This window comes from Melanotaenia boesemani, chromosome 14, assembly GCF_017639745.1.
Source record: "Melanotaenia boesemani isolate fMelBoe1 chromosome 14, fMelBoe1.pri, whole genome shotgun sequence".
In the NCBI taxonomy this organism is placed as follows: Eukaryota; Metazoa; Chordata; class Actinopteri; order Atheriniformes; family Melanotaeniidae; genus Melanotaenia; species Melanotaenia boesemani.
The window spans coordinates 22,651,577-22,753,068 of record NC_055695.1 but is presented as its reverse complement, the minus strand read 5'-3'; the positions used below and the strand labels follow the sequence as shown (position 1 = coordinate 22,753,068).

At 39.9% G+C, this 101,492-nt stretch overlaps 4 protein-coding genes and 1 non-coding gene across 8 annotated transcripts in view; 4 read left to right on the top strand and 1 right to left on the bottom strand.

Moving 5' to 3' along the window:
* npl (N-acetylneuraminate pyruvate lyase (dihydrodipicolinate synthase)) overlaps positions 1–6,258 on the bottom strand; it is a 7,049-nt gene extending 791 nt beyond the window's left edge. Inside the window, exons 1-11 of one of the 2 annotated variants that reach the window (XM_042005920.1) lie at positions 5,916–6,258; positions 5,123–5,239; positions 4,818–4,903; positions 4,571–4,644; positions 2,662–2,749; positions 2,514–2,571; positions 1,572–1,647; positions 1,391–1,483; positions 1,122–1,267; positions 159–205; positions 1–81 (exon numbers count right to left, since the gene is read on the bottom strand). The exon at positions 1–81 is cut by the window's left edge and continues 4 nt beyond it. In XM_042005920.1, coding sequence (XP_041861854.1) covers positions 1–81; positions 159–205; positions 1,122–1,267; positions 1,391–1,483; positions 1,572–1,647; positions 2,514–2,571; positions 2,662–2,749; positions 4,571–4,644; positions 4,818–4,897 — 743 coding nt within the window. In that variant the 5' untranslated portion in view covers positions 4,898–4,903; positions 5,123–5,239; positions 5,916–6,258. The remainder of the gene's footprint in view (positions 82–158; positions 206–1,121; positions 1,268–1,390; positions 1,484–1,571; positions 1,648–2,513; positions 2,572–2,661; positions 2,750–4,570; positions 4,645–4,817; positions 4,904–5,122; positions 5,240–5,915) is intronic. The other variant, XM_042005919.1, reaches the window with a different exon arrangement.
* Positions 6,259–8,356: 2,098 nt separating this feature from the next.
* On the top strand, positions 8,357–8,510 carry LOC121653778. Its single transcript, XR_006012854.1, has one exon. It is a non-coding gene; the product is annotated as a 5.8S ribosomal RNA (ribosomal RNA).
* Positions 8,511–11,715: 3,205 nt separating this feature from the next.
* edem3 (ER degradation enhancer, mannosidase alpha-like 3) lies at positions 11,716–28,194 on the top strand. Of its 2 annotated transcripts, XM_042006256.1 has the most exons (21): positions 11,716–12,912; positions 13,018–13,063; positions 13,609–13,709; positions 14,424–14,463; positions 14,690–14,802; positions 14,978–15,131; positions 15,569–15,703; positions 20,707–20,812; positions 21,056–21,153; positions 21,746–21,871; positions 21,962–22,045; positions 22,865–22,948; positions 23,242–23,366; positions 23,505–23,676; positions 23,768–23,913; positions 24,082–24,226; positions 24,378–24,569; positions 24,857–25,022; positions 25,434–25,619; positions 26,010–26,057; positions 26,978–28,194. In XM_042006256.1, the coding sequence occupies exons 1-21, from the start codon at positions 12,824–12,826 to the stop codon at positions 27,355–27,357; spliced, it is 2,736 nt and encodes a 911-aa protein (XP_041862190.1). In that variant the 5' UTR covers positions 11,716–12,823; the 3' UTR covers positions 27,358–28,194. The 2 variants fall into 2 exon arrangements, with proteins under 2 accessions (XP_041862190.1, XP_041862191.1); XM_042006257.1 differs by lacking the exon at positions 26,010–26,057 and having other exon boundaries at positions 11,717–12,912.
* Positions 28,195–29,291: 1,097 nt separating this feature from the next.
* zgc:92140 (uncharacterized protein LOC447854 homolog) lies at positions 29,292–59,319 on the top strand. Of its 2 annotated transcripts, none has more exons than XM_042006370.1 (6): positions 29,292–29,505; positions 42,956–43,082; positions 53,579–53,664; positions 54,717–54,784; positions 56,485–56,545; positions 57,862–59,319. In XM_042006370.1, the coding sequence occupies exons 2-6, from the start codon at positions 42,992–42,994 to the stop codon at positions 57,907–57,909; spliced, it is 354 nt and encodes a 117-aa protein (XP_041862304.1). In that variant the 5' UTR covers positions 29,292–29,505; positions 42,956–42,991; the 3' UTR covers positions 57,910–59,319. The 2 variants fall into 2 exon arrangements, with proteins under 2 accessions (XP_041862304.1, XP_041862303.1); XM_042006369.1 differs by having other exon boundaries at positions 29,293–29,508; positions 42,953–43,082.
* Positions 59,320–69,153: 9,834 nt separating this feature from the next.
* Positions 69,154–92,635, top strand: colgalt2b (collagen beta(1-O)galactosyltransferase 2b). The gene is made up of 12 exons (XM_042005247.1): positions 69,154–69,449; positions 82,162–82,272; positions 82,389–82,506; positions 82,867–83,001; positions 83,096–83,300; positions 85,339–85,458; positions 85,771–85,844; positions 86,071–86,177; positions 87,692–87,824; positions 88,263–88,390; positions 88,491–88,697; positions 91,293–92,635. The coding sequence occupies exons 1-12, from the start codon at positions 69,214–69,216 to the stop codon at positions 91,564–91,566; spliced, it is 1,848 nt and encodes a 615-aa protein (XP_041861181.1). The 5' UTR covers positions 69,154–69,213; the 3' UTR covers positions 91,567–92,635.
* Positions 92,636–101,492: the final 8,857 nt, after the last annotated feature.

The window sequence follows — 101,492 nt, the reverse complement described above, 5'->3', positions numbered from 1 at the left end:
ATTGCTCTGGCTTGGTCATGGTTCCCCTTCTCAAATGCTGATATGAGCTCGTTAACATGACATCCTAAATAGTTATATGTGCTGTGGGCAGAGAAATTAAATACAGAAATAACTACAGCATAGAGAAAGAAACATTATGCAAATGTAAGATCACTAACCTGCCAACTGCTCCGTTAGCTCCCATAGCCAGTCCTGCTAACAGTTGCTACAGTAAAAATACACAGGATTTGTTTTAGGGTCTATGGCTGAGGTTAGTGTCACAAAACATAAAAATAAATAAATAAATAAAAAACAGAAAACACTCTGCCTTGAAAAAGTATTTGCCCCCATTGGTGTTTTCCTATCGTGTTGTTTAGTGGTTTAACACCAAGCAAGCAGCATACTAAAGAGGAGCGCTCCCAACAGGTCAATCACAGATTAGGGTTGAATGACCGGAGAAAAACCAGAAAAAAAAGACTAGTCATGAAGATCATTGATTGATTGCACTTTGGCTGTTTATTCAGGCACATTTTCATTTTAATTAGCATTTTGCACTTTAAATATGCATAGAGTTGCGCACAAAATGTTCAATTATCTATATATACTTATTGATCAGTGTAATACTGATCCATGGGATTCTGTCTTCCAGATGCCCATGAAAGAGAGGGGTGTTAGTAAAGTTTTTTTGGGGTTTGAAACAGTAACTGTTGTGTGTAAATGTAGGAGTGTGTGATGTGTAATTGAACCTGTGCATGTGAACCTTCAGCATATCTGACCAAAATGTAGTATGTATAAATATGAACCCCTGGACATCTGAAACCATTCAATTAGGTGGGCGAGGAAACCATGTGACCACTCTAGCTTACAACTAAAACAACATCCAGACATTTTAAGGGAAAAAAATGACATGTTTAAGAATTGCCCTGCCCAAACCAGCCCCAATCCAAATGAGACTCTGCTGGGCGAGCGCTTACACATGTTCAAGTTTTTCATCTTTAAAGTAGCGGGTAAGTTTTGTTAATAAAAAGATACAATCCGCTCTCCAAAAAGGTCTATTTTCATTGCAAGCTGTAAAGCAACCAAACAGTAAACTAGTCAAAAGGGGATAGTACTTTTTTCAAGTACTAAGTAATATGACTGACCTCGTCAATGCCGTACAGGACTGACCACTGAGGCTGGCTGTAACTGATACACTGGCCAAAGTCCATGAGGTCGCTCCCACTGAACTTCACGCCCCCGAATGAGGGGATGAGCTTCTCAATGCCTTCTATCACATCTCTCACTTGCACTGAAGAAAACAAGAATATTTCAAACCCGCATCACAAAAGGCATCTGACATATCGCAGTTTTAAGAGATGACTGGTTCTGAATGACCATCATCATCATTATCATCATCATCAGTGGCACTGACCATTAACACCAGTGACTGCTGGAAGGTGGTAATAGTAGAAGGGCAGAGTCGGAGCAACTGAAGCAACTTCCCGCAGGTATGCCCTCAAAGCATCTGAAGCAAGGTTAGAGGGGAGAATGTGGTTTTTTCACTTCAGAGATGTGCACTTCCTATGAGAGTAACAGAGGCTTACGTCACACACCTGCAGTTTTGGGCTTGAAGAAAGAGGGAGAAATGACTGCTATTCCATCAGCCCCGACCTTTACCGCATGACGAGCCTGAAGGGAGGATAAACAAAACACAGAAGATCAATGAAAGGTAAAAGAAATGTAAAGCTCCTGTTACAATAATCTATGATCAATTTATATCAACTATTAACATAAGAAACTATTTAAAAGCTAAACATTTTAGTAGTAATTAAAACTACTGATAGAGACAACAAAGTTAACCTTTTCCTCTGAAGTTTCAGTGTATTCTAGGGTCTTGATATATCATCTTACTGGTTAGATTAGGGTGGAATAAAGACCAGAAAAAGATGGAAACAGCAAGCCCATCTCCATTAACTCTTTGAGTCCTGTGTCTGTTTTTTAGGGTTCTGCTTTATAACTGCATAGCCATAATGAAATTTGTATTTCTGTAATCAGTAGGTATATTTAAATAATTTTGGTAGCCTGTCTTCTACCATACAAAAACGTTTTAAAATATCAATTTATTTTATTTTATTTAATTTACAAATTCACTTTGTATTTCTATTATTTTTATATTATCACATTATGTTCTTAACAGCTCTGCAATTTATTATAACATACAAAAAACTTGACTAAAGTTGTCACCAAGTGGGTTAAGCTTATATTATTATTATTCTGTAATTGCATGGTGTCTAAAAGCACAAATAATGAGTGGAAATAATTTGCTTATAACTCTGCAACTGAAATACTAATACTAATTAGTAATTAATACTAGTTAATACTAATTCAAATTCTTATTGAGGTCAAATTAAAATCTGAAATATAGTTTCAGGTTTTCCTGCCGGCAGCTTTCTGTCAGCAGCAGGAACCAGTCCATGTTTATAACTTGGAAATAAACCCGATGAAGGCAGATTAGTTTAGTTTCCCATCATATAAGCAGATAGGTCACAACTCACCAGCTCTTGGGAATCTTTAAGACTCAGGCAACCAACGTGCACAATCACCTGATTCATTCTGTTGAGACAAATATTAAGAATACATTTTACAATATATTTTCCTCTTTTATCACCCTCATACTCACTCAAAAACACAGGGTGTACTTACTTTCCCTTGGCTTTCAGACACCATTCTTCTGTCAGACACTTCCTCTCGGCAACAGTGAGAGACACACTCTCCCCTGTGGTGCCATTCACTGTGAAAAAGTAGAGTTTGTCATATTTACACCCCATCGCTCATGTTATAATAGTATCGCAAAGTAAGCTGAAACTAGACAGCTGTAATATATTCATGAATGTAGTTGACTTAATTCACAAAAACACACTGTCATCACCAGAAAAAGAAAAGATTCACATAAAACGGTATTTTATATTGACTACGGCTCAAAATGTTTTACTGTGTAAGTCTGACAATATAACGGTCACTTGCAAAACTGAATTGTGCATGACAGAAATCTGTGTAAAGGAAACAAAGGAAGGACAGAAGCTATGTCTGCTTCAAGAGCCGTTGTTAATGTGAAAAATAAAACATTCCTGTTCCTGTTAAGGTGAGATAAAGCCATGTTAATTCATTAAAATTACATGAATCATATTATGGCCAAAAATCATTGAGCTGATGTCAAGTTTAGCTCTATAGAAATAACCTAACTTTTATTTTTTTATTTTTCTTGTAATCTACAGAGGTTTTCTTAGCAAAGTGGTTCAACTGTGAAAACATTTACCACTCCAAGCATTTTTATTTTCTTTTATTTTGCTCAACTCCTTTAAACTAGATGAGTTGTGAAAGCACAGCAATCTTTTCTCAATCAGATAGAGGTCTGGACTTTGACTTGGCCATCCTGTGTTCCCCCTAAATCACCTGAGTATTGCTAAGGATTGTTGTCATGCTTGTTAATTATCTGGAAGACCACAAGTTTTTCCTTCAATATCTGCATAGATATTTGCAGCTTTGGCCTCTTTAATACCTTTATGAATATTGAAGGCATGCCTTTTTTGCATCTTTGCTATGATTTTCTATTCTTTTCATTTTTAATATAAGGTTTAATTTATAGATAGATATAAGATAGACATAATTTGACAACCCAAATACAATCTGTACTTGTAAAGCATTTTCTCTCTGAGATGACTGGAGACTTCTTGAGCGTCAATATGTTGTTTTCTTGTGGCACTATGACCACCAAGCTAGAAAACCACTGAGCTAGAAAACAGAAAAAAACAAAAAACTGAAAGTGGGGTCTGCACAGCGACTTAAAAAGGCAACTGGCTGCACCAGATCTTAATTTAACGCTGCAAAGCAAAGTAGGCAAATTCATATGTTTCTGTTTCTTAGAACCTTTAAAAACCATTTTCTTATTTCCACAATTTCCCAGTCTTTGATCATTAAAGTATGTCTGAGTCTGATTTTAATTTGGTTTCACTAACTTATACATCTGTGTATTACATCATTTGCCAACATAATCATTTAAATTACAGGATGAATTGCTACAAAATAGGAAAATCACCGAAGGCAAGTGAAACTTTTGCAGTCCACTGTATGAGTGTCCCTTTCTGCATAAACACAATGACTCAGAGCCAGGCTCTGTCAGAATCTGTCTAACAAGTAAAACAGAAGGAAAAAGGAGAAATCTGATACAGCATACATGTGAAATAATCAGGTTCTCTGAGGCTGATTACTAAATTATACTGTGAATCACGCATTCTTACCAAACTGGGTAAGTGAATCATGTTGCACGCAAATCTAATGATGGGTAAGTGTTGTAATATCATTTTATTAAAGAGATACTTAATTGCTGTAATATTTATAATACTCTTAATATTACTTTTTTTTTAAATATTTAAATTTGTCTACAATTTTTTTTCACATAGGATAGAATATGTGCCCCTATCTCTGTGCATATGCACCTAACTTCTTTAGGTTATGGAAAACTGGAAGACTAATTTCCATAAAATGTGTGTTCATTTAGAAGGCAACATAAAAAAGACAATAGCAAAATGAGGATTTCTAGTTATAAACTTACCAAATATGTTCTTTACACCTTGCTTCTCTATCAAGTAGTCAATATATTGTCCAATCATTGGTAAGTTGATTTCACTGTTTTGGGAAAATGTGAAAAAGTACAGGAACTAAGTATTTGACCAAAAAAACACCATACACTCCTCAGAGGGGAACATAATGTGCTGACGTCAGTCTGTGCTATAATTGTGGCAAAACAGAGAAAGCGTGCATAAAACAAAGAAATTAGACTATGTCTAGAAGACCCTTACCCATCTGGAGTGAATGGAGAAAAAGTGGCTGCAACAAGTCCCTTCAGCTTTCCATTATTAACAGGCACCATGGCTGACATGTTTACCTAATATATATACAAAATCAAAAATAAAAAGAACTTGAAACAGAGAGGTAGAATGAACAGGGAACAAATAAGAGACAAGGCAAAATACATTTAGTTAATAATGACTGTTAAGAGCTCATTCCATGAGCGGAAAACTCAAGAACACATTCATATAAGCCCTAAAAATCTACTAATAAAAAGATGCATTGTGTTTTAAATCAGTCCAACATTCCTACATACCTTAAAGATCTTCTCTGCGTTGTAATCACCTGGTATCTTCGGTAAGAATGTTACTGGTTCTAACTTGTTCTGACAGATTCAGAATACCCAGCACTCGTCGGGGATTTGTTAATATTCCTGTCATGTGAAAAAATTGAGCCGTCAAGTGACACCGCAAAGCTCCATGGGAAATGTAGTTAACATGTTTAGGGAAAAACAGTCTGAAAGAGGATTTTCTCCACATTGAAACGAAGCTTAACTTTCTGTGTGTTCATATCCCTCAGTCGTTTTAAGATGTCTTTAAGGGACTATATGTGTTTATAGTTTCCATTTACCAAACATGCTGCTTTATTTGCTGTTAGGATCTATCTATCATTAGGTCTTAGTTTTACACAAACAAAATCGTGAAATGTTAGTGCAATAGCCTACTTCCCTGTCTCTATACATCAGTTCGAATAATAAAATCACACTGCTACTCCCGATGTTTTTATCATTATTATTATTATTATTATTATTATTATTATTATTATTATTATGTGACTCATATCGGATTTTTTTTATCAGACCCAGGCCACTCTCACGTGTGGTCCTAGATGGGATGCATATATCGGTTTGAACGGTCATGTTGCATTTTATCCGACTTTGACGTCACAGAGGTCAGACAAACGGCACAATTATGCTGTTTCACAATATTTATTGTATTTTTATCTTTCTTTTTTATTGTAAATGAAAACGACAAAAACCAACATCATCACTTTAAATATGTACAATTAAGAAACTAATGCAATGAATGGAAGGAGGGAGGTGTATTTACAATGTGTTAAAGTGCGGGTCGGGTCGCGTTTTATATCCTACATCGTCGGGTCGAGTCCATATTTCACTGGAAGATATCCATGGGTCGGTAATCGTCCTAACGAGTTCGGGTGCAGGTGGTAAACTGGATCCGTGCAGGACTGGACAGACAAACTCGGCTGCATAGTCTACATTCGTCTGAACAGAAGTCGGGGCCACTGCGCTACAAAATTGTAAACATTTATGCTATCCTTTTTCTCAGTCTCCTTCTTTTATTCATCAACTGGGCATAATTTTAACGTTCTAGAGAGGGCAGGTACTTCCAAACTGGTAAACAGACGTGATCCATCCATTCTATCCGTAAACATTACGTAGCTAGCTACCACGTGACATCGTGTTATCCTCGGCGCATGCGTGGTACTTCACCGCGGTGAAGTTGGTTTTAGGTTGGATATTCGACAGACATTCATCATTTCGTGTTCAATAGCTTCCGTTTCACGCGACCAAAACACGCAATTCGTGACCTTTATTATAGCACAAGATGAGACAAACAAGACACACCCCTTTGATTCATTTTGAAAACTCCTTCTGTTTTTTATAATTTTTTACAGTAAAAATATCAATATTTCTTCAATAGCTTCGACATCATGTCACCGAGGGGCCCCAAACCTCAACTAAATTATTCTACTGAGACACACAAACAAGACAACACCCCTTTTGATTCATTTTGAAAGCTCCTTCTGTTTTTTATAATTTTTTACAGTAAAAATATCAATATTTTTTCAATAGCTTCCACATCATGTCACCGAGGGGCCCCAAACCTCAACTAAAATATTCTACTAAGACACACAAACAAGACACACCCCTTTTGATTAATTTTGAAAGCTCCTTCTGTTTTTTATAATTTTTTACAGTAAAAATATCAATATTTCTTCAATAGCTTCCACAAATTGTGACCAAGGGGCCCCAAACCTCAACTAAAATATTCTACTGAGACACACAAACAAGACACACCCCTTTTGATTTATTTTGAAAGCTCCTTCTGTTTTTTATAATTTTCTTACAGTAAAAATATCAATATTTCTTCAATAGCTTCCACAAATTGTGACCGAGGGGCCCCAAACCTCAACTACATTATTCTACTAAGACACACAAACAAGACACACCCCTTTTGAATCATTTTTAAAGCTCCTTCTGTTTTTCAGCATGTGTCTACCCTTCGCCGAGAGCCGTGGGTAACCGTTGAACCCCACTCGTGATATGGATTGGGGATTGCAATTATTTCCCATGAACGAGGAATTCCCAGTAAGCACGGGTCATAAACTCGAGTTGATTAAGTCCCTGCCCTTTGTACACACTGCCCGTCACTACTACCGATTGGATGGTTTAGTGAGGTCCTCGGATCGGCCCTGCCGGGGTCGGTCACTGTCCTGGCAGAGCGCCGAGAAGACGATCAAATTTGACTATCTAGAGCACAGGTGTCAAACTCCGGTCCTCGAGGGCCGGTATCCTGCAGGTTTTCGCTGTTTCCCTGATCTAACACACCTGACTGAAATTAACGGGTTATTGTGAAGAAGTTGACAAGAAGCTGTTGGATCAATTTGATTTTATTCAGGTGTGTTAAATCAGGGAAACAATGAAAACCTGCAGGATACCGGCCCTCGAGGACCGGAGTTTGACACCCCTGATCTAGAGGAAGTAAAAGTTGTAACAAGGTTTTCGTAGGTGAACCTGCAGAATGATCATTAACGGTTGAGCACCCCACGCGGGGCCTCTCCAACCAGCCGAACCTGCAGAGGGGACGGACCCTGGCTCTCTCCCCGAGAGCCCCAGGGCCCGCCCCCGAGGCTCCGCAGCGGATGGACCGGCGTGACAGGATGGAGGCGTGTGTGCCCGAGCTTTCCTGCGGGCGGAAGAGGGGTCCCTCCAGGGTCCCCCTCTCTCCGCCCCGGTGCCCTTGGGTCCCGTCGCGTCTCCCCTACCTCCTCCGACCCTTCCCCGCTGCAAACTCCACCCTGGTCCGAGCCCCGGCCAGCCCGTCGGACTCCCTGGCTCGGCTCCCTCTCCGGCACAGACCCCTCGCTCCGCAGCACGCGCACTCCCGCCAGCCCGTCCGAGGGCCTGACGGACCTGCCGTCGGGGCGCGCGTGGGAGCGTCGGGGCAGCGTCCACGCAGAGCGGGCCCGGCCTGCGTCCGGCGGAGACCCGGTCAGGGCTCTGCACTCTGAACCTCTCGAACGGTCTCGCCCTGGCCGTCCCGCCGCGCGCCTCCGGGTACCCAACTCTGCTCCATCCTCCGGAGGGAGCCAGGGGGGTTTAATGTCTCCGCCCTGGGGACCGGCGCTTACTCCGTCCTCGACGGGGGGGCCCGGCCCGAGATGCGGAGGGCCTGGGCAGTTCGCTGAACCTGTCCAACCCCCAGTCTCGGAAGCTTGGCCTCCAACCTGAAAACGAAAACTGTACAACTCTTAGCGGTGGATCACTCGGCTCGTGCATCGATCAAGAACGCAGCTAGCTGCGAGAACTAATGTGATTTGCAGGACACATTGATCATCGACACTTTGAACGCACATTGCGGCCCCGGGTTCCTCCCGGGGCTACGCCTGTCTGAGGGTCGCTTTGCCATCAATCGGAGGAGCCTCTCCTCCGTGGCTGGGGCTGTTGCAGGCCGCCTACAGCGCGCCTTCATCCCCCTAAGTTCAGACCTTCCGGGACGCCCGGTGCGGAGCGTTGGGCCCGCCTCTGGCGCGGCCCCCTCCAAGCGTCCTCTCCGCTCCGTCCGACCCACCCTCTCTCCCTCCTTCCCCGGCTCCAGGGAAGGGGCGCCACTCCCGTCGAGCCCCTGGCATGAGTCGGGCGCGGCTGCCGGTGGACCCTCCTGTCTCCGAGCTGACCGCGTTACGCATGCGAACCACAGGGAAAACTCGGCGAGAGCGGACCGCCCTTAGTTAGTGGGGGACTGTGGGGTGCCGGACGGCTGCCAGCGCGCGGGGGGGGGGTGACCCAACCCCTAACCCACTTCGTATACAACCTCAGATCAGACGAGACGACCCGCTGAATTTAAGCATATTACTAAGCGGAGGAAAAGAAACTAACAAGGATTCCCTCAGTAGCGGTGAGCGAAGAGGGAAGAGCCCAGCGCCGAATCCCCGTCCGACTGGCGGGCGAGGGAAATGTGGCGTACAGAAGACCGCTCGCCCGGTGTCGGTCAGGGGCCTGAGTCCTTCTGATGGAGACTCAGCCCGTGGACGGTGTGAGGCCGGTAACGGCCCCCGGCACGGTCTTCTCGGAGTCTGGTTGTTTGGGAATGCAGCCCAAAGCGGGTGGTAAACTCCATCTAAGGCTAAATACCGGCACGAGACCGATAGTTGAAAAGTACCTTAAGGGAAAGTTGAAAAGAACTTTGAAGAGAGAGTTCAAGAGGGTGTGAAACCGTTAAGAGGTAAACGGGTGGGGTCCGCGCAGTCCGCCCGGGGGATTCAACCCGACGGGTCAGGGATGGCCGCCCGGTGCGGAAGGATCCCCGCCGCTTCTCCTCTCGGGGGGCAGGCGGCAGGGACCTCTCCCCGGCGTAGGCTGGCCCTCGCCTGGCGCATTTCCTCCAAGGCGGTGCGCCGCGACCGGCTCCGCGGCGGCCAGGAAGGGCTCGGGGACTCTGGTTGTCCTCCACCCAGCTGGGTGCGGGCCTCCAGCTGCAGCAGGCTGGCTGGGGAGGAGTGTGACTTGGGCCCTGGATGTCCTCCGGAGGCTTGGTGCCTGCTGGATGTCTGCTGGAGGTCATGCGGACCTGACGCAGCAGCAGGCTGGCTGGGTGTGTCTGTGACTGGGGCCCTGGTGGTCCCCCCCCAGCAGGCTGGGTGTCTGCTGGAGCTATTGAAGAAATATTGATATTTTTACTGTAAAAATTTTGTAAAAAAACAGAAGGAGCTTTCAAAATGAATCAAAAAGGGTGTGTCTTGTTTGTGTGTCTTAGTAGAATATTTTAGTTGAGGTTTGGGGCCCCTCGGTCACAATTTGTGGAAACTATTGAAGAAATATTGATATTTTTACTGTAAAAAAATTGTAAAAAACAGAAGGAGCTTTCAAAATGAATCAAAAGGGGTGTGTCTTGTTTGTGTGTCTCAGTAGAATATTTTAGTTGAGGTTTGGGGCCCCTCGGTCTCATGATGTCGAAGCTATTGAAGAAATATTGATATTTTTACTGTAAAAAAATTATAAAAAACAGAAGGAGCTTTCAAAATAAATCAAAAGGGGTGTGTCTTGTTTGTGTGTCTCAGTAGAATAATTTAGTTGAGGTTTGGGGCCCCTCGGTCACAATTTGTGGAAGCTATTGAAGAAATATTGATATTTTTACTGTAAAAAATTTGTAAAAAACAGAAGGAGCTTTCAAAATGAATCAAAAGGGGTTTGTCTTGTTTGTCTCATCTTGTGCTATAATACAGGTCAGGTTTTGTGTGTTTTGGTCACGCGAAACGGAAGCTATTGAACACGGAAATGATGAATGTCTGTCGAATATCCAACCTAAAACCAACTTCACCGCGGTTGTTACTTCAGGGTCGCATTCTGTTCACACTTAATTGTGATTAAGTATTGAAATGATAATGTAAATCATGCAATAAATAAATAAATCTTAAAATTTATACAAGGGATCGGGTTCCCGATGGGTAACGCGCAATAACACCATTTCGTGGGTGGGGAAAAATGTCAGATTAACTTTTATGGGTATTTAGTGCGGGTGAGTCGCGGATGAGAACAGGTTTTTCAAGTAATATGTTATCGCTACTCGGGTCACGGATTTTACATCGTTGGGTGGGGTAACGGGTCGGTTTTGGTAATCATCCTAAGGCGCGTGCGGGTTGGTAAAATTGGAGCCGTGCAGGACTCTGGCGTTCCCCCTTGCTCAATGCACACAGCTTTGCACATAAATTAAAATCTGGGGGGTTAAGCACAATTTCCTTATATTCACTTCCACTACGGCACAAAAAAGTTATTCATTATCATTTCAAACAAAAGTACCACAGTGTTGACTTTGAACTTTTCAAATGATGCATTACAATCGTGTTCACTTAATGAAAATCAACAAACATGATATGATCCAAATCCAGGCTTGTCCTAAGGAATTCCCATTGAGTTGCATACGCACGTCTCCAAAAACACTGTTTACCTGAATATCTTGTTTTACACAATACATGTGTTATATCTACAACATGTTTTAAAAATGTAATGAGTAACAAGATAACACATTTAACCAGTACTAGTACACTGACATTTCAAAATGTTGCAATACTTTTATATTTAGACTTTTTTTGGAAGTTAAGTCAAGATGGATGAATCATAAGAAGTTTGTGGATGCTGTAAATGCAGCTAACCACTAGATGTCACTAGTAGGTCTGTTTTTTTAAGCTTTGAAGCTTTTTTCATTACCAAAACTTCAAAAACTCCACAAGGCTTTATTCGCCCATCTCAAATAAAAACAATTAATGTCCTATTATTAATATTTTTCGTCTGGAAAATGACACGGCCTGGGAGAGATAAACGTGTGAACATGAAAATTTCCTGACGGCTTGAAAAGAAGAAGAAGAAAATGTGACTGAAATTTCAATTTTTATTTGAACCCTGATTATAGACTTTCTGGTAACTCTTCCGCTTAGTCTGTAGACCTTTATTTAAGATAAGTTACGCAATTCCGTAGTTAAACAATTTAAAGTCCTACTTTGGGTAGATGATTTTCATGCTTTGTAGAAATTTTATGGTTACAGCTAATGAAAATGTTGCCTGAGAAGTCCAAATCAGGGTGAAATACCCAACTCTCAGGAAGCGGATGTTGTTACGTTTACATCGAAGTCGTATCCGGTTAGTAAGACCGCTAGCCTTTCGGCGAAACAGCAATTTACGGCGATGTTATTAATTATATAACCTAAAGGACAGAAAAGTTGGTCCAGTCAGGTATTCTGTTCAGCTATGGAGACAGTTGTTTTCGACTTGTTTTGTATTCCTGGTTTGCCCGTTGTCACTAACCGGGCTAGTTAGCATAGTTGGCTAATTAAGCCCTGACAAGTGCTTGGGTGCTTGTCTAACTAGCTGACGAAAGAGATCCGTCAGGAGGAGGAAATGATTAACTATTTTCTAAAAAGGCTTAGAAAGTGACATCGGTGGGTAGTACATATAGAAGGTTCTGTTTAGTAGTTATTTTATTTTTATTTCTTATAAAAATTGGCTGTTTGATGTAAGTAAAGAAAATGACCAAGAAAAACAAGATATGGACACTTAGCGATGTATATTGTGTTGATAGTAAGTCGTAATCATGTACGTTGGCTTTGAAAAGACGAGCTCCCCGATCCTTGAAAACGATATCTTGAATACAATTTTGTGATTTACATATTCAGATTAATTTGACTCAGCGGGCCTGCTTGAGGGCAGTAAGTGTTTTGCATGTCAACTTGCCGCATGGGATCAGGTGCTAGCCAGGAAAGGTAAACAGGTGTGAAACGCTGACGTGATCACAATACGTGGAACAGTTAGCACTTTATCTAATACTTTGAACATCTCTGCCAGGTACTGTTAGCTATCTGGTTGCTTGAAGCAACAACATTCCTTCAAACTATTTGGTTGCACTTTTAGCTGTGTGGGCACACAAGAGGATAAGTCACTTTTTGACACCGTCTTGTTTCAGCGGAAGACAGGTTGCGTGTTGGACAACAAACTTAACAAATTATAGATCATTAGCTAGTGCCTACTGGCCAAAGCCATAACAGTGATTAAAAATGATCTCAGAGGTATAGATAGTAGGAATGGTGTCTGTTCATGTTTGCTTGGCTTTTTTGCAAGTCTGAGCTGTTTTGTTAGGGCAGTGGGAACATCTGCAGTGACGGACTGGAAGCTGAACTGTAGTTGTATGTACGTTGCTGCGATCTTTCCCAAAAACCCACAATGCCTCCAGTCTTTTACTCATTATTGCTGTTTGGAGCTTTATGCAGCCTTGGACAGGCCATGTCCCGGGAGGAGAAGAACAGGTTGAGGTGAGTTTAAAAGAAAACACACACATAGTAATGTGATAACAGTTTTGTAACCCTGGATAGATCTTATGTGTGCTGATTTGTGTCCATGCTGTGCCTTCATCAAAGGAACCAAGTGGTTGAGATGTTTGACCATGCCTATCAGAATTATATGGTAAGAACTCCATCTTTACTGAATGATGTTCCAGGTTTACAGAGCTGCTTTTTCTTATTTGTATGTTTTTCATGAAAATTGAGATACTTATCCGTGTTCAGTAGGGGTTTAAAAATACACAGATCTATGTCAATACAGTCAGTGACTAGTGATCCAATAGCGCTGATCCAAACAGAAAATACTGAATATTGAATCACTATCCTTTGAACTGATATGATATTGTCATTTTTAAACTTGTGATTTACTCACTTAAAGCTAACATTATTTCTGTTAAACATAGTGACAAGTACAAGTTGATCATCATATAATATATATATATATATATATATATATATATATATATATATATATATATATATATATATATATATATATATATATATGTCAAATGTATTTGAGCAGTTTTTTATGATGCTAAACTTTTGATTTGTTTGGTTTTTGTGTCATTTTAAAATCACAAGTTTTTATCAGCTTGAGGGACTCATATGTGAAAGACACAAAACTTGAAGGCATTGTGTGTCAGAAGTGTGTTTGTCTGCATCCAGGACCATGCATATCCAGCAGATGAGCTGATGCCTCTCACGTGTAGAGGGAGAGTGCGTGGACTAGAACCCAGTCGAGGAGACGTTGACGATGCTCTTGGAAAGTAAGTGGTGCATTGCATAATGTTTTTTTTTTTTTTTTAAATGACATCTAGCATATTATTGGAAATCATGGAAACATCACACAGAATGTAAGTGTGTATGTACATGTGCCAGTGATTCAAATGCAGAGTTTAAGATGTTGTAATATCATCATATGCTAAATGGATAACAGAAAAAACATATTTAATTAGTATAAAATTTGTTCTTTGATTTTCCCATTATTTTGTCTTAGCTTTATTTGATATATATGATTTTTTTTACATAAACATCTAAAAGATGTCCTCTTTTTATGCTCTTTAAATAAGTCAGACTTGTGCTTTGGTCCAAAGTGAACAAACTGGTAGGAACACCTTCATTGCAGAGTAAAGATTTAAGAACAGCAGTGAAGTGTCAGTCCTCTTGCTCAATGGAGCCAATCAGCATTTTACATTAGTAAAGACCTTTTGGGAAAGCTTGTAAACATTTGCAATAATCTACCCTGTTTTAGATAAAAACAAAAATTGTTTTGTCTAAATCTTGTTTGGCCATGAGATTCGGAGTCGGATCTGTTTGGAAGGCTGCTTTCTGTCGTTGGTTTTCATTTGTACAGCTCTGAAATCAATCTGAACTTCAACTTTAATTCTTTTTTTGATAAACTTTAATGATCAGCATGAACATGAATGTTGTTTTTTTTTGATTTGACAGTCCTTTTAACAATTTCTGTTTCTCTGTACCAGGTTTTCTCTGACCCTCATTGACACCCTTGACACTTTGGTGGTGAGTATGGTTTCTATTTACTCTTTATATTTGGTTTTCTCTTAGTAAGGATAATTAAATGAACGTCATCTACATGATGCCTAGGAACATGATCGAATGAATTTTGCATAATAATTTCTATTAATACTGTGAAATGTAAAGTGTAATGTGACTAAAACCCAACAAGGTCTTTAATTAAATGAAAGCCTGTATAACTGAGCCCTCTTTGCTTCTTTTTGCCTGCCAGCTTTTAAATAAGACGACAGAGTTTGAGGCTGCAGTGAGGAGAGTCCTGTCAGATGTGCGGCTGGACAATGACATTGTGGTGTCGGTCTTTGAAACCAACATTCGAGTCCTTGGGTGAGACTGGGCTGGACTGTTAACATTTAGTCAAAAAGAATAACAAAAAAACAACTAAAGTATCGTTTCTTACATACAGTATATGAAAGTACAACATCTTTTATGACAAATGGACCAAAGACAGAAGAGGTTAGTGAATTATATTGTACTTAATTTTGTTTTTGGGTGTGTTCAGAGGTTTGCTGGGAGGTCACTCCATGGCTGTGATGCTGAAGGACGGAGGGCAGCATATGCAGTGGTACCAGGATGAGCTTCTACACATGGCTAAAGACATCGGGCTCCGACTTCTGCCAGCCTTTAACACCAGCAGTGGCCTGCCGTATCCCAGGGTAATTTTACACTTTGGGATACAAAAGTTTTTTTATTTATTTATTTATTTATTTTAAAGGGCATAAAAAGGTGTTGTCCTGATTGTAGGATCAAAATTGCTCCCACAGCTGTAGAAGCAGCTTTTAATTAGAGGAATAACTGAAAACATTTGCCAGTTGTAAAATAATAAATAATACTGTTATTGTACTAGGAATAAATGTTTTCAGCATGGCAAATTGTTATCTACATTTTCTTGTACAATTGTCTCAGATCATGACTAAATATTTTCATGTTCTGCTTCACTGCTCTGCTCACAGCTGTTACGTGCAGCTGTTATTATTATTATTATTATTAATGGCTGAGTTGTTTCCATACAGAATGACTTACAAATCAAATGTGACTCTCCAAACAGATGTTTAATACTTTTTTTTTTTTTTTTTTTTTTTTTTTTTTTAAGGTAAACTTGAAATATGGTGTCAGGGGTCCTGAGACTCGAACAGGCACAGAAACAGACACCTGTACAGCATGTGCAGGAACCATCATCCTGGAGTTTGCTGCGTTAAGTCGCTTTACTGGGGACCCTGTGTTTGAGGTATCCTTTATTCTGATCCTGTCATGTACATTTACATGCAGTAAAGCATTTTGCATAACCTATTTAAATGAACAGCTGTGTGCACCCTAGCTCCTTGTTAAATGTAGTCTTTAACCAGTTATTTATGAGAGCAACTGCTTCAATGTACTAAACAGAGTAGTTTCTATTTTAAATGAAGCAGCCACATAAAAAAAAGCATAGAGTTCATTTTGTATAATTCCAAAAATTCCAGCATATTAGCAATAAAAATACAAATCATCTAAAAAACAATGGCAAAAAAAGAAGAATGACAGGAAATACTCTAAATAATCAATCAGTTGGCCAACAAACATATTGTAGCAGACCCCAATTTTCTTTAATTTACATCTACATTTCCTCATTGAAACACATTTTCTCCATATGAATAACAGTAACCTTCTTTTTCTACCACCTCTTAAAACATTCAGGTGATGGATTATTCTGTTCTATCATAACATATTTATATGCCATTACCATACTCCTAAACAATATTATTTTGTTATTTGAAAAATGGATCCCTCAGATCAATCAAAAGTGCTAGATTAGTTACTTTTTTTTTTTTTTTTTGACCTTTTTTTGTGTCTTAAATGTTTTATTCTGACATCACTACCCTCACAGAGCTGCAAAATAGTTAGAAAAACGTACAGCCCCAATTCCAATTGTTGGGGTATTTTGTAAAATGTAAATAAAAACAAAATACAATGATTTGCAAAACATTTTTTTAATCATTAAGTCACAGCAAGCAAGTGAACCATGCCATGGGCATTAACACATCCCCTATACCATCACAGATACTGTCGTTTGAACTTTGCGCTGATAACAATCCGGATAGTCCTTTTCCTCTTTGGTTTGGAGGAGATGTCGTCCATGATTTCCAAAAACAATCTGAAATGTGAGCTTGTCAGACCACAGCACACTTTTCCACACTTTTCGGGCCCAGAGAAGCTAGTGCCGTTTCTGGGTGTTGTTGATATATGACTTTCATTTTTGCATGGTAGAGTTTTAACTGGTGCTTGTAGATGTAGCGACAAACTGCGTGAACTGATAACGGTTCTCTGAAGTGTTCCTGAGCCCATGTAGTAACATCCTTTACACAATAAAGTCTGTTTTTAATGCAGTGCCACCTGAGGGATTGAAGGTCACAGGCATTTAGTGTTGGTTTTTGGCCTTGTTGCTTACATGGAGGGATTTCTCCAGATTCTCTGAATCTTTTGATGGTATTATGGACTGTAGATAATGAAATCCCTAAATTCTTTGCAATTTACAATGAGAAACGTTCCTAAACTGTTGGACTATTTGCTCATGGAGTTGTTCAAAAAGTGGTGAACCTCGCCCCATCCATACAATGACTGAGCTGTGCGAGGATGCTCTTTTTATACCCAATCATGACATTTTCTAATTCACCTGTTCATCCGTGGAATGATCCAAACAGGTGTTTTTTTGAGCATTCCTCAACTTTCCCAGTTTTGTGTTGCCTATGTCCCAACTTGTTTGCAGGCATCAAATTCAAAATGAGTGAATATTTGCAAAAAAAAAAACAAAAAAAAAAACCCACTAAAGGTTTATCAATTTAAACATTAAATATATTTGTAATGTATTCAGTTGAATATAGGCTAAAAAAGGATTGTGTTCGGTTTTTATTTACATTTCACACACATCCCAACTTAACTGAATTTGGGCTTGTAGATATTTGTACAGACAGAACCAGCCAACCACACCCTACAAACAAGTCAGGTTTCTTTCGGATCAGGTTGCAGATGTTTGCTTTGTGAAACCACCCTATTATCATGTGATAAGATGTGAATACTGTATCCACCAAGCAACTATTGTACATGTTGACATCCCATTCAGTTTTCCCTTATTTTGTTAACTATTGATTCCTTCACACTGGTTACAGATAAAGAAGGTAAAGCATACTAATAAATCTCATGACAGATCAAAAATAGTTCATTTACGGTTCTGCAGCAACATTGACGTGTTGTGTGTTTCTGGATGGATGGATTACACTGACCAGCTGTTACCAAACTTAGTATGCTGCAGACCAAGTTGAAATCTGAAACTCTTCTGTAACCTACTTCCAACATTTGCCACAAGACCTAAGATGAAGTATGACTAATTTCAGATGCTGTTTGTGGAGTAAATAATTCTTTATTACCAAGTAAAGCCTTAATGAATAAGATTCAAGTCAAAAAATGTCTTACTGGGTTTTACTATGAAACTGATCTACCAGAGAGCGAATATGTCAGAAAGCAGTGCAACATTTCTGGCTTGAAGTATCTTCAGTCTGTCACATTTATAGCACAAGAAATAAAGATCTCAGCATACATACAAAGGGTTATCAGTAATTACATAATCATCTAAGCATTCTTCTATCTGGCTCAGACTGCCTGGTTCTTTATAATCCAGAGTCAGAGTGAGACAACCTTGCAGTGAGGACAACAATCATAACTAAGTGTGTGTCATATGTACAGAGTAGAAATTATCGTTCACATCATACCTAAGTAAAACACATAGTATGAAACGAGAATAAGATCGACCTTAACATGTTCGAATTAATGTCAAGTTGTTATTTGTCTGTGGGTAGATTATTAATAAAAGGTGTAAAAAGGTGGCTATGCATTTAATGTCCTACATCACAGTTGAGCTGTGTAATTCTTACCTGGAACTTTCACTGGATATAGATTGTATTTCATCACCTATAACTGAATTAATTAGAGAGTTTGTCTTGCTTGTATTGCAGCTATTACACTATGAAATCTGTCTGGATGGGTGTCAGCTTTATACAGAAAATGTTTTGTTCTCAGAATAATTTTAATTTTATACTGTGTTGCTTGTCAGGGATTCATACTCTTTAAAGCTTTCCTTTTTGTTGCTTGTTAAACACTCCAACTGGCCACTTTCCTTATAAATGATGAAGTGTTATTCTGGCAATGTTTCTCCTCTAGGTGGCACAGTGGTGCTGTGGTTAGCAGTTAGTAGTTATCTCACAACAGGAAGTTTTGTTGTACTGAACCTGGTGATTAAGTGGGGCCTTTCTGTGTGGCGTTAGCACAGTTGAACCATGGTGATGCAAATATTTATTTGTACATATTTTAATCTTGATTACAAATTGAAAATTAATATATTTATTAGTTAGTTTAAGTCCTATTTATCGAACAGGACTTGTTCTGTCATTATGGGGGACTTGTCCTCCTCTTCAACTCCAGTGGCCTCTGGTGTGCCACAGGGATCCATTCTGGGGCCTGTGCTTTTCTCATTATACATGTTGCCTTTATGCAGGCCATAATCTTGTCTTTTCATCTGTATGCAGATGACTTGCAAATCTATTTGCCAGTCACTCCCAATTCTCCAATCAGTTCAAATTCCTTTAACTGTTTAAAGGCTATAAAACACTTGCTCTCTCAAAATGTCCTCCACCCAAATAATAATAAAACCGAATGGATTCTGTTTGATTTCCCCAGTAAACAGAAAAATGTTGTACCCAAAGTCTTCCAGCCCCCCACTTCTATCAGGTGGTAAAAAATCTAGGGGTTAAACTGCACTGTTGTTTGAAACTGGATTATTTTGAAACAGGTTGATTCTATTCTGCCAATCCTTGTTTTCTCTGGCAAATACCAGTCTGTCTGCACAATGCTGGGCTGTAAACACAGGCTCCACTTATGTATGTCGGGCCCTCATACCACCCTCATGGTGCCTGTATCTGACAGTCTGAGCAGAAACATGCACGTTAGTTTCCTGCTGGAGGTAATTTTGCAGGGCTCTGGCAGTGCTCTTCCAGTTCTTCCTTGCTCAAAGGAGCAGATAGCAGCCCTGCTGCTGGGTTGTTGTCCTCCTTTGGCCCCCTCCACTTCTTCTGGTATAGTGGCCTGTCTCCTAGTATTTCCTACATGCTCTCGACACTGCTGGGAGACATAGCAAACCTTCTTGCACTTCTTGTGCATTGATGTGCCATCCCGGATGAGCTGCACTATCTGAGCAACTTCAGTGGGTTGCAGACACCGTCTAATGTTACCTCTAGTAGTGAAGGCACTGGCAAAATGCAAACGTGACCAAAATTCAGCCAGAAAGGATAAAGACAGGGTAATTGTCTTTGGCCACCACCTGCAGGACCATTCCTTTGTAGGGATTGTCCTGCTAATCTGTTTAATTGGTACGACAGCAGGTGAAATTGGTTTACAATTAGTTGTACTTCCTAACTGGATCAATTGATATCCCAGAAGTGTGGCTGACTTTGAGTTACATGCTAATGATTATGTGTTCCTTATATGTTTTTGAACAGTGATTCTTAAAATAAAATAAAAATAATCAAAAGCACTTAAATAGAGGAACACTCATATAAGCCATAGGAATAAAAGAAAAGGCATATTAGATGTAAGGAACTTTCGCAGAGGCATGTGGGCATATAGATACAGGCAAAGATTTGTTGATATTAACTAGGAAACTTTGCAATTTTTATCTAATTTTTAATTAGTTTTGTTGTGGCTGTAGTTATATTTCAAATTAAAAATTCAAATTTTCTCACAGCAAACATTTTGATGTGTTATATTGTAATAGCAAAAGCTATGATGTTGTTATTTATGCTAGTTATTCCTGTTTAACTCATGTGAAAGTCAAACAGCATGCACTTTATAAGACCCTTGCACTGGAGCAGCTAAATGGAATTCCGCCATCCTACATTTATCATTTTCTTACTGTAACCTGCCAAAGTGTGCTTTGGTTAAAATGTGCACTGATTGCTAAATAATGAAGTTTAAATAAGAATACATGATTGGCTTCTTAATCAAACTGCCTTTTGGGGTCAAAAGCAAAAGAAAAAGGTTATGTATTTCTCTTTGAGTCTGAGACGAGTGGATAAAATCCTGGAAGCAGGAAACTGCTGAACAAGCACAGAGTCAATACTGTAATCATTTAAACAGAGAAGAGCTACAGCAGATTGATTTTTACTTTTTTAAATCAATAATGCATCTGTCTTCACACTCACACAGGACCATGCCCGTAGAGCCATGGACTTTCTGTGGGAGAAACGGCAGAGAAACAGCAATCTGGTGGGAACCACCATCAACATTCACTCAGGAGAGTGGGTCAGAAGAGGTGAGCGAGAATGAGGGGGTGTGGTTGTGATTGAGTAGCAGAAAGGTGGAGGGAGTGAAGGAATAACAGGATAGATGTAGAAGTGACATTAGATTAGTGGCTGGTACAAGAGGAAGTAAATGGGAAAATTTGAAGCGCATCAGAGTGGATGAGTACAACCAGAATTCATACTGTCGTTGTCCTCTGGTTTGTGTTCTGTAAGGCAGTGGATTATGGATTGTAGATTATTTTGTTTGTTTCCAGATAGTGGAGTTGGAGCTGGAATTGACTCGTACTATGAATACCTGCTAAAGGCTTATATCCTCTTGGGAGATGACCTGTTTCTGCAGCGGTTCAATATTGTGAGGACACACACATACACACATACACACGGCTCTCTGTCTGCATGATAGCATTTGTCACAACAACATCCTACATTTATTAAAGCAGTTTTAAATACTGTTAAATGTATAAACTTTTATTAAGTTTTAAAAATGAAGCCTAGCTAAAGACCTCCGAGGATTATTTCTTTATTTGCTTATTATGATCGATGGGATGGTACATAAATATAAATTTATGCTAGTTTAAGAATAGTTTTGTTCAATTTCTTTATTTGCTTTTCACTGAGAGAATGAGAAAATTTTAATTACTAATGTTTTCAATTTTATATCAAAATTATATATCAAACCGTCTCAGATTTCTGATGTTAATCTCTTTATGAATAATATATTTTTATTGATTGTTTCTTACTTTACCATGAATAATTAATAATGTAAAGAAATACTGTTAAGACTTGATGTCAAGTTTTCAGGGCCATTAAGTCATCTGGCTCATATCAGTATATATTTATGTTAAGCATCAAACATCATGTATGTTAATTTAGTTGTTTTTTATTCCACCCTTACCTCCAGATGGTTACATCCTCATTTTGCCCACTGTTTATGTCTCGTTTAGCACTATGCATCGATAATGAAATATATTAGCCAGCCTCCTTTGCTGCTGGATGTCCACATCCACAAACCTCTGCTTCCTGCTCGCACCTGGATGGATTCTCTCCTGGCTTTCTTTCCTGGTCTCCAGGTCGGATTGGATCATTTAATCTGAGTCATTTTTGCTACCTCGATGGAGTCTTTTGCCATTTAATTAACTTCTAACACATTGTTTCTTCAGGTTTTGAAAGGAGATATCCGTCCTGCAATTGAGACTCATGAGATGTTGTACCAAGTTACTAAAAAGCACAACTTTCTCCCAGAGGTAATCTGCCTTTCTGTGTGTGAGTTAAAAGTACAAAATCTTTGCCTTTCACTGCAGCTTAAAGTCTGTTACATACTCCACAAGAAGCGAGAACCTTTTTCTTGTCCTCAAGGTTGGGGGACATAGTTGGGGACATCTTGGGGTTTGTTGTCGACACATTATTGGAGCAGAACTTTCTTTTCATGGGACTTCGAGAAGTATCGTGTGATTGGTTGGACATTTGAGGTGGGTGCGGTTAACACAGAAAAGTATGAAGGGGAAAGTTGTCACGTCTGATGCAAGGCTGGACAGATAGCTTTATTTAACAGGTGATCGAGGTGGTGAGAAAGCACAAAAATGAATACAACACGTGGTATATAAAGACACGGCACCGCTGCATGCACAACCACACCCTGCCACAGATGAAATTTCTCATTCAGTATGAAATCACCAAGCCAGTTGTTCATTGCACATAAAAACTCAGACGTCCCCCCCCCCCCGCAGTAATCCCCATCCTGCTGTGGATGAAGCTTTTCGTGGTGTATGAATTGACTGGATTGACTGGACTAAAACAAACTTTTTTTTTTTTTTGTTCTTGCCAACTTGAGAACAAGAACTAAGTTCTCGCTTCTCGCATAGTTTTAACATAAAGTTTTGACTCTGTTACTTGACTGTAGAATCAGATATGCCACATATGGTTTGTGTTTCCAGCCAAAACTTTGGAAATGAACAAGCTTGTATTTCATGTGACACGGTTGCATGTAAGCTTCATCTGTCAGTTTCCGTTGCAGCACTTGGGATGGATGTGTTCACCCTTTTGTCCTTCTCATCTGTCCTCAGGCCTTCACTACTGATTTCAGGGTACACTGGGCTCAACATCCCCTGAGGCCTGAGTTTGCAGAGAGCACCTATTTCCTTTATAAGGTAATTTATCGAGAAGCAGACATCATTTGTATTGTCTTGACAAAGTCTGCATCTTGCTTTGTTTTTAAAAGTTTTTAAAAGTTTTTCATTTTAATCATCTTCCATCCGTTTGTAAGAAATCTTTGTTTCAACAGCAATTGAGCTTCATACAAAAGACAAATACTGGTTTGTTATTATCTGATTATAAGAAGATAAATCTTTTAAATAGTTTTGAAATATTTGATTGCGACAGGTCTCCACTGTCATTTTCTTTGTTGTTCATGATCACACCATTGCCCTCTTATTTCCCCCAGGCCACAGGAGACCCATACTACCTGGAAGCAGGTCGCAGCATCATGGAGAACCTCAATCGCTTTGCTCGTGTCCCCTGCGGCTTTGCTGCCATGAAAGACGTACGCACAGGGAGCCACGAGGATCGGTCCGTGTATAAAGACTGTACAAAAATATAGACTTATGTACATGAATTAAACAGTAAAATGCCCAAAGTGGTAAATTATAGGAAAAATATATATATGTAATTTTGCTCCATGTTTTGACATGTCTCCTTTTTTTGCAGAATGGACTCCTTCTTCCTTGCTGAGATGTTTAAATATCTCTTCCTGCTGTTTGCTGAGGCTGACGAGCTTTCTTTTGATGTGGAAGACTACGTCTTCACGACTGAGGCACACCTGCTGCCTCTGTCTCTTTCCACAGTCCCCCTCTCCTTGTCCTCTTCTTCAAACAAAACAGTAACATATTTGATTCACTGTAACTCCTATATTTCATATGATCAAAGCATTCATGTTTCTTGGAACAACTAAATCTGTCCTTCCATTTTAGTCTGAGGAGGAGCTGGACGACTCCAACTTTGACTGGACGTGTCCTAACACTCGCCTCCTGTTCCCTGACCCTGCCTTCCCTCGTAACCTGAGAGAACCAATTCGTAGTGCGGTTGACAAGAGTTGTCCACGTCCCATTCCTTACAGGTATGTAAACGTACAGGTTTAACCACGTTATAAACCTTGATTTGTCTGTTTTTTGAAATAGCTGTTGTCCTTATATCTTGTTCCCTTCTAGCTTTCATTAGAATCTAACCAAATGTGCTATATAGGAACAGACAGAACATTTAACATTCACCTTGTCTTTCCTCTCAGGGAACCTGGTATGGGTCATCCTCCTCTAAGAGCTCAAGATTTTATGGCAAACAACCCTGAACATCTGGAGCTGCTCAGGAGGATGGGAGTCAGTCTCATCCACCTAAAAGATGGTAGAGTGCAGCTGGTCCAGCATGCTACACAGGTAAACACTGCAGCAACATGCATGGCTGAAATCATCTTTTTCTTCCTGGCAAGTTGGCCTATACAGTTTTGTCCCACTTCTGTTATTTCTGGTCTTCTTCCACCCCTATAAAATGCTCTCTCCTCTCCCACTCTGTCACACCTACACCTAGGCAGTGAGCGCGGTGGCGGCAGAGGATGGCGTGCGTTTCATGCAGGAGATGATGGAGCTGTCCAGCCAGCAGCAGAAAGAGCAGCTGCCTCCCAGAGCCATTCAGATCGTCTCACATCCATTCTTTGGCAGGGTTGTGCTGACTGCAGGCCCGGCACAGTTTGGTACAGACCTGTCCAAAAGTTCCACAGGGGTGAGTCAGTTTTTATTTTAACTCTGCCAAAGATATAAATGAACACTTAGATCTCCTCCTGTTTTGTTTTTCTGAGAGAGACACACTTTTCGCATGTACTTTTGAGAGGAAACTTTCTCTATAGGATTTTTTTTCACTTAGACTAGAGAAAATATGACCGTATAGCCCTGCTCAGTGTAAGCACCAGAACCAAACATGTTGGATCAGACTGCAGTGCTGTGTATCTTAAAACTGATGCATTCCTTCATTCTTGGCACCAATTCTGCCTTTTTCCTCCCCTCATGCAGGTACGAGGCTTTGTGACTGTGGCTGAACCTTACAGCGGCTGCAGTGAGATCACCAATGCTGAGTACGTTCAGGGCCACATCGCTCTGCTCCAGAGGGGTCAGTGTATGTTTGCAGAGAAGGCCAGGCACATCCAGAAGGCTGGCGCCATCGGCGGCATAGTCATCGGTCAGTGCGGACAGCAAGTGACACAAACCGGAAGATGGCTTTTCAATGACTAGATTATTGTTCAATAACTAGATTATATTGAATTTATGCAGTCCAGCGGAGTCCTGTGTGCTAAATGATGACTGAGTAATTAATTAGAACAGCTCAGACTTATAGTATTTGGAGTAAAAATATTTATATATGGATGACTTCTTTTGTTAAAATGATACATTCCCTTGAAATGAACTGTTAAGCAGCCAAATACTTCATAGCTTTTTTATAAAAATTTGTGCAGAAGCTAAATGTATTTTAAATGTTATATTATAAAATGCAATGATATTAAACAATTAAGATGAGGCAATAGTTCTGATGCAAAGTGAAATTGTTATATTTCGCAAAGTTTTATTGATTTATTTCTCCTCTCTGGTCCAGATGATAATGAGGGCAGCAGCAGCGACACGGCTCCTCTGTTTCAGATGGCCGGAGATGGCCGCAACACGGACGACATCACCTTGCCACTCCTCTTCCTCTTCCACAAAGAGGGCAACATCCTGTTGGAGTCGTTGAAAGAGTACAGAGAGGTGGAGGTGCTGCTGAGCGACAAAGCCAGAGACAGAGGTGTGATGGTTTTCCTTTTGTCAACCACTCGTCATACCTAATGATGATCTGAGATCCTCTCCTTACTTTGCTTATATCCCTTCACAAGACTGATCACATTTGTGTTCATATCTTCTTCCACTGACTCGGTCTCATTATGTGCTTGGCTTCATAAAATAAAAATGGGGTGTTTTCATTCAGGCGTTATTTGAAGCCACCACCACCTGTGGCTATAATGGGGTTTAGTGGAGGTGTTCACCCTCATCAACATTTCGTCCTTCTACTTTTCCTTTTTCCGTATTTGCCAAATCCCTCTATTCCCTGTAACCATACCTTTCTCTCCTCTCTTTCTTGGTTTCTCTTTCTTTCTTTTCTTTTTTTTTTGTAACCCTGTCCCCTTTGGATGAGCAGCAGCCATATTCAAAGGTAAACCTCTTCCAGGAAGCCTAATTGAGGGCAGTAAGTATTCTCTTCTTTTCCCTTCTCCCTTTAATGTTATCCTTCCTTTGCCTTAGTCTTTGCACTAATATTTGTATCCTGCATCCATCTTCCTCACTCCTCCTTCTAATTACAGGATTGTTTTTAATTTACTAGCAAAACTTAATGTAGTCACATTATCATTTCCTCCCCTCAAAAAAAGCTTTTGGTACCGCAACTCTGTTTTTTGTCAAGGGGCAAACTGGTATTTATGGTGCTGGATTGGACAACAATGCAACCATGTATTTACTTGGTTTTTGGTTTTCATATATAATGCTAAGAAGCTTAAACAGAGGTTAAGGATCAGCTGCAGCTGTGAGGAATCCCTCTGCTCTAAACTCTTCTCACTGCAGCAGGCGCTAGACCACAGACCCCTTTTGATTAATGACCATTTTCTGTAACCTTAAAGCCATCATTACTGCATGGAGACCAGACAGCCAGTACCCCATCTGAGCATGAATTATGAAAGTCTTGAAGCTACAGGCTGCTGTGATAATTATAGCAGCCCTGGATGTATTCCCTTGGTTGTGTAATAAAAAGCGCAAACTCATGCCTTAACTCATTTTTAGAAATGGATCAAATATGCTTTCTCTCCTGCCAGATCTGTGCACAATTCACAGTACAGTTTTTTTGTGCCAGATTCCTTTTGTCAGTTTGTTTTGCAGCAATTTGAGAAAGGCTTTATCCTGTAGGAAACATGACTCACTCGGCACCATGCTGTTATAGTTGACACCCTTTCAATGAAAACCGTTCTATTTTTTACTTGAATGGCTAACAAGAGGCATGTGTAGATTACTGGCTGAGAAGCAAGAAAAGATTGTTCTCCGTGTGTGTGTGTGTGTGTCCATTGTGCACATTTTTATGTAAAGCTGTTCAGTCTCACACCCCTGCTTCCTTTTCAGGTGTGAATGCGCAAGAAGCGGAGGAGGACTGTCAAACTGAAGCAACGACTCCCACTTCATTCGAACCTGTCAGCCAGTCGCAGATGAGCACGGTGGAGCTGGATGAATCGGCTCCTAAGGAAGTTTCTCCTGCACAGGAGGAAGTCAGTCCTGTAGATGAGGACACTAGTCCTGCAGAGGATGTTAGTCCGCTACAAGAGGAAGATAGTCCCAAAGAGCTAAAGCCTGATTTGGTTCAGCCTAAAGAGAAGAGAGACTCTGAGAAGACGAAGGAGCCTGAAGGCAACACAGACTCAAGCAGCCAGTCAGTGGATGAGCTGCTGGCTGATTGGCGGGAAGACTTGGAGGCATTCCAGCAGATGGAGAAGGATGAGCTCTGACATTAGTGAGACACTTCATGCCCGGTGACTGTGGGTTTACCACATCTTGGGGAGGGATCTAGAGGAGGTGTATCTTCACATCACCAGTCTCCATCTGATGAACTCTGAGGAAGCAATCGTGGTCTCTTCTCTTGTCCTCTGTGACAGGTATCACTTGCAAAGGCAGCCTGCATATTTTATCTCTGGACCATAAGGGAGTCCTTCTTTGGTAGATGATGGATGAAACAGCAGGGTTATTACCTCACTCTATCATACAGTTTCTGTCTGATCATAACAACCCTTACTGAATGACTTGGACCAGCCTGTTTGTAACCAGTTCAAGTTACTTCTCATACTGTTTTAATCTCTGTGCATTTCTGACTTTAGCTCAAACAATCAATGCTGGTTCAACTATTTCTTTCTCACTCATTAAACCATTGACCAACTGATTTTATTAAAATGTGAAGATTATTTGTAATGATAAATTTGTGTTTTGATGGTCTTGGGACATATGAGGGGTGCTTGTAAAAATGTCTTTCTATGGCTTTAAGCTAGATGAACTCAAAATCAGACTTAATCACTCTGGAGAATCACTTGTAAATATGTATTTGTCCAGATATGTTGACCACATTGGGACAGACACACCCTCACAGAGTAGTGGGCTGTATTACACACCCACAGCCTGCCACGTGAGGGCGCTATATGATCTATTTATTATGCTGGACTTGTTGACTGGCTGGAAGGAGCAGAAACCAGCCAATGAATAAACAGGATGAGATTCAATAAAGATTGAGAAGGGAGTATGGGAGAAGACTGTCTTAAGTATTTGGGTTTATAACATTAAAAAAACTCAAAGTTTTATTTGGATGTTCCAACTCAAATTCCTGCAGGACGGCTTGTTAAATTTATAAAAAGGAAATTAACTAAATGATGATGGAAAAGCTGCAAGTCTTCAGAGGAAACGGTAAATGGGTGGGGACTTGTAAAGGAAAAGGAAATATGTTATATTGAGTGGAAGGTAAAGATTTTGAAATCATCTCTTTTCCAGCACAGTGGGAAGACACCCACATTAAGACACTTGAGTCAACATGACAGATGTGTAACTGGAAAATTCTCAGTATGCACCATATTATTACTGTATAGGAATATGTTACTTAATGACAGCACAGCTTTTGGAGCTAAATTTACTTCTACTTGTTTAAGCTATTCACCAACAGCAAGTGCAGCATTAATCAACAAGATAACATTGATAAATGTGGAACAGAGAATAATGATAGTACATTCCCACCACTACATTACAGTTATATCACTCATTTGAAAATCAGTTAAGTGAAAAGAACACAGGAAAAAAAACGTACATTATTTGAGTTATTTGCTATTATATCTATATAGTTTTCCACAGCTCCATAATAATACCTCAAGAAATAAATAATAAATACTGTCATTCCTGGGCAGTAATGGTTGGGTTTACATCTCTTTTATCAAGAAATTAGCAAAAAAAAAGTAGCCTGATAATATAAAACATATGTAATCAGATTATAGAGGACTTTTTTTTTATTTGCCAGTTTAGCTGCAAATCTTTACATCATTTTTTTCATGCAGGAATCTACCATATAATTCTGCAATCTTTGTTGCAGAATAAAGTCATGGGACTTTGATTTTATCAGCTAAAAATTGTTAATCTAAAAATGCATTTTAATTGCATAAAAAGGGAAAAATGCTATTAGCAAATTATGCGTGAGTTTATTTTTGGTGTGATCTAAAGAAAGCAACAAGTATTTCCATTAGATTTCCACTCTTGTTGTAATCCAGTGCATTTTGTTACTCTACACAAACTACCATGAGATTTGTGTTCAGCAGCTGGTTGCATCTGAAAGTACTCTGATCCAACCCTTAACTGCGTAGACTGGATCACTGTCATTGCTGGGTCCAAAATACTTGGGCAGTTCTGATCCAGCACTGATTGGTGAGTTGGTGGGGCACTCCTCAGCAAGATGGCTGCATTGCTGCGCGCAATAGTGGCATCCTGTTGAAATGACGCAAGCCACAGTTTACGTTCGGTCTTCGAGGCTCTGAGCTCTCCAGTCTCCATAGCTCAGATCCAGCCCGGCACACAGCCCGGAAGACCTACCGGGTATCCTTTAGTGGACCGAGGGGAACGGGTTCATCCGAGTAAGTACTAGCATGGATTACTTTCCCTGTCGTCTCTCAAAGGTGCCGTTTTCATCCAGTTAGAACCACGTTCTTTCTCGCTTTGCTCGTTGTTTCCCGAGTGCACTGTGATTACCCGGCGCTCTCCCTCCAGCTTCACGGGGCTTCGCATCTGTCGATGTTTTGTTGTCGGGTGAGGCTCGCTGCGGCGATAACGCAGCATTTTCTTTCATTTAATGGCGTTAAAACACAAGTGGAGTGGGAAAAGTGAGACGTGTTTGTGTCTGCCATAGGCTGTGTGAGTGTGCTGAACTGGCTCTACTCGAACAGCGTTGGCTCAGCGCATTTCAAATTTTCCACACATCCTGGTTGGCTGTGCCACCCTGTCCCGCTGCTCCCTCTCATATCTGAGGCCATTCGTTTCTGGGGAAACTCTCCACAGAGGGAGGACCTGTGCTGGTCAAGGCTAGAGGCCGTTAACCTTTAGAGGAAATCCAACTATGTATGTACACACTGAGACATTTTGAGCGCCCTCTGCCCTGCTGCTTTACCTTTCCCCTGTGGGAAACAAAGCGCCTAGTGTCTCCTTGTAACGCAGCTGGACGCAGCTGTTGGGCGGTGTTGCGGCTTGAGTCCCCTGGACAGGATAGGACAGGACTACGCGGGGCTCTGTGACCGAGCCAGGGGCTTCCTGCAGCTCCTGTTGTTGCTTGCACAGACCGTGTGTCTACAACTTCTCTATAGGCTTTTTGGCATGAAGTCAGAAATTGCTGTCTTTGTTCCTCATTCAGTCTGTTGCATTTATGTACCTTAGAGGAAAGACAAAGCTGCTGGATAATGTTAACAAAGTCACAGCAGCCAGAATTAGATTTGATACACTGGCTCATTAGCAAAATTCCTACTTAAAACGTATCCTTCTCTTCCTGTTATACACTCAGTGTTGCCAAAGAGTTTCCCGATACTTCCTTGTAGCTGCTTTTAAATGTGCAGTATGTTTATTAGCTACTGTAGATTCCAGCATATGATGAACTTCACTTGACCTACACATTTATTTGTTGACTGTGCTGCTCTGTGGTGTTCAGCTAGGATGGTGTAGACAGCATGTTTGGTCGCATAGCCTTCTGTCACTAGCGGCTTACATCAGGGTTATATAGGTTAGCAGCAATCCTGTGGGTGGATGTTGCAAGCCCCCCTACTTTTGGCTTGATTCATCTATTTGTCCTCATCTGTCTGCTTCCATCTGCCTACCTCTCACAGCCTCCCTAACTTGCTTATCACATAGTTTGGCATGAGTGTTTATTGCTCACATATGGCCTTTTGATCCACTGGCTTGCAGAAATGACTGAAACACAAGTCTCACTCCTCCTCTCTCTCTCTTTCTCCAAGGCAGGAGGATCTATTTTTAGTCCTTTTCCATCGTCCTCATCCTCCCAATCATCACTTTTATCTGCCCTGTGCCCTCTTAACCCTCAGCTGATGACAAGCAGTTTAGATGAGCATCTGGCCCCTGTCAGGGTCATCATTTGCAACACCTGTGATGTCACTGTGTGAAGAGGTGGAGGGTTACCATGGATACCAGGATGTCTTCTCTATCTGTGGGTGTTAGAGGGAGTTCCCGTGACTGTCTCTTGCATCCAGCTTGTGTTTGCTTTGCAGACTTTGTGCTTTGTGCCGTCAGGTGTGATGAGTCGTCTTTATTGCAGTGCAGAGAACAGGTCATCGCAACATGATCCCTCCAGGTTCTGTTTGTCAGTTTCTTTGAGGACATGGCTTGACGATTGGGCTGTCTGCATGACCGAACGATAACCAGAGCTTGAGCAAATGTTGCGGCATCAAACGTGAAAGGTGCACTTGCTATCTTCTTTCTGGTGTTGTGTATATGCATCACCAAGTGTCTGCTTGCACTGCAGCCGACGTGCCGATTAGCGAGTGTGGGCCATTTCTGGCCCCTGTCAGAAGCCTCTGTGCTAGGTCTGTCTTTGACTGCTCGCCTTTCGAATCAGCAATGATTGGCTGTGAAGCCTGCATTCGTGCTTGTTGTGCGTGTGTCTGTCACATGATAAAGCAGCACCTCCCTGTGTCCCTGACTGTGTTTATAGTTCAGTTTTTGTCCAGAGTCCAGTTGGAATGAGACACAGAGTCTGTGTGCAGTAATAGTGTTTTGTTTTTTTCATCTTCTTATTGCGTATTCCTATCCTTCATCCCTGTTCTACCTCTGAGGTGGAAGATTACATCTGCTTTCAATCTAAACTCTGGATAAAACTGTGTCGGATGGGATCGCTGCAGGCCTATACCTTGATAATGACAACACTGTTGGAAAATTGAATCCTCAGAAAAAGCTTTTGCATTAAAATCCAAAGACCCACTGACTTCTTAAGTGTTGTGCAATACACAACTTTGATTGGTGTTAGGGTATGCTTAAAAGTGAAGTATGTGGTGTAATGTGCTGACGTTTCCTTTAAATACTTTCCTGTTTCCCACACTAGACTTTTTCCCATTTTGATGATGTGCAAAAACACAACAGTAACTTATTTAATGCCAGGAAAGATGATTATATCACACGTGACATTTGTTTTAAATGGTGTGATCTTTGCTCTACCATAAAATATTATGACATTACAGTAATAACACATGTGTAAACAAAACTAAACTGCAGTGAAGATGGTAGCAAGATGTACTGTTTATCTTTTAAACACCAGGTTTATAATTTATTTGCCCTCTTTGAAACGTTTGGAGGAAAAAAATGATCATTTTATTTATATAAAAGTTTAATTTGTTTGATTTTTATTTTTTACATTTTGTCTAGATATAGATGTACTGTAGTGAAATGGCTTTAATAGCTCTTTTGCTGATTTTCTATTCTGTATGATGTAAATCATCAAATTATCCACATTTTTCATATAAAAAATGAACATCATTGTTACTTTCTTTCAGACAATGTTTTTGGCTTCAGTTGGCTCTAACTGAATCTTGTTTTCACCACATATGTCTATGTGGTATGTATATGTGGTAAATTACAAATTGAATGCAAAGTGGGGCTGCATAATATATAGAAAATCTATTGTTGCAGTATCAACATGCACAATATCACGAATTTTTCTTAAACTGGGATGAGCACAGGTGTGCATTCTACCTAGAGGAACTTTTGCTTTTTTGCATGCATAGATGCAGAAATGGATTCCAGCCCTCCTGCACACGTATGTTTGCCTTATATCGTGCAGCTCTATCATAAACAAGCATCATTGTATAGTTGTAGATGGAGATTGTGTGGCTCTTCTTTTTGTGACACCCAGCAAGACATTAAAAGTCATGTTTCAGTGGGAGGTTTCTTTTGTGCCTGCGTATTTATATCTTTGGCAGATTGGGCAGGACTCCTCACCCACTGAGCTCGGAAAGGAGATTTCTGACATGCAGTAATTTCACAGACACACTTCCAGCTTTCAAATGCAGACTTTTTAACCTTTTAAAACTGGCAAACACTCCTTACAGGTTGTTTGACTGCTCCCAGGTGGAGAAAGTCCAAGATCATAAATCAAGAGATATTGTTTTGACAGTTTCAAAAGCTGCCATTAAACTATAAATGGACATGGGTATTAAGCACATCTCAAAAGACTGAGACAAAAACTATATGATGTATTTGGGTGTTGGCAGTATAACTAAATTCATGACAGGAATAGATGTGTATGGGTAATTGTGGTATATTTGTGGGAGGTAATTTCATTTTTTGCCTATGTGTGGCTTATGATGGCTCACTATTTCCATGGTAAGCTGAAAACTAATATTAAAGTATTTTTTCATCTATATGTCCAAGTATTTCTTCTCTTATTCAGGGTTGAATTGTAAAATCTGCATGTTATGTGTCATTAGGAAGAATTGTAGATGGGTGCATTGAGTGGAAGGTTTGTTATTCTACGGGGAAAAGCAGTGATTTGCATGTGAAAAGAATAACATTGTGCATTTCACACCAGCCATGTTCAGATGTGAAACACAGGCTGATCTGCACCTTCTTAAACAAAGAGCTAGAACAGGGAAACACTTTGCTGTATTTTCTTTCACACACATCATCTGAAATAGCTTTGCCATTTATCCTGCAGCATGCTTCTCGATTGCACATGAACTGATATTTATTTTTTTCAGTTGTGGTAATTACTTATGAATATTAATGTGGGTATTCTCCTTTTTTACAGCTTGTGGGTTGGTTTGTTAGCAATTCAGAAGGATCTGGGTGAGAAAACGTAAACAAGTTTGACCTTGCATGGCTGCTGTCTTAAAGCAGGCCCACTCTGTTGGCCGTGCAGCTGTCTCGTAGTAAAGATGAACAGGCGTGCTTGCACTGAAGGTACTTTTATATGTAAAAGCAGTGATGGTAAAAAAGATGGAGCACCTTTCTGTGCACCATTTGGCTGAAAGTTGACTTTAAGACCCTCCTTTTCTTTTTATTATTAATCAAACCTCTTTGATATCACTGTAACAATTCCCATTCATCGTTCCACTCGGTCGCCTCATACTCTGACCTTTTTTTTTTAATTTTACCTCTGTCATAATTAGAATCAGCAGAACAAAACACTATCAGCAGGAATAAAACAGCCGTGGCTACAAGGCCTTCATGCTTTTAGAGAATCTGTCTCACTCTCAAGAACTCAGTGGTGCAAATGCCAGCCATTAATAGGCCTCAAAGGACACATTTTATCCTAAAGTCTTGCCTGCATTAGTTGGAACAATCCATTTTTGTATGGTTTGGTTCTACCTGCACCAAAATGTGGCCCATTACGGCTCAGATTTCTATTAGGCTGCTATACTGGTCCCTGGGGTTAAGCTGCTAATGGTATTCTGGAATATCTCTTTTGCAACTTTCTGCTTTCATTCTTGTTTCATCCATCTCTTTTAGTCTTTTTAGCTTTTTTTTTTTTTTTTTTTTTTTTAAAAAAACAGCAGTTATGTAAGGATATGGTAACAGCCATGCCGATCCTATGACTGCAGCTCAACTGGGTTTTACAGCCTCGGAGTAAAGACTTACCGTTTACAAATGTGTATGTGTGCTAAGCTAACAGCTTGTCTTAAACCTGCTGTTGTTTTTTTAGCAGAACATTATTTAGCTGCGTGCTGCGTGTCTCTTATTGTCAGCAGTAAGGCCAGGCTGAGGTCTAATTCTACAGAACAGAGGCGCTCCTGTTCAAGATCTGTCTCCTCCTTCTTCCCTTTGTTTTAATATTAACAGTGGCCCCCCCATGACAGCTTATCATCTCATTACAACAGTGGAAAAGAAGAAAGAGACACTCAACAGCAGACAACAGAGAGAGACTGGAGGGTTAGACACACAGCACACCACTCGAGAGAAACTTTTACCATCAGCACAGTGTGTGTTGGCGTGGCTTCCCTGGCTTGTCAAGCTGATGGAGTGGTTAAACTGGAATAAGAGGAGAGGTGAAGCATTTGCTGTCTGGCTAAAGTAAATATTATGTTAGATTTGTCCAGGAGTTGTACTGAAACACTTTTCTGTCACAGAGAGCCGCAAAACGACATCTTGCACTCCCATCGGAAAGCAACATAGCAATTTCAGATATATTTGCTGTTGTAGCAGGGATATGCATACAGTTTTCACAAATTACCGTCTGTACTTGTTGGAAACAGATATTTCTCTAGGTTTATTTGTTCTTTAAGGCTAAGAATATAGTTGTTTTAAATTATACGTATTCACGGTTAACATTGCTGTCACATGTAGTTTTGTTAGTTTGAAGTGTTGTTTGTGGACATCCTTGGTAATTAATACAATGTGTTCAAAAGCAACAACTTGTGAGTAACCAGCAGGGGCAGTGTAGGAGGTTAAAGAGGTCCTCGGTGGCAGGGCCCTGGGGGGTGGATGGGATCCGCCCAGAGTTCCTTAAGGCTCTGGATGCTGTAGGGCTGTCTTGGCTCACACGCCTCTGCTGCATCGCATGGACATTGGGGACAGTTCTCCTGGACTGACAGACTGGGATGGTGGTCTCCCTCTTCAAAAAGGGGGACCGGAGGGTGTACTCCAATCACAGGGGGATCACATTCCTCAGCCTCCCTGGTAAGGTCTATCCAGGGGTGCTGGAGAGGAGGGTCCGTCAGATAGTCGAACCTCGGATTGAGGAGGAGCAGTGTGGTTTCCGTCCCGGTCGTGGAACAGTGGACCAGCTCGACACCTTCTTCAGGGTCTTAGAGGAGGCATGGGAGTTTGCTCAACCAGTCTACTTGTGCTTTGTGGACTTGGAGAAGGCCTTCGTCCATGTACCCTGGGGATTCGTGTGAGGGGGTGCTCTGGGAGTATGGAGTGCTGGACCCCGTTGTACGTGCTGTCCAGTCCCTGTATGACCGGTGTCAGAACTTGGTTGGCATTGCCAACAGTAAATCAGATTTGTTTCCAGTGAGGGTTGGACTCTGCCAAGGCTGACGTCTCAGATTCTGTTCATAACTTTTATGGACAGAATTTCTAGGTGCAGCTGAGGTGTTGAGAGGATCTGGTTCGGTGGCCTCAGGATTTGGTCTCTGCTCTTTGCGGATGATGTGGTTCTGTTGGCTTCATTCGCAGCTGAGTGTGAAGCGGCTGGGAGGAGAGTCAGAACCTCGACATCTGAGACCATGGTCCTCAGCTGGAAAAGGTTGGAGTGCTTTCTCTGGGTCGGGAATGAGGTCCTGCCCCAAGTGGAGGAGTTTAAGTATCTCTGGGTCTTGTTCACGAGTGAGGGAAGGATGGAGCGGGAGATCGACAGGCGGATCGGTGCGGCGTCTGCAGTGATGTGGACTCTGAATCAATCTGTCGTGGTGAAGAAGGAGCGGAACCATAAGGCAAAGCCCTCGATTTACCAGTTGATCTATGTTCCCACTCTCACCTAAGGTCATGAGCTCTGGGTAGTAACCGAAAGAATGAGACTGCAAATACAAGCTGTCAAAATGAGTTTTTTCCTCAGGGTGGCCGGGCTCTCCCTTAGAGATAGGGAGAGAAGCTCGGTGATCCGAGAGGGGCCCAGAGTAGAGTCACTGCTCCTTCGCAGCGAGAAACACTAGATGAGGTGGCTCGGGCATTTGGTCAGGATGCCTCCTGGATGCCAACCTGGTGAGATGTTCTGGGCATGCCCCACTTGGAGGAGGCCCAGGGGAAGACCCAGGACATGCTGGATCGACTACATCTCTCAGCTGGCCTGGAAGGGCTTTGGGATCTCCCCGGATGAGCTGGTGAAAGTGGCTGGGGAGAGGGAAGTCTGGACTTTTCTGTTTAGGCAGCTGCCCCCGCTATCCGACCCCGGATAAGCGGAAGAAGATGGAAGGATGGATGGATGGATGGATGGATGGAAGTTGTGACACCTTCAGGCATACTAAAGGAGCCTACTGTCTCACTTCCACCACCACTTTCCTGACGTTACAGCCTTGTTGGGACATGGTAGACAATCATCCATCACAATGATCTTGCTTAACCTTTTGTGAAATATTCAGTGTTTTCATTCCTTTTTACAAGGCATTGCACTATTTTCTTTTTCCTCATACTTTATGGAAACTGTGACTTGTTTAATAATGTGGAACAACCTCTGTAAGCCTACTAATGGTCAAACCTGTCTGAGATTATTATCAGTGATCTAAACAGAGGAAAAACAATAAAGTTTTCCACAGAAAAATTTAAACCTAAAAGTTTTATTCACTGAAAATCTAAATGCGTAATAAATTAGAACACAGTGTATGATGTAACTAGGTTGATCTAGGTTCATTGTATGACTTTCCTGCTCAATATACAAATAAACACACAGGCCCAGTCCCAATTCCTTTCTTGTGCTATTCCTCTGATTTGCATTTTTATAGATAAGTGCTCATTTTATTCTTCAAATGCACCCCAAAATCCCTGTTAAAAACCTAGTTGACCTCAACTTTACTCCTATTTAAACAGGTCTTAACCTATCATAACGTAGGGTTAGGGGCCATAGCTAACATCACACACAGTTAGCTGTGGTGGCCACAAACAGGACGTCAGTAGTCTACTCACATCTCTGTGAAATCCTGTTCAGTAGCTTCAACATTACTGTAGGTTCAGACATTAGCTCCTTTCATATCATGCCAAGTTGCATTAAAGGCTGCATTCTGACAAACATTTCAGTTGGCTTGTTATGTAATATGCAAAATGAAGCTAAAGGGAGTGTTACATGACAGATTAAAAATGTTGCACAGTTCCATCTCAGCATACCTCTGATGACCGAAGACAAACAAAATGAAGTTTTAAAGCTTGCAGTTTTCCTTCTGTTTTAATGCTGTGCTCACCTCTGCAAAAATTTATTTATTTCCATTGGAAATCCAATTAATTCAAGAAACGAAAGAATGGAAGTACTTCTCCATATTAATTTCTGATCCAGTGTTCTGTCAGTTTACTCCAGTAATTTTTATTCATTTTTCAGAGATTTAACATATGCATATCAAACATGATGTGTATGCATCGGGATACAGTTTGTTTATGACTTTCCTCATACACCTTGCACTCTTTGAATATTCTGTGGATTTGGCAAAACTCTACAGAGTTGCTGTACTCTGTGAATGCTAGCATATCATAATGCACTGACCCGCTCAGTGCACTTCATTTTATTATAAAGGAGTGCAGAGAGTATGGCTCAGCACTCAGTTTTGCAGCATGATGAAGCAGAGAATTAATCTGTGCTCTGTCACAGGTCGGCTCACTGACAGACCTGCCCTGGAGTTACCAATCTCCCTCACAGCTGAAGTCATCCCTTCTCTGTCACAGTGAGGCTCTGCTCTTAAAGGAGTCTTATGGGAAATCAAAGTCATACAACCCCCCCCATCAAAAAAACAACCTTTTTGGCAAAAACCCGCATCTGTGACTCTTTCGTTCACTTCTGTTCAGCCAGTTTTTCAGGCTCTGTGGCTGCTTGCTCTGCCCCTGACACAACTCTGTGTTTGAGAAACCTTTACACTGCACACTGCTCTGTCTGTGTGCGCAGAGTGTGTTTATGCAAGCATGTACATGCACATTTCCCTCCTCAGTCCTTTTTGAGTTCCTCCTTTGACAAACTGTCTTGTAAAAGTGCCTTATTCACAGAAATGAGACCAGGTCCCCTCCCATCTCTTGGTATGCAAGCATGGGCAGTCATCTCAGTTTGAAATTTTGCTCTGTTTTAAGGATGCCACTCGGCCTAAACATGCATTTAAAAAGAGTTGGAAAACTTACAAGCTGACATCGTGGCAAACTGTATGTTAAACTGAGCTGTGTGCTACTTTTTAGGTGAATATACTCTGCAAATGTGAAGCATCTAGAGTGAGCTGCATGGATCCTGACATGATTGTGTGCCACATTAAACCTTTTATCCCTTTCACATATAGCATGTTTATCAGATCATCTTGGCTCAGCTTGTGTGTGTGTGTGAGAGGGAGTTGGATGGCGTGAGCATCTTTGCTGAGTCGCCAAACAAAACTTGTCCCATTGACACACTTTGGCTTAAAGGAGCAGACGAGCGGAACAGTCCAGCTGTCCTGTGGGTTAAATCAACACCGAGCAACGGCCCACTGTGGTCTTGCTTGTGGCAGAGAGTCGCTTGTTGGTGGAACGCAGTACTAACACAGGCTCAGTCACCAAGTCTAAAAGTATATGTACTCATCTCATTGTACAGTAAAATACATGCAAAAGGAGTAGGAGGATGCAAAAAAGTGTTAAGCCCTGGCTCAGTAGAATATCCTGATCTTTTACTTACTAATATTCAAGCTTTTCCTCTTTGCTCATTTATTTTTTACTACAAAACAGTCTTGTTTCATGTCTCTAATTAGCTGAATCTGCTCTGCTATGAAAATGTGTAGAGGCCTGAAGAGCAAGCGTCATCATCACATCATTTGTGGCTGCCAGCCCGTATGAAAAGCATTCAAATGAAGCAGTTTCAATTTAACAATTTATTCTTTTACAAACAGGGACCTCACTGCATGTGGAGTAATCATACACAGCCACAACAGCCTGGCACCTCCTTCCATGCTGGTCACCAGTTTGGTCACACGCTGTTGTGGCATGGCATTCCATTCTTTAACCAGTATTTGTCACTGTGGTTGTGTTTGTCACACTGGCACGAACTACACGCCCAAGCTGATTGCACAAGTGTTCAATGGGTTTAGGATCAAGACTGCAGGCAGGTCATTCCATCCTCTCCACTCGGAAGATTTGTTCTCAGACTATGAAGATAATGGGATTGCCACTGGTTGCAGAATCTCATCTCGATATCTCTCTGCCTTGAGATAACCCCTGATGATGACAAGCTTTGCTTTTTTCCAGTGAGAGAGATGCTGCCCGACTCCATCACACTGCCTTCATCAAAAGCTGTTACCCTATCAGTGCAGCAATCAGCACCACGTTCTTTGCATCTTCTCTATATCTTTGACTATATGACCCAAACGGACCACTATAGCCGACTCCATGCTCACAGCTGCTTCTATTCAGGCAACAAACTGTTGACACCCCGAGTACCAGAAGCTTAAAACAAGGTTCAATAGCAGATTAAGCTGTTTGGGACTGGCAGAGAAGACTTAACCAGTTTTTTATGGGTGCTGTCCGCATAGTCAACTCATCTGGTTATCCCACAAATGCTGCAGTCCTTACATTTGCAGCTCCATTTAAAAGCTAAACAGGCTTTCCAGAAGTATATTACCAAGAAGCCTTGTTAGAACAACCCTCCATTTGGGGCAGAGCAATGAAATACAATCAAAGGTAAAAATATGAAAGGAACAGGGAGGGAATTCCCACAATTTTGAAAGAAAAAAAAAAAAGTCATTTTAATCATTTATGTTTTTATTTCACAGGCCTAACTGGAATGTATTTATAGTTGTGTTTGGCTTTAATAGTCCGCCTACTAGCTGTAACCCAAGTAATAGCCGCTTACACGTCCGCATAGCCTAGCATTATCCCTGCACACAACAACAGCTCTGGGTCTGCTGAGTCTATTTTTATCCTACTTCTATTCACAATTTGATGTTTCAATGCACACATATCAAAGCTCTTCAAACAGATGTTGCCCACACATTAGAGACCCTTTGAAACTTCAGATCTATCAAGGCTGCAACACACCTTCTCCAGCGGTTCTCAGAAGGGAGTTTCTGTGATTTTCTAATCTAATATTTACTTCAGTTCTACACTAATAGCCTGAAGTAAAGAGAGACTTCAGTGTTCCCTCACTGAATCCTCTCTTTAGCCGGATTTATTTGCCTTTTTAGCCTCCCTTTTCTATAGCTGTAGTTCCGTCTGGGTTTAGCTCCTCTGCCTCACTGTGCTGCAGTTCTCTGATGGGTTAAAAGCATGCATGTGTGACAGTGTGTTAATGGGTGCACAGCGGGGGCTTGGAACAGGATTTTCATTTATATGACTCGTTAGAAAGAGGCAGATTTTGCTTCATGAGATCATTTTTGTGTCTTTTTGTGAACACCCCTTAGACTGCAGTAAGATCTTCCAGCTGTGTGGCGGTTGGTTTAGAAGTGCAAGTGTGAGACATAATTGAGCGGTTTCAGAGTTGTAGTTGTAGTAAGAGGTGTCCCAGGCTGCCTGGAACAGGCTGATAAGCTGCTGTCCAGACTAGGACTCATGCTTATGCCAGAGGTGACACCAAACATAGCTTCTGTATAAGCATGTATGTGTGAGAGAGAGAGTCTTGATTCTTGTTCCCATGGTACAACTCTGTCTCGCCTGCAGGGCCTTTAAGAAATTCATGTAGGCTCTGTTCAGGCTCCAGAGATTACCATCTCTTCACCTAGAGATCTAGGAAAGATTTTTAAATGAATACCCTCCTCCTGTACTGAACACACAGACTCCTCACCTCTGCCTCATTCCAAAGAAGTTTAAAACAAATTCAAGCTTCATTTATCTGCATGGTTTGACGTGTTACCGGCTCCCTGTACACCTGGTGCTTTGTGCCGTGTCCAGAGAGATGGAGGCCGGTTGGCCACAGTCTAAACACAGGAGTAAACACGGCCTCCTGTCAACTTCAAACACTGAAGGAGGGAGGAGGGGCAGGCGGCTCTCTTTTGAAGATATACACTCGTCTCTCTCTCAGGCTTCACTCTGTCCTACGTATTGTACATCATTGCCTTGACCCTTATTTGCTTTTGTCTCAAGCTTACCTTCAACAACCTCCTCTTCTCCTCCTCTCACTTATCTTCCAGTGCTGCTGATTTAATTCTATTGCTGCATAATCGTCTGATCCTGTGTTTGTGTGCATGTGCAGTTTTGTATTATTAGCAGCAGTCAGAAAGGCTGTCAATGACACCGTAATGGTATGTGTGACTGACATGGGCCAGCTATGATGTAATGTGTCTGACTGTGTGTGTGTGTGTGTGTGAGTGTGTGAGAGAAAGATTGACAGACAGAAATGTTCACAGCTTTCTGTCAGTTGTCCTGTTGAAAAGGGGTTTTACTGTCAGTTTTTCTAAATAAAAATGAAGTGTTGATTTTTTTTTTCCCCTTTATTTTCATCCTAACAAGGAGCTTAAAGGTTTTACTGATCTATGGATTTGTTATTTGTAATCAAATGAGCAATCAATCAATAATCAAAGTCAAATCCACGGTTGCCATCTTTACACATTTCACTTTACCTTTATAGCTAATCTTTTATTTTATGTGTTTAAAAAAGGTTGATGATGCAACTCAGCTGTGATATCAACTATATGACAAATCATCTGAGCAGCGGTTTCTCAGGAGATGAAGAAGTTGCTGGTTCAATCCCCAACTTCTCCAGTCTGCATGCGTATCCTTGGGCAAGATACTGAACCTCACATTGCCCACAATGTGCTCCTTCAAGTTGCATCTGTGACAAAGCACCTGCTTCATGAATGTGATGTTCTTTTTTTTTTTAATATCTATCTAATACCATTCATTTACTCTCTTGCACTCCTGCTGCTCCTGCTCACTGCATATATTAGAAGTGGCCACACTTAAGTCTGAAAGAAACTCATTCAAGGCTGAAGTAATAATCTTCAACATCCTTACAGATACTCATTTCCATCTCTTCTGAGCCTGTGGTTTTTAACATCAGTTAATATCCTGCTTCAAGGCAAACAGGGATTGTCCTTCATATAATGTAATGCATATTATATTCTTAAGTAGTACCATTAAACACCATCCTTCCAAGTGTGCACCACTAGATCAGAAGGTGTGGGAGTTCTCAGAGAGAAAAGCAGATCCAATAAGCCGCTACTACTTTTGATCCCAGTCATAACAGAAAATACTGCGCACTACTTTCTTGGTTATAAATAGAATATATAATCCTGGTCATGTTTTGCTTTCTGTGTTTATCAGAAATCTGATACTTGTCTTATTCAGGTTTCTGAGCATTCACTTCCCCCAGCTGAAATACTGAGAAATAGCACACAGCTGTACACATCTTCCCATGAAACAACACATCCGAAACATGAGCAAAGCCCGAGTAAGAACCGTAAGTCACTGAATGTAAAAGGTTTCCTTTCTGTTCCTGCCCAGGTGCGAGTGCGATGAGGAGAGGCTTCAGAGAGTGAGGCCATGGGCTGCACCTCGGCCAAGCAGGTGTCGGCCGTGCCCAACGATGAGGAGGGACGCGGCAAGGCCTACAGCAACGGAGACCTGTTCACTGGTCAGTTCACACGCTCACAGCTCCATTTCCCTCTGCTAACTACAGAGCCATGGCCTCCTCTGCCCCCACACTATGTTCTTCTCTTTATAGCTCTGAGTCCTCTGGCAGAGTGTTAAGTTCTCCATTTCTGAAAATAATTCCTCAATGGCAGTTTTATTGGAGTCATCTGAAGTTGACAGTTCATGCTGGAGAGAGGAAGTACCTGTTGGTGATAACAATGATGTTAGCGTTTAATATTTTAGTTTTATACGGGGTGAAGAGAAACTGAGAAATGGGAAGGTGAGGTGAGCGTAACACAGAGGGATGGTTTCGGGGAGGGGGCTTTATGAACAGGAGCACACACATTTACTTTGATGTCAGTAGAATTAGTTTAAAGCCTGAAAACCTGAGTATGTTTAGATTTATTTTCTTTTGCAAATTTGTATAATTTTTAGATGAAATCAAGCTACGTGTATTGTTTGGAAGGTGTAAAGTGGAGTATGTTTTCAAGGAGGCCATTAATGAGGCAGGGGGGGTTCTAATAATAGACAAAAGTGCAGTGCAGTGATGGGTATTACAGAACAGGAAGAGAAGCCTCTGAAACTACTTAAATTAATGAGAAAATCAAAACCACACTGTTGTAACAAAGCAGACAAGCTGTTTAGACGCTGTAAAATGTCATTTTACTGAACAGAAGGAGATTTGTTTTTCTCGTGGACGGTTTTCAATTAGATATGAAGACAGTTTATTCAATGATGGAACCAAAAATCTGTTTTCGTCATGAAAAATATATACTTGTTTTGAATATGGGATATGTTTACTACTGAATTACATCACTTTTTATTTTAACAAGTATTTGGGGATGGAAAAAGTTCTAGTTTAATTCTGGATTTCAGCTGTTCAGGATCTCCTTGGCTGAAGTTTTGAGTCATAGTTCTCAGTGAGTAGTGCTGGGCGGTGTGACTAACATGATATATCACGGTATCTTCCAAAATGATACCGGTTTCACAGTATTTGATGTTTTTTTTTTCCATGCGTTGCTATGTGTTAAGCACATTTTCCACTGGTTAAGAAAACAATTATGGCAGTAGATTTGTTGTTTGCTCCACAACCAGCCTTTAAAAAACAAAACAAAAAGAAAAAAACACATCTCTCCACCAGATTTATGTGTCATCGTGTTCAGTTTCAACATCTGCTACAGCCTCCCTTTCAGAACTTTCTCCGTTCATTTTCACTGCTCAACATGTCCAGTGATCGAGTCATCTGCTCCATGCATGTCTGATGGTGCTGCAGTAAAAAAGGTCCCCCTTCAAACAATTTCCAAACTATGTGTAACACATTCCAAGAGTTGTTTAGACTGTTTAAACTATAGCAGTTTAAGACAAATTCATACCATAGCAAAAAATGAGAACCACTTTTGGATATGAACTGGTATACTGTCCGATGAATGAGGGTCTGTTCAGCATCTAAATCTTTTCTATGGAGCCAAGCTGTTCTAATCCACACAGAATGTGATCTGACGTTGTCCAGTTGAAGTAAACAAGGCCTTTAGTACTGCTGTCCAGACGGCATCTGGTAGCACATGTTGCTCCAAAACCAGTATATAGTGTTATATAGTGTCTTCACTTATACGTGTTACCCATGCCGTGTGCTGTAGCACATCCCTACACCATCTTTTTAACCAGGAGGATACTTCATCCATTATTCCTTAAAGGAATTTCACATTTTATTTGTTAGACAACAGGACATTTTTCTACTATATCTGAACGCATCAAAATCAGATAAAAGATTATGAGTGTGTCCTCCTGTCAGGCAACATTTTTCAAATCTGATTCAGCAGAAGTGTCTCATCAGGTGTTTTGTTTGTTTTTAAATTTTTTCCTTTTGCATTGGAAAGTTTTGGATTGCAGCATCGAACTGCTTGTTTACTCTCACTGATTTTCAGAAGTGTTCTTGAGCCCATAAGTGATTTATACTCCAGAACTGTGACTGCTTTTAACACAGTGCTGCCTAAGGCCCAGTCGATCACTGCTGCTTGGTATTGGTTTTCGGCCTCATGTTGCATTGATTTGCCCTCGGCCTCTAGTTTTTATGACTTTATGTGCAGTAAATAATGAAATTTCAAAAGTTTTTCTTACTTTTGCTGCAAGAAGCATTTTTGTTAAATTGTCGAGTCATTTGCCCACCCAGGTTTTCTTTGAGTGTTGAATCCCTTCAGGTCTGAAAGACTCAGCCTCTCTGAGATGTTGTTTCTGCCCCCAAATGTGTTATTTTTTTTCTCCCTCTTCTTCTTTTGCATTTTAACCTCATTAGTTGTGAGATGTCCTTTTCTTTATTTTCCTTTCAGTGACTTTTCTTCTCATCTTTGCCCCACTGGCTGACATCGGTCAGAATGAACATGCAATTTTAAGAAAAATGTGTTGTCTCTTTTGCTTCTGTGTACTCATTTTCAAGCAAATATAGGTTTTAGATTGTACATAAATCAGTGCAAATCTTTGTTCTTGTATTCATAAAAATGCACTTCTCCTGAAATGAGTATGACAGCAACTCTACTGTACACGTGAAAACCTACAAGTCATTTTGGACAAAGTTGTCAGCCAATCGGTACTTAATTTTATAGATTTAATTAATGGAAAAACTAGGCAACAGATTCATTAGTGATGAACTTAATCGTTGTTGCAGCTCTAGCTTTAATTGCATGTAGCAGGCTGTTGTGTAATGTGGGATGGGAATGAGAGCCAGAGAATGAGAGATGATGGGTGCAGAGGGATTAACAACGATTAAGAATTAGGAGCAACACTCTGGTGTAACAGCACACGGGCGGATGGATGTGGCAGATGAACGTCCACAGGAGGTCTCCCCTCTTTACCTCCATCCTTCCCCTCTCTTTACTCAGAATTTTTCCTCTTTTTCTTTCCTGATACGCTCCCCACATCTTCCTCCAACCTGCCTGTTGTGTCTTATAACATGTCTTATAACAGAATGAGGCGGGGGATGAGAGGGCGAGATGATGGGAGGGGTGGAGTGTTTTCCTTGAGAGAGGAAGAGTGACGTGTGTTAATGCTGCTGCTCATCTTTCTTTTCTCTTCTCATCTCAACTTCTCTGTCTCGATTGGATCGCCTCTGCTCTTCCCCTGCTCAAGGCCTCATTCTTCCTTTCCTCTTTCTCTCTGTCACTCTATTTTGGGTCTCTATGCCCCCTCCTCCCACTCTTCCTGCCGTCATCTCCCAGTGTTTCTTCTTTTTAGCTCTTTTCCTCGCGTCTCTAGCACAACATTAGGTCAAAACCTTCTGTCCTTTCACATCCCTTCCTCCCGCTCACTCCCAGCCTGTCCCATCCTCTACTGCTCTGTTGATTAAAGTGCAACCTAGAGTGGCTGTGGATGGGTTAGACTACTATTTGAGCTTGTCTGAGAGTGTTTGCATGGAGCTGGAAGATGGAAGTGACCTGGATTTTGTGGATTAGTCATCCCAAGCTGAAACCCCTGTAACATGCCTTTTCATTAAGCCCCTTTCTTTTTCTCTGTTCCTCTTTATTTCCCACTGTAACTGTACGTAGTTACAGTCATTGTCACTTACTGAGTTGACTCTTATCCCTCAACGCGCTGCCCTATCCCAGGGCCAGTTCAACTTGCTCACTGTATCCGGTTTACTTCTCATGACTGATGTGGAAAAGATTGTTTGCCTCTGGTCAGCCAGCCAGCCTCGCTTACACACATAAATTCTCCCCCAGTAGGCTGAGTGTGTGTGTGTGTGTGTTGTATATCAGTGTATTTAGTTACCCTGTGAGACCCCTTCTTTCTCAATCTGATCTGCCTCCAACATATTTCAGTATGTGTGCTTCATGCACACCACTGTGTGTGTATGTGTATGTGTGCCCCAGATATTCGGGCTGCCCGTTCTGTCAGACTCCAGCTACTAACCTTAACCCCCCCCCCCCCCCTCAGTTGCTCTCACACAATAACCGGAAAAGGCTGAGCTCCATTACACAAACACTAAGGGACGACAAGGGAAAATAGCAACACTCACCCTCCACAACATCATGCTGTTGATGTCCGTAATAATCCCAGCGAGAGGAGATGAGAGTAGAGATAGCATATGAAGTGCTGCATGTGTTTATGATTTCATCGTGGGGCTCGCCAGCATTTATTCAGAGCAAGGTGGTGGACAGATTTCACTGTTATTTTAAGTGTGTGAGTTGTGTTAGAGTGGTGAAGGAGTAGTCTGTTCTTCTAACTTTAATATAGTGTTTTTAACATTCCCAGTCAGATTGAGGGGAAAATTGTAACAGGAAGCAGATATTTAGTTTGGTTTGATTATTTCGCTTACTGGTGTTTCAGTCATACTGATGTCTTTATCAGACCTCTGAATGAGAACTTAAACTCTCCCTGGAGGAACACAAAATATAAATGACATTTCGAACTCAGAACGAATACATTTTCTGTGTATATTGTGTGGCCAATGAAAGCGATTCCTCTGTGGGGCAGTGCATAGAACCAGATATGCACGCTGGTGACCTGAAGGTCAGCGGCTCAATACCTGCTCTGGCAGGAGGAATATGGCACCATAAGATGAGTCCAGCACTAGTACATCCCACATTATCACTGCTGTGATGCCCTTTGATGAGGTGGCTCAGCTCAGAGATTAACAGAGGTTAACTGTGGCTGTAATGGGAAGCTATCAGGTGTGACTGTGGAGTACAGCTTGTTTAGAAAAGATTAAATAGACATGTTTGCTATGCATCTAAAGAAGTGACAAGCATGACTGGACTAAAAATATATTAAACTAATGTCCACACTCATACAGGCTGCTACATATTTGCACAGCTTTTCACTCTGTCTGTTAAAGACTGTCGGAGTTCACTGTTCTGTTTGTATAGAAGCCAAATTGGGCACAAAATTGATGCACCTCTGAAGAGTTATGTTCACACAGCTGAATCCACTTTGTGTAGGGAAAAGTCAGCATTGTGGCACACAAAGGTGCTCTGTTTAATATGAACCCGCTACAGCGGCATACTGAAGGCATGTTCTTAGAAACTACTCCTTAAAAAATTGTGCTGGCTACACAACTGAGTCAGAGCATCAGGAAAAAATGGCGGCTCTCCTGAGTCGTTCTCAGTGTGACCTGCAGAAGTAGTCTTAAGGAGGGAAAGCAGGTGAACTGGCAACATAGCCATGAGCGGATGCAGCTCTCTGATGGCTGGCTGATGTGGTGTCATCCCAGACCTTCTCATGAGTCAGGATTGATCTCTCTATCTCAGTGTTTCTCAAAACACTGACACAAAACATGCAGAGCAGTCCCCGAGGACCAGGACTGAGAAATGCTGCTCTATCTTTAGTGTTCATTTCATCATAAAGATCAAGTTGGGTATTGATCATGTAGTTTACATATTATCTCCTGGTCTTATTAACAGCTGATATTTATCGGTCTGAGTTAGGCGTCTTAAGCTGGATTTTTACTACATAAGGTCAGATACAGTGTCACCGCCGTACGCTCTGCGTAGTTATACCTCCCTCAAGACAAGAACAAGATAAACTGTTTCTTTGCTGCACTGTGAAACAGCCTCCCCATGAGAGTCAGATCAGACAACTGTTGTAGGTATTTTCAGTCTAATTTATGTGCATTTTTTCTAGTTATTAGGTACTCTGTTCCTGTTTGTAGTTTTTCTTTACAGTTTTTACTACTCAAAGACTTCTGCTGAAATGTTTGTACCTTTCTCTTCGTGTAAAGCATTTTTAATCCATCATTTATAATCTTTGGCAGGCATTAGTCTTTGAAGAAAGTATGATGTGTCTCTGTGTTTCACGTGTGTGAGAAACTTCTTCTAGCACGACACAACAACTCCAGTCCATTCATTTATTTTTATTTTATTGATGGTTCCCTCCTTCCCTTTATGTCATCTGAAGGTTTTTTTTTTAACACAGACATACAGTAACTAATGCTGTAACGGCCAATAAATGGAAACTATCACCTAACAGTAACTAACATCTATGTAATATCTCTGATTTTCCACCTTCCCTAGCAACAGCTTCCAAATAGCAGCTTGTTTAAGGCAGATTTGATAGAGTGTCATTAGCATTAGGAGTCAGATTGATACCATGCTGGCTCTCAAACTTTTTTTGGCACATCCTATCTTAGAAGGTGAAAAAGAGTTCATGCTCTGCCATCCCCCACCCCACACTTCTTTATTAATGCGACTGAAAAAGCCACTGGTGAGAAGGCATCTGCAGTGAATTTTAGAACAATAAAAACCAGCTTGATGGCATCATGGTTTATTTTCCCTTCATAAATCACATTAATTCAACTTTGTTTTATTCTACATTTTTCCCCCTGGTTGTCTTTGTCCCGATCCCCTCTCCATTGCAGTGGTTCTGTGACCCCCCCCACAGTTTTAGATCTGCTGCACAAAGCTAATGATGACTGCTGCTGTGTGGCCAATTGATTTTGCTGGCTGTTCTATATAAATGCATAACGCATCATTTCATTTCATGCAGCCTGACAAAGGACCGTCAGCATAGTGATCATAATGTGTTAAAACTAACACAAAGTGGCAATTTTCTTTCATTGTGGATTCCTGCTTGATGTGTATGATTGTGTGTGTTTCTGTGTTAGAGATGAGAGTTGGTGTTCAGGTGTAAATGTCATGGCCGAGCTGGTGAGGGCCCGCAGCCAGACTGACTGGGAGGTGGGGGACACTCAGCAGGAAGGACAGAGTGACATAGCCACAGGACAGGCAGGCCAGCGAGAGCAGACTTGCAAGCATATGAAACGCACACACAACCAAATATGGCTGTTTAAATGACTCATACAGACGCTGCAGTTTGGATGTAATGACAAACATTCTGATTCACAGCTTTATCTGAAATAGACACACACACACACGTTCACGTGCTCACGGTGGCTTGTCAGATCCTTAAGGTCAGCGCAGAACCTCGCTCTCTAATCGGGGACGGAAAAAGATGTCCACATCACAAAATCGCGGCTTCTCAAAATAGTTTTTCCCTTTCATTTTTCCTCACTGACGGTTTCCCCTCCCTCCCACCCAAAGCGAGCCCGGCAACGGGGTGATGAAACACCCATGTCATTCCTTCTGACAATGACTGCCACGCACACACCAATGCTACTCACCAGTTTCTGCTGCTATCTAAACTGAAGCGATGTCTGTGATGTGATGAGTCCTGATTGGTGTAAGCTGGGTCACTTTGATCTGTCTGTAATTGTCATGTTAAGCTCAGTCACTCTCCTGTGACAGGAGAACAACACTCAGTCAATTCTTAGATTATATAATAGTATTTTTGCACGATTCCTGCAGGAAAAATCCCTTTAAGATTCTTTATTTAGCCTGCAGCAACTAATTTTCCTCCTGTCTGTATCCACCTTGAATAGCAAACTAAATAGCTTCACATTAATGCAGATTGTCCCTGCGCCATGCAGCAGTGCAGAGGAAATGGCTCTTAATTCTGTTTCCTGCTGCTGTACTGTATGTTCTGTATCTTTACTGAGCATATTTAAGCTTGGTGAGCCTGTGTTGTGTTATAAAACTGTTTGTGTGTGTGGCGGCATGTTCAGACAGGAGCAGCTTTGCTCCGACTCGTTTACATTCCCGAGATAAACAGCAGAAAAGCAGTCGGCATTTGTTTCTCGTCTCTTTCCTTCAAACCACGACAGCTTCTCTCTGTGCATCTTCCACAAATAATTTCAGCCAAACGCCGTTTATCAGACATAAGCATGCCGCGTTTGACTCATACAGCATCGCACGTGTCACGACGGAGAAACGCATGTGATCGCGCTCAAACACACACTTGCAGACACACAGGTGAACCAGGTGTGGGCAGACTGTGAGCAGAGGGAGGGGTGAGTCTCATCAGCTGGGTACGAAAGGGCACAGACAGACGCACAGACATAAACAGAGAGACAGAGGGCAAAATACAAGGTGTGTATCAGAGTTTATATCACCATCTTGGCTGCTTTATCAGTCAAATCTCCAACAACCTGGCAACTGGCAGGAATTCCTCCCTACTCGTGTTGTTCAGGTCATGGTTTGGACTTACAGTTAAGTGAAAAAGAAAGTACACACTCTTTCCAGTTAAAGGTTTACTTTGCGCCTTCCAAGGTATTAAAATAAAGTAAATAGAAACTCAGATGAACAGCAACACAGTATTATACTGAGTCATTATTTGTTTAACTAAAACTGAACTAAGAAGCAGCAGCAAGGAGAAAAATATAAGAACAATGCATGACATAAATGGCTTATAGAACAACTTCTAGCACAGTAACTGAAATTATTCTTTTTTTTTTTTTTTGTATTTTCTGGTGTGGTGGAAAAATTTTGTCCCACTCTTTATTTTATAGAAGTTTGCAGGTATTTGTTTGACTTTGACTGGGTCATTCCAACAACTTGGTGTTTGTTTTATTATCATTGCAAACCGAAGCTGTGCTGCCATCTTCCTTTTTTTCTTCCTGCTAACTCCTCCAAACAAGTCATATTTATTAAGGGTATTTCTGATTATGCTGTTTTCTTAGTTTACATTCTACTCGTTTTCTGGTTGATTTATTTTGAGAATAATAGAAGAAAAAAAAACAGAAATAAAAAATGGTTCAAAGTGAAAGTTAAATAATCTAACATGGCTGCCAACGTTTGATGCCACAATATGAAAATTAGATGACTCCCATGATAAACTCTAGTTCATATACAACATGTTTTTCATTCTCTGTAAGCCTTTAATCTCTAACCACAGCCAAGCTACAGCCTTTTGAACTAATCAAAATTGAACATTTTCTTTGAAAAACTCTGGCTCCTAAAGGGTAAACATACTAACTGAGGCTGATGGAGTCTGGGATGTAGCTCTTGGGTATTTTGCACGCTTGGGAAGCGCTTGCAGGGATGTCCATTTCTGGAAAGTTTAGCAGCTTGAATGCTTGTTTCTCACTGGTGTAAATGACTTCTAACCCTTCCTGGGTTGATGGGCAGCAACGTTTGCTTTTCTCTGTGTTAAAACACACAAAAACTACTACTTTTATAGAAGTGCCCACAAGCGAATGATCGGTTTATTTTGTTGTTTTTATTAGCAGCATCTGGCTGCTACTTAGCGTCTTAACTCTTGTGCTTCAGTGCATCTCATTGCTGTGAACGATCGCTCTTCCAACAACACATTTGACAGCCTTTGCTCGTCGTGGCTCAAACAAAGTTAGCAGAGGCAGCTCTCACAAGGAAATGACAATATTGGATGCCAGCTGCTTGATCATATTATGATAGTTTGCCTAAAGTCTCTGGTTTTTCTTGAATTCATCTGTTCACTAGCTGGTGGTGTTTCTTCAGCTTTAACAACTATTTCAAACCAGAACTCATTTAGAGGCACAATTTGTGGTCTATGGAAACACAAGAGAAACATAAGAGAAACAGGGCAGTCTTTTCTCATATTGTCAGGGCCTCTAAACACACTAAAGATAAAAAAAAAAAATCTGAATCTTTAAAAACTATGTTTTGTACCTTTTTATTATTTTTTAGATTTATTATGACATTTTATTGGATAATTGTAAAAATAACTGACAGAGAAAATGAGTAATAATCTAAAGAAGATGACATAAAACATTACAACCCAGAGGGCAAAAACAATGTAGGGAAGATGTGATGTTTGTACCACATCTCTAGAATTATACAATTAAATGAAAATGAATAAATCCAAATAACTGACTGTAATTTTTATTTTTAAATGAAAGATATGAACTATAACTGCATATTCTGCACTATACATATCTACATATTCTGTGTTTTGACACTCCCACTTAACGTTTATATGCATTTAGATTCCAGTTATTCTTAGCCTAAATACATGGATACTAGTGCAGCGAGTGTAATCTTAGATCAGGGAGATAATGTGAGGTTTATGGTCCTAATTTCTAGCTGTAGCAGGGAGTGAGGACAGACAGCGCTGGGTGTGGTGGTTACCACTCTCACCACCACAGAGCTTGTCTTAACTGTCTTAACTGTCTAAGCTGTACATGTAGTCTAGAAGCTCTTCAGCTGATCTTTAATCCCCTCCAACTCGCTCCATCTTTCCACTGTGCCATTTTTTCCCCCACTCATCTTGTATCTCTCTTATTCCACATGCACGCAACATATGTATGTGCTCTCGCTGCCTCTCTGTTGCTTTTTCAGATGCTTTTCTGTAGCTAAAATGGAACGACTCATGATGATGTCCTCCTGCTTATACCTCAGCTGTCATGTCCTCTTTCTGAAGTACTCAATCAGGTCTTAGTTATCAGATTACTTTGGCAAATTACAGCTAGAATCAATAAAATAGTCACCAGTCATGTTGATGTAACGATGAGACAGCCCAGTAAAGCTGATATGACACAGATAAACTATTTTACCCTTTGATTTAATACAGATAAGGACAAATGAAAGGAATGTGCTCAGTGTTTCTTCTCCGGGAAATGTCTGAAATGTCCATGTTGTTGTTAATTCTCCTCCTTTAATCATAGCTCCTCTCTTTCCAAAATCTCTCTACTCTCAGATGAATACAAGATGAAGGGAGTGGAGGAGGTGAAGTACATGAGAGGGGATGAAAATCGAGTGAATGCACGCAACCAGGAGAACCTGGTGAGACGCACGCCAACACACATCCTAACAGACACACACACACACACCAACCAGTCTTCTGACGGTCCGTCATCAGCACACAGGCTCAGACCTTTTTCTGACAGTTCATCAGCTCAAGCGCACAGGGCTGTGTTTACAGCCAAAGGCAATTCTGACAGCTTGCACATAAACACTTTTTGTCTCTTGCACAAGCACAAACACACAAAAAGGTGCCTTCACACAAGTGGAGACAACAGATTGGCATGTGTGGAATGTGTGGGCTGATCGCTTGGCTGGTTTAGCTAATTCTGTCGCTAGTAAAGTCATTTCACTGCCCAATACTTGTTACACAGCAGTGTAAATAATTAATAAGTTAAGGCACATTATCCCTTAGCATAGATTTGCATCCTTATCGGCTCATTTGAATTGGCTGAATAGTATGATCTTGAGTGAATGGTGGTGTCAGATTTTTTCCTTTTTTTTCTTCTTTTTCTTCACACAAATCAACTGTCTAGCTTCCTGGCAAGAGTTGAAACAGTGACCAGTATAATAAATCCTGATTATAAAACAGAAACAAGATCACACTGCACAAATTACATTACCATAGCTCGAAAAAACATCTTTATCAAAGTAATTGGCTACAACCAGTGGAGAACCTCTGAAGCTCTCACCACGACGCTCTGATGAATGCTTCCTGCAGGAAAGATGCCAGCTGATACATTTGATTACTAATCTCAAATGAAATTATTAAAACACTTTTTTGTTAACATCATTTGGATTTACCAGACACTCAGCTTTACTTATTTTCCTTAAAGTCTTATTGTCCTTTTTTGATACTACAGAACTTCACCAGAGCTAATAAACAGTTTTTATCAGAGCTACATACATTATATCTATGACCCCTGTTCTTTGGCTTCTGTGCAGTGCCAGCTGGGTGAGGACCTAATTGCATCATTCAGATTGGATGTGTCATTTGCTTGGGTGTGGTGGTTTTGCAGAAATGAGTTGTTTGGTCCTTAACCTGCTTCATCGCTGATGATGAAAACTAATAGCATGTCCACATGTGTTTTCAGGAGAAGAGTAATGCACAGTACAGAGGCAAACAGCAGAAAGAAGCGGCTGCAACGAACATCAAGTCGAAGTAAGTGGTCAGCAGCAGCCTTTAACGTGGATTCAGAAATACAGATTTAAGGGAGATTTACTGTGTTTTGTAAACAAAAACGTAAGGAAATTAGTCTTTAGTTGATTATTTCTCCCTTTAATAATACCAGCTGGTTTTGTGTTTTACAAAATTGGCAAATCTGATTACTTACCTATTACTCAGGTATAACTTGTAAGGATTGTGCTTCTGTGGAATGAGTAACACAGTTTTAACACAGTTACAGCTCAATGGGTAGTGCCCTCCAAAATATGTCAAATCTTTTGCAACTTTTTCTAGGTGATATTCACTCTTATTTTGAGTTGCTTGGTAAATCAGATAATTTCACTCTCCCTCAGTAACAAAGAAAAAGAAAGAACACATTGACCATTTTTACAATTTATTCCTTTTACCCTGTCAGGGACCTCAGTACACACATGCTGTTACAACACCTTGGTACCGCTTCTTCATGCTGGTCACCAGCCTGATTACATTTTGCTGCGGGATGGCCTCCCATTCCTTAACCAGGAGCCAGTGAGGGTCAACTGGCATGGTTGTGTTAGTCAGTCTAGTATGTACAGCACGTCCAAGCTGTTTCCACAAATGTTCAAGTGGGTTGAGGACTAGATTCAGGTCAGGTCATTCCATTCTCTCCTCCTAAATTCTGCAGGTACTCAGGGATGATCCTGGCTCTGTGGGGGAGGGTTTTATCATCCAGGAGGATGGTGTTAGGTCCCAGATTCTGGCGATATAGGATCACCTCTGGCTTCAGAATCTCATTCTGATATGTCTGCCTATCTGTCAGGTGCCAACCATACAGATATGATTGTCACATACCTGGCAGCAAAACAAGAGTGAATGCCAACAGGAGAATATTGCAGGGGAGTTTGACACATTTTTCTGGGGCCACTACCCACACATTTAGCTGTGTTGCTCATTCCACAGAAGCACGACCCTTGCAATTTATACATCGTTGTAAAGATGACTAATCAGGCTTTCCAACGATGTATAATACAACAGCAGTTGGTATTACTAAAGACGAGAAAGAGTCAACCAAACACAAGTGTCATTACTTCTTGTGCTAGGTTTATTTATACCTTTAATCCAACTCTGACTATAGCTTCACTCAACTATTCATGAACCATACAGTGTGTTAGCGACAGCAAACTTATTCAAGGATTACATCACTTGAGTACAAAAAAGAAATTTCCTATTTTCTTGTTTCAGTTTTTAGATTTCCTAAAAAAACAGTGAAGTTTAATGTAATCTCATGGTGTTACGTCTTGGCTCAGCTGAACCTTTTAATACACTGTAACATTACAATATGACTCCTTTAAGTAAATGTGATGTTGTGTGAATTATGTGGTATTTTGTGTCTGGCCTTTATAACTCTGCGTCTTGGCCAGCATCACACTCCAGAGCTTTCATGCTGGAGGATGTAAATTATTTTGCCTTTTATAAAACTTTTTAGAATAATCACTTTAAATCCTTCGGTAGCCCCCCCACCAACAATTTCTCACACTGCAGTAAGGATCGCGTGAGTGTGTGCTTTTGTGGTGGTGAGGGGGTGTAATGGAAAATTCTCATGATGTATTTGTTGCCTCCCTTCTCCTCCTCATCTCCAACCTCCGACTTCCTCTTTTACTTGCATTTACTTTTCCATTTTTTTTTCTCCCTTCCTCCCTCGCTCTGTCCCTCTTCAGTATTCACACGTCAGAGAGCCAGCAGGAATTTTTTAGGATGCTGGATGAGAAGATTGAGAAGGTAAGGGGGAGAGAGTGTGTATGAGTGTTTACACAGTCTTAATTATGAGGGAGGGGGGGGGGGGGGGTTGTTGGGTTTTCAGTGGTAGGAGGAGTGCATGGGGGGGCAGGGAAGAGGTCTTGGAGCTTTTAAGGAAACAGGGACAGGTTGCATGGTAACGACATCCATTAGTTGACATTGTCGTTTTGCCTACAAGAACAACACCAAGCTCCAAATGTGTGAGGGGGAGGAACAGGTGATTGCTACGGATGATGAGCGCTTGCTTCTCTTTGTCTGCCACTTGAATTACACTGAAGCTCATGCTCGCTCAGAGGCATCCACAGTGAAATGAGTAATGGTCAAATTAATTTTTAATCTCTTTTTTTTTTTAAGCGTCGGTATTTTCAGCAGAGGTTAGAGAAAGAGACGGGTCCTTTTTCAGAGTGAGTGTGTAACAGCACAACTGTAAAAATGATCCAAGTTGTGCATTTCTAAGTAAATTTGCATAATTATTTTAAGCAGATACATTTGAACTTTCTATGCTGGTGTTGTTGACACCATGCGGTGTGTCTTGCACAGAAAAAGCAGAATTTTAAAAGGTCTTTTGAGGTCTACAGAGCACATTGAAGAGGTTATGTAATGCTTTTTTAAATTAAGTTGTATAGCATTTAGCATATTTAAAAGGTCTTCAAAGTTTCAAAACCCTAAAATCCCGCAAAAAATAGCGCAACTGTCTGTAGTCCAGACTGCCATCTTTGTCTTCACTCCTGTGTTGATATCTTAACAGCCGCAGTCAGCTTTGCTTGCTGTGGAGCTGAACACAGACTTTTACCTTTTTCTTTGATGGCAACAAGAAAAGAAAAATTATTGGTGTGTTGATACACTATAATGATGATGTGGCTAGAGTTATTGTTATCATTATGTTGTTCTCAAAGGCCAGGTCTATGTTGAGTACTTCATAGTGCTATAAAAGCACAGGCTTGTGTTTTTTATTTTAATTTTTTTTCCATGCCTACTTACTGAAGCAGCTTGTGGGTTAAACCTATTTTGAGTTGAGTGAATTTCGACTCAGACAGGCTGTTAGAGCTTCAAAGATGAAAATAAAGCAGCCATCTCATCTTCATGGTGGAAACAAAACAGCATAACTGCCCACCTGTCAGCACTTTGCCATGTCATCCAGTATGTTCTGTTCCAGCACCTGCCGTTACATGGTTCATTTACATGTGGCTGCTGTAACAGGTGTGAGGAGTAGTGGGGAAGGTGCTGAAAACAAACAATTATATATATCTGGTTATAAGTTCTCATATCAACTCTTTTCTCTCTAATTCTCTTTGCAGGGGCGAGACTACTGTTCGGAGGAGGAGGAGGAGGAAGATGGAACATAGCACAGAGGCCCCCCGAAAGTCATCCCCACTGAGAGCCTCACTGTATGTGTGTGTGTGTGTTAGTGTAAATGAGGGTATGAGTGTGTTTATGTGTGCCTAAGAGTGCAAATGAGAGCGGGTTAAATCAGTGTTTAGCAATGGGACGTTGTTGTGATGGGACACTGTGTTGGGGTGTGTGAGTTTTTGAAGCCATATGGCAAAGAAAGTACTTAAAAGTCCAAAGGTGGGGAATGCTTGAGAAATGGGGAGAAATTGGGGTAAAGACGACTTTTCTTCAGACTACAACTCTCCTCTTAGCACCTCAACCCTTCAGGCCCCTGAGCAGACAGATGGAGGTGGGGAAGTGATGAAGGGATGGACAGTTGAAAAGAAGAAGAGATGGAGGAGAGACAAGGAATGTGAGCATGTCACGGAAAACAGAGTGAAGGACCTGGTCGGACAGGCAACTTTGCCAGTCTCCATCTGTCCTCCCTGTCTGTCAGTCTCTTCCTCTATGGGCTCATTCCTAATATTTGACCCTCGCTATTGGACAAAGGAGATCACAAACATGGAGGACCAGGAAGGATTTTGAGTGTGGAGAGCTAAGAAATGAGGAAGCTACAGGAGGAGAAGAGGAATCACTTACCTCTGGATCCACACTGAACTTTTTGGCCTGAAATTTTGGGCCACGATAGACTGAGAGAATGCGTGAGGGAGGGTGGGGCGGTGTGGGAAATTATAATAAGAGAGAATAGGGAGCGAGCTGGTGGTTTAAACTCCTCCTGCCTTCTTAAATCAAGGACCTTTTTTTTTTTATTCTGAAATGTTTTGTTCAGTGCCGCAGCCACTCATTTGATTATATTTTCCTGTTCTGATGTTCTTTTCCATTTTGTTTTATTGTTGATTTGAATTTTAATGTATAACCGTCATCATCATCATCATCAATCTCATTATCATCACCACAATAACAGGCAGATGGAAACTTAAAAAATTCAGCGAATCTGTGTCTCAACCCCATCCATCACTCCTCATTACAATCCTCACTTACACACACATATAGATGGAGTCTTTTTTTTTATTGCTCCAGCACACATCTGTATTTATGTAAAGTCACATAATACAAACACACACACACACACACACACACACACACACACACACACACACACACACACACACAATACTCCTTTCACTCCAGTAAACAGTCATGTGCAAGAAATATTCCACAAAACTCTACATTTCTGCTTTGTCTCGGTATTCACACACATTCATACACACTGAAGCAGCAAACTGAGCTTGAGGGGAGGGTGTATGGTTGCCGTGGAGACACAGACCTGGTCATATTTTTTTGTTGTCATCTTTACTGGATACGTCCTGTTGTATTATTTTGAATACTTTTTTTCTATTAAAAATAAAAAAATACAGAAAGTCTGTGTGGCATCTTTGTTTGTGTGTGTGTGTGTGTTTGTGTTTGTGTTTGCTGTGAGCTGAGTAATGGAGAGCTGTCATGCTCACAGGATACCAAGGAGTGTAAAGTCAGTCTGTTTTTCTGTGGTCATGCTGCCTAAAGCTGTGCACTCAGAGTTGATCCAGTCAGAACTTTAAGGGTCTGTTCTGCCCCCTGCTGGCACAAAATCAGTGCTGCATTCTAGTAGGTCTTTAAATAAATAATTAAAAGGAGGTTTGGGTAAGTGCCTTACAATATGAAAATTTCATTGTTGCATAAGAAAAAATACTTGTCCTTATTTTAATCTATACCAGGTTGACTTTTCCAGGTGGTGGGATTTCATCAGAGTCAAGACCAGTACTGTGTCTTTCAATCGGAGGCAATTTGAAGCTATTTATGTAATATGAGCAGACGATTTAGAACATCTAAGATTAGATTTGGGATTACATAACATTTAAGCAGCAAAACAAAAATGAAAAGTTAAATACATAAGCAATAAAGTACAACCTTCCACGGATGAATACAGCCCAGTTTGAGTGACACATGGCAGAAATGAGTCCGACTAACATGTTATGCGTCTGTGTCATTAATATGCCTGGCTATGGTGACTTATCTTTGCTATAAATGTGTCCTTTCATTGGAAAGTGACGTGACCTTGATAATTCATCTAGATAGATTGATTATTACTTTTAATACTCTGATCTGCTTTTAAGATTTTATCATCCTGCAGTCTTTTTCTCACTTTAAATTACAACGAATTTAAAAATTAAAATTTAAATTAGAGCAGCATTGAATTACACTTTATATAAATATAATTATATATATTATTTGCTAACTAATAAAGGTATTTTCTAGTGAAGATAACAAATTTCCTCCACCCAAATTTGCAATCCTCTGCAGTTCTATAAACCTTTACAGCAGCTACCAGCTCATGGTTTTAAATTTTCTGGCTTGTAACTCAGTGCTGTTTATGGCTGTTATCAATTAGCTGGAAAACAAAGCAACATTATTTAGCTTCTAAAGAAATGAGTCTTTAATTTAGTTGGATGTATAGAAAGTTGAGTGTTTGATCAGATATTCCTAAATTGCTATTTATAAAAGATAATATTGGTATTTTGAGTAGAATAATTAGCTAATTTATTGTTCTTATTGGAGGGATGTGGAGACGTTTATTAAAAGAGCACAACAGAAATAACTGAGTTCAATATCAAGCTGATAAAACTATCGATCAGTTGTTTTTACAATGCACAATCAGGTTCTATTTATAGCTCTGAGCCAACTGGCCTTTTCATCATAAATAGCTCTATATGTGTGAAATCATGAAATGCTTAATCAATATCTACTCCTATGCTCGCCCTAATGTAAACCCTGTGGGGTTGGATGTGATGATGCTTTGAGTGAGTAACAATGATGGAGTTGATCTCCGCCTGGCCGTTTCTGTAATAGCTGCATGCTTCTGTCTCTACATGACACAACACATACACTTCTTCTTTACCTCTTATGACTCACTGGCAGGGGCACATAAGGTTACAATCAGCAGCCACTGAAGGGGTCTCTGTGGGCCAGCGTTCACAGCAATGCTTTTCCACACAGAAACAAAAGTGTTGGAGGCAGACACAGAGAGGGAGGCCTGAGCGAGGAATTAAGATGAGGGAGTCGTGAAAGTGAGAACAAGAGAGGGAGAGAGTGAGGAAGAGACGGATGTTGCACGTTAACCTCAGACAGGAATACGGGCAAGAAAATGTTCTTTCCACCCTGACGCAAGCACCAATAAAATGCTGTCTCCTCCCTGCTTTGTGAGTTTGTGTGTGTGGGTCTTTATTGAGGGACAACATGTTCTTGGCTGCTGTGTGATTGTGTCTTAGATGTGAACTAAATTCACATTCATAAGAGAGATATTAGAAAATGAGTAGTTTTACATAAATATTACTGCGTATTTCAGTCTGATGCAAGCTGTTGTCCAGTTACGCATGGGAAGACCTTTTTATCATTTGATATTACTGTGTTTATTTTCTACTCATTTATTGGTTTATTTACAACAGCAGTAACAGTTACCATTTTATTATGTTATCCCAAACCAATGATTCCCAGCCTCTGTTGAAGCAATAATAAAGCTTAAAAAAATACCCTGGTTTAAAAACTGGCATTATTCATACTGTATACATTTTCTCATTAGTTCAGTTTAGTTAGATATTTTTAATTTGCTAAATTGTTTAAAGCAAAAGGAAAAAATGCAAATAAATGCGGACTTATTGAATGGCATTCTCAATGCCTTTCTTTTAACCCAAAAGTTTCACTTCTTTGTCTTTGGTTGTCATTAACTAAGAAATTAGACTCTTAAAATTAAAATCTTTTCGACCGAAACAGCTCACATTGGCAGAAGTTATAGTAAAAAACTCTGCTTACCAATATACTGTACAGGAAAGTAAATACATGCGCAAATCATATAGAAATAATTAATTAGCCATTAGAAACACTAAAACTGAAAATGAATGAACTGAAAATCCAGATTAAATACATTGTATGTTATCATAGGTCCAAACTGAATCGAACTAAACTGAATCTGAGAAATCCTGGAAGTAGTGACACAGTCATTTGTAAAAGAAAATAAACCTTCTTCCGATTTTAAGATTTTTTTTTTAAATAATGACATAAAGAAGTCATCTGGTCCACATCACGTTGTTCATCTGAGGATGTATTTAATCCATTCAAAAACTTAGTTAAGACCAGATTATGCCTTTTATTATATCTTGATGTATAAAACTGTAAAACCTAAAGGTGATGTATTTTCTTTTTCACATTATTATAGAGGGAAGATTTGATTTTGCATTTGAGAATATTACAAACTTTGTTTGGTGGATTAATCAGACCAGACCTGATATTGTGAAGACTCAGATTCAGAATAAACATGGAAATTTATATTTCTAGATTATATAGGCTGATACTTTGCAGAATAAATAGGATGGTCTCAAGAATGAGTCCTTAGGAGCACCTGTAGTTACACTGTAACAGGTAGAACCTGCATGCGCTGACATCTACCAAGTAGCTCATTTTCAAACCATACTTTCCTAACTTTAATCCTTCTTACACCAATAACTCTTTTCTTTAAGTCTGCATGATCCACTGTTGGACAGATACTCAATTCCTGCTTTCTCAATATCCAGAGAAATTATTTCATACTTTGATGGCTGCCTTTGTTGCACTGTGGCTTTTTCAAAAGCATTTTTTGAAAGCCTGCTATGATATTATTAGCAGATAGAAGTTTTTATCATTCACTCAGGAGGATTTACGAGGACAGACAGCCTGGAGATGGGCCTATTTTCTTTCAGCATCCTCAAATGCTTTGAAAGAGGAAAGAAAAAGGCAGATTCCTCCCTCTGAAGCAGCTGGATTCTTGATAAATTAGCAAAAATCTTTTCTACATGAACAAGAATAACCATCTTTTCAGGCTCCGAGTCTGTGGCTGAAACACAAAAATGGAGACCAACCAGCTTCTTGTAAGGCTGCTGAAAGTTACAGACAGGCACTGGGTGTGACCAGTCAGCAAATGCAGTTCCCATTCACTGACTGGTTTCCTTTCTTTAAGGCTTTGCAATCATTAAAAAGACTAACATTAATTATGTATCATAAAGCTCACATTCTCTGAAACAGTTATTGAACTCATAACTTTTTCCCAACCAGGAGTACCTCAGGGGATGTTTCCGCAGTAGAGGATAAATGATTTGTTTCTAGGCTTGTCTAAATTTTTACAAAGCTCAGTGTGTTTCTCATTCACACACACACACAAACACACACACATTCCTATTTTCCTCCATCAGTACATACCGATAAACACATCTGCTGCAATGTGGAGTTCAGTGTCCTTGGACAAGACAATGAACAATGTCACTCTGGATTAAAACACTGTCCTTTCGATTAAAGTGCTACCAGTCTCCCAGCTGAGCCACAATCATCACAAATGTATTTAAAGAACTGTGATATTAAATGAAATTATTGGCATCTTGGATAAATTTCTGCGAAGGGAATACATTGCTGGATATTATGAACTAAAAATGTGGCTAGCAGTTGTTAAGTACGAATTAATGATTGATATAAAATGAATATACAGCTGAAGAAAAAGTTATCTACTACTATGACAATGACACGAGAAGTATGGATGGGTTACTGGTTAAATTGTTGGCTAAACGTGTGGATAAACAGAAGGAACTGTCAACCGGTAGCATGAAAAGTATTGAAATTGCCTGTAACTGATAGTGACTTGAATGTAATTCAGGCTAGACAATACCAAGCTTTTTACAGAGACTTTTAAAACTTAATGTGCTTCACACAACACTTGTGCATAATCATTTAAAAATGTGCTTGAGGGAATGTGTATGAAAAAAGATTGCACATTTCACTTGTACCAAATTGGGAACACAGGATATGTGTGTGTGTGTGTGTGTGTGTGTGTGTGTGTGTGTAGACATTGCCCACGTTGACAGTATGAGTCAGCTGTGAGAGGCAAAGGAATGGCTTACTGCCTGGATGCCCAGCAGGTCTTTGCTCAGTGTCTCAACTATCTCCAGTAGTTTCTGGCTGCCTATAATACCCACTGTGAAGCTGAATGCCTCTAAACAAATATAAATGCATTGTCTATTTCTCAAGAAGCTTGTTCACATTCATTGTGGAAAAGAATTAATTTTCCATCCATTTACAGTGTAATCTAACACTTTTCTCCTATCAGGGCTATGCTCCACTCTCTCCTCTCTGATTCATTTGTATGTAAAGCCTCTCCATGCAGATCCATACTCTGGATTACACTGGCAGAGTTGCAACTCAAACGAGGGGGAGGCTAAGATTTTACTAAGGTAGAATTGGATACATTTGGATTCACACTGCACACCCACAAGAAGTGACCTACTTAAAACCCAGCTAATTGTTGAGAGCATACACACCCATGAACAATTATGCAACCATCTGAATGCATCTCTTTAATGTCAACATTACAATCTGAGGGCTCAGCTGCAATGAAAAGGCGTTTTTGTTAATTCCCTGCATCACTGCATCAAGTGACCAATAGTGTAGAAAAGACTGAAATGGATAGCTGGAGAGTCGGACTGACTTACACTTCTGCACTTGTATTGTATTTTGCTGCAGTCTGCCAAATTCACATCAGCTGAGTAAGCAGTCAGAGCCTGGAGCAGGACCTCTGACTTCAGTGGTGATGCTGAGGAAACTGTGTCAGGAGAAGGAGCTGTTGTAAATTACATGCGTGTGGAAATGTTCAACAGCCTCAGTCGCCTAACCACTATGAGCAGTTTTGTCTCAAATGGGTTCCCTCAAGACGTTAGTCTTTATATATTGTGTGTGTGTTAACACGCACGCGAGAAAACTCTTTAAGAATAACACAAGAGCGCCATCTGCTGGCCTTTCCACTTGCACGGCCCCAGAGAACTCTCTGAATCATCAGGCTCTATCTATTTGAGCAATACATCATCCTGACAGAAAGGAGGAGGCATAAAGTCCTAAACCACCACCTACTAATCCACACACACACACACACACACACACACATATAAATCAGCTCATTGGAGGTGAAAGCCTTCATCTCCTGAATCACCAGCTTCCTCTGAGCTGTACCTCAAGCACCTCTTCAGACTGCTGCTGCTGAGTAAAACTATGACATTACAAGCTGTAAAATCTCATATTGTGTTTTTGTTCCTGAGATTTTCTTATAGTACGGAAAAAAAGCATGCTCTTAATTTCAATGAACCCAGGGAAAGAATGTTGAAACCTTCTGTTTTTAAGAACCGCTGTACAAACAATTAGTGGCGTGCATTTATCTTTCAGTTTTTTTTTACATAGTTTTCTATTTATTGACTTTGTTCAAAAAGAAAAGATTTTCTGTGCTATTCAAAGCTGGAGCAGTCATAGTTATTTCAGCCACGTTTTCTCTGCAACCATAGTTTCACAAAACCAAAAGTTTGGCCGCCCTTAACAAATACATTTATCCAAAACATAACTTTAAAAAAACTAGACAAGCCTGCCATATCTGTCATGCATAGCTCAGCTTCAGAAGGCAAATAGCTGCATGTCAAGAACATGAACGAAATTACAAAGCAGATGTTCTGCTATGGCAGGAGAGGGAGTCCAAGCCATTTAAATAAAATGAAAAAGCAGCCCTGGCGCTGAAGTCTGACTTGGGTCCAAATGGGTGAGGTTGTTTTTACTGAATAGTAAAAGCAGAGAGCAGTAACTAGTACTTGTGGAAGCAATTTCTTTTGTTTATTATTTATTCATATGTATTTATTTTTTAAACATTAATGGAAGCTGCCGTTCCTGAGGAAGTCACAACATGGGGAGTCTCCATCAGTCAGTGCTGCTTATCCTGATCTTTGTCATCTGTGGGAATGAAAGTTGTTCAAAAGCTTAGTTTTTGGAAAGTATACAAGGTATAACGAACACAAATTTTTGTGGTATTTTCTTGTATGTTTTTATATTTAAACACACCTTAATGTATTTTGGAAAAGCACTAGAGGGAGCTGGGGGATTACTCAGAGCGCGTCCATGGCACCACTCTCATTACTTCAGTGAGGGGAAACCATCACCCGATGGCAGAGATCCCAGCTTAAATAAACACAATGGAGTCAAGGCAGTGACTGAAGTAAGCTGGGTTTGCCCGTCTGTCTGTCTGTTGTCAGAGTGCTATAATTTAAAGAGGTCGCTGGAGAGTTACTGTAATCATATAAGAGCATACAGTATAATATCATAATAGCATGTAGAGCATAGATGCCAAGTTTTGAATGGGGGGGGGGTTGTGTTTTAGGACAGATGTCAGTAGACTCTACATAGCAAGTGAATGTCTGATTTCCTGTTAGTTTGGCATGTGTTTGTGTTTGTAGCAATCATGGCTCAATGTTTGACTTATGGTCAGTTTCTTTTCTTTTTTCTAACACCAGTTTGATTTTTTCATCTGGTATTAAGACTTTTCGTTGTTTTGAGCCTTTTAACTCTTTTTAGAGTTAATGTTGATTATTTTTATTTTTCTCTGCTTGTTTTAACAACTTCAGTTAGAACTATTAAATTGTATATATACTGTTTACTCTTCCACCCTGCATGAATGAAACGCTGCCTTTTCTCTTTCATTTATGCGGTTTTCAAAGATTTGTTTTTTGAATTGCTCTGATGCTCTTTATATACATTAGCATAGTAAAGTTGGGGTTGGCATCTTTGCCTCAGACTATGAAGGTCCCTGATTTGAATCTTGGGAATCATTCAGTGTTGCAGGTGCTCCCTGGGGCACAATCCAACTTCCTCCTGCAGTCCATAAATCGTTAATCGGTGATACTAAATCGACCCCAGGAGTAAGTGTGATTGTGCATTTATGATTGTCTCATTTGTGTCTGTGCTGGATTGATAATCTGTCCAGGGTGTACTTTGCCTCTTGTCTTATGACAGCTGGGATGAACTCCAGCATGCAAAATTATGCATATACACAAAATCAGATGTCACTCATACAGTTCTGGTTACTTATAGTTTTCCTTTTGTGGTGTCTAATTCAACGACAGTGTTGATATATGAAGGAAAATTGCTCTGTCTTTGCAAAAACTGTCACTTTTTTAAAACCATGCCAGGCAGTTGAGCAAAGATAAATAAAAATCCTTGTAATTAGGAACATAGTCAGTGTTCTGTTAAAACTAAGTATCACCAAAACCCCACATTTTCATGGGCTTCATAAACCGCTTTGGTTTTTACCTTTACAATTAAACAAGGTCTATAACTTTTTTTAACCACAGATATATTTAGAATACATAAACAGAAAAAATGGGTAACTAATTCTTATCATGTTTTAAAGAACCATGACAGTAGCTATATTTTGAGGTGCACCCATCATTTATGGAAAAAAAAAAAAGAAATCCCATAACATTATGTCTTACTTTGCCTTAGAGATGTAAATATGACAGCCAGAATGTTTAAAATATACTTTACTGAAGCAGAAAACAGCACAGTTGCCTCACAACAAGGTTTCCAGTTATAACCTCAGCAGGGGTCTTTCTGTGTGGAGTGTAATAGTTGGTAACATTCTGAACTGTTTTAGCTCTGATACGAATGTTTATAACTTGTGTTTAAATAGAACTCATCTGGCTCAGTGTGTCTTTCAGCTAAGAACATCCAGCACATGATGACAAATAATCAAGACTGCAATGTAACTAAAAACCATCAGTTAGATATACAGTACATAGAATGACGTAAGCAAGAACCAGATGTGACTAAGAATCATCCGTTATCAGCCAGATCTGTTGCATTAGATACACACCTAAATTCAACATTCACACACATGGTATAGCACATCCTAATCTAATTTATTGCGTGAGCAGTGGGTGACCTGCTTGCGTCTATGATAACTGGCCAATTACAATCAGTTGCGTGTCAAGCCATTTCATTGTATGAGGCAGTCTCCCGGCCTAAGAAGATAAACTGTGATCACATCCATTATTCGGGGCTCAGCAGGATGACCAGTCCTCTGAGCCCAGCGCTGCATTGCTTTACCTGTGACCCGAACTAGAATAAATCTTTGCTCAATCACTAAGAGATCCTCTCTTGTCTTTTTGTTCTCGAGCTTCCAATAAAAGAATCGGGATCTAACAGGAGTTTGCATGTTCTTCCTGTATATGCATGGTAGGATACTCCAGCTTCCTCCCACAGTTCAAAACCATGTTAGGTTAATTTTTGTCAATCTAAATTCTCCTTTAGTGAATGTGAGTGGTTGTTTTTTTCTCCGTGTTGACTCTGTGATGGACTGACAACCTTTAATCAGATTAATGGTCCAAATAAAATATCTGCATGTAAACATCTGAATAAGATCAGACTGATCTGATGTCTATGGATAAAAATCAGTTCTGTGAATGTTCCAAATGTGGAAGAAAGGTAACATGATGAGCTTTGGAGGGATAAAAACAAAACCTAAAAACTGATATATGTTTTTTTTAGTGACCTCAGAAAATGTTCTTTATTAAGAATTTGATCAGTTTTAAAAACCCCTTGTTTTTCTTCTTTGGTATATATATTTTACATATTAATTGGTGTGTCTACTCTGCATATATAGAATCTGATCCCACATATTTTTTGCAGCATGTAAACATATAACATGCCAGATTTCTGTTTAATGTGCATGTAAACGATTACACTTAAATCTTTACTCAAAATGAAAAGTTAGATCGAAGACACTGATTTAAAGCTATCATTTCCACATCTGCAGAATGAAAAGCTATGAAACAATGTAATGTGTTACAATTTATTAATATATGTGTAAACTGCTTACAATTGTGGGGTAAAATTAAAGTTTTTCATTTCAACCAATTCCCATTGGTTGCTTTAAGGAGGTAATGGGGGAAACTAATTTCAAACTATGTTTTAAGCCTTGATGCACTTCTTCACAGCTGATGTCAGAAATGATGACTTCATGGTAGTTCTGCAGCATCCAACAGCTAGAACCAGGGTGTGGAAAGGGAAAAAACTAGTCAGAAAATGCGCAGAAAAGATTAGAGTTGAGTAGATTTGGACAACAAACATGCTTCACACAAGCAACAGGAACACTGTGGGATAAAACGCTAATTAATTTCTTTTTTTGAAAGAAATTCTGTGTTAGCTTGTTATAAGAAAAAGAGTGAGGAAGGTACACGCTCCACACCACCAGCACCAGCAACCGGCAGGACGTAGGAGGGGAAAAAGAGGTATAGCCCTCCACCCACTCTGTCCCCGTCCTCTCCCACCTTTCCCTCCTCTCTCTCCCTGGCAGCGCGCCCCAGTCACTCACTTCTTCCAGTCTCTCTCACTCTCTCAGTCTGAAGAACTCCTGGTGCACGTTGGGAGAACCACGACGGAATCTGGAAGCCAAGATGTGGGCTGTCGCGTCCGCGGGAGTCGGTGTGCTGTGGGCGCTGCTGGTCGCCCTTGTGCCCGGCGGCGCGTCGGAGCTTGTGACACTGGTGCAAGAACAGGTCAAGCCCGAGTCCCCGCTTCTGAAACCCAAGGTTATGATCGCCATCATTGCTCGTAACGCCGCGCACAGCCTGCCACACTACCTGGGCTGCATCGACAGGCTGGAGTACCCGAAGGAGCGCATAGCGATCTGGTGAGAGCTGAACCAGCAAGGATGCTGTAGTGGCACGCTGTTTGTAGGATGGAGTTAACTTGTTTTAGTGATATGAGACTTACTTTTTAGACCTGGTTTCGGGGGGATGAATTTTGGTTAAATTACATGGTGGCCAGCTGCTGAGCTGAGCGCGTTGTGATGAAAAGCAGCATGCGTCCGCGTTTATTACCACAGCTTGACAACATTGGCTCGTAGACCTGTTGCTGTTTTTTACGACGTACTTACCTCGCGTGTCTGCCGGCATTTAAATTGCACACTGTGGGAGAAGATGAAAGAGCTGTTGGGCATGTTAAGGGTTAGACTTAACCCTTAATCAGCGTTCCCTGCATCTGAATCAGCACAAACTTGCGGAAACTGGCCTTTAAAAACAGCAGGGCTAGCAGGTAAGGGGCGTACCGCAGGTGAGGGTCCTGGAGTCTGCTCAAAAGAAGAGAAAGCAGACAAAGAGGGACCCTGCAGGTGAAGGGATGAAAGGAGACATTGAGTTGGTCTGACAGAAACGGGGACAGGAGGGGTGTGGGAGTTCTGGGAAGGCATGCGTAAAATGTTTGTGTGCCCTTGCACAGCCTGAAACGGGGCTTTGCAGTTTGATAGATCACTTAAAAAGAATTCGGAATTCGGGTCTCTTAATAAATAAAGTACAAAATAGGCATGCAAATTATAACATGGAGACACAAGACCAGCAGCAATTGTAATACATGTTTATAGGCTCTCAAGATACCCTGAATATATTCCGGCAAGCAGTTTTTTTGTTATGTTTCCCACCCTTCCCTTGCCCTGATTTTGTTTGTCCGGGGTCTGTTTCTCATTCATTATCCCACACAAAAAACACCCATAATACACACATGCTCAGTCATCAGAGAAAGTCCATGGACCGTGCTCACTGAGCTTTGTGAAAGGTTTAACTTCCAAAGGGAGGGCCCCATCAGTTACGAGTGGCATCTCTGCTCTGAGATACCACTTCACAGCCTGCAGACAAAACGGAAAAAAAAAACAAAACTTTGTATGTATGCATGAAAAAAGTACTTTCCAATAAAGTATAATATCTTATACGTTTGTTGAAACTGAATTGTAGATACCATGACCTTACTGAAAGAGAATTTGGTAAGGGGCAAACAACACTTTTGCTTTCATAAAGTACTAATATTTACAGGATACAAAGTATGTCATAAATGGGGTAAGACTTTTTTTTTTACACACACAGTTTTGTGGATAAAAATCAAGGTTGTTAAAGATGCCATTAATTAATCAGATAATTAAAGAATACAAGCCTGTAATATGTGGTGGTATTTCATGGTCTGTAAAGACAGAAAGAGGGGCAGTTGTGAAATAATGAAAATATGTCAAACATTTCATTGCTTTTTATGCTATGAATTTCCTACTTTGAAAAATGTTCTTTTAGTTTTTAAAATGGTTAGGAAAATTACATGTTTAACTGAATATAACTCAAGTAGCGCCATGTTCCTCTGTTCCTTGTCATCATCTTTGTTGCTAAGTTTGAACGCCAAACCACTCAGTAAATGCTTACAGACATGTCATGACATTTTACTGTTTGTTATACAGAGCTAATTCAATCTAATGAGAAAGTTTAAATGAAAAAAATTAACATAAGCCATTGTCTGAAGCTTCTGAGATCATTGGAGGTGGAGAAAAATGCTTTTTAGATGAGTAACGCCTTTTCTTCAAGAATCCAGTTGCTGTTTAATTGGTGCTTCTAGATTATTCCAACATCCGTGCTGGAATAGTATTTTATATCACTTTAGATCTCACATGACAGTACAGATAGGAATGTTACTCACATCTTCACTTAACAGTGTAGATGGTGCTTTACTCTTTTGCTTGTTTAATAAGGGCTGACTGACGTCACCATGGAAAATAAATGGGTTCATTTTTATGTGGAAGGATGTGCTGTTGTTCCTCTTTGAATATCTGGCTTTGAATGGTAGATAGGATTGTTTTCTCTCTGGTTTTCTGCACTTGTGCTTATTTCACTCATGCAACACAGTGAAGACAAAGCAGGAAGACGCAGAGAACGATGCAGATTATTGAATATTACATTTGTGGATTAAAAAGAGAGATAAAAGAAAGCAAGGGGTGGCTCAAGACTTTTACACAGTGCTGACTTTCAAAGACAACAACTTATTTCTCCAAAGAAATAGACAAGTCATGGCGATCTCTGGAAATTATATCAAATTAAATAAAATTCTATTTATAAAGCACTTTTCATACAAAAAATAAATGTGGTTTAGATAAAATAATTTTGGCACATTAAAAAGAAGTCTTTACACAACCAGTTATAAAACCATTAAAAATCTCTCTCAATTGCACTCATGAAACCACACACACATACACGCACACACACTCCTGTTCGTATAGTGATGTGATCCAGGACAGATCTCCTCCCCGCTATCTCTTCAAACTGATGTGTGCTGACAGTTTGAATGTTCAGTTAATTCTGTCTGCCTTTTGAAGCAACCCCACCACCCCCTCCTCTTGCAAGTGGGCACAGGTCTAACTGGCTAATGGCAAAACAACAAGAAAACCTCTCGCATTGTTGTCAGAGAATGAAAGAATGCAAGGAATTAGGGAAAGGGGGAATGGGGGTGTGGAGAGGAGGTGGTCAACAGTGTTAATGTTGGGAAACCATCCAGAGGGCATAGCATATTAATTAATCCACATTCACACACAAGCTCGGCTAAATCGGCCCTCTTTTTTTCAACTGTGTTGCGTTTCCCCTCTCTAATATGCATGCATCCATGTTAACAGAGCTCCAGTGAAATATATTGCTACAAGACAATTCATACTCAGATTTAGACACCTTAATTACCTGGTTGGGAAAATACTGCTTGTTACAGGCAGGTGGAATCCAAAATAGTGATGACAACAGAAGGTAGAAAAGAGGGATGCAATAACAGATGTTAGTGAAGGACTAAGTTGTGAGCTTTTGTGCCCGGCTTTTATAGCTTCCATAGAACAACAGTAAATTTTGAGTGCTTTCCAAGGTGCTCGGGGTCAAGATGATTTGTTGACTTATCAGCAATGGATTAAAACTGGAAACAAGAGCACTGACATCGCTGGTCATTCCTCAGAAGACTTTTGTAATTATAAACGTCATGGTCACTCATCCTTGACTCACTAAACAGACAATGAGGGGCAGAGTCAAAAATGCCACTATGATATTTAATTCTGGTTGATTTGAGAAATGTTTTTTCCTTTGCATTTTATTGACCAAATTGGTATACAGTTACAAAGCATCTGGGGCGTTCTGAGCAGCCAACAAGTGGTTTTTAGTATTTTCCCTGTTGAATAGAGAAGAATGTTGAAGAACCTGAAAGCCTCAGGCATAAAATGACCACATAAGTTGGGAATTTTCCATAGTTGCCTAAATACGAGTTTTAAGGCCTCTCCGACAGGTCCTGCCATGTTTACTGTAGCTGCTGTCAGCTAAAGAGTCAAGTTTAATGTAAATATATACCAGCTCTACTGTAACATTACTTGAAGAGATACTATGTGATATGACATAACATGACATAAAAGTATGTTATTTTCACAGCTGTAAATGCACTGTAACAAATTGCACTTCAGTGCTGAGTAAAATTTGTCTGACTTAATGATTTATGTTGACTGTCTTGTTATGCTTTACAGTAGCCTGGAGAAGTTTCAACAGTTCCAGTGGCGTCACCTTGATGCACATTTATCCTTTAAGTTAAGAGCCTCTCCACACCTCCAGTGAGGGGTTCTGGGCACTGAGACATTGAACTCAATTACCAAACTTCTAATATGCATGAATGGTTGATATGATGGGGTGCTGCTGACCGATGCTGCTTCCAGAAAGTGCTCTTGGTGTTTTCTTTCAGTAACTACCCTGGGAGAGGACTTGAAGTGTGTGGAACAGATTTTCAGGCTGGAGTGGGCTGTTGTGTATTATCTGGTACTACCAGCTTGGGCATTTGTGAATGATTAGCGATGAACGCTTTTGGTGTCAGCATGTGTCGGATCAGCATTCACTGCTAAAACGATCGTGTCTAATTATCAGTTATGGTTGGTTTTAAGAGTAGCATTGGATTTGCAAGTTTGTGTGTATTTTGACATATTGCTGTGTTGTAGATGGTTATGTGTGTCTTCTAGCACATGTGTTGTGCTCTGCTCTCCTGTCTCAGGCCCCTTTTTTCCATTCACTCTTTCATCATTCCACAGGACCAGTGAGAATAGTGTAGAGTAACACGGTGCAGTCATGTCTGAGCTCCCAATCAGCATCCCTGGATGAGTCATATTCTGCTGTCACATCCACTCTGTGGGAAACTTTGAAGGTCTTTAAACATCTTCTCATATTTTGAATATAAAGTCCAGAAACTCAAGGTGACATTTTCCAGATAAGCAGCTTGAAATGAAAGAAACTGACTGGAGCAGAAAGAGATGCTTCTCCCACTTTTTCCCAATGGAAACTCTGTGTTTTAAAGAAGTCAAGGAATCCACAATTGACGTTTTATATACCTCCAAGGATTTTAGCTCTCTATATGTTCACCTTTTCACAGAAGATTTTACATTAAATGCTTCATTTATAGGCGCAAATGATTCAGTTTTAGTCTCGGATTACTTTAAATGTGATTGGTATGATCTTGTGATCCCTCTGTGAGTAAGCCAGCCTCTGCTTTTCATCTGTTATGAAATACGGACTAGAACTGATTCACTGGACTATAGAGTTTATGATCCCTTAAAGGTTGAGAGTTCAAGTCCTGGTACTTAACCTTAGCTGCTCCAGGAGCACCCTTGCCTTTCTGACCCTGTGCTCTGGCCTCAGCTTCCTAACAAGTTGGGATATGCAAAATAACTACAAGTCTCATGAAACAATGAATGTTTCTAGGAAAAATAGATTATTATTTGTAAATGTGCTATTACTTGATTCGTTGTTATTGTTTGCAGATCTCAAAAAGCTCAGACATTCAATATTATGATGGTTTTGTGTCTCACTACTTCACTATGTTGTAATACCATTTCATTTTCTTGGATCTGTAAGCCTTATTCTAAGAATATTTAAAAGCACAAAACTGCATAGGTGCTGTTAAAAAGTCTTAGTTTGTGGTAATATGTTGTCAGATGTGTATAAAGCTTAGTGAGTCATCACAATAGAAGTGCACTGAATGTGTGGCTGCTTGTGTTCATTACATGCATGAAATAGCAGGCCACATGGCCTAAATGGTTGGCAATGCTTCATGTTGAAATGAACAAGTCAAGATGTTCTGAGTCAAGAGTTTTTATTACATTTTATTTGTATTTTGATTATATTACCAGCACACTAGGTTGCCTTATGTATGAAATATGCAATCTAAATAAATTAGCCTTTCCTTGCGTGGTGTTGCTCTTATAGCTGCAGGGAATCTGTGGGAGCAGGAATTTTCTTTCACACCTGATGATGAGGTGTTATTGCTAGAAGATTACATTGCAGCTAAGTGGCCATTTTCCAAATGCAGTGACTACAGAGCCTAATCTTTGCCAGCCCTGCATTCAACCAGGAAATTCTCTTTGAAGCTTGAGGGGGTGCAGCTGACGATGAACCTGCCAATAGACCAGCCCTTTCCACTTTGCCCTGTAGCAAGAAAGTTTTCATGGGAAAGTCTTCGCTGCAGTCTTGGCATATCTGTTCAGTCAGGTGCAACAAAAAGAAAGTACTTTCCAATCCCCAGGCCTTTTGAAGCTATTTAGTTACTCTTCTTAAGTGGAGATGGTTGTTCATGTAGCTGGCTTCAGACTGCAAAGTTTTGCTTAAAAGCTCCATGTGCTCCAGCGCACTGCTAGCAGCATTATCAGATACTGACAGTGCATACTAGCAAATAGTGAAAAACAACAGTAGTAGTAAATGGCATCTCACCAGGGCTGTTAATCTGGAAATGAGGGAGGCATATTAGGTGAGGAAGAAACAGATCCTCTGCTAATCAGTGAGGTGAGCAACATTTTTAGAACAGCATTTCTATTACTTGTTGGGTTGTCATTATAGAGGCACTGTTCATGTTCTCATACAGGAAATATAATTTCAGTACCATTAATCTGTCATCAATTAAACTGCCTAATCCCATGTTCCCTCTTTGTCCCTCCAACATTCTCTCATTTCTCCTCAATTTCTTTAACAACTTTTGTTCTTTCATCTTTATCTCCATCTTTTTCATTAATTTTCCCTTTTCCACCCACCTCTCTATTGCACATACTTTTACAAAATTTCTTTTGAAGGTTAAACAAAACACAGATATGAGTGTGAATTCAATACAGTAGAAATCACCGATGAGAAATCAATAAAAAGGGAGAATTAAACAGTTTCAGAACAAATATTTGGACTTTTATTGCCAATACACTTTAAATTCTTATCCTGACCTGCCTATTTAAGGTCTATGATAGAAATTTACCTTGCGCGACTTCCCCTTATGAAGACCGAGTTCGCATTGTGTGATCACATTAATGTAAAATGGTTTGCAGAAATCAGAGAGGAGAGGAGCTAAATTTTCTTTCCCTAAAAGTGGTGTAAAACCAAAGCAAATATTCAATAAGCAGGTTGGGATGGTGAAGCTTTCAACATCAGTACATACTGTCCTTTGCTGAGCTGAGCATGATGGATCTTTTAGTCTTGAATATGAATGCTGGATATCACACTTCAGTGCGACTGGGACACCTTTGTTGACCCTCAGAGCTGTGAGGAATTTTAGTCTCGTGGTTCTGTCTCATCAAACCCCTCCTCCCTCCTACTTTTCTCCCTCCTTTTCCCCTACATCTCTTTACCCATCTACCCCCACCCCTCTCTCCTTTGCCCTCTTAGGCCATCAAGTAGCCGACAGCCACGTCAGCTGAGAGACTACACGGCAAAGTCAGCGCACTAGCGTAGTTATTATGTTTTAAAGGCAGCCATGGTCAGGTCTGAAAGAGGCATTCTTTGCTCCTTAATTACATGTAGTGCACAGTCATTATTGGCAGTGATATTAGATAGTTTATTGAATAAACAGTCAGGTGACACTTGCCTGCGGGGTCTTTTCAGACCCGTGTTTATCTGAAAGGGCCACTTTCAGAGATAAGCCTCTGTGTTTAGGGTCAGGTTAACTGACACACTTTTCTGGATTGGACTATTGCCAGAGGTGTTGAACAAGAGTGCCAGGAAGAGATGAAGAAATGTTAATAATCAGGTTAGGTGCTAGAGTGTAAAATTTTACCAAAGCTTGAAGTTTCTACACTGTAGTCAGGCACAAACTTTGGGTTTATGGCTGTTATTTTGGGCTATACATAATATTCGATTGTATATAATATAATTTTTCTCATACATTAGGATTACAATAGCAAGGCTATAACATTAGTTACCTTTTTAAATGCATTGTCAGTTGTTTAGCAGGGAGGTATAAAAAGTACAGATTTCCTAGATTGCAAGCCAATCAAGCATTCATGAGATTTGTTGGGAAAATCCCAATCTACAGGTCCTAACCCACTGAATTATCTGGAAGTTTTGTCTTATCTCAAAATCTTATCTTATCTGAACTGTAAAAGTGGTAAAAATAACTGTGACTACAAGTTGGTCTCAGACATGACTCTTGTGTAGTGGGTGCAAATAAAAGACCCATTCATCCAGATTAGATAATGGGAAGAATAAAATGGAAATCCTTGGAGTGACATGGAGGGGAAGTGGTGGGTTGAGTAGGTAAAGGCTCAGGATGCATGTGTTGTCCAGATGCTGATCATAAATACAGAGAAGAGAGGAAGCCTAATCCCTGAGCTGCAGGCAATAGAATAATGGGGTTGCAACACACTTTAAACTTCAGAAAGAGACAGGGAGAGATATTTAAAGGTATGGAGGGATAAAAAGGAAGATTTTAGGCGAGGAGCCTAGATTATTGTATATTTCTGTGATGTGGAAATCTGTATCACTTTGTACCTCTTTCTTTCCTGTGCATAGAGGGCTGCACATCCATTTTGATTTTACTTTCCATTGACAGATGGACTGAATAATCTGGTGGATTTCAGAGGAGCAGCAGAGTCTCTTTGACCTGAGATTAGAGTCATAGAAAAATGCCTTTCAGCAGCAGTGGCTTGTCTTGCCTGAAGAAAGAGGAAATTAAGGAATAATAACACATAGCAGTTATTGCCTCCAGAAAAGAATGAATCTGCTAAAATGGATTGAGATGGAGGAGAGGATGAGCCTAAGAAATGAAAGCATGCAGGTAATGAGAGGGATTTTAGCACAGGAAAGGTGTTGTGTTCTCTCTTATTAAGCCTTTAGAGGCAAGTGAATAGAGGCTTTTCTCTGTTACAGTCCATTTGTTTCACATGTACCTGCAACGTGCATATGCTGCCATGGTTCATGCATCACTTTGTTTCACATATCCAGAAATGAGAGGGCTCACGAAGATGTAAAGACTGTTATGGAAAATCACATGCAGTATGCAGTCCTTAGAGCACAGGCAGTAGGAGGGCTAAACTTCCAGGATCTGAACCAAAATACAGAATTGTGGAAGCCATGAGCCTCCCTACATTCTGTACTTCCAAGCAGTAAGGCTTTCTTGTAATCTTTTAAAGTAGTTTTGAGCAGTAGTTCTCCAGACTTTTTGAAGGTCTTTCAAACTTTTCTTTGGACATTGATATCCTTGTAATTTTTAAATCCTGTCCTTGTAACTTACTATTTTTAGAGAGATGGATGTTTTTGTTTGTTGAGCCATTTAAAACTTCCCAATGAACTGGGGAGGGGTGGGGGAACTGCCTGTCGAAAGACATAATTTCCTTTAATTCTTTGATTTCAATACCTTTGGCATTCAAAATAAAAAAAAGACAAAAACGAAACGGTTTTACTGAAAATGTGATTTCAAAAGAGCAATTAGCTAAAAACTCAGCATAACTTCGTATGTGTGTATACGCAGCATTGTTTTAAAATTTGAAGAAGACAAATGGAGTGCAAAGGATTAAGTGACTGTCTTTAGAAAATCTACTGCAGCAAAATGAAGTTAAAATAAAAAAATCAGCAAAGACCTGACATTGGATCTGAGTGGCTGTAAATCTTCATTTGAGCCATCTGTTGTTGGCTGGAGCTTCATTAGAAGACTTAGTCATCCGAAATGAAACAAGAACTGATCTTAAATTCACTGGCTACAGGTGTTCTTTTTCTTCTTCTTTTTTTCACTTGTCCAGCATCGTTAACAAACAGAATGATGGTCTGGCTGCTGTATTGTGCTGAACAAATGTGCTTTGCCAAGGGGAGCTCTATGGGTATAAGGGTATTTGAATAATTGTTTATCATTGAATTTACATGATATTGATGGACCTGACTGGAGGGAACAAAAAAAAAAAAGTACTAAATACTGACTTTAAGCTAATTGGAATTGTACAAACTCTTATCACTTACACCTGCGAAGGTTTCAGTGAATCACTCCACCTGTTTATAGTTTTCCTGTCAGTATTTACAAAAATTAGGCTTGGGCACAGTGCTGTATCAACACAAAGATGTGGTAATATCTTGCACATGCACAATTATCTTGATTTACATTTAAATCCCAGAAGCTTCTTAGCAGAAAACAAATGCTTTTTTAGTGAGATCAGTTTGATTGACAATCTGCACCAGTTTCAGATCTGTATATGTATTGGTAGAATAGTTCCCATAGTTTCAAACCATTCCTAACGGATGAAAAGAGGTTTGCTTCAACCTTGAAATGAGTGATTACCTGGACAGAGGGAGAGTGTGTCCTGCCAAAAAGAGCCTGTAAAAGAAAAAGGACTAGAAAGTTAGCCCTATCATTTCTGTTCTGAAGGGGTTTTAATGAGCTCTGAAAAATTTATTTCAATTGTTAAATCTTAATAAATTCTAGTTTGGAACAACACTTGCATATGCAGCTGGTATTTACCAGATAAACAAAATAACACAGACACTTAGGTTCATCTATTTATCACCTCCTTTATCTCACTAACCCTAGTTGCCTCATAGAATCCACAACATGCACACAGACTCAAACATACTGTCTGTTCCCATATTACAATGTATTGTTTAACTCTCAGAAGTTCCCTTATGTTAAAACTGCCTGGAGCTGAGTCTGTCACTCACAACATGTGGAAACACATTTATCTCCTCTAGTGATTAGCAGCCGAAAGAACGTGAAAATGTGTTTGGACATCTATCATCATCAACCAGTCAGTGTCTACTGAGCTTGTGCTAAACTGTTTTTTTTCTTTAGTGCAGTTCTGAACTCATACAGACAAGCGTGCACTTGCAATAACACACAATTTTACTTTTGACATACTCATTTAAATTTCTAAACTAGCACCGGTGCAACTCATAAATAACAGGTCACTGTGCTGTAAAAAGCATTCCTAGGTCACGAAAATGATCATCCCTATGCTCTGTCACACATTTACAAGTACAGGCACACACACACACACACACACACACACACACAGTATTAGAATTATTGGCCATGTGGTTTGTGCTCCCACTCCAGCTGTTTGTTTTGGATGAAAAATGTGTCTGTCCGGCTGAAGCTGATTGATATTCCAAACACATGCAACAATTCTTTGTGTGAAATTTTTCATGTGTGTGTCCGTTATATGACTGTCACACAGAACGCAGGTGTTGGATGTGTGAAGAAGTCACATGTTGAAATTATATGTGGGAGTGCATATATGTGTGTGTGTGTGTTTCTATCTTTGTTCAACTGGTCTAAAATTGGGTGTGATTTTGGAGACAGTACAGCAAGGAATATTACAGCAAGCAGTGGAAAACTCCAACACACTAAGTTTATGTGTGTGTGTGTGTGTGTTTGCATACACACACAGGAGGACAGGCTGTTGACTCGCATCCTGTTGATCTTTCTTCCTAAAATTACTTTTTAAATGTGCAGAGAGGAAGGAACAGGTGATATATTTTTTTTACGATGACCACAAACATGAAATGATAAAGTGCTATACTCTTGCTTGTTTGCAATTCTAATTCCTCTTTCATAAATTTACCTACACACACATACACACACACACTGTCAACCACACATACAGTGGTCACAGTGTCTTCTCTAAGTCAAGTCTGTGAGCTGGAGTGGAAATCTCTGCAAAGAAACAGACGCAGAGTGCAAACCACAGGGGTGACAAACCAGCAACCACACCTTTGCTAACTTCATTCTATTTTTGACTTTTGAATATTTATTTGTATAAATTGATGCTTTGTCATTTTACTTTTGCAGTATTTTAGGTGGTTTACACATATTGTATCAGTTTAATTTAAAATTAATTTCAAGATTGCTGCAGGAGTATCTGGTTTATCAGTATCGGGTCTACTGGGGCTTTGCATATTCTTTTGAGAGAGACATTTTTACCAAGATTTACCAAAAGTAGCAGCTATTCTGTTAGGGAATATTAGTGTCTTATTATTCTTTTTAACCAAAGTGCCTTATAAAGGCAAAGGCAAATTTATTTGTATAGCACATTTCATGTACAGGTGCTTTACATAAATCATTATAGCAGGGTGCAGACAAGTGCATTAAAAAAAAAAAAAAAAATATATAAATAAAGATTAAAAGAAATGCAATTAATGAAATAAAAGCAGAAGGAAAATGCTAAAATAAAATAGATAAAATGCAAGAAATGAAGTTAAAGACAATATTAAAACATAATTCCAGCTTAAAAGAACCAGATGTAGATTTTGACTTCTAAATAAAAACTAGTGAAATGCAGCAGAGAACAGGTGGGTGTTTCAGCTGATCTGAGGCTTTCTGGGAGTTTGTTCCAGACATGTGGAGCATAGAAGCTGAATACAGCTTCTCCATGTCTGGTTCTGACTCTGGGAACTGATAAGAAACTGGAATCAGATGACCTGAGGGTTCTGGTAGGTTCATACTGGGTCAAGAGGTCATTGATGTATTTTGGTCGTAAACCATTCAGAGCTTTATAGACCAGCAGCAGAACTTTAAAGTCTATTCTCTGACGAACAGGCAGCCAGTGTAAAGACCTCAGAGCTGGACTGATGTGGTCCACTTTCTTGGTCTTAGTGAGGACTCGAGCAGCAGAGTCCTGAATAAGCTGCAGGTGTCTAATTGATTTTTTAGATAGAACCTGTAAAAACACTGTTACAATAATCAAGCCGACTAAAGATGAAAGCATGGACTAGTTTTTCCAGGTCCTGCTGAGACATCAGATCTTTTACCCTTGATATATTCTTAAGGTGATGGTAGGCTGATTTTGTAATTCCCTTAATGTGTTTTTCAAAGTTAAGGTCTGAGTCCATCAGTACACCCAGATTTCTGGCCTGGTTGGTGGTTTTTAGGTGTATAGACTGAAGCTCTGTGGGGACCTTTAATCATTTCTCTTTCACGCCAAAGACAATCCCCTCAGTTTTGTTTTTGTATAATAATAACATCAGCACTGCAGCTAATTAAGCACCAAGCAACAATTCTTGCAACACTGAGGCTTTCTGTAGTAACATCAGACTGTAATTAGACAAAATGTCTTCTTCCATAACATGTTGTCAGCATGTCCTGGATTACACTGTCACAACCTGTTAAATCACTGTCAAATTAACCTCAGCCTCTTACATTTAATTTTTAATGTCGCTGACAGTCTTGGCGTGATGTGTTTGTGTCCAGGTGTTTAGCAGATGCAACCTAACAGGCTGCATGTTGAATATTGGAATTAAAACTGTGGCTGATCACTTTAATGACACCTTGAATTGTCTGTGTTGGTGTTAAAGGACAGCAACGGACCATAATGTGGATAACACCACTGCTTTGTTGAGAGAATGGCTGAAGGAAGCTCAGAGCATTTACCACTACGTGGAGTGGAGACCAATGGAGGAGCCAAGGTGAGTTTCTGTTACTGAGAACAATTTAAAAACAGTCTTTTCTTTGTTCCTTATAATAAAAATAATAATGATAATGCTAAAGTTTCTCTGAGTGACTCTTTGCATTTTTGCATCAGGTCCTACACAGATGAGTGGGGTCCAAAGCACTGGCCTCCTTCCAGATTCAACCATGTAATGAAGTTGAGACAGGCGGCTCTGAAGGCTGCTCGGGAAAGATGGGCAGACTACATACTGGTAACATCTCTGATTAAAGTTTGAAATATGCAATAATGTGGATAATCTCTTGTTTTTTATGAAGTTTGACAGCAGCAGTGTGGACTCTGCAGGGAAGGCGAGTCTCCTCCTGAGTGCACACATTAAATCTTAAACTAATATAAGATATTCTTCCTAAACACAGCATGTGGACGCATGTGTTGTTCTTCTGCACAAACAACACAGCAAATCAGCTGATTTTTAAAACATTCCTTTGTGCCAGAATGTGTAACTTTGCTCATGGAAACTTCACTTGTTTAGATTTTTTCCTCCTATAAGCCTCTCTGCTTTAAAATCTGCACACCTTTATGAATATTGAGCTTAGAGCCTGCTCCTCTGTAGTTTGTTGACAGTGACAACTTGTTGACCAACCCTCAAGTGCTGCACCTGCTGATGGCTGAGAATTTAACTTTGGTGGCTCCCATGTTGGAGTCTCGCTCTCTCTACTCCAACTTCTGGTGTGGCATCACCCCACAGGTGCAATTTGGATTTCAATCCACCCATCTGTCCATCCACTCAGTTAGATTTATTGTCTAAACCTGGTGTTCTTAATTTCCCTCCACCCTGTCAGGGTTACTATAAGCGAACGCCTGACTATCAGCCTATCAGGGAGTGGAAGCGGCTCGGCTGTTTCCCTGTTCCCATGGTGCACAGCACCTTCCTATTGGATCTGCGTCGTGAATCCAGCAGGGACCTGGCCTTCTACCCACCTCACCCAGATTACAGCTGGGCATTTGATGACATCATGGTGTTTGCTTTCTCAGCACGCCAAGCAGGTCAGTTTGAAACCTGCAGCAGACTGCAAGACTTGTAGAAGGGATGCAAATGGCTAATGACATTTACACTTGCATAAACAGAGGACTATCAGTAACTTATTAAACTTTGCACATGCTGTATAACACAGAGGTCTTTTTAGGGATTATATGCACGTGGCAGATTAAAGTAAATGAATGAGTGCACAGATAATTGGATACATGTGTTGTTTGAGCATGTGCATGTTTGTAAGCTGAGGTGAATATAATGTTTTATGCTTGATGTGAGTAATCACCTAACATGGAACAAAGAGGGCCATTAAACTTTCCTGTTAGTTGACAGCACAGCATGCACCATGTGCTTGACAAGAAAACAAACATTTAGGACCATTTGCATAAACATTAACAGATGGGAACTCAAAGACACACACAGCATCACTGAATTTCTTCTATCTCACAAATAAGTTCCAGCACCCACAGGAGTGCATAAAAGCACATTATTTTATCAAATTTAAGTCAGACTATAGTTCTATTACTAAGAACAACAACGTACCCTGTGGGTGCAATATCTGTTTCCTTGACCGAAACCAATTGCATCATCTTCTGGTGAATATCCTCAATGCACTGAACTGAAAAGTCTGTTCAGCATGCAAAAAAAACTTCATTGAAGTTTTTACACAGAATATCAACACGTGCTGATTTGCATTTGAGGTCACACATAAAAGTTAAAGTTGTATATCCAGTGTATCAGTAAGATCTTAACTCACTCTATTCTCACACACTATTCTTATACAATAAAAAGTAAGCACATCAGATGATTTCAGCTTTAAAAAAGGGAGTTGACTGACACCAGTTTAGATGCGATTATAAATAGTACAAATAGTGATACTTATACATATGTTCTTCAGTGTTTAACTGATAACAGATGTGTAATTTATTTAAATATGTAACCTGTTATCTATAAAATGCTCTTTATTTGTCTCTTTACTTGAGATACTGATAAATTGACAGTAACAGTGATTTAGCTTAATAACAGAATATGTTATAATACAAAGTGAAGATCCTGCACAAGCAACAAAAATGAACTGTTAACTAGAAAGTATCAGCATGCTATCAGCAAACAAGTCAGTGATACATGACAGAATTCTTCCCTAAATGTGATTTGTTTTTCTACTTCTTTTGTAGGCAAGACTCAAAATGGGTGGACACAGCATCTAACTCTTTTAACGTTCTTAACTGTCATTGATGGTATTTAAGGGGAAAAAAACAGAGTAAAGAACCGGTAAAAACACTCCAAAAAAGAATATTATATTCAAAGACTGACCTCCTGAACCATATTTGTAGTTTATTTATCATATTTGAATTTACATGAAAACAGGCACTATTTTATGTATTTATTTTATTATATTTTTCTTTAATTTAATTTAATTTAATTTAATTTAATTTAATTCAAAAATGTATCTATTTGCTTTTTTTTTTATTGCCAATAGACTTAATTATTTTTTTTTTCATAAACTTTACTCTTACAGCTGGTTGATTCAGATAAAAGCCAGGATCATTACTTATGAAACATGTAAGTTATGTTAAATAAAAATATACTTTAAAAAATCTGATTAATAAAAAGTTGCAAAGAAATAAAAAACCTTTTAACTTTTTTTGTGTAAAATAAGTGACTGTAATAATCTGAATTTGTCATCATTCAAATTGTTCGGTCATGCAAATACTTTGCTTTATTCATTTATTTACTAGTTAGCATTTGTTCATCTTAATGCAGTTTATTTAGTTGTTAAAGTTTTCACACATCAGATAAAGCTTACAGCAACAATAGTGCACATGTTGTGGTTTGGCTGCTACCTTGGCCAGGTACCTCTTGAAAAAGAGATTTTGAATCTCAATGGGACCTCCTGGTTAAATAAAGGTTAAATAAATAAAAATTAAAAAAATGTTGCAGGAAGTCCAAGCATCCAGTGTGGTCTGATTTCCGTGTTTATCTGATGTGTTTGGGTAAAGAGGTTATATTTACAGAACTCTGAGTGTATGCATTTTTGTGTATGTGTGTTAGGTGTGCAGATGTATGTGTGTAATAGAGAACACTACGGTTTCCTGCCCGTCCCTCTAAAGGCACAGCAAAATGTGGAAGATGAAAGAGAGAGCTTCATACACACCATCACAGAAGCTTTGAGTGAGTACACACTTGCATTCACTCACACTCACTCCACATGTTGTGACTTGATTACTTTACCTCTCAGGCTTGTCTCTTCTCCCTCTTGACCTCCATGACCCTCTAGACTGCATTCTGTCAACCCTCTTCTCTTCTTCCTTGTGTCTTTCTCCTCCTTCTTCCCCTCTATTTATCCTCCCTTCACCAACTTCACATCTTCCTCCTTCACTGCTCCTCTGCTCAGTTTGAGCACCTTCATCCATGGGAAATTAAATCATTTTCTAATCCCTGTTTTTTCTGAATCCTTCACCTCCTTTCCCTTTTTGACAACAGTTGACCATGACATCCATCCCTCTGAGTACGTGTATTCGACGCCCTCATCGCCAGACAAGATGGGCTTTGATGACGTGAGTTAAAGTTTTGGCTTTGCCTTCCAGAGCAGGAGTTCAGCAACTGTCTGTATATTCACAGTTTCACCAGAAAGTACCACTTCCTGTTTTTGTCCCAGTTTCCTTTTTATAATTTTCTCCTTCATTTGATCTCATCCTATACCTTTTTGACATCTCAAATTTTTAAGGATATGAAATCAGGTTTCAAAGAGTATGTAACTATGTTTAATTTCTTTCTGTTTAGATTTTCCTGATTAACCTGAACCGGCGGCTGGACCGAAGAACCAGGATGTTGAAAACAATAGCCCCTCTCGGTTTCAATGCCACACTGATAAATGCAGTGGATGGAAAGTAGGTCATAAATACATGCATCTAATGAAATTAATTGACATTACAATGCTGAAAGCAATTTCTGCATATTCTCTGCATGCACAACAGTTTCCGTACATAACACACCTACAGCAGTTGGAAAATGCTCAGTCTTCTGTCTCCAATTTGTTTTGTTGCTTTTTGACACTCCAAAAATTCTCTCTGAACAGAGATTTGGTATTTGAAGCAATATGCTTGACTTATTTTCCCTCCTCTGTGCCTGCTTTAATTACTACTAAGTATGCCCTAATCCTCTTTCCAGTCTTTCTTTGTCTGCCAATGCTTGTTGCACCCTTACGTGCATGATTTTACTGTCTTTTTTTGGGAATCTGTTTTCACAAACAACTAGCTAAGCTGGAAAAATGCATGTGTGTGTAGATGGTAAATGGTCTGTATTTAAATAGCGCTTTACTGTACCCAGTGTTGGGGTAGTTACTCTAAAAAAGTAATTAGTTACTAGTTATTCATTACTTCTGTAAATTGTAATGAAATTACCTTACTCGTTACTGCATTTGAAAAGTAACGCCACTACTTATTACTTTACAAACATCATAGCCGAATCATCACTGCCTGTCTGCATAGTGTTTACTGTATACAGTATTGTAAGCAAAATGGTGTTAAAACCATAAGAACAACATCCCTGTTGGAAGAAATGGGCACACTTGTCTCATAACCATTTTATCTAGTATTTTTCTAAACCTGGGCCATTCAATAGTCGACAGGGGGAGCATGTCTCCTACAATGAACCCTGCAGCTTGCTTGTTAGTTTCTGTCTTACCAGCTGCTGCGCTCCAGGAAATGTTGAAAAAAGCTTATTTTGTTTAGCTGCTGAAGGACTCCTTCCACTGACCGGTGAGCAGGATCTTTCGCCACAAGTTTGGACTGAAACTGGACTGAACTGAAAACAATGCAAATATCCCCACTGACCAAAAGCCCGTATCTCCAGTTTCATTTTTCTTTTTTATTGGTTGGCATACAATCACACAGTCACGCAAATCTCTATGGCAACGTGCCCAGGCAAGCACACACACAGGCAGCAGCATGCGCGCACCACTTAAAACAGATCAGAACTTTACACATAGGCAAACATGGCTTGAGTAACGCAGATAAAACACGTTACTGTAGTCCAGTAAAGTAATTTCGTTACCGATATTTTAAGTTACTTTGTTACCCAAAAAAGTAATATCGTTACTCCCAACACTGACTGTACCTGGAATGATACCCAAAGCGCTTACATTATACATTACATTCATCCATTCACACACACTGATGGTAGAAGCTGCCTTGCAAGGCGCTCAACCACGACCCATCAGGAGCAATTTGGCGTTAGTTGTCTTGCTCAGGGACACCTCGACATGAACTCCACAGGCCGAGGATTGAACCGGCTACCCAGTGGCTACAAGACGACCGCTCTACCCACTGAGCCACGCTGCCCCCTAATGTATGACATACTTTCTTCTTGTCATCAGTCAAGTTCTTTCTCTCGTACTTTTCAGGGCTCTGAATACATCCCAGCTTCAGGCGCTGGGAATTGAAATGATGCCAGACTACAAAGACCCGTACTCCGGTCGCGTCCTCACCAGAGGGGAGATCGGCTGCTTCCTTAGTCATCACTCTATATGGACACAGGTGAAAGCTCAGAGGTTAAAGTTTCTGTTACCAGGACAGCAAATTCCTAATAACTCAGCAGCTGATGCAGCTGCATATTATTAACAAGAGTTTAAATATATAAAAGTTTGAAACAGGAGCAAAACTGCTATTTGCTGTCTGAATTAAACACCAGTCAGCCATCAGCTTTTCTTACTAGACATTAATATTTCATGTCTGGGTGTGTACTAATTATAGCCCCCTTATTCAGAGTTGTGGGAGCCAATTTAGCCATACCTACAGTGTAGTGCTGTCCATAACAAGGAATGCAAGGGGATGAATGCTTTGTTGGGTTTTGAGACAGTGATCACAACTTAATGATTACCTAAATCAAACAAAGGAGTATATAATCAGCACATGTGGCAACACCACAACTTTTACATTTTGATTTTGACCAAATTCTTTGTGTTTGACCATCAGATGATTAAACAAGGTCTCCAGAAGGTTCTGGTTTTAGAAGACGATGTGAGATTTGAGCCCAGGTTTAAACGAAGACTTCAGGCCATAATGGACGACATAGACAGAACCCAGCTGGACTGGGACCTCATGTAAGAAGTCAGCGCTTATTCCCTGAATTTTAAGATTGTTCTAAGAAATACTTACATTTGAAGCCTTGCTACACACAGTAACATGCTCTGTCTATCTTAGCTATGTGGGGCGGAAGCGAATGCAGGTGCAGCAGCCAGAGCAGTCAGTGGATGGAGTGAACAACCTGGTAGAAGCTGACTATTCATACTGGACGCTCGCTTACGTGCTTTCACAGAAAGGTGCCAAAAAATTACTGGACGCTCAGCCTTTCACACGGATGCTGCCTGTGGACGAATTCCTGCCAGTCATGTTTAATAAACACCCCAAGTGAGTCTTTTCTTTACTTTCCTTCAATGATGTTGCTCATAAACATTCCGTCAGATCTGGTTTAGGAACAGACTAGTAAATATTTACTGAGGACCACAGATAGCTGATTACAGGTGTACTGCTCTCTTGAATACATGGAAACTAAAGATGAAAATGCAAAAACTTAAGTACATGCCATCCATGACTTTTGCCCTTCTTGAAAAGCTAAACATATATAGTTGCATCCAAAACCGCAAAAGCAATTACCATCACCAAACTACTAAAGAACCTGCAGTGCAGTAATTATCTATACATAGACACAAACATGCATGTTTGTGTTCTGTTTGGGACTTTTTAGACCGGGACAGCGTTTATAGTTTTCCGTGCTCGGGTGGTAAACCACAGCCTCTGTCTTGTTCAACTCTAAGTAATGTTCATTATAAGTTTTCATTTCTGTCTTTCGTTCTATACTTTCTCCTGTCCCTCTTTCATTCCCTTTCTCTCCAGCAGTACCTCCCTCCTCTTCTTCCCTCACACAGGGCACAGATTGTTCTCAGGGATCACTTGGTATGGTACCTCGCACAGGACACAATGCCTTAGTTCTGTTTCTTTTCCCTTGGAGCTTACGACTATGCCCTGCTCTCCTCCACCCCCACCACCTTCAACTTCTCAGTCTCCATCGACTTATTTCCTGTTTCCCTCGTCTTTTATCACACTCTCCTCAGCAGAATTTACTTCTTTGCACACCTCCTCCGTCGCTGTGTCACCCACTTCTCCTCCCCCTTCCTCCTCTCTCTTGGAGGAATGTAGAGCAGCATGGCTCTTCCTGCTGGTTGGAGAAGGGGGACAGAATTCCCATTGATAGAGGTCTGAGTGTGGGGGTGGGTTTGAGATGAACGCTGTGCATATGTGTGTGTGGGATATTTTATAAATACATGAAGATGTGTGTCCAGGGTGCAGTGTATAGTTTTCTAAGTATACTGTGTGTATTCACTGTTGAGAGAAAGTCAGTTTGTCCAGAGGTCAGAAAAGAGAAAGGTGGATATAAATGTGAAGAGCTTTGAGTGTAACTAAAGTAAAAGTGCATTTTACTGCATTTTGTTTTGTAAACCTCTCTGTTTTTCTTTTTCTTTGAGTTTTTACCCACAAACAGAAACAAAAAAAGGAGAAATTTATGATCATATAAAAAACTTCACTTTGTAGAAGATGTGTGCATTCTTGTTTCACTGTAGGTCAGCTTCTTTAAGCCCCAATAAAGGTTTAGGGTTTCACTGAGCAGTGGAGCGTTGCCAGGCTTTAAATGGGCTGATTGGACAGCAGAGAGTTAACCTCTGTAGTGACCGCTGCTTGTGACATCTCCAGGATAACTTGTCAGGAGCACAGCAGCACTAAATACTCTCTCTGGTGCTCCTGCAGGCTGGCAATGACACCAGAATCTGCAGCAAACTGATGAGCTGATGTGTTTGATCTGATTGGATGAAATAAAGTGATTAACAGAATTTCTGTGCATCATTACTGATTGGACAGATTTCATTTTTGGTTTCTAAATGTTATTTTTTCTATTCTTTAAAGAAAACCTCCATGATTCTGATAGTCTTCTGTAAAGTTAAGCTTTAAAGGAAAAACATTTTGTCCAAATAGGAGTCCAAAACACAAAAGCAGGAACCAGGAAAGGATTAGATCTATTTTGTCTTGAAGAATGAATGAAAAAAATAGTCATTTGTAACATTTCCACTGGTGATTTAGATTATTGTAGTGTTAATTTAGCATTTCAGGGTAGAATTAGTGCCTTTTTTTTTTTTTTTTTTTGTGCTATCCTGCATCGTAGCAAGCAGAATGATGGTCTGGCTGCTGTGTTGTGCTGAACAAACTTACTTTGCCAAGGAAAGTTGTATGAGTATAAGGCTCCTCTTGATAATCTGACTTTTTATTTAAATTCTTATTTATTCATTTATTCATTTTGAATTACATAATTTACATAATAATGCTGGACCTGATCAGAGGGACAGAAAAAAAGGAGACAAGTGAATAGAAATGAAAACTGTTGGGACTAGTTGGAACTATTTTACAAGTCCATTAAATTTGGCTTGGTTGTTTACGTGGAATCAAATTGAAAAATAAATACTGAACAATCAAATACTTTTACCTTGCCTTCATTTTGGAAGAGGAATAAAAACTGCGTATTGTTTCTGCAAAGGAAAAGGAAATGTTTTTGCGGTGCAGAACATCCCCTTCTCCTATTTGACTATTTCACATCCTGAAAATTTGTTTTTGTGATGAAATTAAATTCCAGTAAACAGATTATAGACATCAGAACTTCCCATTTAGGGGATTTGATGTGTCAGTAGTTTTCACAAAATGGGTTAAAATGGGTGCATGAGCTGTGGTGACCTTTGCCACAAATATTCACTGGTTCCATGTTCTGAAATGTAAGGACAGACTCTTCAGTCATATCTTAATGTGCATAAAGTGTTTTAGAGCTTCGTTCTTTGCAGACTGGGAAAAAACAAGTCAACATTCATAGAAGATAAAGTTAATAAAGCACTTGCTATTACAATCAGTTTTCACCTAACTTCCATCTCTCTTGCTCCTCTTGCCTCCTCCTGCCTTCCTCAGTGTTCAGTACATGTCTCACTTTGAGCTGCGGGACCTGAAGGCCTTCTCTGTGGAGCCACTGCTCATCTATCCCACCCACTACACTGGCGAGCCAGGCTACATCAGCGACACAGAGACTTCCACCATTTGGGACGACGAGGCTGTGGCCACAGACTGGGACCGGCAGCACGCACGCAAGACAGCCCAGCAAGGTCGCATCAGGCCCGTGGCGCAGAACAGCGTCACCGGAGATTCACCACCTCCTGCAGCTCGAGCTTTACGGGACGAACTCTGAAACAGAGATGTGAGACTTGGAGGAAAAGATGATTTCTACTTTGTACACACATTGAATTTTGTGTGTACCCACACTTGAAAAGATACTTGAACAGTGAGATGACTTTCCATAAATGCTTTCACACACACATGCACAGGTGGATTAAAGCAAAAATTAGATGTCCATCTAATCTGCTGCCTGAAGAGGGGACGCAGAGCAGAACAAAGGCCAGATGTGAAAGAAAAACAAACACGTGAATAAATTTTTATGTTGTTAAAGAAAATATAATGCTATTTAAACAGAGCAGATGCGTTTTAACAAGACAGCTGAAGAATAAAAGAACCTTAAAGCTGTCTGAAAACACCTCTTTTGTGAAACTGTGCATCAATATTACTGTATTTAAGTGTTTTTGAGGGTGCCGGCATGCATATATACATATGCATGTACTTACAGAACTGAACATGTGTGCAAGGAGAGGGGCTGACATATCGTACCCAAGGGTGTCACTTCTTTGGATGATGTAATGGAGACACACTCAAACAAGCTCACAGAAAGAATGAAAGTGCAGCCTTTCTTGCCAAGCAGCAGGACAGTAACAGTTGCCCACATTTTTTGTTATTCCAAAAAGAAAATCTTTCACAGCAGGCTGGTCCTGCTTAATAGCATTTTAGAGCATCGGTCACACAGAACAAGTAGATATCAAGATAAATGCTGCAGTGTCAGTCTGAAGCTTTTACAATTTATGTGTTTTAAGATTTTTGGGAAGACTTCTGGATTCTTTTATATTTTTTTCATCAACCTCAACACAGGCTTTTCTTTGTTCACTTTGCTGCTGGGTTGAACCAATTAAACAACTTCCATACTTCTGTGTTTTCACTCACTCTGCAGCAGACGTTTTCTGTCTTTCTGGAGCAGTTTGGGTCATTATTGTTGTACTGCCATGGTGGAGTGTTTGGAGACAGAAGCGAATAAAAAGATCCCTTGGGCTGATTCAAGTTCACAAAAACAAAATGGAAAATGCATGACCCCCCCAATTTCTGTGTAAAAAAAACTGTGCTAAGTAATGTATATTATTGTTTAATCTGTTGAGTAACAAGCAGAAATTCCCTCAAGTGTTCCCAGGACTTCCTGGTGAGTCTAGAACAGAGGTCAGACTCTTCCTCCTGAATATAAGCCTCATGGCATTACACAAATTGTGGTAAAGCATGAAAGGAGCTGCAGCCTCCCAGTAAATGTTTGTTTCTTTTAACAGTGATCATGTAAAGGACATGCTAACTCTGTGGTATGTTGGCTCTTGCTGTTCACCGGCTGAGCGAAATTCAGCTTACAGTTTTATGGTTCCTGTCTGCTGTGAGATCTGACAATGTAGGATGGAAGCAGAGTAACAGGCGAGCAGAAACTCAGGGGGTTCAGGGGAAGGTGGTAATATGAGATGCAGAACGTGAGGAAAAAAAGAGAAGAAAGGTAACTGAATTTATATTAATGTACTGGTTATCTTGCAATGTAAGAGTAAATTATTAATTGCACCAATTCAAACAATCAGGCACTGCACATTATTTCAAATCAATCTGTGTGCTTTGAATCCTCAGACTAGCAACACTAACCACTAGCCACTCATCTAATATTACTGTAGTTTTAATAATATTAATGTTAATATTGCTGTAGTTTTTGTGTTGCAGCTTTTCTTTTCCTGTTGTAGTTGAAATGAGAAGCATTGTGTTGCCATCTGCTGGCCATAATCAAAGCCGCAGCGGAACTACACTGCTTTATGAGGCCTGTAACACATTATATAATATTCTAAAATTTATGTTATGACAAACTGCTGGCTATTATTGAATTTAATGCAGTTTAAAGATAAAATATTATAGATTTTATTTGCATTAATAGGCTCTTTTCTGTGATATTTCCTCTGTGCATATACATCCCCTGAAAAAAAAAGTACACTTCTCTAGTTTCCACTTGCTGGGTGACGCAGAATCGACTTGCAAGAAGACAAAATGGCTCTCAAGTCTAGCTTGGAGTCCTCACCTCCTCTTTTCCACCTCCCATTTTTAAGAGGCTATACACAACATTGCTTTTATTTAAGGAGGATTCCTTTACGCCAGTAGGAAGCAACATACTATGATAAATACAGATGTAATTAGTTTAGACTTTATGAGCCAATAAATATCACTTAACTGGAAATCACCCTGGAAGACTGTACATTTAATGTTGGCGGAGGTTTGGATGGTTTGGAGGTTTTTGGTGTAGTTAGAGATAAAATAAAACCATCAGACACATGTAAGTATTCAAATGATGTGCAAAGCTTGAGGGCTAGAGTGGAACTGACTGACCTGGTCATGTGATGCATGTGTATGGATGCTCATGGATCGATGTAATTCATAGATTCTTTTTGCATGAATACAGTTGAATGTGCAAGAAACGTAAACTTGAGTAATAATACACACACACACACGCAAAAACCTTTTCCATCACACACTATTGTGTTTTAGGAAGCTAAAAGCTTTCCTCCAGGCACCCCATTTTCATACTGCATAAAAAGCAGTTATTTTAGGGGTAATTCAGTTAGAACCCATCATAGTGAATATCAGGTCTGCTTTATTACCTTAGCATGAAGTTATCAGTCTACCACTGAATTTAAGTCATTCTCAAAGTCAAGTCTCAAAATTAGAGTCCATTATTATTATTGTGTAATAACATGTCTTGAGCAGGAAGCAAGAACGATGCCTTGTGTGTTTTTATAACATTGCAGTTGTTGTGTTGAATTAAAAAGCAACAATTTAAAATCATCTACCAAACATTGTGTTTTAGATTTTTTATTAAGTCGAAGAGACAACGTTGTTCCTTAGCAGGTTTTAAAAGGTAACTATAGAAGACGGGGGTCACCTTTCATCTCATATTTGATTTGCAGGAGGTTAATATTGAACATATTGTTGAATGTTGAATAATCATGAGAGGGGCCGCTGAGATTGCGTTTCCTTCTTATCTCCCCCTTTTCACTTTTCTTGACTCCACCTGCAGATGGCAGTTGTGTTTGATCATTGTGGGTGATACTAGACACATTTCAGGGTTTAACTCTTTTTTTTTTACTGTGAGATTAGGTTATATCACCACATCTCACTCCAGGTTATTTCAAAGGTTTCGCTGAGAGTTATTCTTGCCCAAATGGCCCCCAAGAACTGAATATTTTCAAATAAAGACTCCAAACAGGTCCTGCTCCTCGAACTTTAAAACCCCTTTTATAGGTCGAAGTCTTATGAGAATTTCATCAATATTAAATGAGCCTGCATAGTTTAATGTAGTCCAAAACCTTTCCTAGCCTTTAACCAACACAAGAAAGGGACATCATATAACTCCTACCTTGGCCTAAATAGATAAGGGTTTGATCTAATGATTTAATGTCTTTTTGTTTTATGCTATATTTTATGTGTGCTCTTATCTCCTCTCTGCCTTCTCTCTTATCTCCTATGTTTTTATGTACTTATATGTGATTGTTTTTATCCCTTGCTCTCTTTTGTTTTATTGTAAAGCACTCTGTGTAAGAAGAGAGATTTTGTCTCAGTTTCCAGCCCAATAGTTTAGATTTGAGCTTTGGCAGCAGATAGTCAAGCTTATACGCCTTATACCTCATTTAGCCACTTCCATCAACCCATGCTGCACTTGACTGAAGGTGAAAACTGTTGGCCATTCAAGCTTTGCTAAAATTAAGATTTGAGAGGTTCTTCTCAGAGTCAAACACTTCAAAATATTTGTACAGTTTTGGAAAGCTGAAACATTTCTTTATTGAATACTGTAGGTAAATTCAGATTTTTTAATAGCTGCTGTTGGTCTGCATTAATCTTGAGGTGTTAAAGTCTGATTACAGCCATTCCACTGTGCATTGTGAACAGACCACTGAACTTAAACTGGTCCTAGTGGTGATAGAGTCTAAGACAGTCCTCAGCCACCAGCAATTTTCTTTTCTTTTCTTTGAATTTATCAAAACAAACAAACAAAGAAACAAACAAAAAAACAAAAAACAAAAAAAAATCTTTAAAAGCAACAACTCTCTTAATGTGTGGCATCTGAATTTACGTTCTCTAAATCCCAGATACAGAGCTAACCTGAGTGCTGCCTTCAACACCAATTCACACACCATCCTTCTTGACAGACTTTCCAGTACTGGCATCACACATACACCTCTCAACTGGTTTAAATCATATCTCTCAGATCGCACTCAGTTTGTTCAATTGAAATCTTTCACCTCTTGCTTTTTTCCAGTCACTACAGTTCCCCAAGGTTCAGTCCTGGGACCCCTGCTGTTGATCATTCACATACTTCCCCATGGTCATATTTTCCAGAGACACCATTTCAACTTTCTTCATTGCTACGCGGATGACACCCAGCTCTACATCTCCTCTAAATCTGATTCCACTCTTCCACCTTCATCCCTTCTCGACTGCCTTAATAAAATAAAGTCCTGGTTCACGTTCAGCTTTCTTAAATTAAACAGTACAAAAACTGAAATGCTTCTCATAGGTACCAAATTACTTTAGCCAAATTTCAGTTTCACCACTGTCATTGATAACACTGACATTTCTCTTCTCCTCAGGTCAAAAGTCTGGGTGTCATCCTCAATAGCACACTTTCCTTTATAGCCCATGTCAATAACGCCACCTGTACAGCCTACTTTCATCTCTGCAATATCAATCATTTACGTCCCTCCCTCACACCTCACACTGCTTCTGTCCTTGTTCATAGTCTAGTCACGTCTCACCTAGACTACTGCAACTCCTTTTTATTTGGTCTCCCTCTGAAAACTTTACACAAATTGCAACTGGTTCAGAATACATCTGCTTGTATCATAACTAGGACTCCATTTACCCACCACATCATACCTGTCCTGCAGCAGCTCTATTGGCTTCCCATTTCATACTGTATTCAATTTTAAAATATTACTAGTCATTTACAAGGCCTTTCATAATCTCTCCCATCCAAATATCTCAGAGCTCATCCATGTTGCTAAACCCGTTTGCACTCTTTGATCCTCTTACTCCTCCTGTCTCACTGTACCCCATTCACATCTTACCTCCATGGGTGGCAGAGCTCTGCTCCCCAATTATGGAACTCACATTCCCCTGACCTTTGCAATATTGATTACTTCCACTCTTCAGATCCAAACTTAAGACTCCTCAAACTCTGCTACGCTCTATGATCCGCCCACATGCCTTGTGTCCTGTTGTTATTTTTTGATGTTGTTTAAGTGTACTTGGGTGCATTATAATTGGTTTCATATATTTACACATTATGAGGAAATTAATTAAGGAATGATTTTTTCAACTTGCTTTGTTTGGATACACTTTTGGATCCTATAGACTTATACGAATAAAACATACTGTGTTCTCTACATTTATAATTACAGGTATTGTAAGTTTTGTAGAATAACATTGACATACTGAAATGAATAGACTAAAATCTAGAAAATGGTTTGTGTGAAACATAGACTGCGAAGAAGATGTGAAAAGACTTTTTAAAGTTTGAAAATGTCATGTTTTATCAGTTTGATTTGCATTTTATTACTGACAACTGTATTTGTGCATGTGAAATACAACATGAATTTAAATTGTGGGATCTTAGTCATCAACAGGAATAGCAAGTGATCCATTAGTGTTACTGACAGGGATTGCAGCACTTGGAGATTTATTATATAAAATGGGAAATTGTTGCGTAATGGGAAGAAATGAATCAGTGATGGTGTGAGGATGTGGGTGACTAACAGTTCTGCTGTAAATCCATGTCCTTTTACCAAGACAGTGAGCTCGCACATACGTACATAATCCACAAAAACATGCACATTTTAAAAGACACTGGAAGCAAAAGTAAGAAGGAAATAGGAAAAGAAAATAAATTTGCCATTCAATCATAGTTGCTTGGCCTTTTTCTTCTTCCCCTCTTTTAATTTCACTTCTCTCTCTATCGGTTATCAGGAGAAAAGGTCTGCTCTCTCACTGTCCTCTTCCTCATTTTGATAATGAATAACTGGTCAGTGTCAACAAGAACTCTTCTGAAGTCCACTCAGTGAGTGGATGAGTGTGTGTGTGTGTTCATGAAGGAAGGGTAAAACAATACTCCAAGATAATCTGACAAAAACATAAATCTTAACACAAAACGTTTTAATAATAAGATAAGACCATTTAAGTCTGAACAAGAGATGAGAAAACAGTAGAATTTGATTTTTATTTGCTCCATTGTTAACCAACAGGGGGCAGTAGTGAGTTCTTAAACTCCTGCATGAGATTTATGAAAGATTAATTAGATTTATTAAAGTCTTTTCATTTCATAATCCGTATCATTACGTTATTATCTGTCATGATAGACTAATTTTTCTTAGCCATTTAATGTCACCTTATAGAAATAGAAAAACACATCAAATGGCAAGCATTATACTTTATTATACAGCTATTTTTTTTTCAGAATGAAATGGTACCAACATAAGTTGAAATATGATGCATTTTTATAATAACTTGTAGTTAGAATAAGATCTAACTCAAACTATGTTAAAAAAAATCATGCTTAATAATTGTCATTTGCTTAATCTTAGCTTTTTAAAAACTACCTGTTTCATGTAAAGCTACTTTGAGTATTATGTAAAGCGCTCTATAAATGAAATATATTATTATTATTTATTAAAAAGTAAGAAGAAGTAAAAATCTAAATGAGTTACAGGATGTAAATGCAGAAATGGATTATTGCTATTAGTTTAAATGTAAAACAAAAGTCTAAATATCTCTTCCATCACTGTTTTTATCTCTTAGGCTATGTCTGCATTTACTCAGTCATTTAGATGGCATTTACTATTGTATTTAGCTGTGATATCTCCATATGTGTACCATTGTTTGAGGGAGAAAACTAAAGGCTGAGAGACTGAGATTGTGTTTCTATTGACCCAAGCTGAGGAGAGCTGGAGTGTGTTATGCATACAAAAGGTATAAGAAATCGTGTGTAGAGAGCTTTGGTTTTCCAGCTGTGTAAATATAAGCATGCCACACTGTGACTGTGTCAGCACACTCACAAAGCAGCAGAGAAGAGCGGTAATAGAAGCTCAGAAAAACATGGGTGAAATAAGTGTGCGTGTTTTTATTTGGAGATGAAAGATGAAAACAGCTGATTTTTTTATGGTGGTTCCACTTTTATCACAGTTAAAAGTGCTGTGGTAATGTGTTATTTCTGGTCATTAAAGAGTACTAATGTGAGGTAAGTGAAGGTTTTTGAGAAATGAGCTTGGCAGTCAACAAAAGAGAGGAAACTGAGGAAGAAGGGGGAGGCAGCTTCAGTGGAACTCCAACCAGACAGCAAGAGGACAAGGCAGTATGTTTACTCACTCTTCCTGCCTGTCATTCCCTTCGTCACTTTCCGCACTCAGCTAGGCACACAGAATCACAGTCAAATGACTCCCCCTACCTACTTCAGACACTTTAGCCAAGCTTGATTTAGCTGGTTTGATTAGAGAGGTATTTTAATGCTTTATTTTTCTCATCCGCTAGCTCAAGTCATAAATCATTGCTAAATATAAACATGGTTTAGGTGGGGCCTTGCTACATTTCTGAGTGTTAAGTATCTAAAAGAATTTTGTCAGATGTCTGAGTCACAGTGACTGTCTGAGTCACGACTTCATCATGTTTGGTGATGTTACTGGTTGCTACAGCGGGGTCGGCTGCAGACATGTCAGTGAGTGAACCCAGCTGGAGTTTAAAAAGCTTGCTTAGCTAAGATGCTATTTTATGTAGACACATAGTGTAAAAGACATCCCGCTTGTTACAAGTGGACATCTTCCATTTTAAATCCTACTCGACAAAAAGTACAGAACTACATAATAATTTCCAACACAGAAAACAGCAATTTAAAACTTAGTCTTGCTTTGTAAATAAATAGAAATAGTATAAAAACAGCACATTAAATTATGGCAGTTAAAGAATTTTGTAAAGGACGTAAAAAACGACTGGAAAATATGTGTAATATTAAACAAACGTCTTGTTAAAGGTTTAAAATCTTAGAGCTTATTTAATCCATTAATAAAAGGGATTCATATCTATATGATATGGTCCTGATCTTCTGGCCCTCAGGCAACACTTTAAAAAAATCTGGCAGAATTCATTGGTGGAAAGCACTTCATGAGCTCAGGAACACTTCTGAAGGACTCTGCCAATGACCATGGCGTGTTTCTGCATTAAAAAAATAGCTAATTAAATAATTAGTAAGTTATCTGGTCTGATCAACCAAAATTAAATTCTTCTTGTGGGAAAAAGGAGAGCACATTTGATGGGGTTTTCAGCATACCGTTCAAAAGCCAGGGTCCATGGTGGTGTAGATGCATTTGAGTACATGAAATAAGTACCTTATACATTTGCAAAGTTGCATTTGACACAGAATGATACAGGCTGATTTTTGAACAACATATGTTGCCATTCAAACTAATTAATTTTCAGGAACGACTTTGGGTTTTTTGTTTTTTTTCAAGAAAGACAATGCCAGTTAACATTTCCCACATGTTATTAGAGTCCAGGTGCTAGAGTGACCTGCTTGCAGTTCAGACCTTTAATCCACTGAAAATTTTGTAGCATTATGACACAAACAATATGACAAAGAAACCAGACTTTTGAGCATCTGAAATCCTGTTTTAAGTAAGAATAGCAATGCAGAGCCTTTCATTTTTAAAACAAGATCAGCTTGTTGTTTCAGTTACCAGCAGTCCTGTAACATGCCTCTCTAACAGCTTTCCTAAAGTATGTTAATACTCATTTAAAAGTAATGCTAAAGCTCATTTGAGAGCTCATTATTGTACACTGTTTTTGGTTTTCTGAAGTATTTAAACCAATCTGTTATTCAAGTTACCATGTAAGGAAGGTTTCAAAGAGCAAGAATCTTCAGTGGAATTGATAATAGCTCATTGATGGATCTGAAATATGATCATTCATGTCAGAAGGCACAAGCCATATGCTGACAGTTATAGGATTAATATCAATATTTAGCTCTCTCTCTGTCTTTCTCTTCCTCTTTTTAAATTCTTCAAGGCATATAATTTAGGACAAAATCTCAGAAAGTGACCAAATAATGTTGGAATGGAGATCAAAACTGTCACAAGAGGACAGAAAGAAGCAAAGACAAGTGAGAATTAATGTCTCATGTCTCTAGTAAGTGTGTGTGTGTGTGTGTGTGTGTGTGTGTGCGTGTGCATGTGCGTGTGTGTGTGTCTGTGTGTGAGTGATCAACTTCAGGGAATAAGAAGCAGTCATGTGTGAAATGCAGAGAAGAGGATTATCTGGAACCAGGCAGTGCTCTGACTTGCACACACACACACACACACACACACACACACACACACACACACACACACACACACACACACACACAACACACATAAAAATAAAGATGTGCTGCAGATTCAGCAGTTAATGTTGAACAAGATGTAATGAAAGTTGCTTCCTACAGTTGAAAGCTGCAATATAAAGTCACTGTGTATCCTGTTTTCTCAGGTAAATAAACAGCCAAAAACACTAGTATCAGTCAAGCATTTGGTAAGGTTGCTCCATATCAGAAAAAGACATTATCCCATCAGACATTGATTCATTTTGGACAGATTAAGTTAAACCATAACTTCACTTCAGACCTTGCCTCTAGTTCTAAACACAGCCCCAGAATAAGCAAGGTTTGGCTTCTGGTCCCCATCATAACTACCGGTCCTGGAAAGGTTTATGTTTTAATAGTACAGGTCCTCTAAAGGTAGCAATAACAGGTACACACACTCACATCCACACTCTCTCTCTATCTCTCACACACACATGATTTATTTCAGTGTGCACAATTGCTACACATTTCTTGTGGTTTGACCTTTGTGCTGCTGTCACAAATGCCACCAGGGCTTATCAAAGACTGAATCAGTAACTTTGAGAAGCCATATGACAGCTAAA

Coding starts and splice junctions, on each gene's coding strand:
- zgc:92140 (XM_042006370.1), top strand. CDS start 42,992: ATGGGCTGCACCTCGGCCAAGCAGGTGTCGGCCGTGCCCAACGATGAG. Junction 53,665..54,716: donor CACGCAACCAGGAGAACCTG/GTGAGACGCACG, acceptor ATGTGTTTTCAG/GAGAAGAGTAATGCACAGTA. Junction 56,546..57,861: donor TGGATGAGAAGATTGAGAAG/GTAAGGGGGAGA, acceptor TTCTCTTTGCAG/GGGCGAGACTACTGTTCGGA.
- colgalt2b (XM_042005247.1), top strand. CDS start 69,214: ATGTGGGCTGTCGCGTCCGCGGGAGTCGGTGTGCTGTGGGCGCTGCTG. Junction 82,507..82,866: donor GATGGGCAGACTACATACTG/GTAACATCTCTG, acceptor GCTCCTCTGTAG/TTTGTTGACAGTGACAACTT. Junction 85,845..86,070: donor ACAAGATGGGCTTTGATGAC/GTGAGTTAAAGT, acceptor CTTTCTGTTTAG/ATTTTCCTGATTAACCTGAA.
- edem3 (XM_042006256.1), top strand. CDS start 12,824: ATGCCTCCAGTCTTTTACTCATTATTGCTGTTTGGAGCTTTATGCAGC. Junction 14,464..14,689: donor ACACCCTTGACACTTTGGTG/GTGAGTATGGTT, acceptor TTTGCCTGCCAG/CTTTTAAATAAGACGACAGA. Junction 24,570..24,856: donor TGTCCAAAAGTTCCACAGGG/GTGAGTCAGTTT, acceptor CCCCTCATGCAG/GTACGAGGCTTTGTGACTGT.